Consider the following 144179-nt stretch of genomic DNA (forward strand, 5'->3'; position numbering starts at 1 on the left):
GATCTTGGGGCCCTGGGATCGAGTCCCGCATGGGGCACCCTGCTCAGCGGGGAGTCTGCCTCTCCCTGTGTCCACCCCCGCGCTCCTGCTCTCTCTCTCTGATGAATAGATAAGATTTTTTTTTTAAAGAGAGAGACTAGAGAAAAAGAAGCAGACCCAGGAGAGGGCCAATGTGCTGACGGAGGCAGTGGCGGCCATGGGCCCCAGAACACCTGCCAGAAGCCGCCAGAAGCTGAAACTGGCAAAGCAGGAGCCTTTCCCAGAGCCCCAGAGAGAGTGTGGCCCTGCCGCCACCTTGACTTCAGAGGCCCAGGCCCCCGAACAGTGAGAGAACACAGCTGCCCAGTTTGTGGCTAATTTGTTAGGACAGCCACCGGAAACGAGTACACCTGAGAAGGGCAGCCTCCCTTCTTGCTTTGGCCCATAAAGGACACGCTTCAGGAATCACAGAATCGTCTGCTGGAAGAGACGCCCGGGCCAAGTCACCCACCATTTGCTGAACCCGGGCACCCCGACTCCACAGGACTGTCGTTTTCACTTCCACATGCCACTCTGCTCTTCTCTTAGTATTTTTCTTCAGGGGACCCGACTGGCTCCCTTTGCGAGTGTATTTCCAGAGAGCTCTTCCCTGACGGGGAGGGGGTCGGCACCAGCCTCGGTTCACGTCCGCAGTCCACAGAACACTTGTGAAACCCTGACCGCACACTGGACAGCATTCAAGGCTCCAGAAACGTAGCAGGGACAACGCAGACGGGACTCCCCATCCTCGTGGGCCCGGCCACCTCCTGCGGAACAGGCTAAGGGATAATCGTCTAGAGAAACACAAAGCTGTCAAAATTCATGACCTGTAGTGGCATGTCCCCTCAAACTGTGTGTGACCCCCATGTGGGGAAGTGCTGACATAGCCCCACCCCTGCCCCACAGGGAAGGAGTGGAGGGTGGGGAGCAGGGTGGAGGCAGAGCCCCGGCTTTGAATTCTGGCTGTGCCACTTCTTGGCTCGAGGCCCCTGAGAACCTCAGTCTGCCCCCCCCAGCCCCACCCCTGAAGCAGAAGGGGTCCAGTTCCCGGGGCTCATGGTCCACTATGGTCAAGAGCCCGTGCTCCTGTGAGAGCAAGGGGCCTCTCCCCTGGCCCCTGGGGTACGTGGGGGTGTTGGGGCGGGGTGGGCACGGTTTCATTTCCCAGGTGCTGAGCCCTCTGGGCCCAGAAGCTGGCTGGGAGGGCAGGCGAGAGGCAGGCTCTGGGAGAGAAGGCACAGCCTGCCAGCGCTCAGAGCGGTGCCAACCCCATCCTCCCACGGGCGACAGGAAAGGGTGTCGTGTGACTTGTGGGATCTGTGGGCAAACAAACCGTGAAGCTGGATACTCGCCCAGGGAGGACAGGAAGCCTGCTTCTGAATCCTTTGGTTGTAATAAACATCATGCATCGAGTATCTACAATTTGTCAAACCCAGACGACCTGTTTTATATGGTTTACCAGCACAGCAATCCCCAGGTTTACAGAGGAGACAGACACAGCACAAGGGGACACGGCCCTAAATGACAAGGCCAGGGTTTAAACGCAGGGCTTGTCTTAGCCACCTCACTCTACCACCTTTAACTCTATTTCTGAATTAGTAAGGTCTTTCTGATTGCAAGGGACAATTATCCAATTCACACGTAAGCCCACCTCTATTCCCAAAAGAGATTTATTGTAGAGTTTAGGGCTTTCAGGCACAGCTGGATCTAGATGCTCAAACAATGTTCTCACATTCCTATCCCACCCCTTGGTTTTGTTTTCCTCAGAATCAGCTTCACTTTATGGTACCAGAGGCACAAAGATGGCTACCTGAAGCTCTTGTTTTCTACTCTGTTTTCCAGACTCACTGGAAGTGGGACCTTCTATTCTAATAGTTCAAGCACAAGTGCTGGGCATTATTCTCATTGGTTCAGCTTGGATCACGTGACCAGCTGGGAACCAATCATTTGGTCAAGGGGTTGCTGTGTTCCCATTGGCCAGAAGTGGATCAGGTGTCTATTCCAGAAGTGGGTAGGTGGGGACAACAACCCCCATCCCCGAAACCACAGAGAATGAAAGCGGGGGGGGGGGGGGGGGGGGGGGTGGCGGGGTGATTTACCCAAGAGAAATCAGGAATCATGTACCAGCAGAATAGGTTCTTGGCAGGCAGAACCAACTGGCATCCTCGACTGCTTGTTTTCTCCCTTCAGTCATTGGTGAAGTGGGAAAATCTCCAATTTCATCCTCATGAGAAGAGGAGGTAAGGGCTTCTCCTAGGGCAGCAAGGCAAGGTGGCCTTGGGGTGAGCTACTTTTGTGTGGTAGGTTGTAGAGGAAGTGGATCGCACCTCTCTCTGAACTCGTGGTATGCTGAGCCATTAGAACCCTTGGCCAACAGGGAATAGGTGAGTGTGTGGGAACACAAGCTTTCGATGTGTTTGTTTCATTTAGTTCGGTCTTCAGTGCTTCTGCCATTTTGCCATAATGTCTTACCAAAATTTTACCATAATGTCTTACCATAAGACATCCTCTGGGTAAGTACAGATCGCACAGCAAAGAAATACATGGAACATTCCTGATCATAGACCCAGCCTAAAGCAGAGCTACCCCAGATGACCCACAGTCCCAAGAGCAAGATACATAAATGGTTGTTTTTGTTAAGTTCCTAAGATTTGGGGCGAGTTGCTGGTTATGTGGCATTCTAACAGGAAAATCTGGAGGTTTTTATGTTGAAGGAGACCACCATTCTTTGAAGTCAACAGTCTCTCAGGAAGTTAGTACTCTGAGCTGGGGCAGTGTGTATTCTGCCAACACCCCCTAGGAACCCAGAGAGCCACCTACTTTAACATGGCGTCCATATTTCAACTCCTACCCAAGAAAGGCTCCAGGGGTCAAAAGGAGTTCCAGCATCTTTCTGGATGGGGTCTCTCAGGATCTTTACCAGCTGTGCTACCTTGGGCAAGTCACTCTGAGCCTCAGTGTCCCCATCTGAAAGAAGGAATAATACTAAGCGTTGGCTGTTGGGGGGGAGGGGACTGATTGAGAACATATACAAACACAGCTACAGTGCCTGGTGTGGTGAGATGAACCTAGGATGAAAGGAATCTGGAACTTGGCAGGTTTTTCTCTTCTGTTTTGTTTTGTTTCATTTCAGTTACTTGAAATCACATAGCCAATTTATTTACTTTGATGGTTCATCACACAAATAAAAATAAAACAAAGACATGTGAACAGCGCCAAGCAATTGCTATAACTTGAACCTTTGGGGAGGAATGCCGGCTGGAGGAAAAGTCACAGTTCCATGAACTGGGAAGACCTCGAACTCCCACCCTTCATTTCCACTGGGAATTTACTATCAGGTGGGATTTAAATGCCCGTTGGCCAACCAGCCCCTCGTCCAGCCTTCTTTGGGCTCTGCCTCTCTCCGCCCCTTGTCCCCAGCCCTGCTGTGTGGACCTGAGTGAGATAATGGCCCTAGACCAATATCCATAGCAAAGCAACAGCTAATCCAGTGCCCAACCGGGTGCCAGGCACTGTGTTAGACAGTTAGGCAGAACCCCCTGAGCGCTCACCACATCCCAGCGAGGCTGCTATCCGCTTTACATCGGATGAGAGCTAGGCTTGGAGATTTCAGGTGACACGCCCACACCCCACGTCCCTATTCTGGGCTGTACTGCTTGGTCCTGGGTGCTGCCAGCCCCAGAGGATGCTGGGTCAGCAAGAGTCACCTCCATCTTGCATGGAACCTCAGACAGAAGTTCAATGTCAGGGCCTTCCTTCTCCTCATTCGGTACTTCTTGCCGCAGTCTGTGAATCTGGCCCTGGCTCCATCCCTCTGCTGGGAGGGATGGACCCAAAGCTGCAGCCTCTTCAAGCCCATCACTGGCCACATCTGGGAAGGGCATCTTTGAAACTCGAAACTTCTGACCCCACAGCAAGTTCCCTGTCCGGGCCTTGGTGGCAAGCAGACATCTCCACAGCAAAGCACACTGGAAGGGGCTACAGAGCCCTGTCCTGCTCTTGGCATGACCTCTTCCCAGCCGCATGGCCTCAGGCATTCACGGATCTTCCTGGGCCTCAGTTTGCCCATCTCTATGGAGCAGCACACACAGTTGATTCAGGGGTTTCCGGTTTTAGGCGAGGATGCCCTTGGAGAAACCACCGTGGGAGAGCAGCTGTTGCAGGCGAGGCCTGGGCCATGGCTCGCCTCTGTCCTCACAGGAGCAGTGGGAACACTACTAACCTGGCTCACCCCAGGGGCCCCATCCAGCTCCAGCATTCTGTGTGATTCTTGGATCTCAACACGCGTCCCCCAGAAAAGTTTTTCTTCCCAAATGTGTTAGTTGAGACCCTTGGGATTCAAGTGACAAAAACTCAATTCAAACCAAGTTAAGCAAAAGGGAGGGCTATAAGGGCAGAGTCCCTAGAATTCCAGGGCGGCTTTTTTCAAACTTGGCACTCCCTTGCCTAAAGCCCCTTTGAGTGGCTTTTCCCAGCCCCCGAGAAAATGTGAATGCATTCCTTTAGCCTCTCAGTCTGTACCTGACCTGGCCCCTGGTTCTCACTCCCTCCTCCTGAGCCTCCCTCTCCCTCGTCCAGGCCTTTGCACATGCTGTGCCCTCCACCTGGGATGTTTCTCACCAAGCTCTTTCCTATGGGTCTCTGGCTCACTCTCCCCCTTGAGGCTTCAGCTCATTTGTCACCTCTTCAGAGAGGCCTTTCCTTTCCCCTCCAACTTCAGCAGCGCCCCTAGCTCCCTTTCGCCTGACCTGGGCCATGTCTCTGGTCAGCATCGTCTCTAGGGAGTTACCCTCGCTCATCTTGCTGTCCATCTCCCCGCTAGACTGTCCACGGTGGCGTAAGACTCTCTGACTTGCTTCCTGGGGCATCCCTGATGTCTGACACTACTTGCTGTGCACGAGGGCTCCATAAATATGTGTGGGATGGATGAATCAACAGTTCACAGTAACTCTTCAGGCTTTATTGAGTCCGGATTCCTTTGCCTCAAATTCAGCAGGTCCCTGCAAAACAGACCCTCTTGTTTTTCTCAGCTGGAAGCCTCCCTCTCCCTCTGGGACAGGTCTGGAAACCAGTGTATCCTTGGTACCTCCCTGCCCCCTCCCACCAAACCATTCCCCCCCTCCCCCCGCCCCCCAGCCCCCCCCCCCCCCCCACTGCCCCAGTCTCCCGTTAATCTTCCAGAAGCTAACCACTTCTGCCCATCCCCTCTCCCCTTCCAGACCAACCTGCCATCTCTCCCCGCAGGGCTCCTGCTGCTGCTTCCCAGGAGTGCTCCCCTTCTCACCACACTCCAAACTCACCCCTGCAGCTTGGCTCTGATTGCGAAGCTTTCCCAGCATCGTCCTGACACTCAGAGGAAGCTCACCGCCTTCCTGTAGGCCCCAGAAGCCTCCCATGTGCCTTCCCGCCAGTCTCTTCCTGCTCCAGCCCTGTGTTCACCGGACGCTTCCCCCAGCTTAACAGAGCACTCCGCACCATTGTCCACACGCTTGGGCCAGGGCTCCTGGAGCAAGTCTGCCTCCTCTCCCTCTTTTACACCCCAGGGGAAGAGACACGGCCTGACTTTGCACACGCAGCCCAGCCGTGTTCCTGGCTTTTAGTGGTGCTTGATAAATACTGGTAAATCAATGGTTGAATAAACTCAGTTGAAAACCTATCATATGCCAGATGTTAAGCTAGACATGTAAATATGTTATCTCATTTTCTCAGCAGTCTTGCAATATAGGCACTATTGTGTTTGTTGATTGAATACATGAATGAACCAAGGAAAGAACTAATGGGGGCAGAGCCACAGTCCACAACCACACAGAGGCCAGGAGGAAACAGAATTTGTGAAAGGCACGGAGCATCAGGCATGAGCGAATGAAAGAGAGACTGTGGCAAAATGCAGCCCCACGGCGTCTATTACCGGTTGAGTGGTCTTCCCTTGAAATTCCTATGCCGCGGTCTCACTCCCAGGACCTCAGAACGTGATCTTACCAGGAGACAGGGTCTTGGCAGATTACATCAAGATGAGAGTGTTAGGGTAACTCGAAACCAATGTGACTGGTGTTCTTATAAAGAGAGGAAATGAGGTCACGAGGTACAGGCACATGGAAAGAAAAAGGCCCAGGAGAGGGGGCCTGGGACGGATCCTTCCCCCACAGCCCTCAGAAGGACCCCTGCCAATACCTTGATCTTGGACCTCTAGCCCCCCAACTGTGAAACCATACATTTCCGTCCTTAAAGCCCCCCAGCCTGGGGTACTTGGTTACATACAGCAGCCTCTGAAGGCACTGACATTCAGACACACTTTCAAGCCCGGTGGGCCAAACGAGATTTGTCCGGAGGCCACATCGTGTGGGAGGAGGTGCAGGGGGCCAGTGTGGTGGCTTCCCAGGTCCCGGCCACACTCTGTCCACTGGGAATCAGCTCTGTGGGAAGCTGAGGTCAAGCACATCAAATGGGAATTCAATTACGGTTTGGAGACGCGTTCTTGAGGTCACAGATTAAATGAGAGCAGGCAATGAAGGCAGGGCCTCCCTGCGGCGCTGGTGCCCCAGGCTCGAGAGGCTGGGCAGCAGCCCTGAGCAGAGCCCAGCGAGGCCGGTTTGTCAAGCATAGGAGAAAACCTGAATCAAAAAGAGGAGGTAGATTGGATTAGTTTAGACATGTCTGTCGACTAAGATCCCCAGCATATGGTAATCAATGCTCTGTAAAGCACATTGGAACTGCTGTTTACACGTATCTGTTCACTGTAAAAATGGAATCTATTTTTTTTCCCCCTCAATTCAGAAATCTCATGTTACATGGAAAGGTTAATTACAAACCGACTTCTAAGAACCCTTTGTTGGAAGCTTCTGTTTCGTTTTCTCCAAGAGGAGTCCTTGAACTCCGTATTTGGGAATGCAGACTCAGGCCGGCTTGGAGAAGTCACTTCCTGCTTCTAGCGGCCCCCAGATGCAGCCAACGTCTCAGATGGCCCGACGGAGTTGGGACTAACCCGAAACCACTTCAAACCGTCCACAACCGTCTAAAATGTGGTTTTGTTGCTTTTTCCATTTAGATTGAAGACCACCATCTCTTCAGCATGTCGTTCTGGTTGCAAAAGTAAGAGGGTCTCAAGTTCTGGGACCACAAGGAAAGACATACAATACTCCAGTGGCTACACCAATTAGGTCTGTGTGCTCCCAGCGCTGGGGAAGGTAAACGGTCTATTACTCTGCGGGTAATGCATACCACATGGCATTCCTCGGCCTCAAGGAAGCCCGAGAGGCCTGTTTTCCTAGTGATAACTGCGGAGGCCTGGCACAGAGTAGGTCCCCAGCTCTGAGATGGAGCCCCTCCGCCACCATCAGCTTCACCATGAACTTCCCAGCTTGCCACAGCCCCATTGCAGCCTTCCCAGAAGGCTCATGTTCTCTGCAGCCATGTTTGGAAACTTCCTTACAGCAGGTGTGGGCAAGGCTGGGTTTTGTTTGCTTGACCATTTTTTGCTTCCTCTGATCATAGGTGTCCATGGGGTCTCACGAGGCAGTCATGAAGGTACCCAGCCAGCCCCTGGGTATCATGGCTGGGCCTATCAGAGGACTGCATCCCTCTGTTTGGGTCAGGGATGGACACGTGACCCAAATTCCCTGAGAGTTACAACTGGCATGTAAAGTAGTCCCCCTCTTTAAAAGAAAAAAAAAATTTATTCTGTCCTATAGGGATATACACTTAAGCTTCTAGCAATCAGCATTCTTGCCTGATGGAGTATTCCTGGCTACAGCAGAACCACAAAAATAAATCACAATGATAATGATAATAATGGTCAAATACTTATGTAGTATTGACTCTGGCCAGAACTATTCTAAATGCATTATGTTTATTACCTCCCTGAATCCCCACAACTTTCCTCTGAGGTCAGCACTCTTATCCCAGATGAGGAAACTGAGGCATAGGAAGGTTAAGTAACTTGTCCAAGGTCACAGAACAAGAGAGATTCAAATCTAGGCAATCTGGCTCCAAAGTCTTCACTCTTATGGGCTACCATAGAGCTAACAAGGGAAAAAGAGAGAGATGTCATCGGTTAAGGCCCTGCATCTTGCCATGCCTGAAGCTACTCCCGAATTTCCCAGCATCACAAACCAATTCATTCCCTTTGGTGCTTAAACTACTCTGTTTTGTTGTCTGTGTCTTGCAACCAAAGGAGTCCTACTTCATCCATCCCTCTAATACATTCTGCCTGGGTAGAAGACAGACAAGAAGCATCGCAACAAATTTTCTATAGTGCATTTAACAGGGTTCTGACTATGAACATGAAATCCTTTTTTCTGCTTCTATTGTTAATCTTTTTCCACAGACTATGAAACAGAGGCTGGAAGAGGTTGAGTCACTCCTCCAAGACTACATAGCTAGTAAGTGACAGATGTGTCTGAGTCCCCTCAGGTCTGCCTGACCCCCTGTCCGTGACCCTGACTACCTCCCTTCAAATCCATAGTGTCATTATGTTGATTTGTTTTTTAAAGATTGATTAATTCATTGATTGATTTTAGAGAGCAGAGAGTGTAAGAAGGCATAGGGAGTGGCAGAGGGAGAGGAAGAGTCTCAAGCAGGCTCATGCTGAGTGGACAGCCCATTATGGGGCTTGATCTCAGGACCCTGAGATCATGACCCGAGCTGAAACCAAGAGTTGGATGCTTAATTGACTAAGCCAACCAGGCACCCCATCATTATGCTGATTTTTTAATGCACAGCCCAACTCCTTCCAAAATTAACATAAAGGGTCATAATAGAAATGCAGATGGTAGGACTGTTAGATTCGGTGTTTTTTAAAAAATAATCTCTACTCCCCTCCATGTGGGGCTTGAACTGATGACCACAAGATCAAGAGTCACATGCTTTACTAATTGAGCTAGCCAGGCACCCCTAAATTTGGTGTTTTTAAACAACAGTTTTATTTATATATAATTCCCACATTACACGATTCAGACATTTAAAATGTACAACTCAATGATTTTTTCCATATTCAGTGTTATGCGAGCATCACCAAAATCAACTTCAAAACGTTTCATCACCCGCAAAGAAACCCTGTATCCTTTAGCAGTCACTTTCCATGTCCTACAAATTTGCCAGTTCTAGACATTTCAGTGCTTTCTTTTTACTGCCAACACTGGAAATTCTATGGAAATATTGCATTTTATTTACCCATTCATCAATTGATAGATATTTGATGGGGTTTTTTGTTTGTTTTACTCTTCGGCTATTCTAAATAATGCTGTGTACATGTTTTCCTGTTTTCATTTCTTTGGATAAACCAGGAATTGCTGGGCTATATGGTAACTCGATGCTTAACCTTTTGAAAAACCTCCAGACTATTTTCCAAAGTGTCTGTATATACCATTTTACATTCTCACCAAAAGTGTCTGAGGGTTCAGGTTTCTCCACATCCTTGCCAACACTTTTCATAATCTTTGTTGTATTATAGCCAGCCTACGAGGTGCATCTTACTAGGGTTTTGGTTTGCACTTCTCTGATAGTTGATGACGGTGAGCATCATCATGTGCTTATTGGCCATTTGTATATGAATATTGGAGAAACATCTATTCAGATCCTTTGTCCAATCGTTGTCTTTTTACGATTGAGTTGTAAGAGATCTTTATATATTCTATAAAGTCCTTATCAAATATAGGATTTGCAAATATTTTCTCCCATTTTATGAATTGTCTTTTCACTTTTTTGATTTTGTTCTCTGAAGAATGAAAGGTTTTAATTTTTATGGAGTCCAGGTTATCATTGTTTCTTTGATTGCTTGTGCTTTTGACATCATATGTAAGAAATCATTGTCTGATCCGAAGTCATGAAGATTTATTCCTGTGTTTTCTTCTAAGGGTTTTATAGTTTTAGCTCTTACATTTAGGTCTTTAATCTATTTTGAATTAATTGTGTATGTGGTGTGAGGTAGCGTGTCCAGCTTCATTCTTCTGTATGTGGATATCCAGTTATCCCAACAGCGTTTGTCAAAAAGACTATTCTTTCTCTGTTTAGTTGTTTTGGCACACTTGTCAAAAATCAATTGACTGTATTTCTGGACTCTCAATTCTACTCCATTGATCTATATGTCTACCTTTATGCCAGTATCACAATATCTTGATTACTGTTGCCTTGTAATAAGTTTTCAGTATAAGAAGTGTGAGTCTTTTGGGGCACCTCGGTGGCTTAGTGGGTTAAGCCACTGCCTTCGGCTCAGGTCATGATCTCAGGGTCCTGGGATCGAGTCCCACGTCGGTCTGTGCTCAGCGGGGAGCCTGCTTCCCTCTCTCTCTCTGCCTACTTGTGATCTCTCTCTGTCAAATAAATAAATAAAATCTTTAAAAAAAAAAAACTTAAAAAAAAGAAGTGTGAGTCTTTTATTTTTTTTTTTTTTTTTAAGATTGAGCTATTCTTTCCATATGAATTTTAGAATCAGCTTACCAGTTTCTGCAAAAAAGTCAACTGGGATTTTGATAGGATTGCACTGTGTCCGTAGATCATGGGGGTGTATGGCCATTTTAACAATATACAGTTTCTGATCCATGAACATGGGATGTATTTCCATTTATTTAGGTCTTCTGTCTCTTTCAAGTATTCTAAGTATTTTATTATTTTTAATGCTATTGTAAAATGGAATTTTCTTAACTTTATTTTCAGATTATTGTTGGTATATAGAAATGCAATTGGCTCTTTAATATTGTTCTTTTATTTTGCTGTCTTGCTGACTTAATTGTAATAGCTTTTTAGTGGATTCCTTAGGATTTTCTATAAATAAGATCATTCCAGCTGCAAATAAAGATAATTTTACTTATTTATTTCCAATTTGGGTGCCTTTTATCCCATTCTCTTGCCTAGTTATGCTAGCTAGAAATTCCAGTACAAATTTGAATAAAAGTGGTAAGAGCAGACATCTCTGTTTTGCTCCTGATCTAAGGGGGAAAGTATTTAGTCTTTCACCATGTAGTATGATGTGGGCTTTACATGGATGCCTTTCATCAGTTTGAGGAAGTTCTCTTCTATTCCTAGTTTGTTGAGTGTTTTTATATCAAAAGGTGAAAGTTAGTTTTAAGAAGAGACCTCAAGACTTTCAGATAAAGACAGAGCATTGAGCACACATATCATTTTGTTCCCTCTTGGAACACCATTTAAACTAGAGTAAAAGTTTTTTGTTTTGTTTTGTTTTTTGAAAGAAAAAAAAAAAAAAACCACAGGTCTGAAAGAATGAAGAGGAGACAATAAAAATATTTTAAGCTGGAAAATAGATGGGTAGGTAGCCACTGCCTGCAGAAAGCCAACTCTAAGCCAAGTTGCAAAAACCAACAACCAATCAAATCCACCAAAAAGTCAGGAATTTATTGCTCATGTAATTCTAGAAGGGGAAGTGAAGGGTAGGGAGGACCAAGTAAGGAGGATTGGTTAAAATCCAGTAAAAAAAAAACAAGTAGATGGCTTCCCATATTTGCTCCCTGGGCTCACCCCTCACTCCAGGATGCAGGAGACCCACTCCTCTCCACTCCCCTCCAAAAAGGAGGTTTACTTCCTGGAGACTGTGAGGCAAAAGATGTGTGACTGTCTACAATGAAGGCTGAGCCTCTAGATTGCTCCCTGTATGTCTCTACGTCCAGGCAGGAATCCCAGAATGGAAAGACCTAAGGACATTTACATTCAGGGTTCCCCAAAAAAGAGTTCCCCCACATCCCTCTGCATTTAACCAGCTCTATTCTTGGCTTGGTGTGTAGAGCCTCTTAGCCTTCCTCTCTTAAACAGTAGATTTAGACACACCTGAGAAGAGCCTTTACCAGGACGTAAAACAAGGAACTCAATAGCAGACTAGTCTGAGAAAAGAAAGTTTTCAATCATCATTAACTTTCTCAGATGAGAAAATATGTGGCAGGCATGAAGAAATAGGTGGAAATGACAAAAAGGAAATGTACGGAACAACAAAAAAATGGCTCTTGGAAATTGGAACAATGACAGAAGAAATGAAGAACTTCATAGAATAAATGGAAGGCAAAGGTGAAGTGTATCAGTTTCCTGGGGCTGCTCTAACTAAGTTCCACAGACGGGGGGCTTAAAACAACAGAGATTTATTGTCTCATGGTTTCGGAGACCAGAAATCCAAAATCAAGATATTGGTAGAGATCAGTTCTTTGTGAACCAGTTCTACGAGGAGAAACTGTTCCTTGAGTCTCACCCCACTTCTGGTGGTCTGCTGGCAATTCTTGATGTCCTGAATCTTACAGAGATGTCACCCCAATCTCTGCCTTCATTTTCACCCAGCATTCACCCTGTGTGCGTGTCCATCTTTGTGTCCAAACTGCCCCTGTAATAATGACACCCATCATACGGGATTAGGATGTACCCCATTGACTTCAGTTTCACTTGATTACCTCTGCAAAGACCCTATTTCCAAATAAGGTCACATTCAGAGACACTGGGGGTTAGGACTTCAACATCTCCTGGGGCACAAGATTCGGCCCACAGCATGAGGTCGTTTCTTTCTAAGAAGAACAAAATCCTAAAAAGAACACAAAACAGAAATCACAAGAAAATCAGAGGAGGTACAATACCTGGATAACAGAAGTTCCAGAAAGAAAAAGAGAAAATGAAGCTGTCAGTGAAATAGTTCAAAAGAGTCTCCCAACACAGAATGACTAAAATCTGGAGATTGAAAGCACCTACTGGACATTCAACACAGTTATGAAAAAAGGCCCACACCAAAGGGCACAGTCATAAAGTGTCAGTGTACTGGGGACACAGAAGAACTTCAGAGGGAAAGGGAGAGAATACCAAGCAGACTCCCCACTGAGCCCGACATGGGGCTCAATCTCACGACCCTGAGCTAAAATCAAGAGTTGAACATTTAAACCAATTCAGCCACCCAGGCACCCCTAAGATTTTATTTTTAAGTAATCTCTGCACCCAATGTGGGGCTCAAACTCACATCCCTGAGACCAAGAGTTACATGCTTAACTGAGTGAACCAGGCAGGCAACCCCAGGTAAGCTTCTTTAAATGTCCAGAGAGAGCAAAAACAAAAGTGTTTCACGCACAGGATTGGGAACCAGAGGGCTTTAGGCTTCTCATCAGCATCACCAGATGTGAGGAAGATAAATGACTTCCAAGATTGGATTGTAGTAGGTGGGTATGAAGGAAGAGTAAAGACATTGCTGGTCTTGCAAGGTCTCGAAGAAAAAAGCTCTCATACACACATCCTTTCTCAGGACACTACTGGAGGATGAGCTCCACTAAAATGAGGGAGTAAAGCAAGAAAGAGGAAGACCAGGATGGCAGGAAACAGGAGATATAGTGGAGAAGAGAAAGCAGGATATGCCAGGATGATGGTCAAGGGAGGTCCCACCTGAGAACCTGGATGGAGACAGGTCAGGAGACTCTAGGAGAAACATCTCCAAGAAGCTACAACTAGGACACCTGAAACCAATGAATCTGTTGGCAAAAAATGAGAGGACAGGTGAGTTAGAGTGTCAATTAGCCTTTAGTTTCACCCTCCCCTCTGCTTCCACCCCCCTCCATCCCTGCTTCTGACCAGAAGCTTCCAGGAGGCTATCCCCGTGGATTGCAACTCTGGGCTTCCTCACCCTTGGCTTCCTGTTGGGTTGGCTAATGAGTAACACTGGCAGGAGACGAGAAGGGATGAAGCACAGGAGGTCAAGGGTCTTCCATGCCCCTCTGCCTGCTTGATGCCACCATCTTGGCAGCAGCTACATCATCTATCCCTCCCTGACCACAAATCCTGCAAAGCGGCCCCTTCTCCACAGCTCCAAATCTACTGGGCTCCAGTAACCCTATGTCCTCCCTTTGCCCTTCAGGCCTGGCACTGGTAATGGTTTCCCACTGTTGCTAAAGTCTGGGGGTGTCTCTCCATCCTTGTCCATGCTTCTCCTGATAGACCTTTTATGGATAGACCTTGGACTGAAAGCCCATGGTGTGTCAGTGACAAACTCTGTCTGACCAGGACCCTGACTAAGCCTGGGTGTGTTTGTTTTTGAACTGGTGATAAATGCATAGAGATATGAGCAAACAAACAAAAATAATCACTCCAGGAAAACAAACCAAAAGAAAGGAAAGACAAACTAATCATAGTTTTACCATAAAACTTCACTTGTAATGTACACTTTTATAGTCAAAATAATATACTGATATTGATCTAATCAAATATGACATAATAATACAGAGAGTAGGGTAGAGGTCAGGGAAAAGTCTAGATTTGTAAAGTGAAAATGGGAGGAAGGAAGGAAAGAGAGCTAAAAATCTCGCCTCCCATAGCAGAAGTTAAGAGGTAACGGGTAAGATGGAAAACACAGGAAGGACCCACTGGGCATGATTCTTATGACATACAGAAAGAACTACCAAAGAAATGGTGATAAGGTATAAAAAAGAGTTTCCTCTGAAGAAGGGAAAATGGAAGAGAAGGGAAATGGGACTGGAAGTGGGAATGCTGTTACTCTTAATGTATTAGGTAGTTAGGACTGCATAAGAAAACACCACTTTAAGGATGGCTTAAAGAACAGATACTTATTTTTTTCACAGTTCTGGGAGTCGAAGATCAAGACACCAGTCGGGATGTGCTCTGGTGTGGCCTCGCTCCTTGACTTATAGACAGCTGCCCTCTTAGGTCCTCACATGGCCTTTTCTGTGTGTGGTGAGACAGACAGGTCTCTGGTGTCTCTATCTCTTCTTATTAGGACACCAGTCTCCTTAAGGAACCCCACTCTTACGATTTCACTTAAAATTTACCTTTGTCTTTAAAGGCCCACTCTCCAAAGAGGTCACATGAGGAGTTAGGGCTTCAGCATAAGGATTTGGGGGAACACAAGTCAATCCATAACACTTAATATGACCTGTTGATCCAGGAGATTCTTTAGACTCTGGGTACATGGAGTAGGGTGTATTTAGGGAGCATCCACTCTATGTTAAAGGGTCCTGATATAAAGACCAGGACTGAGGGCAACAAGAGATGAGCTAAGGCTGGAGTATGGAGCATATATGCTTCTTAGGAGTCCTGCCCAGGGATCGCACAGCAGACTCAGCATCAAGGGCGCCAGGGATGGACCAGACTCACACAAAGACCTTCCAGAGCAGAAGCCATTAAATATGGAACTGAAATTTCATCTCTTCCCCAACCCCAAACCTCAGACCACAGAATTCCCCCACTTCAGGAACATTTCCCAGTTTTCATTCTAGAGCAATCAGACTAAAAGCTAAAAGGTGACTGGACACATAGGGAGGTATTAATCTTCAGCCTGGCTCTCCCGGAGTTCCACGTGCCTCCACCTGGCTTCACTTTGCTCTCATTGTTAACAAGTCAGCCAGAAGGGGAAACCTTTTTCTGCTCAGAATCTCTCCTTGGATACCGGAGGGTGAATGGATTGGAACGGAGGAAGTGAAGTTGGAATTGGTTCTTTCTCATTCTTGGTCAATTTCTGTTTATATTTCTATAGTCCAGCAAAATGGTGTGGTAGAGTAGTTAATGCTCAAAATATTTGCTGCCCCACCCCGTGGCACCCAGCCTGGGGGATGACTATACTTCCCTATCCCGTGTGGTGTATGAGGCTTGGGCTAATAAAATGTGAGTGGAAGTGACGTGTGTCACCTCTAAGCAGAGACTGGAAGGGGCCGGGCATGTTTTGCTATATCCCTTCTGCCTCAAGACAGACAGTACTATCCCAGATTGAGCCTGGGTTCCGGAGTAAAGAGGACAGGAAGTAGAGCTGTTTCTCCACTTGTAGCCTGGGTGAGAAACCAACCTTTGCTTTTGTGAGCTGTGCAGATTGGAAGTGATTTGTTACAGCCGCAGAACACAGCCTGAGCTGCCTGATTCGGGTGGGAATTTCTGCAGCTTGAAGCTGTCCCACAGCAGCCCATTAACTCATTTATGCCGAAAATGCATCCTTTGTTCTTCAGGGAGAAAGTCAAATATAGGAAGTGAGAGTCATGCCAAAATTGTCTGGATGCTTCTTGGCCTGCAGTGGAGATATATATATATATATCTCCTGCTGGTTCTTTTTCTCTGGAGAGCCCTAATTAATACACAGGGGTATAAATAAAAGAGAAGTTTACATCTCACCGGTAAGGGGTCAGGAACTAGGCAGGGCACCCTAGGACGACAGTTCCATGGAGCCATCTAGGACCCAGGCTCTATCTTTCAGCTCTTTTAATCCTTACTATGTAGCTCCCACCCTTAAGATGGGATCATGATCCACGGTGACTAACGGAGTTTCAGCCGTCACCCTGAAGTTCTAAGCCGGAAGCCTGAGCAATCAGGCAAAACTAAAGCATGCTTGCCTCCCTCCCATCATGAGAGAACATTAAGAGTCTCTACTGCATAACTGGAAGATGTCCTTGTTTTTATTCAAAGATTTTATTTATTTGAGAGAGAGCATGCAGACTTCCCATGGAGCTGGGAACTCTTATGTGGGGCTTGATCCCAGGACTCCGGGACGACGACTCAAGCAGAAGGCAGTCACCCAACCAACTGAGTCACCCAGGCGCCCTGTCCTTGTTTTTATATTCAAATATGGCCCTTCTAATCAGACTGACTTCAGTCTGGCTGTGCACTTGGCAACACCCGGCAAGGGCTGTCAAGGTGTAAGGACTGCCGTGTTCTTGTACAGTCTGTGATGGTTGCCTAATGGGAGGTTGGTCAGACTCTCATTTCCAGGGTGGACTCCTTGCAGACAAAGACTTAGAGTGGGCAGAATAAAGGGAAATGTGCTGACATCCAATGAACTAAGAGAAAACCACCAAGCAGAGGCATACAAAACCGGGGAAATAAAACGTTAAGCCCTGGGACTACTGGGTGGCTCAGTTGGTCAAGTGTTGCGTTCGACTCAGGTCCTGATCCAAGAGTCCTGGGATTGAGTCCCACATTGGGCTCCCTGCTCTGCAGGGAGTCTGCTTCTCCCTCTGCCCCTCCTCCCCCTTATTCTCTCACTCTCCATCTCTCTCAAATAAATAAATAAAACCTTAAAAAAAAAAGTTAAATCCTTAGAGGCAAGAGGCAGCAGGCTGCTGGCCCCCATCTAGGCTCCCCCCACAGGGCCTGCTGCCTCTTGGGATGCTCATCCTTTCTGTACCCCTGGTCTTGCTACTGGAGAGCCTGTTCTCCAAGAGAGTTGGGAAGGCAAAGCCAGAATCTTCCGGGTGGGGAGGACTCTGGGAAGGGAGGGAGGGTGTCAGAGGTGCTCACCAGTGCATGGGAGAGGGCCTCTGGCTGTATCTGCCCACTGCAGGGCCCGGGAACTGCTCTGCCAGACAGACCTCCACTCCTCCTGCTCCTGCCCCACTAGGTGCAGGCCCCCTCCCTTTTTGCAAGGGACATGACAGCGGGCAGAAAGGAGAGTACAAGGTCACGCAGGTCTTGGGTTTCATTCTTCTGTGTGTGGTCCCACAGCTCCTAGCCTCCCCAGCCCCTTCCCCTTCCCTAGCCCCCAGCCCACCCCCTGCCGGCTCTGGCTGGGCCCTGTAGCACTGGGGAGGGAAGGGTGGCTGGGACCCCGGGCACAGCAGCACCCCCACCCCCACCCCCCCAACCCCCCTCCTCCTCCTTGTGGACTCTATTAAGCAAACTCTTCAGATGTCTGGATCACGGGCGGCGGGGACTTTGGCAGGCACTGAAGTGGATGGTCACGTCAAAAGAGGGCCAATGCCTCACCTGCTGTCAGGAAGAAAGGCTTCCGGTGTCCAGGGAGTCAAGAAGAACTCACTTAAGCAGGAGTGTGACTAAGATGAGAGCAGATTGCAACTGACAGCCGGGGGCTCACTGTTAGATGTCCCCAGAAAGGGATGGAGGGGAAACCCAGGAGGCAGAGAGCGAGGGCTGGCCAGCTAAGACCAGGCTGCTGGCATGCACACACCCGGGGTGGGGTGGTGGTTCTCTCCTGTCCGCAGTTAGGATGCCGGACCTTCCCTCTCCTGCACCGGGGGTTCTGTTTTGCAGCCCTGAGTGGTCGGATTCTCGTAACTAGTAGGCACCTGAAGGTGACATGAGCTATCCCTTTGGAAGGCTACTGTGGTTCCACATGTGGCCTCAAAGGTAGGAAATGGCAAGTGTGCAGGACACTCCAGTTACCCTGTGGAGCAGGAAACTGACATTTTGTGCATATCTTACCAGGACTCAGGGACTTAGCAGCTCACTAAATCTTCATGTGCCAATTACCATCCTACAGAGAAAAAATAAAACAGGTTAGAGAGGCTCAGTAGTTTCCTCATGGCCACAGGCCATCTGTATGTACCCAGTAAGTCTTATCTACAAGTCTTTTCACAAATGCTCCCCCCAGACTTATATTAGTTGGTGGAATAAGTTTTAAAAACACCATATTAAAGAAACTGAAATGGGTTTCTTTCCTGCGGGACTTCTCAGAGCTTTTGATATGCTAACGATCATGGTGGAACTTCAAGAGGGCTTCTATATTAAACAGGATTTCAACCAAATTTATTGGCCACAGCTAGACATCTGGCCTAACTTGTGTTCAAGGAACATACTTTGGAGGAAGCTGCCCATTCAGCCTCTTCAACACGAAAAGCCAGGACTCTGCATTAGACGGCTTTGATTCAAATCTCAATTCCTCCACTTACTATCTGGGTGGCCTTGGGCAAGTTCCTTAAAATCTCTGCGCTCCAAGTTTCCTCATTTGTAAAACAGGCAGGCAGTGATGCCTTCATTCCACAACCATTTATCCCGCCCAGACGCTGCCAGTAACCCTTCTAGACTCTGAGGGCAATGTCAGTGCTCACCTCATAGAATGTGAAAGATGGGAATGTATTCCAGGGAGCAGGGCATTTTTTCCTCTAAGGGACCAGATAACAAATATTGTAGGCTCTGTGGGCCACACGGTCTCCCCTGCAACAACTCCACTCTGCCTCGGTAGCAGAAAAGTAGCCACAGACAACACAAGAATGAATGGGTGTGGCTACGTCCCAATAAAACTTTATTTATAGACACTGAAATTTGAATTTCATATAATTTTCACATCACAAATACTATTCTTTAAAAATTTTTTTCAACCACTTAAAACATGTAAAATCCATCCTTAGCTCATGGGCTGTACAGAAAGAGGCAGTGGGCAAGGATTTGGCCCACGGGCTGTAATTCACCCACCCTGACTCTACTCCATAGTGTTTCTGCGAGGACTAAGGGAGCTAGTAAGGCACTAAAGTCAATACCAAGAAAATGTGCTGTTCTTGCTGCTTAAATAAGTTTCACTAAGGCAATGCCCCTCCACATAGAGTGGAATGGATTTAGAGTCAGGATGAGATGAGGAATTGTCCCAGAGCTGGGAACATAAAAAAGGGTCCCAGGCAACTGTCGTTCCCAGGACCTACCGCACATGCCCGCCATTCCCAGTTCACTCAGTGCCATCGAGGCCTAAGTTCCCACTAGGGATTTACGGGTTTCCATAGAAGAGCCCAGCCAGTTGCGGGCGCTGATTGCTCCCAGATGAATGGAGGTGCTTACAATTCTCCCTCTTATTAGCCTATTTGTTGGCTGCGTCCGTCGGCAGTGTCAGGATGCTCTCTGCACGCAGGCGTCGCTGGAACATTACAGTATAATTTATTAGAGGGTCTTGCCTCTTGGGAGTGCCTTGCATTCACACATTTTCCACTCTGGCAGACTGTTCTAATTCCAGCCAATGAGATAACTCTTTCTGGAGACTTCTCCAAATGGGTACAAATTCCTTTAAATGTGAAGAGGCAATGAATACAATTTATATACCCGCCTTGCTCCCACACGCGGAGCTCTCCTGCTTCTGGGGCTGCTGTGACGGCTGAATTACTCAGGCTAGAAAACTGGTTCTCGTCTACAGTTCACTCTCCATGAGTGTATTTGTGGCTGATCTAGTGGTTTGTAGCTCAAACTTCTCTATGCCTGGAGCTTGTGACATTTACATGTGTGTGAAAAAGCCTTCCCCGTCAGTATGCATGTGCATGTAGACATAGGTACGCACGTATGTGGAGGCAGGGACGGTACGTGTGTGCAACCCACAGCCGGTGCTTACTGAGCTCCTCCCACGGAGTGATGCCAGGCACCCTGGGGGTCCCAAATTCTCCCGCTGACTGGAAACTTTTTTTTTGATCACAATAGCGCGGTGAACATCGTTTAAAAAAAAAAAAAATCAAACTTTTTTTTTTTTTTAAAGATTTTATTTATTTGACACAGAGAGAGAGATCACAAGTAGGCAGAGAGGCAGGCAGAAAGAGAGGAGGAAGCAGGCTCCCTGCTGAGCAGAGAGCCCGATGCGGGGCTCGATCCCAGGACCCTGAGATCATGACCCGAGCTGAAGGCAGAGGCTTAACCCACTGAGCCACCCAGGCGCCCCAAAAAATCAAACTTTTAACGAGAAGCTGTATTCATTGTAACATGGTTTGTAGATATGGAAACACCAAGCAGCTATGAAAAATACCACTGGCTCAATTTGCATGTGGCTTGCAACCAACTGCTCTGGGCCAGGGGGCAAAGATATATATATTTATATAAGTATGTATATAATATAAAAAGAAAAAAAAGGATACAAAACGGACCAAACCTTTCTCATTCATTCCCAGCGTTCACAGCAGTGAAGTGTCCGAGTGTTCTGAAAAGAAGGTTGCTCCCTACCAGTATTAAAACCATGATAGAGACCACCACGGGGGCACTGGCCCACTGCCCCTGGGAGCAGAGAACAGGGCAGAGGAGGAGGGTTTGTTCCAGACATGAGGGAAATGAACCTAAGGAGACTCACTTGCCCAAGGTCACCAAGGTCAGGTAGAGGTGGGAGTCTTCTACAGTTCTGACTCCAAGGGTGCATCTTGCTGCTTCCAGGAATCACATCCGTTTGGTGGTTTGCCCTGTTACTTGAGAGTCCCTGGGGTTGGCAGAACCGGTGTGACAGCCTGGGCGGTCCAGCCTGGCCTACATGGTGACACCCATCACCGCCAGCAGGACTAAGGGTCTGGCATTTAGAGCCACAGTGCTTAGCCCTGGCCTTCTCCTCCGCTCCCATTCTGAACAGGAAAACAGCCTTTTGAAGAATTGGCGTTGGATACTTAGTTTTCTTCTTTCCTCACTCCTCCAAGCCACTTAGCCAGCCTTCCGTTTGGAATTCCAATGGCCGCAGGGAGTGCCCCACAATTGAAGAGTTGCTTAAAATCAGCCTTGCAGGGTTCTCCAACTGCTTTGGGTGGGATTGGTCCAGGGCAGGAATGGCAAATGAATTTTACCACACCGGAACATGGGCTCATGGAGCCTGCAGAGCCGTGCTGAGGTTTCAGAGTCTGAATTCAGCTGAAAGGGAGAGAGTACTGTGACTGATGCGTGCTGTCTGGCACAGGCTGGAGACGGGGAGACCAGGAGCTGGGGCTGCCACTTGTATGCCAGGGCTAGGTCAAAAGCACTTGCAGGAGTGGGCCAGTTCCAGTCCGAGTGCACACACGCCTCCCCTTGAGCTGTGTTTTGGCACAGCTGTGTAATCAGCACCACAGAAGCACCTAGTCGCCAGATGCCCCCGAGCCAGCCCCCAGCCGCAGCTTTGTGCTGAACACCCGGAGAGAAGTCAGGGTCACCAGGCAGAACATGACACCTGGGTTAGCCACTTTCACTGGAGGGTCTGTCCTGACCTGAACCCCTTCTTCATCTTTCTAGACATGTCCCCATGACCTTTTCCAGAAAACCAGAGCCTTCCCTGCAGCTTTCAGCGGTCCGTTTCTCTTGCCTCTAGCAGAGCCGGGACTGCCAGGGAGAACTGCGCCTTCCTTAACACCCTGAGGGGCTGCCAGGTTAGACTGACTTCTTGGACAGGACCTCGATCAAGTTTTTAATTCCAATACAAGGACGGTTCTGAATCTCTCCTTGCTGTGACTTTAAGGGTTCAGAGTAACTCTTCAGAACTGCTGGGAGGTCAGGGACGAGACAGACCAAGGGCCTCTGGGATACCCCTCATCTCCTCTTCGCTGCCCCAGGCAGAGGCTGGCTGGGTGCCACGTCACAGGACTCTGAAGGCAGAGTAGAAGCCTGAGCACCTTCCCGCTTCAGAGGTCATCCTAGCCTTGACCAAGACCAATTCAGCCAGCGTCTCGCCACACTGGTGTCACAGTCTAGCCATGGTATTCCTCAGTGGGGGGGGGGGGTCGTCTAGACATGTGTCAACCCTGGGGTTTAGCTGAGGGCAAGTGGAATGAGTCTTTGCCTCCCCTCCTGTCCTCATGACTAGAAAGGATCCACACTCTTTCCCTAAGAGACATCCTTGCACTTTCACTCAAAGGGCCAACCTCTTGCTGTATGCCTGTATCTGGGGTGAGGGGCAGCTTCCATTGTCCCCAAAAGGGTGGAGCCAGTGCCCCAGCAGTGGGGACCCTCATACAGGACTCCTTAGGTACCAAAGAAAGCTGAGGGGTGAGAGGTACAGCCCATTGCCTGTCTGTACCCACACTGGCCCCTGGGAAACAGGAGACCTAATATGACCCCTGCCCTTCCACCCTTCCAGATCCTTTCTGAGACTTCTGAGGAGTCAGACTTGGGTTAGGACTGGGTACTGGAAAAGGAGGACAGGGAGAACATAGTTTGCTGTTTCCTCTTACCAGGACTGGCCCATTTCCCAATTCAGCATCCGGCACCACTTTACACAGTCTTCCTTTCAGCACTAGTTCAGGTGCAAACTTGGACAAAGAAGAGTAAGCGGGGGCGGATCCTGAAGTGTTTTGAGGGGTTCCCATACTCTGAAAGGGTACAGCGGTTGCCGTGGCCTCTTGGCAGTCCCGCTAGCTCTGTTTGTGTGGCTTTTAAGCCCGACGCTGCATTTCGCAGACATCTGAGGTACGTCACCGCGTACTTGGCCAGAAATGGGTTTTCTTTGGAAGGTTTTCAGTCATCTGCTTAACTGTCGTCAGCCATCTTCTTTAAATCACCGCAACCGATCTCAAAGGATGAGCTTACACACATTAGCTGCTTTTCTTCCCCCATCTGGACATTCTTTTGCTCAATTATGCTTGCTGCTGCAGCTTAGAGACACGTCCAGAGACACCCAAATCCACTCGCACTTCTGATAAACAACCAGAGTCGTCCTTAGCCTCCTGCTCCCCCTGGAACTATCCCACAAGCTAAAGATGCAAGTACAAAAAGGAACCATTTTCCTAAGGGCTAAAATCTATACACAAGAAAGTAAAGATTTCCGCGTAAATTTTACTATTTTATTTGTGAAAAAACTACAAGCAGAATTCATAAATAGACATTTCTATTTAAAGCAGGAAAATGATAAAGTGGCTTCTAATAACATAGTCGTGCACATGCCAGTAACAGGAATATATTAACATCTTTTATTTGCTAGACAAAGAGCAGTGTCCAATATAAATTTTCCCAAAACATTTAAGACCTGTGAATTTCTGACCAGTTCACAAAACCACCAACTGACACTTTAGCATGAAGAAAAAAACAAACCTAACAGACTGTCAGCTCTAAAGACGTTACAGAGCAGAAACTTCCGAAAGCGTTATACAAGCTGTCTTTCTGGGCAAATGAAAAATATAGCTCGTATAATACATTAACAAAAATTCACAAGATAAGATTATGTTTTGACATACTTAACAAGCATTCTCTATTTGTCTCCAACAAACAAAGCTAAGGAAATAATGTAACCATCTTTACACAGTAAATTAAGGTTACAAGTCATACACAAGAACAGAACTGCTTGCGCATTAAAAACTGTTCAGCTCCATTGTCATACTCTAAATGTTGGCTCTTAAACCATTTTCGGTTACATACAAGCAAAGGTTATTATATATTCAGCAATTAATAAATTTTCAATAATTTAAGATACGGTAGCTTAAAAAAGTAGACTGAGAATGGTCTTGATAAGGCAGGTGGAACATTTTAGTGGAACTAAACTCACAGAAGCTTCTGCCAATGTTTTTTAAAGATCCAGATTGAAACTGAAAGGTTTTGATTAAAGTATCTTGTGGGTGTCCAGATGTCTTTACCGTTTTTAAAAAACTGCATGACTTGAGCAGAGCAAGTCAGGTAAGCTCTGTGTGTGCGCGCACGCGTGTGAAAGATCCTGTGGTATTAAAACAAATGGAAACTTGCAAGCATAACACTGTGCTTTTTTGTTTTGTTTTGTTTTTATAACCTGCTTACTGTGCCACTGAATACCAAGTATTTCTGGTCCTCTTTTAATATATATCTTTATAATCTACACTAGTGTTTTTACGAGCTGCCTACTAATTGTAGGGCAAATTGCAAATGCAAGAAAGTTACAGGAATTCCATTTCCAGAATTACATGCCTGAGGGATGTCATCAATTTCGGAAATTAGAAGTTTTAAGGTACCTACCGCCTCACTACCTCAACAGACGACGCGATGGCAGCTAGTGGCCCGGCACCGTAACATCTGTTGAGAAAAGTCCCACTGTTAGCTGCAGGTCTATCCAAATGCCAATTTCATCTCACCTGTTCTAACGCAATCCTCCCTTCCTTCACCCCGCCCCATTCTTTCATGTATTGATTTATCACGGAGGCAAAACTGAAAAACCAAGACATTGGCAATGAATTAATTAGCAGCCTATGAGTAGCTGGTTCATCAGCTTTTTCCACTAATCTAGGGGTCCAATCACTTTACATGAAACTAATTTTGAAAAAGTACACAGTGTTTCTGAACAAAGTGCATACCAACACTTATTGGTTCAAAAAGCAGTGCAACCCACATGAGTTTGGTGGCATTTAAATTTTTTTGTAAAAAGTTAATTAAAAAACGTAGCAATTCCTTACATCTCTGGAAAATAAATATGGCTGACTAATTTACCCTCCCTGAGACCCTTAATAAAAGGAATATTAAAACTTTAGAAGGAATGTCTTTGCAATATCCCACTAATATTAAAATGTGGATTTAAAATTCATAGTCAAATCACTATGTATTATATATTCTGATGCTTACAGAAAGCATCTGATTTCCTTTGGTTCATTAATAAATACTTTAAAAATGTATTTAAAAAGATAGCATAGCTTGCATCCCAGATACAAGCATTATTTTAAAAAGAGGGGAACAATTGTCCATGCATTTGAGAATAGGACCACAGCAACAAATGGCACTGCTTTATCGTCTATACCTTTGAGAACAGAATTTGAATTATGGTGCATTGGTGACTATAGAATAGTTTTAATGTAAATGTGAAAGGAACCTTTCCTGTTGGCTACTCAAATCAAGCTGTTAATTGTTTTTTTGTTTTACTCGTTGCCTCCACAGACAGGTACTTCTGTTCTTAAGCAAACCAGGTTTTCCACACCAAAACGTGGCGCTTCATCACAAATCGGCTGCCCTCCCGTAAGTCCTTCGGTACGATCAAGTAAAGGAAGGTAACACCAAGTTCCCATGCTTGAAATGACTCTGAAGCCTATGAACTGTGTGGATATGAATGTTAAGAGTTAAACGGAAGAGAGACCCTAAATGCAAACAAAGCAAAACAAAACATATGAAAAATAAGGAGGGGGTGGAATCGTTATTAGTGGCCTTTGTTTTTTGTTTGTTTTTGCAAGATAGTTAAAAAAACAAAAAACAAAAAACGAGTGAAAAGAAACCTTGAAAGAGTTCGCTCACGCTGTCTTTATGATGAGAGAGAAAAAGATCACAGGCTCACAGGAAGTACGAGCTCTCCCTGCAATTCAGGCTGCTAGCGCTTACACCGTTCACCACTTGAGTTCCTTCCCCACAGCAGGGAATTGAGAAATGTCTCCAAACACTGAAAAGCTCCATGTCAGGACTGGATGTGCAGTTGATAACCTCTGTTCAGTAAAGCAAACAAGAGCAGATTTTAAGAAAGAGAAAGAATTCTTGTAACTAAATTGGTAGGGTAAGGAAAAGGAGGGGACACAACGCAAACCAATTTCAATTACAAAACCACGACTGCAATGTCACGTGCAAAGTGGAGATAGGGAGTTGCTTCTGGTATGGACCAAAAATACAGTTTAGACGGTTTTAATCCTAAAACTAAGAGACGATTTATATTTACCTCAGTCATGAGTAGAGGTCTGGAAAATGGATGGAATTCGAGTTACAGAATACCATATTTTCATGAGTGCTTATGGTAAGAACAGCAATGTTAACATGTAACCGGAACTTACAAGAATACTTGGCATTCTGGAGCTAGTTTAGTTACTTTCGAACGATCAAAGCCCTCCCAACTAAACCATTTGTGATTTGTCAGTTATTCCATTGCAAATGCAGGCTATCTGGAGCAGTCTTTAAATTTGAGATCACATTGTTTAAAAAATATATATTTTTCTATCGTCCAGTACTCTTTAGACAGATGAGAGAGTCAAGTTCCCACGTAGGTTGGAACATACTTCATGTAAGACTGATTTTAATTTAATTTCAGCACTTTCATAGAAGGGACTGTCCCAGATCTGTAACTGTTCAATGTTGTATTCACTTCACAGTGTATCAAGCACCAGCGTTGCCATGGATTGGTTTCAAATAACCCTTTATATATAATTTTATATTTATATATATATAGTTATATCAAAACTGATAGTACATAGTATAACTGGAAGAAAGAACTAAACTTAAAAGGATATGCTGAAAGGATGGAGTCTGTGAACACAATAAATAAAAGTTCCCTCCCCCTCCCAACCAACCCCCCAACAAAACAAAAACAAAAAACCAGTTGTAATGTACATGGAAAATTGTGCACAGCAGATTTTTTTTTTTTTTTTTATAAAAAGTAGATTCAGGAGCACATCCAATTATAAATGATTGTTAGGAAAATCATATAAAACAATGGAATACATAAAAGTGTCAAGAGTAATCGTCAGGGTGCGAAATTCCTTGGTGGCCAGATGCCCATGGCAAGCAGAAATTATCCCGGCAGCTTCACTAAGAGGCCGATGTCCACAGAAGATTCTCCAGGGGGTGCAAGCAGCATGGGCAGGTGGAGGATTTGAATTTCATACCCTGATTCATAGTTTTCACAATTCCATGTGCAATTTCAGAAAGATTCATCATTTACTGCTGACATGTCGCCCTTTGGCGTGGAGGAACGGGAGGAGCCCTTGTCTGTGCTCTCCGACCCCGAGCTGCTCTGGTTCTGCTGTTCTGACCCTGCACTGGAGGTCACTGTGGATGAGGACGTCGAGGAGGAGCGAGTCTTTTCCTTAAAGTCTGTGATAATGACGGTGACGTTGCCCACAGTCACTGCCAACTGCTGTGCGGTGCTCCTGTCCACGTTTTTCAGCCGGGGCCTGAAAGCAACACCCCAGGGAACAGCCAATTAAATAAGCTATGGATTCAAAGCAACGTCATCAGTACACATGAGACTTCGTGACACTGTGGCAACGAATCTAAACTGCGACCACGCATACCAAAGCTTACTCCTTTGGCAATAGAAACCAATACTGAACAAAGCTTTGGACCAATGCAAATTATCATCAGTTTATCTTTTTCCTGTTGTGGCCACAGTGATACAGAAATGGCCGAAATATACACATACGTGTGTCTTCAAAGTTAACAGCCCATACCCAGCTCATGCTCCCCCCGCCACACTGTTCTCAGCCTGCAAACCCACAGGAACAAAACCGCCCATGGGTTCTTGACTAGGACCGAGTAAATCAGAGCATCGGTGCTGTATTTCATTCTAGTTTCAAATACCTTGAGGTGTGATTCGTTTCACTGGTCTTTGTTGTAGCATTTGCAGACTGTATACTGTTTGCTTCGCTAGGAGGATCTTTCAGAATATCAGACTTTGGTCTAAGGTGGGGACACAACAAAAGGCATTTAAAACACAGCTTAGATTCACCTGCAAAATAATTTATAGTGTGCTGAGTTAGCTAAGAATGGGAACTTACTTTGTTTTCTTGTTGGTATTTTTCTTGGTGACACTAGGACTGATTTCCTTATCTTTCTCAGGTTTCTCTTTGTCTTGCTTTTCCACTTTCTCCTTCTTCTCCTTTTTAGGGGGTGGTGGGGTGGCGTACTGTTGTGCCACTTGTTGTGCCACCAGCTGAGAATTGATCCGAGGTTTTCTAGAACATTCAAGAAAAGACATGTCACTCTTAGCTTTATAAATTATTTCTCTCTTTTTTTAAATTTTGGATTTATAATTTCTTCGGTATTTTATTACTGGTATCTGGCAACTCAAAACTAAACTACTTGTTACTTCTACACTATTGTGTCTGCGCAGTATAGATTAAGCTCATGAAACGTTTCCTCCTTCAAATCCACCTCCCGTGTATATATATCTACCTTTAATGACACATACACATGTGCTCACAAGTCTTTCAGCCCATAAAACATGACAGTGTTTCTGAGAGTGCCGAGAACACTACTTCTTTTGAGCTGTCAAGATTATACTCACTGACAGCTTTCAAATACTCCTGCTGCAGAGGGTTAATCTCATTTTATTAAATGGACACTGGTAATCCCTTGAAAGGAGAATGAAATTAGAAGTGTGACATTCACTTCTCAATCTAATTATTCCAACTTGCTCGGCTCCCCTGCAGCTCTGTGATTGGCATGGACAACACATATAGAGCAATAAAAGGTAACTGTGGTTCATACTAGCTCCCAAGGGGGTGAAAGACTGAGAATCACTATAAAAAACCTCAGACAAGTGATACATTCATTGTGCCATCAACCATTCTGTCCCCGCCAATCTCCAACTGACACTGGCTCTTAACACTATTGTTTACAAATTCTAAGTGCTGCCGGACACTGTGCACAATGCAAAAGCATTCAGACCCAAACGGGAAAGGGAGAAAGAAGAGCCTATGCATTATTTCTATACAATATTCATTTTCAAAGACATTCCCATCTAGACCGCCATTTATAATAGAATCAAGTCTCCAAAAACAAGGTAGGAAACAAATACCCGGATGGGCCACTAATGAGGTGACTGGCTGGCTGCTGAATGTAACCATCACCTTCAGACCCTGGAGCTCCCTCTCATCCCTCTCCAGGATGGAGAACTGGGCCAGGAAAAATAACCCGACACCCTAGGTTCGGCTCATCAGTGGGTAGGCCAGTGGATGGAACACCGTGGGGGTGGGGCGGGGGAGGGAACAAACCAACAAATTTAGAAAAACAAAACTTAAGAGCTGCTAGATACATGACATGCTGAAACCCTAAGTTAACCGCTGCGTTCCCTGAGCTCCCGAGCGTGGGTGTGGTGTGGATGAGGAGGAAAGCAGGCAGAGGAGGAGACAAATGGCTCACTCGCATGAGTTCACCAAGGTGAGCCTGAGCATGGAAGGCACTGGGTTTGCTTGAGCGTTTCAGTGCTCGTTCAGTGCTCGTGTGGCTTTGCCTGAAAACAGACCAACAAAGGTGCAACCAATCTCAGATCAGGTTTCCTACCGGCCTCCAGCAACACGGGCCTTGCTCATGGGGTGGCACACGTAAAACCCAGTCACAGGTACCCCTCAGCCTGGACCAAGAGATTCAAACACAGATGGGAGGTACCCTAAGGAAAGGGAGGAGTGTACTTACTCTAAGCCCGCAGTCCCCAAACACTCACAGCCACTATGTGAAAGGTCACCTTCTCTTTTCCCAGGTTCTGAGAAAGGCAGAAGCAGCCATTCTAACACAGGCTACTCCGCCAAAGTACAAGTTCAAATGTATTAATACTTACAAGGAAGATAAGCACCACTACCAAGCATTTTGCAAGCACTCACTGGGACACAAACAGATCCCCTGTCTAAAGAGATTACGGAGCAATTTACGTAAGTTAAAATAAAATGCCATACGCTAAACGCCGCTCAGGTGTCAAAATGAGTAACCTGACCAAAATTAATACTGTTAAAAAAGCAGAAAAACTTTATGAAAAACTACACCTTAAGGGAGAATTTCAGTTAAGCCAGTATGTCCACTTTACTCCAGAGAACTCTGACACGCAAACACAGAGGGGGCCCCTGGACACCTATCTAAGAGAACCTTCCACGGAGACAGAATCAAAGGTAACCACCATCCTAATCAACAGGCCCACCCAGTCTGAGTTAGAGGAGTTGTCTCACTCTAGAACACCCTACAAAGTTCTGTCATTTTCAGCGCTATATTGAATTGTTAATGAACTGTATTCTCCTCAGTGGCAAGATCACATCTTCATCATTCTTGTCACCATGTCATTCAGCACAGTGGCAGGTACTCAATAAAATTATCTACTGGATGAATAAAGACTAAACAAACATAGCAGAGAAAGACCAAGTAAAATGAGACTGGACAACAGGGTTCAAGCTTTGGTGGTCAGGAGGACGTCAATGCTGACTTCCAGGAGAGCGGGCCACAGGGGATCAACAGCTGTGAAGACTTGACGGATTACAGGCTGCACAAGGCCTAGCACAGAGGTGGGAAACAGGAACCCTTCTCTGAGCATCGTGGTGCTGAGGTAGAGGATAGCTCTGGCCATTATCGAAAGCAACAGGCCAGGTTTGAGATTTCTATAGGAAAAGGAAACTTAAATCATGTTGTACGCTGAAAGAGGGAAAAAGGCCGAAGGCAGGCCAAAGAGAGGGGGTTAACTCATGGGGCAAAGGAGAGAAAAGTACAATGAAGAAGAGTCCTGGGAAAGGAATGGGGACACTTTTCTTCTGAGACAGGAGAAGGATGCTACATAAAAAGGGGATTATGAGGAGAAATTAGAGGAAGTCAGAGAGGAGAATCAGAAACCATGGACATTAAAAGTGGTGTATGGTTCAGTGAGAAACAGGCACTAAGAACAGAAAAGAGAGCTAGTTATGATCAGAGAGAGAAAGAAATTACTAATTTTAATTTTTTAATTTGAGTAACTGGAGTAAAGCTGACACACAGTGTTATACTACTTTCAGGTAATTCAACAATTCTATATGCTACACCCACCACAAGTGCAGCTTCCATCAAAAAGGAAGTTACTTATGTCTTGGGTATGGGAGGGGACATGAGTGTGCGGGCAATAAAGACGCTCTCAACCAGCCAGACATCATGCTTGTCGGATGAAGTATTCCCAAACACGGCCAGCCTGCCAAGGCTCTGGGCATACCATGGCCAACAGGTGAGGTGCCCATGTGTTTCTGCCCCTGGTGATCATTCCCTAACACGTCCACAAATACACTATCAGAATTCTTCTTCAACACACGCAACCATGATTCAGTACCTACATGGGAAAAAATCCACATGTACAGAAAAATTCAGCCGTAATTCTTAATATGCAGCACATGTGCACAGCAATGGGACTATTCTTACTTGCTTCTAATGAACAGTGGACTAGAATGGTGAAGTTTAGTGCTGTTCTCCAATAGTTCTCCAATAGCCTACCAGGCCACAACCTCATAAATGAAAAGGACCCAAGGCTATTTGGGATCTGATAATAAGCAAAAAAGCAAGGAAATACAGAGTGTCTGCTAAAAGCATCTGTGTTGTTTAAAAAATATTGCTGTTTTATGTCATATATGCCCTAAAATAACAACCTAGCTCCTCAGGCATTACTTGCACCCTCCCCACAAAAAACTCTCCACAACAGACAAGCATTTATTACTTAAATTACTACAGCAGCTTTTTCAACCCCCGCCCTCAAACAAGTCCCATAGAACTTCTGAAGGGTACTGGGGATGAGGTAGGAAATAAACCTAACCAATTTTTTTTAAAAGACTGTATTTTTAAGTAATCCCTACACCCAAGGTGGGGCTCAAACTCAGAGCCCCAAGATCAAGAGTCACATGCTCTTCTGAGCCAAGCAGCCACCTGACATCTAACCAATTTTTAAAAGGTGCAGTGTTTGGGAGCGAAGTGCATACCAATACTTCCTGGTTCAAAATGCAAAGCCAATTATTTTCGAAGGGGAAGGTAAAGAAAACTAGAAGGCTCACCAGTGTGAACCCCCAAAGTGCTGCCCTGTCAGGACAGTTTCCGCAGCTCCTGCCACCTGTCCCCTTCTTGTTCCCAGGCCTGTGTCGTGACTGCATGTGGAAGAAGGCAAATGTCCAATGAGCATGGGGAACGGCACACTCGGCTCCAGTGAAGCCGTGCCAGCCTCTCCAGACAAGACACGGAGGGCTGCCTGGAGTGGCTGAGGCAAGGTCCTTGCACGGCCATCACAGGAGGGGCACAGCACCTCTACGGGAGGGATGGACTGTCCCCACTTCATAAAATAAGAAGACTGAGGAGCTGCAAGATAAATTTGTCTAAGGCTAACAATTAAGTAGCTCAGCTGCGATTTTTAACTCGGATCTATCTGGACTCTCTATGGACTCCTGTTACAAAGGTAACCTCAAATAACTCTCTCTGCTTTTCAAGAGTCCAGATGTGTATGTGCACGTGTGTCTGTCTGTCTGTGAGAGACTCGGGCCCAGGTACCAGGGATTTGAAAAGCCCAGGTTATCACCAGACAACTCGCCAAGAACGCCAGTAGCCACATTAGCCTCACCATCCTCATTCTGGAAAGGCCCCTATGGTTGTCCTTAAAGGAAGAGAAAAGGGCAGGGGGGTTGACAAGAATGCTTTCCATTGTCTATGGAACATTCCCAGGAAGGAGTGAACCCTTATCGTGATATGGGACACCTGCAGATCAGTAAGAAATCATTCCCTTCCACAGACTTACATTGCCTAATGTGTCTTCTAAGTGTCATACAACACACAGTGCATTTAATGGGCACAACTTTCAACATGTTGAAAGCGTCAATTCTTCAATATGCAGGTGCCAGTCTAAGTTCTTCAAAATTACCTGTTTTTCAACTAATAAACCTAAAATAAGCAATTAATAGCCTTCACAATATAGTGGGAAGCACTAGATCAAAGCGCACAGCTTAAGCTTTAGATGTCCACTAAGCCTTGAATTAAAGCCAGTCAAACAACAACAACCACAAACAAATGAAAAAACCTATCTGAGAAATGTTATAAATAGGGGGGCCTAGTTTCCCTTCTTTAGAGAGTAAAGTTGACATTAAAGTTTTTTGTATCTTCTTTTAGACTTTTAATGGGAAAAATATCATCTTAAATTATCTTATAGGTTTATTATTGCTGTTTCAATAAACATTTACGAAGAAAATCTGCTGTGACATTTCAATAATAGACATTAAGGAAACATGTCTATGTATCTGCATTTAAAACAGCTAATATTTTGGGATGCCTGGGTGGCTCAGTCTGTTAAGCGTCTGCCTTCGGCTCAGGTCATGATCCTGGGGTCCTGGGATGGAGTCCAGCATTAGGCTCCCTCTCAGTGGGGTGTCTGCTTCTCCTGCTGCCATTCCCCCTTGCTTTTGCCCTTGCTCCCTCTCTCTTTCTGACAAATAAAATCTTGGGGGGAAAAAAAAAACACAAAAAAACCCCACACAGCTAATATTTCAGAAAAGAGTCCCTTCCATAAAAAGTGAAGCAAATCTTCATGTAGAGACAACCTTATTTTAGACTAGGAAAGAAAAATTTTAGAGTTTGAACATACCTGAATGAATGAATGAATAGAAATGAAAGCACAAAACAATCTTTCTGAATTGTTTTTGTTATGTATACTCATGCTATTTTGGGGGAACACATAAACCTTTTTAAAAAAAATTTTAGTCAAACCTATTTTTAAGAGGTGTTTCCACCATATACCCATTTTCTTGTCTGCTTATGTACTCAGGGGAATATGAGATCTTACCACTCATTTCTCATGCATTTCTCTATCTCAGCTAGCAAACACACAACAAGACAAATCCATTTTCTTGTGGTTCAGGCAACAAAGAAAAAGAATCTCTAACAAATTTTATCTTTTCCTTGATTACGTTCAGCTTTTCCTAAATTATCACTAACAAATTGTATCTTTTCCCTGATTATGTTCAGCTTTTCCTAAATTATCATTTGTGCATTTTGCCAACTTAAGAGAATTCCATCTGGTGTCTCACTTTTCAATTAAAATACCCCCCAAAGGCTCTGGAATCAATCAACTCATCCTTTTTTTTAAGGTACTTTACAAACTTAACAAAACATCTTCACTAAGCTTGTACTTTCCTCGAGTTCTCTGGATGTTTACAACTCCGCAAACCTTTTCTTGCCTTGGCAATGTGTTAGTTGAAGAACTAGCAACTTCAAGGATTTAACAGTTCTAAGAATGCCTTTCCACTATTAGCTCACTCCTATCAGGAGCTCATTTTTTTATGCTGTATCACATAGTAACATAAAAGAACCTTCACACGACCCATTTTCCTGTCCCTATGTGCAAAAGGTCATCTTATACATATGTACTGGGCTAGGTAGGTCAGATTCTACCCCACTCAACAGTGACTGAACTTCTGTATTAATGATGCCCCCAAACAAAAACATACCAGCTGGGAACACAACAACGTCTGTATTTACTTCCACGGCAATGTACACACTGGGTCAACAACACTGTCCAAACCGCAATAATGGCCCCTGGCTTTGATGACTAGTACAGAAAAGAGGTCCTACAAGAACAACCTGTTTTCTGTTCATTTTACCCACCAGGTCCTGACCCGTTGTATTTTTTTTTTTTTAAATAGCAAAGATAACCCAGAAGAGAAATGCTCTGAACAGTAACAGAAGTTAGAATTCCAGCCCCAACATCAATGACCATGAGACCTCAAAAGGTGATAGAAAACTTTCAAAATCTAGAAATGTACAGAGCAGATTTAAAGGTAACAGGCCACTTTTAGGGCTCTTCCCCCTTTGTGTATACTTATTTTTTAGTAATTATCATCTCACTTTATCCTCAACAATTCTAAAGGTAAGTTAGATAGCCAGCAAGAGTCTCAGTTTTAAAACAAAATGAAAGGGTTAACAACTACCCCAAAGAGAAGCAGAATCTCCAGACTATCAGGGTGGTACTCTTTCAGCTACCCATGTAAGCTGAGGCTTTTTTTTAAAAGAAAGGATTTTAATCTCTTAAAAATTTCTGTACTAAGAATCACCAACGTGATCAATTAGCCCAATGAAGAGTAACAGATAAGGAAATACAGCAGATAATCTGGTTTAAAAATAAATCCCCAGGGAGTTTCTAGTTAAGTGCTTTCTCCAACACTATTTCAAAGGACTGATTATCTTAACAGACCTATGTTCAGCTTTGGGAAAATGAAACCATCCCCAACCCAATTCCTCCATGATGGAGGAAACACAAGACCTTGTCTCACCCGTTATTAGTCCCAACGACCAGGGTGCCCTTTCAGCTGGCTGGCTGGCTGGGGCAAATGTCAACGTTACTTAGACCTAGCTGGCTTTGCTGTGAAAGATCAGTACTTGTGGCCTTTCCCAGAGCTGCTCTGGCCACAATGTCAGGCCACGCTGCACCAGGGTGAAAAGAAACCTGTATGATCTTATGACTTTCACTGAAGCCAATCATCATTTTAACATGGATAACTTTAAAAGTCAAGCATCACTTAACTTTGCTAGGATCATACATGGTATGGCATTATTAATGCCTCTCTGCTTCCCAAACAATATCTCTTCTTGCTATTCTTTTCCTTCTAAATGTAAAGAAAATGTTCTTTCCTCTCCCATGTAAACAACACTTGTCTTCATGAAATTTCTCAAATCCTTTGGCTTATCTTTTAGAATTAGCCATTATGTGACCCAAGGGGTCTTAGTTATCATTCTAGATCACTCCTTCCCAAAGTACACATATTTAACTCAGGGTAACCACTCTACTTTGTACCAGAAAACTAAAGCTTTCTCTCAAATATGCCTTCAGCTACCAAGTTTTTAAAAAACCCAAACCAGCACCATTTGTCTCACGTATCTTTCCTTCCACCATCTTCCACACAGCTGACAGGGAGAGCACAGACTCTGGAGTTAGGACAGCCTTTGGACTGCATATAGGCCCCACTACTGAGAGGTAGTAGTAGTAGTAGTAGTAGTAGTAGTTACTCAAAATGGGAATGGGTCCATATCTCATTTAATACAGTTGAAGTCAAGATTAAACGAGGTGGGGGCGCCTGGGTGGCTCAGTGGGTTAAGCCTCTGCCTTTGGCTCAGGTCATGATCTCAGGGTCCTGGGATCGAGCCCCGCATCGGGCTCTCTACTTGGTGGAGAGCCTGCTTCCCCCTCTCTCTCTGTCTGCCTCTCTGCCTACTTGTGATCTCTGTCAAATAAATAAATAAAATCTTTAAAAAAAAAAAAAAAAAGATTAAACGAGGTGAAGTTCACTTAGCTTATCATAGCACCTGTACACAGAATGCATAGATACTCAACAAAGTAATTCCCCTTGAAAGTAACAGACACATTCCAAAACACTACTTTTCCAGCTGCAGATGTGTCTACCACCCTTCCCCTCAAATACTGGGAAGCAAATGGCAAGATTTGGTAAACCTTGCCCCAGGAAATGGTTCTAGAGATATCAATCCTTCACATATGTTAGTATCCTAAAGTTAATTATGCTATCTAACGCTCTCCAGATACAACTTGGTTAGGAACAACTGGCTCTAACAGAACTAATATAACCATCTTTAACAGAACTAATATAACCATCATTAACAAACAGCAATGTTCTATTCTAGATTCAAAATTGTCATTTTGAATATTCATATGTCTCTTAAGCCCTGAAACACACCTACTTTACAAATAACCACTAAGTATATGCACTATATAACCTTTCTAGAACTCAAACACATTCAACAGGTAAAAGGAGCTACAGGTAGTTTGGAGTCTTGAAAGGAAGACATCTTTTTTTTTAAGATTTTATTTATTTGAGAGAGAGAGAGAGTGGGAGAGAGAGAAAGAGACAGTGGGAGAGAACACAAGTGGGGAGGAGAGAGAGAAGCAGACTCTCTGCTAAGCAGAGAGCCCAATGTGGGCTCAAACCAAGGACCCCAAGACCCCAGGATCATGACCTGAGCTGAAGGCAGACATTTAATCGACTGAGCTACCCAGGTGCCCCAAGACATCTAGTTTATAAAACAACCTGGCAGCAATGAGTATCTTAGCCTCATGGTTCTCAAACTGTGGTCCAGAGACTCCTGGGGTGGGGGGGGGGGTCCTCCAGACCCTTTTAAGGAGGGTCTACCTACAAAAGCCAAAAACTATTTCCACAGTAATTTATTCTCCATAGTAATGATTTCCACAGTAATTCTAAAACACTACTTGCCTTTTCACTTTCCAAAGATTACATGACATAGTGATATCACTGCTCTGACATCTCATGAAATGTGTCCATACAGCTGACGCTTAAAGCAACACAGGTTTGAACTATACAGGACTGCTTATACACAGATCTTTTCTGATACAGTACAGTACTGTAAATGTATTTTCTTTTCCTTATGATTTTTTAAAAGATTTTATTTATTTTTTTTGACTGAGAGAGATTACAAGTAGGCAGAGCAGCAGGCAGAGAGAGGGGGAATCAGGGGGAGAGCAGAGAGCGGGGCTGGGTCCCAGGACCGGAGATCATAACCTGAGCCAAAGGCAGAGGTTTAACTCACTGAGCCACCCAGGCGGCCCCCACTTAACGATTTTCTTAGTAAGATTTTCTCTAGCTTACTTTACTACGGGGATACAGTAATACATGTAATGTACAAGATACGTGTTAATCAACTGTTTATGTTATCAGAAAAGAAATGATAAGAGTAGGCAATCAGTAGTTAAATTCTGAGGGAGTCAAAAGTTATACGCAGATGTGACTGCAGGGGTTGGGCAGGGAGGTCGGTACCTATAACACCCCTGTTGTTCAAGGGTCGACTTTATATAGTCTTGTGTTTTAAACATTTCTCAGTTTTCACTTCTGATACGGAAAATATTTATAGATAGATACAACCAATATGACTGAAAGCTCCTTGGGATCTATAATAATTTTATCAACAGAACTCCTGACCAAAAAGCTTGAGAACTGCTATCCTAGAACTGTGCCAAATTTTCTTACTATTCAAGTCTGCTTTATTACAGGCAAAGAAAGCAGACACTTCAGAAAGCAACTTCTAAAAACTGATGCTGAAATTATTCCTCAGCAAAACTTCAAAAAAGAAACATGAAAAGCAACATTACCTCCAAATGCAGGTTAAAAAAGTTTGAAAATCAAGACAAAATTTAAACTTACTAAACAACTTCTAAGAAGTGGGCTTAAAGTATTTCAACTACAGACTAAAATCTGGCTTCCTTCTATTTCCTCTCCCCTGTGGTGCCTAAAATAACAGATTTTTATTGTGGTCATTCAAATATTTTAAGTAAATGTCCCATAATAAATATGCCCTTTAGATCTCCCAAGCCATTTCTCAACCCGCTGAGCCACCCAAGGTGCCCCTCCCACAGCTATTTCTCAAAAGCAAGCCCATTCACTGATTAAGAATGTACTAGCTGACTTGAAGTAAGGAAAACTGTTTACTAAATTGTTTTTAAACTGGACCTTCTTTGAAGATGGCTAACTGAATTTTTTTGATACCTCTACTCATAATTTTCAACATAAATTTAATTCTACAGCAACAGACTTCAGTGTCCAGACTGAAAAGGTTCTTTGGTTCGCTGGAGATATCCTGTGAGCAGTATCTTCGAGCCACTGCCACTCTGGAGGCAGCCTATCATCTGAAGCCACTGTCCGGGACACTACAGGTGCGATGGAGGCAACTCTCCTCAGCCCCTCTTTTAGAGGAGAAGGCCCAACAGGGATCCAATCCCTACCTTCTGGGGCTAGCAACTTCTACCTCTCAAACCCCATGTAAGGGAAGGCAGAGAGAAATGGCATGCCTTATGCTGTCTCCTCTCCCAGTTTCGCCTCTGGGATTCCAGTTTTTGTTTTCAAATTCACTGAACATGTTTTGCCTTGTGTCTCCTACATTCCTACTCAGGGTGCTGTGCCATCGGGATGTGTGTGGATATATGCTCAGTTTTCCAAGGAAGTGAGGAGAATAGATTCCAATGGCCCAGATCGCTGGGAGGTGATCCCTGACACACAAGCTGGATCATAGGACTTAACAGGTGAGATGTCTAAACTCTCCCCGTCTTTGCTTTCTGTATTTTGGAACTTAACTCAGTGTGACCTTGAATGAGTTACATATCCTCTCTAAACTTTAGTTTCCTCACTGGCAAAGGAGATTAGAGGTAAGTGATCTCTAAAGGCTCCTTAACTTAAGACACCTGTATTCAATATTTAATAGAGACAACTAGAGTTTTTGTTCTCAAGGCAAAGGCAAGTTTTCAGTTTATCTTGTTAGTAACTCATTTAGCCTCTTTTTAAAAAATGGGATTGAACATCCTGAGGTACATTCTACAAACTACACTGTTGTTTTAGTGACTCTGATATGACCTATCTCTCCTCTTGCAAAAGACACACAAAATTACCTTATAAATGATGTCAATGATTTAAGAGGAATCACAGAAACTACAGATCTCTAAGCAAACCACATTTGCAGATGCAAATAAACCCAATGATGAACCAAGTCTTTCTCTCTCCAAGAAATACTATACTAAAGCAATCCAAATCACTCTGCAAATTATAGCTGTCAAAGATCCCATTTAAAATGCATTTCACTACCTTGAAATTACAGTTCATGTCACAAAACTGGGTACTTGCAAAACACACAAAAGAATGAGTACATCTTCAAAGGGGAATAAGCGATTAGATAATTCAAAGGAATCTAAGGTCTAGCAAGTCAGTAGCCTTTCTTCAGGTCTTGGTTTTCTCACCAGTAAAATTAAAGGGTTGGGCTTAATTAAGGTAATCTTTAAAGATTCTTTCAAACCTAACCCTTAAAAACAAAGCAAAAATGTACATACTAGAAAATAACAGTTCTAACAAACAAGCTAGTTCCTGGTCAAATTATCATGTTATAGTGGGTTTCGTAAATCGCTGGTAATCAAAACTTAAAGCCTGCCATCACTTTGGAAGGCTGTCTACTACAGAGTTTTCTCAGCCTCGGCACTATTGATATCTTGGACCTCCTCATTTTTTGCTGTAGGGGCTGTGCTTAGGCACAGGAGAGTCCTTAGCAGTATCCCTGGCCTCTACCTACCAGATGCCAGTAGCACCCCATCCCCAAGTTTTGACAAGCAAAAATTTCACCAGACACTGCCAAATGTTCTCTGGGAGGCAAAATCAAAATCATCCCCAGGTGAAACCCACTGGTCTGAGTACAAGAATGTTATACAGAGGAGAAATATTTACAAACATGGGGAGGCGGCCCAGATTACAACAGCACTTCTATTAAAATTTTATCGAAAGATTTCCACCAAAACTATGTGTAATGTGTTCATGATTCTAGTTGCTGGGGTTTACTTACTAGAGAGTGGGATTTAGAAAGAAGAATCTGAAGAACTCTGAATATATTGTTATTTTTTATAGAGTTGTATGATCACTCTTCTCAAACACTGCAGTAATCTTATTAAAGTTTTGTACTGCATAGCAACACAAGATTTTACCCATTATAAGAGATATCATTGACACTGATATTAAACTCAGGTCTTTGGTAATTCCATACATAGCCAAGCATCGCAGATTTGGTCAGGAGCACACCAGTTGCTCAGATCTAAGTAACATCATTTTAATGTGTAGCACCTATTCCAAGGGGAAAGCCCAAGATAAAATGTAAAGCAACTTCTGTATATTAATGACCCTGAGACCAGTCTGATCATCACCAAAGAGATGCCAGAGGAAAGACTATTCGATGGCCTCTACACAGTTTCAACTCTGCCTCTTAAGGTCATCTAGATTTCAGGCACTTCAGGTTAATCATGGTTTTTATTTCCAGTAAGCAAAGGGAAATTTTAGGGTATCTCAAACGACTGAAAAATTAGACGTGAATGAAGATGAGGACTCTGAAACCACAAGGAGCTCTCAGCTACAGAAACTAGCACTGGAGTCTCAGAATTCCTTCAACTTGTAACTATGATTTTGTTTTGTGAGCAGCATGTGGGACAGTGTGGCATGGGGTGCAGACAGGACTTCCTGCATTGACTTCTACAGTACAGTGAATCTCTGAATTCAATGTCTGGTCCTGTTTGTTACACGTGAATGACATGTCTCCGAATAACCAGAAAATCATGAGGATTATCTGAATAAGAACAGAAACCTAAATAAATACGAGAAGATGTTGAGATCCATGGTCAGCAGCCACATATCACACCCGAACAGGTCCAAGTAGGCACCTATCTTAGTGCCTAAGAAATCAGTCATGCAAGTACCAATATCTGCTTTAGATAAACACCTGTTGCAAAATATTGATAGCCACTTCTTTCTAGAATGAATCCCTTTAATTCTGAAGGGCCTCAGAAAGTGATGTTAAGGACATTAAGAAACATTCCTATATAAAAACTCTTAATTCTGTGCACAGCCACTACCTATTAAATATCTTTTTTTTTTTTTAAAACTTGGGCAAAATTCTCAGAAAAACTTTCCTAGCAATTAAGTAAACGGATGTCATCCGAATCTATCATAATGGGTGCTGCTTAATGTTTTTAGTGTCAAACATTTGTTATTACTGTGTTCAGACCAACTTCCTGGAAATACTCTGTATATTCTCTCCTCCTCGTTATTCACACGCTACCATTACTGTAGAGCACTGCCCACTTGCCTCAATCTCTCCTACCAGACTTCTAACTAACATCTTCACTGTCTTCCTCTGTTCTATTTCAGGACCTAAGCAAGTTCCTCCTTAGTGTCCTACCAGTAATTTTCAGTCTTCCCTCTAATTAATCTCACACGATGCTATTGAGACCAAGGGTCTGAAAAAGAAAGTTTGCATATTTCTCTAAAAGCTCTGCCACTGCCCGTGGTTTACAGAAGTAAAACTCCCTAACTAGATGTGAAGGGCTCCCCACAATTCAGTTCCAACACTCTGCTCAAGTTCACTGTTCCTCCACAGTCACCATACCTCAGGTTGCTCCTGACTTCTACATCAAGCCACAGGTACCTTAGCTCAGCTTTTTCAGAAGGTATCTTTTACCACTTGCTGTGCTCGCTTATCTACTGATCCCTTAGCTTCGGAAGTGTCCTTCCCCATAACTGATGTGCAAAACCTATACCTATTTGGAGATGCAAACCAAATGCCCCAGCTTTTGGAAATTCTCCTGGCTAATACCAGTTAGTGGCCAGATTTTCAGGGTTCCCAAACTGCCTGATCTACCTCTACTACTTAATACTCTACATTATAATACCACCTTATTTATCTGTCTCTTCTTACAAGATGATGAACATCTCTGAGGCAATACTGACATTTTAAGTTTTATGTTATACTTCCGAAACCTGCTTCAAAATAACTGTTTCCTGACAGTAGCTCCATTATTGCTGGCTGCAGGAATGTTGTCTGTACAACGTGGAGCAGACAGCAGATGCTGTATCAGCATGTAACACAAGATTTTAGTATTATAATACTTTACTGAACATTCTCTCTGGGCCTCAGACTGAGGGACTTTGTTCAACTCATCTTTTCTATTGCCATTCCCCAGCAAAAGCCTAGGACACAGTAGGTTCTCAATGAATATAAATACCTACCCCGGGGACGGAACAGCTCCCAGTTTAAAAGGGGAGGAAGAAGCAAAAAAAGTAATCAGCAATGAAATGCATCCTGAAAAGAGAGGCACTGTGTTGCGTGTCCTGCATGGATCATCTCAAATTCTCATAACTTTCCGAAGTCACTGCAGGAACCAAAGCCTGAAGGTCTGACATAAACAGAAGGCCACAACTGGTAGAGTTTAATCCAAGTTTATGCTCTTTCCATCAACCCACACTGCCCACCCAGTGAACCTCAACAAAGGAAGGAGGGAACTGAAACCAGTAAGTGAGGATAACAAAAGAGAATGGCATACTGATAGAGAGAATGATTACAGGAAAGAATAGCCATTATATTTGAAGTTGCAGCAAATGAGCACTGAAAAAAACAGTTCTCTGAATCTGTTAATCAAGGAGGTGCATTTGCAAAAGAAATGTTTCTCTTCCATTCCTTCACAAAACACAATGCCCCTTCACCTTTCCTCCTACCTCAAATATCCCAACTATTTCAACATATCCAACCTACACTCACAACTATATAGGTATGAAGAAAGCAGACTCTGACACTGTGCTGTACAATGCCTGTTATTTTTAAATATCTAGGGCCAATGAATTGGTACAAAATTCTTAGGAAGTCAAGCCTAAGGAATGCTCTTGATCTTTTCTGTTTCTCTCACAAAGTAGAAAGATCTATGGGCAGTTAAATGACTTCTCAAAGCATTGCACAATTAATAAGTCTGCTTTCTTAGTCTTACAGGAACCACATTATCACAAGAGTAAGTACTGTGGCATTAAGTGGGATTCTCCTACTACCTGCAAGCTCTCCAATTACACAGATTTATCTAAATCCTTCTTTTATAGGGGGATATTTGTATAAACTAAGATGATGGTATAGTGCATACATGCAAGTATCCACATCATTCCAACACAAGAACTTTCCAAGCTGGTACTCCATTCCAAACCAAGTATCTGCATTTGGCATCAATGTAACCCAATTTGCAAGCCTTGTAATAAAATTCCAACAAAATAAAGGTAAGGAACCTGTGGGTTTGCAAAAATGACTCTTCAGTGTCTTTGTTTGAAAGACTTTCTCCCTCTTAAGCCAAACTGCTGTAACTTAACTTTCTTCAAAGATTCACTGAAAATCTGATTCACTAATTTGCAAAGATAAGAGATTTTTCAAATGCTTTGTTTCAGAAGTCTGGAAATAAGTTTTATATGTTTCATTTTTACTAATTTTAGAGTTGCAAAAATAGTACCAAGTTGGCATATACCTGTCATCCAGCTTCTCCTAATGTCTACTTCTTATACAAACGTTAACTATCAAAACCCAAAAATTAACACCAGGGTACAATATTGTTAACTAAACTGGACAATTTTTTTTGAGAGAGAGCAAGTGTTGCATACACAAGTTGGCTGAGGGAGGGGAGAAGAGAGAGATAGAGAATCTCAAGCAGGCTCTGCACCCAGCGCAGAGCCTGACATCCCTGAGATCATGACCTGAGTCAAAATCAAGAGTCAGACACTTAACCCACTGAGCCACCCAGGTGCCTCTGGACACTCTTTTTTTTTTTTTTTTAAATTCTCACCCCTTGTCCTACACCAATGTCCTTTTTTTCTTTCAGCACCCTGTTTAGGCTCCCCACACTGCATTGTGTTGTTACTTCTCAACAGCTCCTCAGTTTCCTTGTTTTTGATGGCCTTGATAACTTTGAAGAGTACTGGTCCCTTATTTTGCAGAAATTTCCTTCATTTCTGGTTTGCCGGATATTTTCTCATGATCAAAATGAGGTCATACATTTTGACAATAACACAGCCATGATGCGTGTCCTCCTGCATGCACTGTATCAAAGGGTTCATGTTTTCACTGTCTTGTTATTTGTGACGTTAACCATAACCACTTGGCTATGGTGGTGCCAGTCAGTTTTCTCTAAAGTTACTGTCTTTTAAATCAACATCTTAAAAGAGTATCCTGAGATTATACGTAAGAATATGCAGTTTCTCCTCAAACTTTCACCCACTAACTTCAGCATCCAAATGTGGACTGCACAAAACTTACTATTGTTCTGTTTTTGCCTAATGGTGATTTCCCAAGTCCCTCTTTCCTTCTGTATTTATTAAATAGAATTCTCCTGTAGGTTAAGAGCAGTCTCTTCTCTCCCATTTATTTTTATCAGTATGAATTCATGGGTATTTACTTTTTTTCTATAGGTGAATAAAACCCAATACTACCCAGGTTGCCTGGGTATCTCAGTCAGTTAAGCATCTGCCTTTGGCTCGGGTCATGATCTCAGGGTCCTGGGATGGAGCCCCACATCTGGCTCCCTGATCAGTAGGGGAGGCCTGCTTCTCCCTCACCCTCTGCTCGTGTGCCCTCTCTATCACTCTGTCTCTCAAATAAACTCTTTAAAAATAAATAAAATCCAATACTACCATTTATTTATTTTGTTCCAGCTTTGGTCACCAGGAGCTCCTTCTTCAGGTTCAGTTCATTTAAGAGTCCTCATCCTTTCTGAGCTGTTAAAGTCCAGAAGATTTTCAGATCAACTGTTCCTAGGACTAGCTTACATTTCTAAGCACCGCACCCAAAACCTATAGCCTAGCTATAAAAGGAATAAAACACTCTCACTTAACAGTCATGTAAAGTGATAAATCATTACATCCTATCCCAATCAGTGTTATATTACAGACAGCACAACTATTAGCAGAAATCGGGTGAAGTCTAAGCAAGTAATAAGCAAGTGAGAGCGCTAGACAGTACATTTTCTCCAAATATACTCACTAATCTAATGCTTCTACTAACAGAAAACTGCTGTGTTCTGAAGACATCCTTGATCATCAAACATTTTGTGGCCAGAGGTAAAATTGCCAGGAGGAATGATGATGGATTCCAGTTAGTCAGAAAATGTTCTCTAAAACACAAAACATAAAACTGTTTTTCTGGCATTGGGGGATGCAGGGCAAACTTTAGGCTCTGGAACAAACTGGAAATAGGAAAGCGTCCAAGAGCCAAAGCTGAGTGTGTGTTCAGAAGAGTAAACAGCCCATGGCATGGGAAACAAAGAAGTCCCTCCCGTCCTCTTTGTGCAGTTCTGTCCACAGCTTTAGAAGAAATTAACTAGGGGCACCTCCAAAATGACTCCTCACTTGCTTACAGATACATGATCACCCACCATCCAAACAAAAAACAAGGGAGGCAGGTAGGAAGAGTAACAGGTGCTGTGGTCTGCTAAACGGAACAACTTTTGCCTAGGATACATTTTAAGGCGGCACAATTTACATAAGACAGAATGCACACAGTTTTAAGAGTACAGTTTAAGTTTCGACAAATGTATACAGGGGTCAACACCCCCAGGCATGGTTCCTTTGTGTCTCCCTTCCAGACAACCCACGCTCCCTGCTCCAGGAGGCCATCAATTTGTTTTTGTCACTATGGATTAAATCTGAGTTTCACGTAAATTTATGTGAAATTATATGGCATATATTCTTCATTTGTGTATAGCTATTTTTGTTTCACGTAACGTTCTGAGATTCACCCATGGTGCTGTATTTGTTTACCGCGGCTCCTAATGATGGACACTTGGGCTGCTGCCAGTTTTTAGCTATCAATGATTGAGGCTACTCTGAACGTTCACCAGCAAGTCTTTGTATGGACATGTTTTCATTTCTCTTGGTTAAATTCCTATGGCAGGTGTATATTTAAACTTTATGGCAAAAGTGTATTTAACTTTTTAAGAAACTGACAATTTTTCAAAGGGATTGTGCTGTGTTGTATTTCCTCCAGCAAAGTATGGGCATTCCAAACGCTCCACGTCTTCAACAACACTTGCTATGGTCAGTCTTTTTAAATTGAGTTGTTCTAGTGGGTGTACAGTAGTAGCTCAATGTATTTTTTTTTTTAAAGATATTTATTTGTTTGTTTGACAGAGAGAGAAAGGGCACAAGCAGGGGGAACAGCAGGCAGAGGGAGAGGGAGAAGCAGGATCCTTGCTTAACGGGAAGTCTGATGTGGGGCTTGATCCCAGGACTCTGAGATCATGACCTAAGCCGAAAGGTAGCTGCTTAACTGACTAAGCCACCCAGGCACCCCTCAATGTGGTTTTAACATGCAATTCCCCAAAGACTGATAAAGTTTAGACAACTTTCTGCCTAGGATGTGCTTTTATACAAATGCAGTTGGAGTCTTACCAGAAACAGTAAGATTTTATAATATTCGTGAAGATCAAGAAGCTTGCCAACTGATAACCGCTGAAGCTGGGCAATTAGCAGGGAGACTGTTGGCTCTACTTTTTTGTTTAAATTGCGTTTGTTAAATACAAAACCAGAAGGCTGCTGGGTTGCATGCCCACAGAATGTGTTGTTTTAACTGGTACAGAGGAACTCAGGAAAAAATGAGGTAAAGATGACTACTTGTCTAATTTTGTCAGAGTAATGAAATAAAGCATTATGACTCTGAACTGAACAGCTTTAAGAAATTATCATGAACGAACTCCTATAAACTACCCAATTGACCCAGAAGAGTAAGAGTGCACATCTTACATACAAAGGTTTGTAAGAATACATGAGTAAAATACAGACACAGCAGACAGGTAACAAGACTGGAAAAAAAAGCTACCACTTTAGATGACAGAATGAAATTCTGAGGAGGTTCAACAAACTGGAATAACGGATGTGAGATCAGACAATAAGATTTCACAAAATAGCAATATTAATGGAGATTATCTGCTTGTATTTCTTAACCTAAATATAACTGGAGTAGTGAAAAGATTCCTAGATGTTAAGGAAATGGAATTTTAGCTCTGGTTATTTTATCAATTTGCAGAATAACAACACAAACCACAGCCTTTAGCCTTGATTAAAAAGAAAAAACCAGTCCTGCACTCCTCTCATAGGGTTGAGGATAAAATGTTGGACCAGCAAAACAAACACTTGGGGGGACAAGTATAGAAGACCTACTTTGGTTTTCACACTCACACTTTTGCATACATATTCAAGTTTTAAAAACTCTGGATTTAGGAAAAAATGGAAGAATATTTCCCTAAGTTTCATATCAATATATGCCTCAGAGGGTTGATGCTACATAAATACTCCAACAAGAAAAAAAAGGCAAGCCTTCATTGCCATACTACATTTATTGAGCACCAGTGGTGACAAATCAATTTTCCAGGCAAGTAAATCTGCCCAGGGCCAAACAGTGTTGTTGTTGTTTTTTTTAAAAAATAGATTTTAAAAATTATATCCTACATTTCTCATATTATTAAATACTGCATGGAAAATAATTTAACCTTTTCTGATTATTTTAGGCAATTATAATTAGGTTCCCTGGAGAAGTATGTAGAGATGCTCCCAGCCCTTACAGGCCATGCCACAGTCTTCATGGTCCATGTCCACAAGAATGCCACAGCAGTGCCGTTTCTGCTACCTTAGCATCTGCCCACTGTTTCTGTCATTAATAAAGGGTCAGTAAAGGAGCCTGGAACACACTTATAAACTAAAAGGCTAGAACTGAGAATACAGTTGTTTCAGAAGCAGGTTATTATGTACTCAGTGTTTGACCACTCATCCAGTATCTTCTCTAAATGAAACTTTTTCTCTTAAATGAGTTATGACTGTAATAAATCCATCAAACATAAAAACACATTTAAAAATTATACTTAACTGTTCTTAGTAGTAAGTCACAGCCATATCATCTCAATATGTATACACATCCCAAACCTAAAACCTAGTGAGGAAAACTTGAAAAAAACAAATTCGTAAGTCATCCTCATCCTGTAAGTAGGAGCTATCTCCCAAGAATGACAAATACAGGAAACCAAGACCAAAGCTGTTCCCTTCAAACAGCAGCTAGCCAATATATTTTTAATTGGTAGGGAAATAGGTGAGGACATATGAGGACTAACCATTAAAGTCTTAATCATACAGAGGTGTTTCCTACCCAACAAATGACCCATCTTCTCTTGAAAGAATCAGCAAATTCTTAATTTTTAGAAAACTGCCAAAAAATCAGAAATTTACAAAAACTAAATATTAATTAATTATCAATTTAACTTTTTTTGTTTCGCGTAATACAGAATGAGCTGTCTTCTACCTTTTCAACTGCTGAAGAATGTGATAAGCCCCTTGCTCACCACCTTTTGGCAAAACTGAACAAACTATCTCAATACATGAACATGCTTAGAATAGAGTGACAGGCAGAGCAAGTGATTCAACTGTGGGGGGAGACATGGCATACAGCAATCCCCCAACCCTAATTTTCTGAATTGTGAGTAATCATCCACAGTCCAAGATCCACAGACTGGATAGGACGGTTACTCCCAACTTCCACATGCACCCAAGCTTCAGATAAGCCCATCTCTTGATCAAAACCATCTTGCCCAAAGCCCCAATTCTGCCTGTGCACAGCTGCACCACTCAGAGGAAATCAACCATACTTAGGGAAAAAAAAACCAGAAGTTTTTCTCAGTTCTGTTCCCTATGAGGGGGGATGGAAATTCAAGCCTGTACATACTTACGGGTCTATGAAAGCAAAATCAGCCCCATACAAAATGTTGCAAGAAAATGAAGGTTAATGAGATAGGGGACAGAAGGAAGTACCATAGGATATCTACTAAAAAAAGTACCAAGCACATGTATAAAGTACATCAGAGTTTTATGCAAAAGGGAAAAGACATCCAGTTGGTGTGGTAAGAAATATCTCCAAGGGCGCCTGGGTGGCTCAGTCATTAAGGGTCTGCCTTCGGCTCAGGTCATGATCTCAGAGTCCTGGGATCAAGTCCTGCATCCGGCTCTGGCTCCTCGGGAAGCCTACATCTTCTCACTCTCCCACTCCCTCTGCTGTGTTCCCTTTCTCACTGTGTCTCTCTCTGTCAAATAAATAAAATCTTAAAAAAAAAAAAAAAAAAAAAAAAGGAGGGACACCTGGGTGGCTCAGTTGGTTGGACGACTGCCTTTGGCTCAGGTCATGATCCCAGAGTCCCGGGATCGAGTCCCGCATCTGGCTCCCAGCTCCATGGGGAGTCTGCTTCTCCCTCTGACCTTCTCCTTGCTCATGCTCCCTCTCACTGTCTCTCTCTCAAATAAATAAATAAAATCTTTGTAAAAAAAATATTTTAAAAAAAAGGAAAAAAGAAGTATCTCCGAGGAGGAGGAAAAAAGGGTTTCAAGAGGTCTGTGAAGAATAAACAGGATTTTCAAACTTCTGAAGACCTAGCCTGGGCTTGTAATCAAAATGTGACTTTACAGAAACCTAGACCAGTTGCCAAAAGGTGCAAATACAGGCTTCTCAAAGAAACACATTTGTGAAAAACGCCCTAGTATCCTCCTCAAAGTTCACAACAGATCATAAACATCAAAGACTAAAAATCCTACATTAAATCCACATAACTCTGTATTTACACAAAAATTCCACATTTATTTAATCACAGAAGCATCTCTGGTTTTGCTTGTTTTCCCTGTTCATATTCATTGAATTTCTACCTTTTCAGAGAATCTTCTCTGTTCCATCTGCCTGACCAGTAAACTAAAGTGTGAGGACTAGAACCTTTTTTTTTTTTTTTTTGGGAGGAGAGCAGGGTGGGGTGGTATTCTGTTATCCTAAAGGAAGCTGTGGTTTGTTTCCATTTTTCTCCAGTAATAAAAGTTAACTCCAGAAAGTGCTAAGTGTCTGTGAAAAAAGTTTGAATCAATAGCCAATAGAGTAATGAGTTTAAACATTTTAAAAATTACAATTCCCTAGGGTAATCTTACTGTAGTTACAGGATTACAAATGCCTTCCAAAAATGTTAATACATAGGAGAATACCCGCAGAGGTTGCTCAAGTAAGCTTGATACTCTCTCTTTTGTTCAGTTTCAAAGTGCAGAGAGTCCCTGACTTGCAGTGGTACGACTTGATGGTGCGAGAGTACGCACCCTCAGTAGCGGCCATACTTCCAATTTCAGATGTGGCTCTTTTTCGGGACTAGTAGCACACGGTATGATCCTCTTGTGATGCTGGGCAGCTGCGCATGCAGCTCCCAGTCAGTCCTGGGGCCACAAGGGTAAACAATTGATACACTGACAACCATTCCGTTTTTCACTTTCAGTACAGAATTCAACAAATTGCATGAGGTATTATTTTACTTATTTTTATATTGGGGGGGGGGATGGAAAGGGAGAGAGAGAATCCCAGGCAGGCTCCACACCCAGTATGGAACCCAATGTGGGGCTTGATCTCATGGGCCTGAGATGATGACCTGAGCTGAAACCAGGCATCAGACGTTTAACTGACTGAGCCACCAAGTGCTCCTTACATGAGATACTATAAAATACATCCCACTAAAAGAAGGTTGTGTTAGATGATTTTGCCCAACTGCAGACTAACCCAAGTATTCTGAGCACATTTAAGGTAGGTTGGGCCAAGCTGTGATGTTCCATAGGTTAGGTATTATTACATGCACTGTAGACTTGATATTTTCAACTCACAATGAGTTTATCGGGACCCAACCCCCTAAGTCAAGGAAGATCTACTGTTTTTTCACAGTAATAAGTAATTTCCTTTATCTCACAGACAAAGAGGCTTAGAGATAACTAGTAATTTCCCCAAGAATCTGGATTGCATTTAACACATGGTAACAACCAGGTCAGTGCCTAACCAAGACTTGTAAACATTTTTCCCAGCTTATTAACAGAAGGGTCACTGCCTAAAACTCCAAGCCCCAAGTGGTATCATGTTCTCTTAATATTATCAGGTGTCAAAGGGAAACTTTTACGTTTCCCACTTTCTAACACCAACTGAGATGTCAACAATTTTAATGTGTTACTACTTCAGAAAGATTAAAATATGGGAAAGTGATGTATCAGAACAGGCAAAACAGGGCATGATTTGATTTATTCCTATGGATCACTTAACTCTTGCCCAGAACAGTTACCACTGCAACAGATACAGTGTATTTACAACTGAATTAATTTAAAAAATACTGCAATGTTCTATTTTTTTTTTTAAGTTTTTTCTACTTATTTATTTAACAGAGATACACAGCGAGAGAGGGAACATAAGCAGGGGGAATGGGAGAGGGAGAAGCAGGCCTCCCACTGAGCAGGGAGCCCGGAACGATGCGGAGCTCAGTTCAGGACCCTGGGATCATGACCTGAGCTCAAGGCAGACGCTTAACTACTGAGCCACCCAGGCGCCCCCCAACAAAATACTCCAATTTTCTAGTTCTGAAGTTAGATTGGACTCCCTCCCTCCAAAATAGTTACCTTTTATTAATATGCAATCTAAAGCTTCAGGGAAGGGGCTGATGTTGTCATATAACTATCAACTGCCTTTTATTTTATTTATCTATTCAAGAGAGCGAGCACAGGAGTGAGAGAATGAAAGAGAGCATGAGCAGGGAGCCCGATGCGGGGCTCTCGATCCCAGGACCATGACCTGAGCTGAAGGCAGACGCTTAACTGAGCCACCCAGGTGTCTCTGTCAATTGCTTCTTAAAAAGTCACCTGAAAAAAAAAAAAAAAATCCAAATCCAGGAAAAATACTCTTCTTAAAATTGATCTGCACTTTATTCTGCTGCTCTGGGGCACAAAGAGAAAAGAGCATGGGTTAGTAGAGGGAATTATGGGACACCTACACTAATAAATTTTCCCAGAAAAATACCAGATTTGTGTCCCTGGGATATGTTTATTCACTGTGCTAACTGCTAAGGAAACAGAAATACAGAACACTACCTATGTATCTCAAATAAATTCTTCAGTACTTAACATGGGTGGAGTCTTCCATGGAAGCTTTTGTGAATGAAGTTATTAACCTACTCAGAAAAAAAGTATGTGCACAAGTAATTATCTGCATGCAATTTCAGATTTGTAGATCCCACGGTTATGAATGGTCCAACAAATATCAATTTATATAAAAACAAACAAGAACAGGGATGACTGGCCAAGATTCCATCTGGAACTTGCAGAATCTCAGAATGCTAATGTTCAAGCTGTCTTATTCTTTCTTCTCACCCACTAGGAGAACTACAAATTCAGTAATTAAGGTGGATCATGCCTGGAACACTATCCAAAAACAAAAAACTAAATTTGAATGGCAGGCCACACACACACAAATGCCATCTTATCTCTTATTGTTTTTTGTCATCCTACTTTTTTTCTATAAGTCACCTACATTATTTCCACTAAGGTACAATATCCACATCCAAGAATCATTCCATCTTTCCCTCTCCACTCAGCCCTGTCACTGCATTTTATTACAGAGAAATTAGCAGAGTTTTTTTATTTTTAAACTTATTTATCTATTCTGAAATTGAGTTTTTGCCTGTATGTTTAAACTCCCTAATTATTTTATGATCAAGCATAGTTCACGTATTCTTTTTTGAAATCTGAGCCTCTGTAAAATACGATCTTGAAGATGAAGAGGATTACCAAACATCTAGTATTACAGGACTGAGAGAAATTGTGATTCTGTTTTCCTATGACACCTTGAACATTAGCCCTGAATTCAAAATCTGTACTCTGAAGTCCTCTCAGACTAGAGATATTTTGGAATATGTTCCAACATGAGGAAGTAAGTCTTTTTAAAAGGGTTTTATTCAATCTCCTTTGCAAATGAATCCATTGGGCCAATTTGAAAATGTAACTATTACGGGAGATCCTTGAGTTGATGGGGGTAGAATAAAATGGAGTGGCTTGGGTAAGATGAGTTCCACAGGCCTATGTAGCCAGTCTGGGGCAAAGGCAACTTTCGTTTTTTATTTTTTTTTTTTTTTTTTTTTATTTTTTTTTTTTATTTGACAGAGATCACAAGTAGGCAGAGAGGCAGAGAGAGAGAGAGAGAGAGAGAGAGAGAGAGAGAGAGAAGCAGGCTCTTGGCTGAGCAGAGAGCCCGATGTGGGACTCGATCCCAGGACCCTGAGATCATGACCTGAGCCGAAGGCAGCGGCTTAACCCACTGAGCCACCCAGGCGCCCCAAAGGCAACTTTCAAAAGTAGAGATGTGGCCTCTCCTGGATGCCTCCAAATGAAATCTCAACATCCCTGATAAGAGTCTACTCTTTCCAACCAAGCAGCCTTCCTTCCAGGTAAAACAGTACTCCAGTATTGTCTTTTCTTTTTGACTGTGGGGCTGCACTTAATGACATGCATCTAACAAACCGAGTATGACTTAAGTGACTTCTGAACTTAGAATAATATAGTGTGGCTTCCTCCTTGCTCACTCTTGGACCACTGGGAGAAGCCAGCAGTCATGGTCATGAGGAAACTTACAAAGCCTTAAGGAGAGGTTTATATGGTAAGCAACCAAGACCTACATCCAGCCAGCGAGGAACTGAGGTCTTCAGCAAAGTCATTTAAGTAAGTCATTTTGAGAAGCAGACCCCTAACCTCAGGCAAGCCTTCAGATAACTGCAGCCCAGTCCAACATCCTGTGAAAAGCTCATTAGGGACCCTGAGCCAGAATCACTCAGATAAACCATTCCTAGATTTCTAATTCTGAGAGGAGGTTTCAGAATTGAATAAAACTGGTTAAAAGCTACAAACTTCCACTTATAAGACTTAAAAGTACTGGGGATGTAATGTATGACATGATGAATGTATTAACACTGCTCACAGTATATCTGAAAGTTACTAAGAGAATAAATCCTAGGGTGCCTGGGTGGCTCAGCTGGTTAAGCAACTGCCTTGGGCTCAGGTCATGATCCTGGAGTCCTGGGATCCAGTCCCGCATCGGGCTCCCAGCTCCATGCGGAATCTGTTTCTCTCTCTGACCTTCTCCCTTCTCATGCTCTCTCTCACTCTCCCAAATAAATAAAAATCTTAAAAAAAAAAAAAAAAAAGAGAGAGAGAGAGAGAGAGAGAGAGAGAATAAATCCTAAAAGTTCTCGTCACAAGGGAAAAACCTTCCCCCTCAGTGTTGTTTTTTTTTTTTAACTCTATGACGCAACAGAACTTACTGTGGTAATCATTTCACAATATATGTAGGTCAACTCATTATGCTGTATGCCTTAATAGTGCTGTATATCAATTATAGATCAATAAAACTTTAAAGGAAAAAGGGTGTGAGATAATACATTTAAGTTGCTATTTAGAGGATAATTTGTTACATAGCTCTAGATAACTCATACACACACATGCGCGCGCGCGCGCGCGCACACACACACACACACACACACACACACACACACACACCCCTCCCATATTTCCCAAATCTACAGTATTTTATAAAGTTTAAAAAAAAAAAAAAAAGCCTAGAAAAAAAGACACATGTTCCAGGTTATAAGACATCTACTATTTTCTACAAAACTCTTAAGGTTATACATCCCGATCAGATCCACTCTAAAGCAAATAAAGGTTAATCTGAGGAAGCTAAAAGTGAATCTTAATTAATTAAAGTAACCCAGCTCTGACCTCATAGTCGACTCTTCAGATATTCAATCAAATCAAACTGTCAATAGTTACTGTATTCCTTTAGACCATGAGTCAGCCAATTTTTGACGTAGAAGGCCAGACTATTTTTGGCTCTGTAGGCCAAGAGGCAAAAATAAAGATTATGGACATACTTATGTAACAACCATTTAAACATATAAAGACCATTCTGAGCTTTCCAGACCCTATAAATACAGGTGGTCAGCTTCAGAGCCTAAACTACAAAAAGTCATCATCTCTCATATAAAAGCAACCCAAAACTTTCAGTGTCCGTATTTCAAAGGACTTCCCCACAGGGTGCACTTTATCCAAATATCAGTTAAAAAAAATCTTATTAACTGGATTGGCTGCTTTTTACTGAAACAGTAAGGCTTGCCATTCCAAAGTTAATAGTATCTCAATCCCAGAGTCAGAAGAAGAGAGACAGCATTCCTGTCAAACTGAAAGAAATGCAAATTTGTTTCACTAAGAATATTAAGGGCAAGGGAGCAATAATGGCAATACTCCCAGCAAATAAATTTATCGTTAAACAAGGGTCTTGAGTAGCAAAAATGACATACTGGTTATAGCCAAAACAATAAGGAATTCTACTACTTACCTTCAACTATTACCATTACCACACCCTCTGCCTTTAAAACTCATCAAATTAGTTTCCTCTATATATATGTAAATATAATTACTGTATATTTGGGAATGTAAGCTTTGAGATATAGTTTTGAGATAGATACACATATATATTATACATAATATATATATAGCGTATGCTATATATCTATATATAGCTATAGCACACAGCTCTGTAAAATCAGCTTATTTGCACCAATGGCTGGAGTGAGGTTAATCATACTACATTAGCCGTCATTACAATCTTAAGAGTCAGGGACCTCTAACATCTAGTCCTTACACTCTGTGACTAGCTGCTCAGTCTTTGCCCAGTCTTTTGTCTTCTCTGGGATTAATATTCCACATAAGAGAACTAGAATTTATTATATCTGAAACTTCTAAATAGTAAAAAATCTATGACTGATACATATATAGAGAGAGTTGAAACAAGAAGCCTGAAATAAGTTAATTCTGTCTCCTTAACTGGTATTAGGTGGTAAGCAGGTATTATACTGAACAGAAGAAAAGAAAATGAAAAGAAATTAAGGTCTGGAAAATACTCCATTTGCTTAAGTTTTCATATTAGGAGAATTCTCTAAGCCAATGAAATGTCTTCCAAGAGAGTGTCAATCTCCTTGTTAATCTGCCTTAAGACAGTGCTTTATCCCTGTCTCTAACATGCAAACCCATTAATCTCCACAGAATTCTCCCCCCCCCCCCCAATAAAGACTTCCTGTTAAATGCACTCTCTTAAGGGAAAATATCACTCAAGAACTTGAAATCAGGCTGGCGGGCCAATCAATGACCCTGAAAACTCCTATAGGAAAATAACAGGATCAAGCTACATCCGCCACAAATGGATACCCAGTGCTGACTGGGAAATTTTATTTAGTCCTGCACTCAACTTGAAGAGAGTATCCTGCTTGGTGACTGAACGCATTTAGGGAGGACATCATCTTATCTTTGGCATATGGTGACAGCAAGGATCCAATCTAAATCCATGCATAGTATGTACTGAGAAACTGTTTAGAGTCTTCAATATTTTAGATATATTTAGCATGAAGTTGTGAATTTACTTGAGTCCATACTGAATTAAAATTTTAAAAAACTGAAAAATATTAAGCACTTTAGGAAAATTCAATGTTTTAAGAAACTTATATTTTCTTAAATTTATTTAATAAATTTAGCGCTGTGCCTTGGCTAATGATATTCTAGCCAATAAAATCTATTCCATAAAATTATTAAGGGCTGAAAAGAGGAACATGAAAGACCTGAATGTTTCAAAGTAAAGAGTGGAAATGAAACTAATGTTTAATTGAGATTTGGGACTTTAAAAAAATCTGACCATTATTCTCCTTCCTCTATGTTCTACAAAAGATGCAATCGCTTACAATTTTTTAAAGTCACAGATTAAATATTTATATATAAAAAATCAATAATAAGTGAAAAACAAAAGCAGAAAATGAGGAGTAGGAAAAAGAATATATAATACTGTTGCTATATATAGTTCATCGAACGTCAAATTTTGGTTCACAGCTTCCCAGGGCTCCCCTGGGTACATTTGAAAACCACCGAGTAACAGATTCTGGTTGGGGCCATTTGATCATTAGGAGTAAATGGAATCTCTCTAATCTTCCTCTGGTATCAGTAGTTTTTTTTTGTTTTTGTCCATTTTGGGAAGAAGCTAAACAGGATCAGTTGGAGCAGAAATTTTCAGATGAGGGTCTAGATATTAGCAACCAGATAAAGTTAAGTGCTAAGGTATGAAAACAATTAAGGCACTTAAAACCAGGCCATGTGCCCGCTTGTGGGGTACAACAGATAAAGCTATAGGCAATGTTACAGTTTTTTTGTTATCTGGAGAGCCCACCTCAGCACATGGACAAGTTACTGAACTGACCTCCCTGAAGTTCTCCATCACAGACCAGTAAGGTGATTCTCCCCTGGAAAATTTTCAGCAAAGGTGCCCACCAGGATCACAGAAAGGTCTTCAGGTTATTGCCATGGATATACCAGCTTTGCCAATGCTTTCCGGTGAGTTTAACCACTAAATAAGTATAAGCCTGGCAAGGCCAGTCATTACCAAAGAACACTGGTAAGTCTCTGTGCATTTTATTCCCTGGACAATTAAAAACAGAAATAACTAATAAAAAAAGTCAACCATGATTATAATCTTTTCCTTAGTTTATGTACTAGAATGTGTCTTATTTAAAGCTGTGAGGTAAGTCCAGACAAAAAGAATAGCAGACAACCATGTTCTACTTGTTCTTCCAATTACAAAATTATTTACTCCAATTTCTTTTGTTTTACAGATGACAAAAACGAAATGCAGATACTTAGTGATTTTCCAAACATTTTACTGACATTTTGTCCCAAGATCCTAACTCCTGGCTAGAGTGGTCTTGCCTTTTTTATTCCATAACACTGCCTTCCTTATAAAATTTCATATAAATATCCTGAATATTATAGGATATTAATATTAATATAGTATTAATATTATAATTAATATTATTATACTCCTAAGTATTAGAAATTTGTCTTACGACTCATCTATCAATAAGCATCAAAAAATTAATGAACAACTGGGTTTGCCTGCCAATTCTGGACTTAAGATTATCTCCACCTCAAAAAAACCTCACCCAACAAAGTCACAAGTACTTTAAGTCAATGAATTTTGCTGCCATTTGACAATGGTTCCACTACAAAATAACTGCTCTTTATTATCTCTCCACTACGAGTTTTCGCACACTGACTCCTTACCATCCATCCCACAAATAGGAATGACAAATAACCAGCACCAATCCCTTCCCTTCCAAACCCAAAGCAAACATGGTAGAGACCAGATGAGGCTCTAGAATCCTCCAAACTACACTCCAGAAAGCTGTAAGATAAAACCCACAACCTATTCTTTTCTCACACCTAGTATTTCCAGTTCCTTCTTTTTTTTTTGGCCACCTTAGCCTCGACACTAATGCCAAAATCATCTTTTAAAACAGGACTATGATCTTTCCTCTAAAATCTTCACTGTCTTTCAATTACCTACAAAGTCAATCCTAAAGCCCACAATGTACCACCAATCTAAAGTCTGCTACCTATTGGCTACTGACATAATGACAACTCTTCCTTTTCCTATCTCCGTTCCAAAGCTTCTCCTGACTGCTCCTGTTCAAGACACTGTCTCCAGCTAAGCAGTCTTCGAGCTTCTATTAGCTCTCCTATTCTCTTTATTTGGTTCTGTAGACACACATAGCTAATGGAATTTTTGTCCAGTTACTCTGCACTTTCATTTATTCATTCATTCAACATACACTGTATCTCAAGTGCTGTGCTAAATGCTAGAAACACAACAGTGGGTAGAAACAGGCTGATCCCTACTACTCCTAAAGAGCTTCATCTGAATAGTCAAACCAGCAAATAATCACGAATAGAAAATTACAAAAGAGGAAAATAACCCAAAGAAATGTCAAGGGCATATTCAAAGAAAGTAGTCTTGGGGTGGAGTTAATGAGGGATGTGGGGACGGAAGAGTCAAGGACAGAAGTCTCAGGTAGGGGAATAATGGAAAATGGCACTTGGTATGAAAGAAAGTCTTACGGTGTTAGGTAATACTAAAACAGGACCAAGGTCGCCGATATGCAGAGACCAGGCAGCAAAAGATGAGGCTGGAAGAGCAGACAGGCAGCCAGACAGGCACTATTAATTAGGATCCATCTATTCCAGTCGCCATAAATTCCCTGTCTGCTACTATAATCAAAAACTTAAAATGTACTTGCTGAATGAAGTTAAATACGGAAATGTGTTGAAATATTAACAAAATATGCAACTTGCTAAACAAATCAGCAACCTGGTAGCCAATCCTACCAAATTCATATCATTGATTCCCAATCACGCTTACTTACCCTCAGAGATCTGCAATTCTCAAATCTAACTGCACATCAGATCAACTGGGGGCCCTTAAAGAACAAGGATGCTCTGGCCCTACCAACTGTAATACTGATTTAATGGGTATTTTATGGGGGCCACCTAGACAAATGCATTTTATTTTACCTATTTTCCTGGTCTACATGTTTTTATCTATAACTGAAGTATAACTGGCTTACAAGATCATATGAGTTTTAAGTATACAACATACTGATTTGACAATTATACACACTACTCATTGCTTACAATAAGTGTAGACACCATACAATATTATTGTAGTATTATGGACTGTATTCCCTACACTGTACTTTCTTTTTTTTTTTTTTTTTTAAGATTTTTTATTTATTTGTCAGAGAGAGAGGGAGAGAGAGCAAGCACAGGCAGAGAGAATGGCAGGCAGAGGCAGAGGGAGAAGCAGGCTCCCCGCCAAGCAAGGAGCCCGATGTGGGACTCGATCCCAGGACGCTGGGATCATGACCTGAGCCGAAGGCAGCTGCTTAACCAACTGAGCCACCCAGGCGTCCCCTACACTGTACTTTCAATCTCTGTTACTTATGATTTATTTTATAACTGGAAGTGTGCACCTCTTAATCCCCTTCATCTATTTTCTCATCCATCTCCCTATCCACCTTCCCTCTGGCAACCACCAATTTATTCTACTTATGTGTCTGTTTTTTGTTCTTTTTGTTTCTTAGATTCTACACTTAAGTGAAATCACATGGTACTTGTCTTTCCTGGTCTAACTTATTTTACTTAGCATAATGCCTACACATCTGTCCATGTTGTCACAAATGGTACTATCTCACTCTTTTTTATGGCTGAGTAGTATTCCACTGGCAATACACCACATTTTCTTTATTCATCTATCGATAGACATTTGATTGACTTTCTTATCTTGGCTATTGTAAATAATGCTGCAATGAACATAGGGATGCATTTATCCTTTTGAATTCGTGGTGTGTTGTTGTTGTTGTTTCCTTGAGTCAATACCCTGTACAGTTACTGGATCCTATGTTATTTCTATTTTTTTTATTTTTGAGGAACATCCATACTGTTTCCCACAGTGGTTGCACCAATTTACAATCTCCCCAATAATGCATGAGGATTCCCTTTTCTCCACATCCTTGCCAATACTTGTTATTTCTTGTCTTTGATTTTAGCCATCCAGAGAGAGATAAAGTGATATCTCATTGTGGTTCTGATCTGCATTTCTCTGATTAGTGATGTTGGAACATCTTTTTATATGCCTACCAGCCATCTGTGCGTCGTCTTTGGAAAAATGTCTATTCCGGTCCTCTGTTCATTTTTAAATTGAAATGTTTTTTGGTGATGAGTCTATATATTTTGGATATTAGATATGTCATTTGTAAATATCTTCTATTCACTAGGTTGCCTTTTTTATTTTGTTGATTGTTTCCTTTGCTGTACAGAAGCTGTTTATTTTGGTTAGTCCCAATAATTTATTTTCGCTTTTGCATCTCTTGCATGAGGAGACAATATCTAGAAAAATGCTGCTGTAGCCAATGTCTAGGAGATTACCAATGTTTTCTTTTAGGAATTTTATGGATCCAGGTCTCACATTTGGTCAAAACTCCATTTTGAGTTTCTTTTGTATATGGTTTAAGAAAGTGGTCCAGTTTCATTCTAAGGCACCATCTTCCTCCAACCATATATCCTTGCCTCCTCTGTCACAGATTAAAGGACCACAGATACAGGAATGGGCTTATTTTGGGTTCTCTATCCTGTTCCATTGACCTGTGCCTATTTTTGTGCCAGTACCACACCTCTGTACTATTTCTTCATATCTGGGATTGTGATATCTCTAGTTCTGTTCTTACTCAAAAATACTTTGGCTAGTCCGGGTCTTTTGTACTTCCACACAAATTCTGGAATTGTTTTATAGGTCTGTGAAAAAATGCTATTGGTATTTTGATATGGACTGCACTGAATATGTAGACTGCTTTGAGTAATATAGACATTTTGACAATACTAAGTCTTCTAATCCATGAGCATGGTATACTTCTCCATATGTTTGTTTATACTGTCTACAACCTCAGTGTCTTACAGTTTTGGGAGTATGAAGTTTTTCACCTCTTGGATTAAAATTTATTCCCACATATTTTATTGAGCAGAAGTATTTTAAATAGCTCCCAGAAGACTCTAATGTGAAGTCTGGATAGAGAATCATTTGTCTTAGGGATAGTTCCCCTAACAAACTTCTCAGAGATAGCTTTTGTTTCTCCTAGCTGCTCCTTTTGAGATAGGCCCTTCCCCGATTCCTCCTAGGTTTAACACAACTGCTGGTGTTCCCAAACACATCTGTGTAGCTACATCCAAGGAACCACATTCATTCTTTTTATACCCTTTCGAACAAGCAAGTTGCTATAAAAAGCAAAGGGAGTGGAGGTGCTGAATCGGAATTTAAAAACCACCCTGAAATAACCCAGTTCAGTCTTGAATACTCTAGTCAAAATTCTCATTTGTGCAAAAGGGGTAAAATTCCTAAGGTGGGAGACAAAAATGAGTAGATGAGTAAATTCTGCCCAAGACAGAGCAACGTGCCCCATCATCAGCAAAAAAAGGAGAACGAACTGGGAGAGGGTAACCAACTGATTCATGTTTGCTTGCTTCCCAGGCAAAAGGCTCTGAGAAACTGAAAGAAAATTACAGAGGGCAGGGTCCGAAGAAATTGAGAGGAGAGGAGTGCATTCAAAATTGCTCCTGAGGTTGCAGGCATATATCAGTTATGAGAACCCAAATACAAGTCAAATGCAGATTGACTCTTAAGCTATTAAAATTGCCTAAATTTAAGGAGAGATTTTGGCTATAGCTTTTGTTTTATAATAAAAGAAAACTGGTAATCAAGGTTACCCGTAGTAATGGGATTCTATCCCTAATGCTGCTTATATACAAAGGTAGTATTTAAAATAATTCAAAATTAAATGTATGTTATGAACAATTTTAGAATTCACTGGCTCCTTTAGATCATCTGTGCATGCCCCGTTCTTCAGTATCAGGTTGAGGTGCAAAGCACAAAGGAGATTTTAAATGATTGCGTAGGCAGTTTTACCTATTAAAAAAAAAAATCAGTATTTGTTTGATGAAATTTATCTCAAAAGATATAATCCAATTTCACCTTCTCTGTTTTAAAACTAAACCCATTCTAAGAACAATTACAAATGACACAATGAGAAAAATAAGCTCTCTCCAAGAACTTTCTGTTGTAAGATGAACCTGGGCCAACTGTAAATCACACCATCCTGGCACCATTATTTGAGGCCATTTTTCATTTAAGGAGTCTCACATCAATGGCAGAAGTGCCTTTCATTACCCATCCCACTTAATGCACAAAATCTCCCTCCTGTTCCACTGACTGGGGTATATAGAGCTGATATGAGAATGCATTATTGAGCTTCTTAATGCCTTTGCTTCCTGTTAGCTAAGGGTTGAACACTTGTCAAAGCATCTGAACTGTGTAGCACATGTGGAACTGTCAGCCTAACAGTGTTTTAAGGAGAATCTTGAGTGTATGAATGAAATAAACAGTGTCTGCTCAGCAAATGCCTCCCACCTCCAAACTTCTAAATTTCAAACATACATGAAATGTTTTTTTTCTTTGAATTCAGAACAAGAACATTCCATGTTACCTTTTGATGACATAATTTAAAACACATTTCAATCAGATTTTTATTTCCTTCCCCAAACATAATTACACTCTGAAAAAGAAGTCTGGATGAAAAACGCCATCCACCGCAAGTCAGTCTTTAACAATGGCTGCATTCTTGGAAATACATTCTATCCCACTGTCACCATTAAGGCAATGGTATGTCTATGTATTTAAAATATTCATTTAACATATATCTTAGACTGGCAGAAGCAATGCAAAATTATTTTATCATGCATCAGGCAGCGTTTTCAAATATATCTCTGTTCATGTGGTAATTAAAATTATTTCTATAAACGCAGCAATTTAATACTCCCAAACCATTTTCTCTACATTTACTATTTCTTCCAATTGTAGATGAAAACACACAAAACATTAAACCACCCCTTAATAAAACTGTTTTTAAAGTAATGAGCCTATTTACACTGGACCAAGCTTAATGCCAATAAAAGAAAGACATCTGGATTCCCTTTTGGAGATTATGATCTAAACCTATAGACAATGCAAGATATTCAGTGCATACAAAGTTAAAAAAAATATATCTGGTGCAAGGTAATAGTTCATTCAGTGAACTGGTGAATACATAGGCAAAGGAATAATAGCAATTTGCTGCAATAAATCCTTAGGACTTCATGCAGAACAGCTGAACACATCCTAATTTTTAGAGGAATCTATGTGACTCAAATCTCTGAGGTCACTGAAGGGAGGAGGGGGACAAGCTGAGAAGAGACATTTCAGAAATAAATGCAATTAAAAAGAAACCCTGAACAACAACAAAAAATTGAAGTAGCTTCCTGTGTATAAATCTATACCATCTGTAGAAGGGAAAGAAGTATGCAGACCTGAGATGAAAAAAATGTAATCTGTTTAAGAAAGGGGGGCTTTGGAATATAAAACAACTGATACAATGTGCTCAGCCAAGTACCTGAATGGTAAAAACTGCATTCTCATTTCTTCTTTGGGTGGTTAACGTAGATAGATAGCTAAGTTACTCGAAGTGGGAAGTTTATTAATGGACAGAGATCTTAGCTTTACTTTCAAAATTATGTAGGTGTTATTTTTCTCCCCAAATTCGTAATTTTTAACACATTACCCATTTTATCAGATAATATCTCTTAAAAATTGCTGTTATGCATTTTCAAAGTGGTTAAGAATCCTTCCTCATATTAAGACTGATGCCGAACGTAAGAGAACTTAAAGGTCTGACTTACTGAGGTACTAAATGCTGAATAATCTGAACAAAAACAAGTAAGTTTCCAAAGAATCAAAACCAGCTTCACCTTAGTTCTCCACCGAATTTGGAAAGGCAAAGCCTGAAGAGATGGGTCCACAGTCAAGGGTGATCCTTCACAACAACACAACTACCTTCCACTCCCCACTTTTCTTCTCAGCGTAACTCCTCTGCAACTCAAGTCAGCGTATCATACTGACTGCAGGTGTGCTCTGGATGGGTTACGGATAGCCGCCTCTTTAAAATGACAGTGATGCCAGGCACCTTCCTGGCTGCTGTAAAGATAAAAGTCACCTAAATTGCCTTGTACCAGGCCTGGGAAACTTACTGGAGATTCACTGGTCACTCATTAAGTAGTTATTATCCCACCTCCTGCTGTAGATCAAACTACAGCTCACCTGGGCTTTTCAGTACACACCTGCTCACCTCTGGTATACTCCTTGCTCTTGTTTCTCACGGAGTCTCAAAGTTCATTCTTTCACTCTCACTGATTATGCCACTCCCTCACTCCAAAGCATGAGTCCAAGTTCCCACATACTCTACAGAGCTAAATCTAAGCTGTTACCCTCCTGACCCATTCCTCAGCAGCACTGGCACTTTGAGTCATTCTCCGGAGATAACCTCTTCCCAGACTACTCTTTCTGCTGCCCAATTCAACCCATGGTGTCATTCTTTTTAATTATACCTTGAGAATCACTTCTTTCATCGACTTGACAAATATTTATTGAATATCCACTATATGCAAGACCCTATGCATTATTAGCCTCTCTGATTGACAAAGGAACTAACAGCTGGAAACCTCTCCATAATTCAAACCTAGAGTTCTCAGTTTCGCTTACACATCACACTGGTACTATGTTGCTTCCTCACTTTCAACACAGTTATTCATATATTCAAGTAATTCTCACAAAACAACAATTTCACAAATGAGAAAACTACAATAGGTTCAGCAACGGTATGGACCTTGTAAGACCTAGCTAGTGACAATGCAAGTAACCTTTTTTAAGTCTTCTGTGTATACCCCTGAAGCTCTACTGATGTACTTTTCAAAGACCTTGCTGGCTTATTCTCTACCACTAACTACACACCTGTGTTTGCTGCATTACGGTTTAATATTCTCAGGACATGGTTTAATATTCTTGGGGTCCTCAGGCAGTAGCAGCAGTTCTGGGTTCGAGTGGTTTGAGTGTGTTATTACAAGATTGCATTTCTATCTCCACGTAGACCAAGGTGTTCCGCTGTTTGGTGCCCAAACACGCTGCTGCTATTTCTGCTGCAAAACCTTCCTGTAAATGCCTACCATTACCCAGAGCCAGAGAGTGTAATGCTTCATTCAAAAGTCAACCAACACACATTAGGTGTTGACAAGTCAAACAGTACCTGTCTTCTGGGGATGGATAGGGGCAGGAGTGGCCAGACAATCAGGCAAAACATTAATTTTAAATGGGAAAGATGATGGTGAGGATGCTAGGTATTGTGGCACAAAAAAGCGGGAACAGCAAGTTTTCCCTGGGAGATGAGTAAAGGAAATGATGAGTCTTCAGTGAACCAAGTGAACAAAGGAAACATCCCTAGGAGGAAAAAAAAAAAAAAAAATCTACATAAGGGGACAGAGACAAGTAAGTGTGGGAAAGTCCCGAATCATTTGGACAGCAGGTGCTCACTAAGTACTCGGGTTACTGGAAAACTAAAAGTATGTGGCTGGTGGTGATGTCTCCAGCAAAGACCATCGATGCTGCCAATTTCATTTTGCAGGGATAAAGTCACACAAGAACGGAGTCTACTCGTGATGTATTCTTCTAGCGCCAAAGCCAGTCTCAGCTTCAACCACCCAACTCAAAAAAATGACTTCAGTGGTCATCTCCTCAATTCTCCCAAGGGCATACAGAACCAGTATGATTCCGAATGCAGAGAGAAGGTAATGTGCAACCCTGTGGAATCATCTAACAGTAGAGCCAGTTGTCTTCAGAATGGATTAAGAAAGGCTGTTGGGATAAAGAACGCTGTTTGCACTTATCTCAGTACTGAACACAAAACGGATACATAACTCAACCTGAGGTTTGTTCTCTTATCTGAAAGCTAGTACTAAACGGTAAGGAATTTCCATTGCTGTTGTGTTTCTCTCAGAGGGGAGAGGAAAAAAAGCCGAAAGATACACTATTTTCCGCAGGTCGTAATAAGATACCTGCAAATAAGGCAATTGTTAAGACTGTCAGATGATGTATTTATTTAAAACAAAGCTTTGTTAAAAAAAAAAAAGAAGAAGAAGAAGGAGAAGAAGGAGGAGGAGGAGAAGGAGAGAAAGAATACAGACTGTAAATTGGAGGATTTAGAGCTGGAAAGCACTCCTGAGCTCTAGTAAGTAGAAGCCTTTCATTTTACAGATTAGAAAACAGAAGCGGAGAAGGTGTGTGACTTGCCCAGGGTCACAGTGGGTGCTCAGGGAGAGGTCTCACACTGAACTCCAGACTTTCAAGGCATTCTCCATTTCCTTACCTGTCCTCTTTCCAAGCAACGTACCCCACTTCAAAAATGAGACTTCATAATGGAGTAATAAGTAGCAACAGCAATCATGGGGAACAAAAAGCATCGTTATAGAATGCTTCACAAACTCAGTATTTATATTCACTTGAACTGGTTGTATTTCAGCATCAGCTTTTTAGCCTAAAAATACTTTTAAACATATTACTCTATTACTGACATTGTTCTAATCACCGAGAAGCTGATTACTACCAGGAAAAGTATTTTCTAATGTGCTAAGAACACCTAACTTACAGATAACAGTTTTGTAGTAATTAAAAATTAGATCATTAAGGTTTCTACAAGAAGATACTTTACACAAGTTCAACTGTAGTGTGTCCCATTTAACCCTTGCTCTATCAGGATGAAAAATCAAAGTCTGAATTTACTTGACTCAAGCCAAAGTATTTTCACGTTCCATTTAATAGTGGTTGTTAACCTACCTCATGGTTGCTGTGATATATTCACAAACTTTGAAGTATACTGTAAACTATCTATATTCAGATACCTCAGAACACAAACCTAAGTACATCTTACATATAAGGAAAACGAATAATCAACTCTAGCACACATGACAAATATTAGAATAGCAAATATTAAGGATAATTAGCCAATCTGTAAATCTGATGACAAACTCTCTTCTTAATTATCTCTAGAAACTAATGTAAAAAGAGGACCCTCCCCCCCACCATGTACCATGAAACCATTTCATAGGTGACCAGGACCACATATACACCTGGCAACTTTCAAGGCCAAGATCTACAGGGAGGCAAAAATGAGGCTGGTTCACTCTTAACTATGTCAGAAGACTAAGAATTATTCCAATCAATCCTTGTGCAGCCATACTAATGATGTGAATAACAAACAGTAAACACGGGACGCCTGGGTGGCTCAGTTGGTTAAGCGGCTGCCTTCGGCTCAGGTCATGATCCCAGGGTCTGGGATCGAGTCCCACATCGGGCTCCTTGCTCGGCAGGGAGCCTGCTTCTCCCTCTGCCTCTGCCTGCCTCTCTGTCTGCCTGTGCTCGCTCGCTCTCTCTCCCTCTGTCCCTGACAAATAAATAAATAAATAAAAATCTTAAAAAAAAAAAAAAAAAAGAAACAGTAAACACTTTTTTTTTTTTTTTTTTTTGGTACTGCACCAAAAGGGATTCCATTATTTTTAGCAAATTTACCTTTTATAGCACATTTATCCTTAAACATAGTAGAGCAGCCTAAAGATCAGAGCAAGTATACTGGTCAAAGCCAATTTCTTCCCCAAACACCTTCCCCTCCATATTCCCAAAAACACTGACAAACAACTGTTACCAGAAAATATTCTTCAAAAACAGAAAACCAAAATCCATCATCAACTCCAACTAAATGCTGTGAAGAAAAACCTGATTAACTCACACAGTGAAAATGCAGCCAATAAGCAAAAATATAGTGTTGGGGGAAAATTAAATCAAGGTTAACTTTGGTTACCTGCTTGTTCACTACCGACCTTTCTTCAACAGTCTGCAAACATGCTTCCTGGTTTGTAATCGAAAGCATCCACATCAGCTGGGAGCGGGCCCTGCCTACTCAGTTTCCTAGGCTACTGGTGGCAAGAGGACAGGATCAGATTTTTCCTACACAGCTAGGTGCTGCTTTGCTAGCTGCAGCCTAACTGAAAGCTTGGGGTTAACACAATAGAACCCATCACCATAGAAGGCTTGAAAACTATTACCTGAAATCTGTTTCTGGCAAACTCCAAGACAGAAGATGTTTAAAAGATTACAGCATGCTTATTAAAACACTTTCCCATATTTTCACTTCTGTGAATCAATTATGTTGGGTTAAAAGCCTGTTAACTAACTTACATGTCTGCAGAAGCAGACACTCCATATCCACAAGATGAACCTCCACACAACTGTGTACAATGTACAGCACAGGAGACACCTCCCAAAAAGGCACAGCTAATTCTCTGATGGGAATGATCTCGCACACCACCTTAACATGTTACTCCACCAACACTCCAAATGCCACATACTTTCTCCCTCACAGATTTCTCATTTAAGCTTTTCAGTGAAGCAACTGAATTCCTACCAAACTCCCATCTTTTCATTAACTTTAAAGACGCTGTTTTACTTTCTAGCAACAAGAAAAGTAAAACTTTTGCAAGCAAAACTCTGCCCGTGAAGCTGGAAGTGTGCACTCTTCAGTCCATACCATCATGTCCTGAGAGGTGAACTCGGGCCCCTCCGGTTTCAAGTTCATTCTCAGAGTTGCCTAAATGGTGTGAGCCTGTGCATGTTTATACAATGCCCAAAGCAGGACATTTCTGTACAGAGAAGATTCATAAAAGACATGGCAGTGCTAAGTATACCGATGAGGTACTCAAATATCTAACCTGGTATGTACCTGAGAAGTTTACTTTTATTTGTCATCGCTGTACTGACTTTTGCATATGAGATGATGAGCAGGTAAGAACTCCAACCCTAATGCCATAATTAGGCATATAGTTTGCATTCCTTCCCTTATCAGATTTTAATAATATTTATTCAAAACCTGCCTTGTATTTGATAATTTTGCTAGTAAGCCGATGATGGCAAACTAAGATGAAACTGAAACGTACAGGTATGAAGGGAGGAAAAAAGACAACAAAAAATTAACACCTCTCAAGTCAGAATTACACTGCAGCAATTTATTTCCAGATGGCAATTGTTAAAAAGCTTGCTGTAACAATGAAGTCTGTATTAAAAAGCTTCAAAAGAAGAAATAGAAGACCCTTTCTATTTCTTCTGCTATGAGCTCTAAACAGAGAGAGGAGAGACAATAGAGTTCAAATGGAGACACTGGTTCCCCACCAGTCTGAATTTCCAATAATAAATGGAGAGCATTTGGCATTCATTTTAGGGTGTGTATATATTGTGCATCTCCATCAAGCTCATACTTGTACTTCAAGAAAATATCCTGAACAGGCCTAGGGTGAAAGTATTTACTGCTTTTTCACTGTAAACGAATGATGAAAACAAAACTGTTCGCACAAGATTTATACTACATTCAGAAGGTTCTGGGGCAAAAAAATATAAATACTCTAAGCTGTTTTTCACTGTTGGGTTAAGAAAACTAAGAAGAAAAGAAGGCAGTAACCCAGTATCATTTTACCAACAGTAATAAAAGCTCCTAATGTACATATATCATTCTTTGGCTGGTAAAACTGCCTTCTTAAAAAATATACTTCTATAAGACAAAAAAATATAACTGGACTTAATCAAAATTAAAAACTTCTGCCCTTCAAGACACAGGTTAAGAAAAATGAAAAGGTATATGTACTTACTAAAGGACGTAATATATCCAGGATATAAAACTCTTACCAACTCCAGACAGACAGACAACCCAATTTAAAAAGTGGGCAAAATATCTGAATTTGACCAAAAAACATATACAAATTGGCTAATAAGCCTAAGATGCTCAGTATCATGAGTCATCTGAAAAATGCAAATTAAAACCACAATGAGGTTCCACAACATATCCACTAAAAAGGCTATAATCAGAAGTGCTGGTGAGGACATGGAGAAACTAGAATCTTCGTATGTTGTAATATAAAACAGTACAACCACTTTGGAAAACAGTTCAACAGCTTCTTCAAAGGTTAAACATGAAATGATCAGAAAAGTCAACAGTCCTCCTAGATTACCTACTCAAGAGAAACCCTTGTCTGTGCAAATGTTTATAGTAGTACTATTCTTTTTTTTTTTAATAGCAGCACTATTCTTTTTTTTTTTTTTTTGACAGACAGAGAGCACAAGTAGGCAGAGAGGCAGACAGAGAGAGAGGGGGAAGCAGGCTCCCTGCTGAGCAGAGAGCCCGATGCGGGACTCGATCCCAGGACCCTGGGATCATGACCTGAGCCGAAGGCAGAGGCTTTAACCCACTGAGCCGCCCAGGTGCCCCAATAGCAGCACTATTCTTAACAGCCACAGATTGGAAACAACCCTAATCCATTAGCGGATGAATAAAGAAAATGCAGTTTATCCATGCAATGAAATATTACCCAGCTATGAGATGGACAAACCTTAAAACATTATGCTAAGTGAAAGAAGCCAGATATTAAAGACTATACACAGAATTATTCCATTGACACAGTATTTCTACAGAGACTAAAAGGTATCAGTGGTTGCCTGGAGAGTATAAATGACTGCAAACAGGCACAGGGAAATTTTTGAGGTGATTTAAGTGTTCCAAAACCGGACTATGGCGATGACTGTACAAACTGTATAAACTCGCTAAATTGTTTGACAGGTGAATTGTGTATTATAATATTAAAAAAAATCTGTTATAAGTGAAAACCCAACCCTCCAAAAATTTTAATAGAAACTAATTTAATTTTCAAAATATTCTCACATTTACCAAAGGCAAAAGATTATATTTTCAAACACCAATTGTATTAGAATTGAAAGGAACTTAAGACAACAGTTTTCCATTTAAGGCGTATTGTTTAGCAATGTCTAACACAGCAGATATTTCACTCTTATCTACATGGTCAAAAAAAAACACACAATCAATACATTGCTCAGTAATTGTACTCTTGGGCATTTATTCTAAAGAAAGAAAAACCTGTGTTCACGCAAGAACCTTTACATAAGTGTTTCTAGCAGCTTTATCTGATCATAGCCCAAAACTGAAAACTCAAATACCCTTCAAAGGGTGGATATCACAGCTTCAGTATGCCCACAGCATGGAATACCACTTAAAAATAAAAAGGGATTAACTACTAATACACACAATTTGAATGCACCTTAAAGAAATTACAATTAAGTGGAAAAAAAAAATCCACTCTTAAAGGGTAACATATATATGATTCCATTTACAAACCTTCCTGAAATGACAAAATCACTGAAGAGAGACCAGATTAGTGGTTGTGGAAGAGGCAGGGAGCAGAGGAAGTAACTGTAGGGATTCTTGTGATGGACTCATTCTGTATCTTTACTATGATGGTGGCATTACAAACTACTTGTATGGTAACATTACCTGCAACTAAATACGTGTACATACACTCTCTTTCTCTCTGATTTCCTCTATCTTACAACGCCACAGATAGGTCTAAGTAAAACTTGGGAATTTAAAGAAAGTCTGGATTGTGTCATTGTCAATTTTCTGTATGTGTTACTGTTTTCTACAATCATTCAAGACATTATCACCAGGAAAAACAGGATAAAGGTTATAGGAGATGTGATATGTCTCTAGTATCTCTTACAACTGCATATAAATCTACAATTATTTCAAGATAAAGTTTTTTTTAAGTTAACAAAAATTCAACATAGTTTATTTGCACTGCTACCTCCAAAGAATACCAATAGCTCACATATTCTGAGGCTGCATTACGTTTTAAGTCTTACAATATATTACTCTTTTTTATGGGGTAGAAACCTCCTGTACAGCAGACCAAAGAAAAGTGATCACAATCAATCATTAACTACTGATTCTTAAATACCAGAGAACAAACATAGGAAAGAAATTCAGCACCTAAAACTTCTACATTAAGCTGCATAAAAACAATCACTAGAGGTGGATTTAAAATTTTAACCAAACACCCAGGAACAACCTCTTCAATCGGAAAGGTATCGTACAGATGAAGCCATGCCTTCGAGATTGTAGGACACACAAAAAGGCATACCCTTCAGGATTAATTCCAGGTTTACCAAGTAAGTTCAAATCACCAACCTAGGTTCTTAGCACCTTGACACCTTAAACTCCCATCTGATAGGATACCTGGTCAGTGGAAAGAATTATCACAATAAACTGCTTATACGTCAGTCTTTTGGGAGCCCGATTTCCTCTTCATCTCTCAACTCCACATAAAGCATGCAAAGCTATCCCCTTTCCACCTGGTGACCTACTGACGGCGCCCAGTCTTCAAATGCAATGGACAGCTGCCAGAAAAAGGAGGGCTGAGGGTGAAGGTGCAGAAGCTTTCCCTTCCATTTCAAAGTAAAAAGCAACAGTAAAGGAGCTATTTGAAAACTGTAACATTACCTGACACTTATAAAAGAAAGAAAAACAAGATGGGCAAAAAGCAACAGTAAAGGAGTTATTTGAAAACTGTAACATTACCTGACACTTATAAAAGAAAGAAAAACAAGATGGGCACATACTGTGGTCCTTTTGCACTCCTTTTGCACTCTGAAATTACAGGTAACAAGACAAAGGACAGAAAACATGAGAAGAGACTATAAAGGCACCAAAAGATAGGAACACCGAAGTTCAAATTATAACTCAGGGAACAATGTCCAGAAGATGAAACCTTCTTAACATTCCAACACAGGTAACAAACAGAGAAGGATTTCAAACAGCTAACAAACATACAAAAAGAAGTTTAAATTTCTGGATAAGGGAAATGTACATTAAAAGAACGAAATACCATTTACCACGGTCCCATTTTCCACTCTCATTTCTAGATCAGAAACCTGATAACCCCAACTGTAGGTATTCTACAAGAAAACTGGAATTCTGCTGTTAGCAGAAACACTTTGGAGACCAATTTGTAATTCTTAATGCTCAAAAGGCCCATATCATATAATCTCACAATTCCATTTAAAGATCTCTTGTACTTGTCACAAGATGTGTACAAAGATGCTCACAAAAGTGCTATTTGTAATAAGGACAAGGAAAATCCACCTAAGAATAGATAAGCTGTATTTTATCCAAGGGAACAGTATGTAACAGTAAAAATATGCAAGCTAGATCCAGAATCAATGGTTTGTATCTCACACAATGCTAAGTCAAAAAAACCCAAAAACAAACAAACCAAAAAAACAAACACACCAAGGTACAAAAAGATATGTGAAGTACACCATTTAGATAGATTTTCCAAACTAAGAAAAAAGGTTTATACTGATGATGAATTCATACAAACATGTACCAAAAAATAGGGAAATATGCAAAGGAATGATATGTATCTCCTTCAGTTACAGTGGTTGGGAAAGGCACTGAGGGAGAAGAAGTCAGAAGAGGTGCTCACGGTTTCAATTCCTGCAAAACGTTCACTGTTTGAATATTTTAATCAAAACTATCCAAATCAAACGTGGAAAAAAATGTTAACATTTATTAAATTTAGGGGATGAGTATTATTCTGTGTTTTTCTATTAGTTTAAAAGATTATGTTTTTTCAAAGCTTTTAAAACGGGAAAGTACATTAAGTCAAAGGTAAAAAGGAGATGCAAACTCTACCAGGAATAAAGAAGAGACATCATGACAAGTCTTAGAGACATTACAAGGATAAGGGAAACTTACAATTTGTGTATGTGACAGCTTAGATGAGATGTCTCAAAGAATTTTCCCAACTACCAAAGGTTCCATAAGAATAGGTGATGTAAACAGACCTATATATACTTTAAAAAACTGATTTGTACTTAAAGACTTCAACAATTAAAACAATAAAACCAAAAGAATACCCCCAACCAAGACGACTTCTTTGGTGAATTTCTACCAAAAATTTAAGAAAGAATCCTACACCGATTCTTCCTTCCAAAAAGAACACTCTTCAACTCAGTGTTATACCAGAACATCAAAAATAAAGACAACACAAGAGAACTATAGATCCCTCTCAAGAATATGGAACCAAAACTCCTTAAGAAATTAGAAAATTGAATCCAGAATACCTAAAAAGGATAACACATAATGAACAACTGAGTTTGTACCATGAGTGCAAAACTGTTTCTCGTATCTGAAAAATGAAAATACTAAAATACAATTTTATTGACATATTAGCAACCGACAATTGGAAATAAAACAAAGTACAACTTAACAACAGCATCAAAAAAAAAAAAAAACCCATTAACTATTCAGGGATAAATGTTAACAAAATATGTATAAGATCTATATGCTACAATATACAAAACACTGATGAGAGAACCAAAGACTTAACTGAGTAAGAGATATACCATGCTTGTAGATGAGAAAATTCATTAATGTTAAAATCAATTTTCCTCAAAATGATCTGTAGTTATATCCAACACAGCAGCCACTAGTAACATGGATAGTTACATCTGCGTTTAATTAAAATCCCATAAAATTTAGAATTCGTTTCCTCAATTTCACTAATCACTTTTGAAGTGGTCAAGTCACATGTCAATCACTACCATACTGGACAGTGTAGATGGGAAACATTGCCCTCATTACAAGTTCTTACTGCTATTGGACACTGCTATCTACAGAGTCAATGCAATCCAGTCAAAATCTCATCAAATTTCACAGAAATGAGGATGGAAAAAGAGGATCTCATATACTCTAAATAAATAAATAAATAAATAAATTTTTGAAATTCCAAAAAAGTAGTACCAAGCTGAGGGACTGATGTTACTGGATTTCATGATTTATGATGACTGCCAACACTATTTAAAGACGGTGTGGTGCTGGCAAAAACACAAAGTCCAGATACACATACACACACACACACACACACACACACACACACAGACACGAGATCATTTGGTTTTGAACAGAGATACCAATGTAACTCGTTAGAGAAAGGAGAGTCTTTCAATAAATGGTACAGAAAAGCTGGGATGTCCATATATAAAAATTAAGAACCTCAATCCATACTCTTATCCATATATAAGAATTAACTCAAAATGGATTAAACACCTAATTGTAAAACCTCAGAGTTATTATAAAACTTCTGAGAAAACATAAAGGAAAATCTTTAGGACCCCCGTCTGTGCAAACATTTCTTGGATAAAACATAAAAGCGTAAGTTGCAAAACAAAAAATACATATATTGAGTTTCAAAAAATTAAAAATCTCCATTCTCTGAAAAAGACAGCATTTCCCCAGTTTTGAGAAATAATTGACACATACCACTATATAAGTTTAAGGTATACAGCATGAAGGTTTGATTTATATACATCATAAAACGATTACCACAAGTTTGGAACAGCCATCATCTCATATAAATACAATAAAAAGGAAAAAAGTTCTCCTTGTGGTAAGAACTCTTAGAATGTACTCCTTTAACAACTTTCCTATACGCCACACAACAGAATTGTGGTCATGATGCTGTACATTTCATCCTTAGTACTTATTTATCTTATAACTTGGCATTTGTGCCTTTTGACCACCTTCCTCAAATTCCCTCTCCCACTGAAAGACACCATTAAGAAAATGAAAAGTCAATGACTAAGAGAAAAAATATACAAAATACGTATCTAATAAACTGTTATCTGGAATATATGAAAACTTGTATGAAAGCTGAGTAATAAATGCAATGGGCAAAAAAAAAATCCTGAAGTCATTTCCCCATATGGGTGACTTACATAAAAACACATGAAAAGATGAGGCGCCTGGGTGGCTCAGTGGGTTAAAGACTCTGCCTTCGGCTCAGGTCATGATCCCAGGGTCCTGGGATCGAGCCCCGCATTGGGCTCTCCACTCAGCGGGGAGACTGCTTCCCCCTCTCTCTCTGCCTGCTTCTGTGCCTACTTGTGATCTCTGTCAAATAAATAAAATCTTAAAAAAACAAAACACATGAAAAGAGACTTATCATTAGTCATTAAGGCAATGCAAATTAAGACTACAATGATAGACCACTAAAATCTACTATACTGGTATTACAAAAACAAAGACAAAGAACCGGCAATGTCAAATACTGAGGATGCACAGACAGGGATTTCTACACTGTTGATGATGAAAAACAAAATGGTACTCTTGGGGATGATGCAAATATTATTCTTGATGGTAATTACAGGGTTAATAAGCTCATAAAAATTCACAGACCTGTACACCAAGAAGGATTAATCTTACTGTATGTGAATACCTCAGTACACCTGACCTTAAGTATTTTCTTTAAAATATTTTAACATTTCAGTTTTCCAAACTCAATTCAAACTTCCCTAACAACTCTTCTCATCATGTACTTCTAAATGTACTTCTGAAAGCCTCATATTACCATACTGATCAAACCTCAACTCCAAAGACAATCAAATGTTCCATATGACTAGACAATCTAGTATTTCCAATGCATAGTACTGTAGAGCTAATCACATAAACTTCACAAAGGATAAAAGCATGTAAAGCATTCCACCTCTGCCAAAGTACTACAGGAGCTCCACAATCATCTATGAAGAAAATCATCCAAGAATAATAATCAAATGAAAGGAGTCTAAAAGCAAAGGAAATCTTAGGGAGTGCTATGCATGTGATGGTAACAACAACAACAACAAATCACCACCCACATTCATACATCCCTCCCACGGGGAGAAATTAGGTGGGCAGACAAATCAAGAGAAAGATAATTTACACCTGAATCCCCTCATATCAAATTTCCCTGTCATGCAAACCAAATCAAAGGACTTCCTATGACAACACCCAAGTACTCGAAGTCTAAGATAGTTCAGACTGTAACAGGGAGTATTTCACAGAAGTTCTTTACACAGAGAAAAATGAGAGCTGGAAATTGAGAAGAAACAGTTCTTATTTCATTATGAAATACACACGTGCCTACCACAGTTCTGAATCTTCAATGTAAAGAAACCGTAAAGTCTAAGGCATAATAGCACTCATACTGCAGCGTACAGAGGAATGCCTTGTATCATCTTCCTAATGCTTGGTCTGTCAGAAAGGTGATACAACTTGGCAGAAGAGGACAAAACTAGTCCAGAAGTCTAGTCCAGGTTCTACTACCACTAACCTGTTTCATGACTTGGGGCCAGTTACTTAAGCTCATTGGATTCTAGTTTTCCTGGATGTAATGACTGGATAAAATCATCTCTAAGGTCCATTCTAAAGAAGTTTTTCCATGGAGGAAAAACAGTAGCTCAGGGCAATTCAAAGAATTCTAGCTCTTCTTGGCCAGATATAACTACAGTCATTATGAATGTGGATTTAACATTAGCTCATTTTATAAAAATGTTCATTATTTATTTCCCAATAGCCTATAGGCTTTAAGTAGAAAGCACAGTGCTGCTCAACAAACCCTACACACAAGAAACATGTAGAAAACAACATCAAGGGCCATCACAAACTGCTAAAAGCCAGTGATAAAGAGAAATCTTAAAAGCAACTAAGACACACTTTGTAAAGAAAAAAGGGGGCGGGGGACAAGAGCAGATTACTCATCTGAAATAATGAAACCCAGAAAACAATGGAACACCACCTTTAAGGTACTGAAAGAAACAAACTGAACCCAGAATTCTATACCCACTGAAAATATCTTTCAAAACAAGGAGAGAAACTGGAAGCCTCATACACTGTTGGTAATATAAAATGATGCAGCCACTTTGGAAAACAGGTTAAAGAGTTACCATTTGTCCCAGCAATTGCAATCCTAAGTCTATATCCCAGAGAAATTAAACCATGTATCCATACAAAAATGTGTACACTAATGTTCAAGGCAGCATTATTCATTAATAGCCAAAAGGTTGTTTATCTATACAACGAATATTACTTTGCTATTAACAGGAGTAGGTACTGATATATGCTACAACATACATGTTTCCAAGGTGAGCCTTAGAAACATTATAGTAGTGAAAGGACCCAGTCACAAGAGACCACATGTCATTTGATTCCATTTATACAGAATACCCAGAACCCTGAATCTTTAGAAAGAGAGTTTATCAGTGGTTCCCTAGGACTGGGGATGGCTGGGTGCACTGGGAGTGGGGGCACCCTGAAGGGTGACAGGTAAAAAGCAGGGGATTCCTTTTGGGGGTGATGAAATGAGGCCACAGTTCATAATTCTGCGAATATACTGAAGACCAATGAACTGCACACTTTAAATAGATGAACTGTATTATATATGCGTTGTATCCTCAAAAAGCTGTTATCAGAAGAAAAGCAAAATAAAAACTGAGAAATAAAAAACAAAAGAACCGGCTGACCCAAACTGTAAGAATGTTACAGGAAGTCCCTCAAGCAGAAGGAAAACATTACCACATGGAAATCTGGCTCTACACAAAGGAATGAAGAGCACCAGAAATGGAAGGTTATGTGGAAAAATAGAAAAGATTTCTTCTACTATATTTCACAATCTCTTTAAAAGATAAGTGACTATATAAAAATTCTCTTAGGAAGGATTACAACAGAACTAACAGCAGAAAGGCTAGGTACAGGAAAGTGGCAGCATACTTCTACTCTTATACTACAGATGACCCTTGAACAACACAGTTTGAACTGCGTGGGTCCAATTACAGGTGGATTTCCTTTCAAAAAATACATGGTACAAAAAATATTGTAAATGTATTTTCTCTTCCTTATGATTTTCTTAGTATTTTCTTTTCTCTAACTTAGTTCACCACATTATACATTATATAATATATACAGCATACATAATACGTTAACTGACTGCTTATGTTATTGTAAGTCTTCCTGTAAACAGTAGGCTGTAAGTATTTAAGTTCTGGGGGACTCATAAGTTATATTTGGATTTCCACTATATATGGGGCTGGCACCCCTAATCCCCAAGTTGTTTAATGGTCAACTGATATGTAAAGAAGTATATCTCTTGAAGATAATCTTAGATATATACTAAAGACATATACTAAACGAACAACTAAAACCAGAGAGTTATAGCTAAGAAGAAAGGATATAAACTGGATTAAAAAAACAAACTCAACTAAGCCAAAGACAGCAGAAGAAAAGAGGAAAGAGGATGGGTGGGAAAAACAGAAAACAAATAGCAAGGCAGATTTAAAACGAATCATATCAATAATCATAACCACTGAAAATGGTCTTTTTTAAAGGGCAAAGACTACAACAGTTATAAAAAAGAAACCCAATTATATCTGCATATAAGAAATCCACGTCAAATATAAAGACACAAATATGGAAAAAGGTACATTATGCTAACCCTCTTCATTTATTCAATCTACTTAATACACGACAAAGTAGTATCAGAGCAAAAAAATTACGTGATAAAGGTGATTTCATAATGACAAAGGGCTCAATTCCTTAAGACATAATTCTATATATTTAATCCATCTAATAAGCAGAAGAATTAAATTAGAAGTAAAAAACAGCAGGATAACTGAAAATTCTCACGTATTTGGAAATGAAGCAACAATTCAAAATAAAGCATCAGCCAAAAGAGAAAGGGACAATCAGAAAATATTTTGAGCCAAATGAAAATGAAATACATTATCAAATTTTATGGATTGTAACTAACGTAGTACTTGAGAGGTTAATTTATAGCATCAAATGCCTATACATGAAAAAAAAAAAAAAAAGTCCTCTAATCAATGACCACACTAATACTTTAGGAAACTAGGAACAGAAGAGCAAATGACACTCAAAGTAAGCAAAATAAAGACCAAATCTGAAATCAAGGGAAAATAAGATAAACAAAGAAAAAAACAACAAAATCAAAATCTTGTTGAGATAAATAAAATCAGAAAGACACAAATCATCAATAAGGACTAAGAAAGGGGACATCTCAATAAATGTAACAGGTATTAAAATAAATGTACAAGAATGTACAAGACAGCTACAGGTATTAAAAAGAATGATATGGGAATATTATCAACACCTTTACTTCAGTAAAATGGGCAAATTCCTACACTTCTTGAAAGGCACAAACTGCCAAAACTCATTCAAGAGTTAACAAATATTCGAAATATTCCTATACACTTACAGAAATTTAATTTGTAGTTAAAACCTCCATAAGGAAAACCACCAGATGGCTTCACTGGTGAATTCTAACAAACACTTAAGAAGAAATAATATCAATTCTATACAAACTCTTCCCGTAAAATGAGGAGAAGAAAAATTATGCGTTCCCACCTTATTCTAGGAAAGCCACAACAGTCTAAATACAAAACCAACTACGTTGCAAGAAAGCTAGACAATCTGAGAGACAAGAGACAGATAAGGAGAGAGCACAAGCACTGAAGAGAGCTAGAGAAGCAGGGTCCGGGACGCAGGACTGCTGGGATCATGACCTGAGCTGAAGGCAGACACTTAAAAGACTGAGTCACCCAGGCAACTCAGATGCAAATACTCTTTAGAAAGAAAATAATCTAACTCAGATTACTGCCAACAGAATACAGAGTGGGATTTTTCCTAGGAGTGAAAGGTTGGTTTAAATTCCAAAAATCAACCAATGTAATTCAGCATTAAATATGAAAAACTGTATGACTGTCTTAAAAGATGCAGGAGATGCAGAACAGGGAAATGTACCTGACAAATCCAACATCGATTCCTTAATTAAAAACTCTTAGCAAACTAGAAGAGAACTTCCTCAAAAACTACAACTAATACCATACTTAATGATAAAAGACTGAATGCTTTACTCCATTAAAACCCAAGAACAATGCAGGGATGCCAACTCTTTACTACTTTTATTCAACACTGTTCTGAAAAGTCAAACCATGTAGTAGGCAAGAAGAGAAAAATAAAAAGCATCCAAATTGGAAAAGTAAAACTGTCTTAATTCACAGATAAGATCATCTATGGAAAAAACTGCAAAATCCTCAGAAAGCTACTAGAATAGGTAAGTTTAGCAAAGATGCAGTACAAGACATACAAAAGTAACTATTTGTAAAAATCAACTAAGAACAATTTGTATAGCATCAAAAATGTGAAACACTTTGTGATGAATTTGACATAAGGTATGCACAATTGGTATATTAAAACACACAAAACACTGCTGAGAGAAGACCTAACTAAAGAGGAGACACCATTTTCAGGGATTTGAACACTGAATCTAATCTGGTTAAGATGTCAGTTTTCTGCAAATTCAATGAATTCCAATAAAAAGCCCAGCAGGCTTTTTTGTAGAAATTGACAAGGTGGGGATGCCTGGATGGTCAGTCACTGAAGCATGTGCCTTCAGCTCAGGTCATGATACCAGGGTCCTGGGACTGGGTCCTGCATTGGGCTCCTTGCTTAGTGGGGAGCCTGCTTCTCCCTCTGCCTGCCTCTCTGACAAATAAAGACAGATCTTTTAAAAAATTTTTTAAATTGACAGGGTGTGATTCTAAAACTTACATGCAAATACAAAGGATCTAGCAGAATAGGCCAAAGTGACTTTGAAAATGAACAATATTAGTAGTCTTATACTCCCTGATTTCAAGACCTTAAAAAAACAACACTAATACAGTATAGTACCAGTGTATGGACAAAACAGATTGACGGAACAAGACAGAGTCCAGAAACAGCATCAAATACACAGTCCATTGATTTTCACCAACATGCCAAGGCAATTCAATGAAGAAAGAATAATCTTTCCAATAAATGATGCCAGAATAACAGGATGGCCGTATGTTAAAAAGAAACAAAAAACAAAAACGAAAAAAAGAGAAGAAAAAAACCAAAAACCCCAAAACCAGCTTACCTCACCCTTACAAATCTGTATACAAGCACCACTTCAAAACAGACTACATACCCACACAAAAGAGTTAAAACTGTGAAACTTCTACAAACAAGAATCTGAGAAAATTTTGGTGATGTTGGGTTTGGCAAAGATTTCTTAAATATGACACAAAAATAAAAGTTATAAAAGAAAACATACAAAACAAACATACATAAAACATACATCTTAATCTAGAATAACTCACAATTCAGTAAGTCAACCAAACTTAAAAATGGGTAGAAGATATTTAAAAAACTTAAAAAGATAGCAAATAAGCATGTGAAAATAACGATCTTTACTAGTTATTAGGAAATACAAAACCACAATGAAATACCATCACACACCCTCTATTTGCCTAAAATTAAAAAGGCTATATACCAAGGCTGGCCAAAATGTGGAACAACTGAACTCTCACACATTGCTTTGGGAATTTAACACACACAACCACTGTGGGGAAAAAAGAATAAAAAGAAAGAGTTTGGCAGCTGGCTATAAAGTTAAAACACCAGTGATTCCACTGCTTTACTCAAGTAAAATGAAAGTGTACGTCTACACAAGACTTGTTCAGGAATGTACAAGACAGCTCTTTCTGTATTGGCCAGAAACTGGAAATTCAAATGTTCATCAACACTTGAATAGATACAACGGCAAAACAGGCATATAATGGAATAGTACTCAGCAATAAAAAGGGATAAAAATAAACATGGATGAATCTCAAAATAAGCACACTGATTTAAAGAAACCAAACGAAAATCCAAAAGTACATACTGTAGAATCACAGTTACACAAAATTCAAAGAAAATACAAACTGACCTGCAGTTACAGAAAGCAGATTAGTGGCTGACTTGGGATAGAAAAGGGTAGAAGGAATTACCAAAGGGCAAGAGAAAATTTTGGGGGGTGACAAATATGACAATTATCTTATCTGTGGTGGTTTTTCAGGGTATTCTTTAAACCTGAGTATCTTACAGGCCAATTATATTTTAATAAAGCTAAAAGAAATTAAATCCTGATAACAAGATGTCCTTTTTCTCCTGATTATAATACTTTTTAGTTTTTTTGAGAGGATTAAGTAATACAGAGATAGAGAAAATATGCATTACTGTATAAATTAATCTACATGTTTTACTGTTCATTTTTTAAAATTAAGAGATCAGATCTAGTTGTTTAGTTCTGTTTGAGAATGTATTCTAGAAATGCTACAAATACATCATTTTTTTGTAGAGCAAAGTATTTTCTCACTAGCTTTTAAGTATTTTCAAAATGCTTTATCTTCATTCCTAGTAATTTTAATTGGCAATTAGAGCCTAACATTTTAGCTGTAAATTTACTATCAATACCGTAATTACCATTACATACACAACACACCCCATAAATTGTAACATGCATCTTTTCAGAAATAATCTGTACCATCAGTGTTTCACCAAGGCATAAAGTGGTTTTCCTGATGGTTGGAAGAGTTCATAAACCTAAGTTCTTTACAACTTTATGTAATTTTAGGGTCATTGTGCTCTTATATTCCCTATAGAAGAGTAAAATCCTACTCTTCTTCCCGATCTCCACACCAGTATCTGGTCCAGCAAAAAACACAGCCAGGCTAAGTTTAAAGATCAACATTCTAGTTAGCTCTTTCTTGCTTCATAGCGTCTAAAAGTTTTTGTGGGGCTGGACACAGGGAGATGTGGGACTTGTTTTCACCACTTTTGAATCCCTGAGTCTTGAAAAGCCAGAGGTAAGGGAAGAAAAGGTAACCAACTATCACTTGCCAGAAGCCTTCTTTTTTACATTTCAGGGCTTGGGTTTGTTTGTTTGTTAGAGCTGGGGCTGAGTGGTGATAAAAAGGCTTAAACTTTTTTAAAGTTTAAATTATTAAAATGATCATTAAAATGATTATTTAATGATTAAAATGAATTTCCGGGTTACATGAACAAAGTCTAAATCATGTAAATTCGAGTGGAAAATGGCACGAACTACTCTGCATTCATCAGCTGTTCTTTGCTGCAAAGCACAGGAGGCCAACAAGATTGCTTTCTTGATTCTAAAGTGGCAATTCTTAAAAATGTGTTCATTCATATGCAATAAATAGTATTCCAAAATTTTTAATTTTTTAAAAAAGATTTTTATTTATTTACTTATTTGAGAGAGACATCACAAGTAGGCAGGGAGGCAGGCAGAGAGAGAGGGGAAGCAGGCTCCCCTGTGAGGCTCGGTCCCAGGACCCTGAGATCATGACCTGAGCCAAAGGCAGAGGCTTAACGCACTGAGTCACCCAGGCGTCCCAGTATTCCACAATTTAATACAAGTATCTGCCAAACTGAAGGCCAAATTATAATCCTCCAGAATGGACCTATAGAAAAAGTCTGATTTACCTGCAAACTACAAATATTCTACTCTAAAGGACAATCCATCAGCCCAAAAGCCTGTTCTTTAAAGGAAAGAAAAAAATTAAAAAAACAAAAAACAAGAAAACCGCATTCTATAGCTTACTTTTAAAAATCTAGATAGATTTGCTCAATTGCATAAAGGTAAGAGAGTTTTTTACGATTAAAGACTAAGAAGCAGATACCACCATGAAGCCCAAATTTTAAGTTTAGCTCATACCTCTTTCCTCAAAAATTGGATTTGTTTGCACTAGGGTTAGAAAAGTTAAAATGACACAAAAATAGTCAAGATATATCTGTCATTATGTTAGAATTTCAAAGATTTTCCACCACTTCAACATACTATTACTAAGACTTTGGAGAAAACTACCATAAATTTAAATTTCACTGTAGAGATAAGACATTTGAAAAAGTAAAGAGTTAACAAATACAACACTCATTTCTAAAACATTATTTCATATAAAACTAGAGGGCCTGGAAAGGAAGGAGGAATAAGAAAAAATAATTAGACCTATTTACCTATTTGACAAAAATCAATGAACTGGAAACAAAGCAAATTTCTGGTGATTGCAAAACAAAACAGAAAAGTAAAGATTATACTGGTCACTGAGAAGAACAAAGCAAATATCCTTATACAATATTCTGAGCATGTTATGAATAAAATTAATTCTGAAAATACACCTTTCAAAACCACAAGAGGATCACAATGATTCATCAAGTTACCATTAGCTGGTTTAACTAATGCAATTAAGCCTAACACTAAATTTAGTAGAAGTTCCCCAGTTAGGGATCAACATGTTGCTGTGTACTAAATTTACTCATGTTTGTATAGGACATTTCCTGTTTGCAAATGTTTTTACAACTAGGTATGGATTTTGTAAGGCTGCATGTAAATCTCTTTAGAAGCCAACTCTGCAGTTCAGCATCAGTCTCTATTTTCACTGAGAATTTATATATTCGCAAAGTTTGTGTTCCATTAATTAAATGCTTATTAATAGTTACCAAATTTAAAATATCACAAATTCTTATTTACCAGAACATTCCAACTCATCAGATGTATCTTCTCTCATGAAATTTATTATTAGATCAATGACTTTTGGAAATACTGATATACAGGGGCACCTGGATGGCTCAGTTGGTTAAGCATCTCCCTTTGGCCTAGGTCATGATCCCAGGGTTCTGGAATTGAGCCCCACACATCGGTCTCCCTGTTGGGCGGAGAGCCATCTTCCCCCTCTCCCTGCCACCTCCCCAATCACCCCCCTTACCTCCCCCCAGCCCGGCGTTCTGCACTCAATTCCAGGCACACAGGCATTCTCTGTCAAATAAACAAATGAAATCCAAAGAAAAAAGAAGATAAAATATACAATTAAGAGGCTTCATTTATAAAACAGTACCAACTCAAAGGGAAAGATCACCTAGGATTTCAATCCTGAAAAGTAACAGATAAAATACCAGTATCTAAATTACTAATAATTCAAAAGATTGTCCAGCCCACCTCTTGAAAATCCCTTGCTAAGTAAGGGAAGCTCAGTCATTCTGAGTCCTATTCAGCTGTAAAATTTCCAAGAAAAAGACTTCATGTTCTTGTCAATTTTAATCCTTTTCCTCCTTAAGCCATACTGTATCTAGACCACTCTAGCCACTGTTCTACAAACGTTTCAAGATAGCTCTGTTTCTAAAACCTTAAGCCAGCAAGCACAGAACAAAATGGAATGTAAGAGAAAGGCATTTTCTAGTTCTCCTGAGGTGACCCTTTTTAAAACAGACACTGGTTGAGGAGAATTCTATTTTGCAATAAATTGTTGTCTCAGCTGTGAGCAGAGGAGCAGGTATGAACTTGAAAGGGAGATGATAAAGAGAGTTAATGTTAAGAGACTATGTAAAGGGATGCCCTGGTGGCTCAGTCAGTTAAGCGGCTGTCTTTGGCTCAGGTCATGATCCCAGGTCCTGGAATCGAGTCCTGCATCTGACTCCTTGCTGGGTGGGGAGTCTGCTTCTCCCTCTGCCTGCCACTCTGCCTGCTTGTGCTCTCTCCCTGACAAATAAATAAATTTAAAAAAAAAAAAAAAAGTGAGAGACTATGCAAAGAGGGGCACCTGGGTGGCTCAGTCCTTCAGCCTCTGCCTTTGGCTCAGGTCTTGATCCCAGAGTCCTGGGATCGAGCCCTGCACAGGGCTCCCTGGTTGGCAGGAGGGCTGCTTCTTCCTCTCCCACTCCCCCTGCTTGTATCTCCTCTCTCCCTGTCATTCTCTGTGTCAAATAAATAAATTAATAATCTTTAAAAAAAAAAAAAAAAGAGAGAGAGAGAGAGGCTATACAAAGAGTAAAATTAAAAATTACAGAGAGGAAGTAAACAAATGTTGGCAGTATTTCCAAGTCATTCGCCAAGTGCTTTTTAAAATTTTTAATAGACATACCCTATTTGCAGAAAAAATTAATCAATATATGACATTATTTTAAAAAGGAAACATTTTAAAACTAGAGATTGGGAGAATGGATTACACTTTAAAAGGTACACCTAAGAGTACAGAAGCTGTAGCACATTAAGACCTTGCCTCTGAAGATTTAACTGTGTCAGTGGCACTATCCTTGGCCATGTGGGCTTCAAATTTAAATCTGGGGCAAAAATGTAAAAAGGAAATTCCACTACAAAATGAAATGCACAAAGTTCTTCAAGGACCACAGAAAAAAAGAATAGAGAATTTTCCCTAAAGAGTTTATATGAGCTGAGTCTTAATCTAAAGGTGACTTTTACCAAGTAAAACTAAGAGGTGGAACGTCTTCAGGCAACACAGTGACATGAGAGAACATGCTGAGGAACACAAGTTTGACCAGAAGGCACATGCTAAGAAGTGGCAAAGATGAGCTGGTAGGTAGGACAGAGCCAGACCATGACAGGCCTCCCAGGTCAGGTCGTTTAAGGAGACAAGGCAATACCTCCTCCAGCAATCAGGCAGCAATCAGGCAGCAACCAAGGATTCTAGGCAGACAAGCTACACAATCTATCTGTTTTCTAGAGAGATCACTAAACACCTGGCTGAGCAAAGCTACTCCAAGAGTCCAGGTGCAGGTCTGTACTGCAGAGATTTGCAATTAATGAAGTTCACAATGAACTGAAAAATTAAACAATGAGGACCTAAAATTAAGGTGGTAGTGACAGGTAGTGACATTTTATTAGGAGGAATAAAACAACAGAATTTGGCATCTAACTGCTGCAGGTGGATGTCTAATGATGCCTATAGACTGGTGGCTGTATAGATGGTATTGCCGTTTTCAGAAAAAAGCTTATTAAAAACAGTAGGAATGTGAAGTTGGAGAAGATAGGAGTCAAGTGCAACCGTGCTATATAAACCCAGCTGGGAATGTAAACTCTAAGGCTCATTTCGTTATCTGTAAAATGGAGATATGTATCATACCCTTAAAAGGATTAAATGAGACAATGTATGAAACAGTCTTAATATAGTGCCTATTTGTTAAATGAAGGTTAAATGTTGGCCCTTATCAGCATTACTATTAGGTTGAGCGCAGGTTACAGATGAAAACTTTGATGAGGTGTCCCACTCTTCTTCCTGTTACCCAATGAAGCTCCTTCTAGGTCTGTGTTCCAATCACCCCCTCAATAACGGCCGTTCAATAAATACTAAGCATAAAAAAGTAAAAATGTACACCTGTTCTAATAGAACCAAACTTTACCTTGGGGCATAACACAGTATTAACTATTTCAGTAATATACTTTCCAAAAAAAAGAAAAAGAGAAGCACTGAGTCTTTCTTTTAATTAAACAACAAAGACTATGAAGACCCCTAGGGCTGTAGTGCATGATTCTGTACACCAGGTGTTTTGACAGAAAGCTCTTATCTTAAAGATGTGTAATAGGAGGATAACTGAATCTAGTCATCTGGTCAGTCTGTGATGAGTTTAAGTTCTTAGACTGCGAAAGAGAAGAACAAAGATTTTTAAGTCCATAAATGAAGGGTTATTAGTGAAGGATTTCAAAATAAAAACCTCAATTATAACTTAAATAAGGAAATTTCAACTATACGTACTTTTTTAAAAAAAGATTTTATTTATTTATTCGACAGAGAGAGAGAGACAGCACAAGCAGGCAGAGTGGCAGGAAGAGGGACAAAGAAGCAGGCTCCCCGCCTAGCAAGGAGCCCGATGAGGGACTCGATCCTAGGACTCTGGGATTCATGACCTGAGCAGAAGGCAGCCGCTTAACCGACTGAGCCACCCAGCATCCCACAACTACACATACTCTTGCCAAAAAGTTTTAACAGATAAAACCTTCTTATTAAGAGATTCTGAAATGTATAAATATCCTGGGGGTGGAGGAGTGACACATTACAAATACATTATTTTCAATAAACTTTAGACAAGTAATTTGGCATCATGATATTTCATTATTACATTAAAAACTGCCAAAACTGACATAAATCACAGTATAACTGGAGGAACAAAGAAATCATCCAGTTCCATGAATTTCAGGAACTTCAATTAACTGCAACCCACGGTTTAAAATCCCAACCCTGCATATGTATCTATACACACATAATATCGTTCAATGTGACATTTTTAAACCTTTACTCACAATATAATTGCGGTAAACAGACACTGTGTACACTGAAACTTTTTTTTTTTTTTTTTTTAAGATTTTACTTATTTACTCAACAGAGATCACAAGTAGGCAGAGAGACAGGAAGGGAAGCAGGCTCCCGGCCAAGCAAAGAGCCTGACTCGGGGCTTGATCCCAGGACCCTGGGATTATGACCCAAGCCAAAGGCAGAGGCCTTAACCCACTGAGCCACCCAGGCGCCCCATACTGAAACTTTTAAGACATCCTAAAGCACTGAGAAAAAACAATAATTAATGAAACGTACTTACATCGAATTTCAGTTAGTCTGGATGGAGAGCCACATTCCATAGCCCTCACAAAAAGAAAAAAAAAAAAACAAAAAACAAAAAACAAAACACTCTAACTGCAGAATTTCCTGTTGCTAAGATTCACCAAAATCAGAAATGAGTTCTTCATAAAGAATTGAGGTGTCCTTAATACATTTACAGGTTCAGCAGACAAGAAGAGAGGCACTGTCAGGCACATAAGGAGGAGGCTGGGTGGGGGGGGGGGGGGGGCGCGGAGAGAAAGCGGCAAAGAACACTCTACCTACCCACCTTCCCCCATTATCACTCCTGTCTTGAGCACCAAAATGCAATCCCTGCTATTATAAATAAACATCAAAGATGTACACCAAAAGTATAGGTCACGATAAGTTCACTGTCATACATTTTGTTCCAGAGTACTCAACAACAAATTAGATTTGAAGACTTGTGACTCCTTCAATTTTCTTAACTGGAGGAAAAAAAAAACAAACCCAGCACAAATAAAAACAGCAATGCATACACTGGAAAGCAGAATCTAAACATTAGAACACAAAAACCAAAGGCCTAATTGTATGTGCTCCATCAGACCCTGTCCAGGCACCACTGCCTTGGGAGAGTCAGTCATTCACAAACTCACTGCTGCCTCTGACTACTGATTTTCATGATGGCATGCCATGTTCTTTCAAAGAATTGTGTAATTTTCTGAATGAGTCAAGTGATAAACAGTACTTCAAAAGTGATTTTAAGACAGTCACCAGTATTATACTGCATATTTTCAGCCCATTTTCAGGAGTATATTTCATGAAGAGACAGAGTGAGAAAAACTCAACATTATAAACAGAAACATCACAACAAGCAAAATAAATCCCTTAACCTAATAGGCTTACATTAACCTTTTTCATCATAGATGATACGATTAATATCTAATAATAGCTAATAATCAGGATAATTCTAAACAAAGTAGACACTATATTATTGCCCTTATCTAATTTAAATGGCCCTGGAAAAGTGTTCTCCCCTGAGACAGCAGAGGAGGAAGGAGAAATTAAAAGAATGCAGTTAGAACACTTTGGTTCCCTATTAATTTGTCCATTTAATTATGTCACCTTTCTATTTCTTCTATTCTACTAACTGGGTATGAAATCAACTAAGTTACTTCACTTTTCTGAGTCTCAACTTCCTCAATTGTGAAAGTTGGAAAACCAACTCTATCTCAGAATTGTAATTCCAGTGTTACACTGGAAAAACAGACACAAAACTAGTATGGTAAATGTAAAGTGCGGTGCAAATGCAGAGTACTTGAGAATATCATCTTGAGACTTAAAGTCTAAATGCCCAAGTGCCTGGTGAAATACCGTACATGCGAGCGCTCAACATTTGTCTCTTTATTCCATCATCATTTAAAACTTAGGTCCCAAAAGTTCAATTCTGGAACACAAAGACTATCTCATGTACTACTTATGTATTTTTCACTAGTAATATTATTAAGAAATCAGTTGTGCCTTTAATATGATGAGTCATTCAATCCAATACAATACAATCTATCAACAGCTTCATTACTTTTAACTATGTGCTCTGTGTTAGGTCCTGTGCCAAGTTCCTTCAAACATTCTCTCACTTAAACCTTATAATACCCCTTTGGAGAAGTGACTATTCACAAATGAAACACAAAGCACAAGATTAAGTAACTTGCCCAAGGTCACCAGGTTAGCAAATGACATGGCTGGTGTTACTCAAACTGAGGTCTGACACCAAAACCTTGGCTCTCAACGCCAACTACTACTCTCCAATATGGTTGCCGCATGTGGCTACTGAGCACTTGAAAGGTGGCTAGTCTGAACTTGGTTGTGCTGTAACTGTAAAATGCAGACCACATCATAGTAAGATTTTTATCATAGTATGATAAAAAGAATGTAAAATATCTCACTGCAATTTTATACTGATTACATGTTGAAATGATAACATTCTGGATATAACTGATTAAATAAAGTAAGTTTCTTAAAAATGATTTCACCAAAGGACATCTGGGTGGCTCGGTTAATTAAGCTTGAGCTCAGGTCATGATCTCAGAGTCCTGGAATCAAATCCCGCATCCAGCTCTTTGCTTAGCAGGGAGCCTGCTTCTCCTTTCAGCCTGGTCCACCTCCTCTGCCTGCCCCCGCCCCCATCCCCTGCTTGTGCACGCACTATCTCTCTGACAAACAAACAAAATAAAATCTTTAAAAATAATCATTTCACCTGCTTTTTACTTTCTCACTGTGGTTAATGAAGCCTAAAATTTCATGTGGCTTGCAATGTACATACTTACACTGGACAACACTGAGTCAGAACATCACACAGGACATTTGTAATACCAAGAGCAAAAAACAGCTTTAAATTTACAAACACAACATGTTTTAGAGTATAAATATATTCTCTAATCTCAGCTAATAGCTACTGAAATGCTAAATCAGTGTAACCAATATAAACAAAACTTTACAATCTCAATGTAAATGTTATTTAAATTTCAACATTCCAGAATTAGATTTTTAGAACTTATTATGAATACTGGTTTTTCCAACTACCAAAGTGATACCAACTCATCTAAACTACAGAAATTACAGAAAAGCATACACACACACAAAAGAATCCAAAAGAATCCACCATGCTACTGCTCAGAATAATTTGATCACTCATTACTTCCGAGTAAATATATTAAATTAAGTGCTGTGAAATATTAAAGTGGGATCATATGTTTTATCATTTTGAAACTTGTTTTTTTCTAATACTGTTAACATTTCCTTTTATTATATATTCTTTCTAAACTTCACATTTTATTTTGAAATAATTACAGATTCACAGAGTATTGCAAAAACAGTATGAAGTTCCATATAATTTGCACCCCATTTCCCAGACAGGGTTGCATCCTCTGGATTACAGTACATCAAAACCAAGAAACTGACACTGGGACGCATTGTACCGTTTTAGGTCACCTTATCACATGTGTAGATTCATGTAACAACCACCACAATGAAGATTAGATTTAATTAACACAGAACATTCCCTCTCAGTACCCCTTTACAGTCACAACCTCCCCCCCCCCCGAACTTGGTGACTGTTAATCTAACTTTGTTATTACAAAAACGTGAATGGCTGCCTAAAGTGTGTGACCTGCACAGATTGGCTTTTTTCACTCAGCATCAAGCCCTTGAAATCCACATCAGTTGTTGTACGTATCCAGAGTTTGTTCCTTCTTCATTGCTGAGCTGTATTCCATCTAGTATGGATGTACCACTCATCTAATCTACAGAAGGACATTTGGATTATTTCCAGTTTTAGGGTATTACAAATAAAGCTGACATTTTTAAGAGCTGCAAAATATTTATAACTATTGCATAGTTTTTATCAATTCCCTGATTTCTATGTAGGCATTTTTTTTTTTTTAAACTACAGCAAGAATTACTATCAAACTCCACTTTTTGGGCCACAGATCCTTATGGCCTTAGTAAAAGACCTGCCCCTCACGCAGCACTCTACCAACACTTCTGAATGCATCGGCCAGGCAGCATTTTTTGTTATAATAATGATGCAACAGATGTATTTACACAGAAATTTTTATATGCAGAGAACACTAATTCCTAGTTGAAATGTTAGGTCACAAGGTACAAATATTTTTAAAGGAATTGATACCAACTGGCCTTAAGAAAATTTAAAGCAACTTATCTAGCACCAAGGCTCTGTTACAATGTCCACTTCTTCCTAGACTCACTAAAAATTTTTAGTCTTTAAAATTCAACTTGCCAAAAATGTTGTTTTGTATTTAAGTAATAGAAGTTATACATTTCTCATATTTCCTGCCTTAATTTGTAGTTCTTTTATTAACTACCTATTCATATTCTTTGGCCAACATTCTACTGAAACACTAGTTTACTGACTGTCAAACTTGGTTCTAACATATGTTACAAAGAAATAGCTTTTTAAAAATACATGTATCTGAAATCCAACACACATATTAATAGCCCAAGACAATATCTGATTTTTCAATGTGGAAGACACAAATTTAGTTGATATGGTCCCCCAATTTATAAGTACTCTTCTACTATACACAATGTTATTTATTAAGAAATCGCCTCTAATTCCAGCTCTAAGTTCATGTACATGTTCATGTACATCCCTACATTCATGTGGGGATGCCTGGGTGGCTCAGTCAGTTAAACAACTGCCTTCAGCTCAGGTCATGATCCCACGGTCCTGAAATCGAGTCCTGCAAAAGGCTTCTTGCTTAGCAGGGAGCCTGCTTCACCCTCTGTCTGCAGCTCTCCCTGCTTCTGCTCACTCACTCTCTCTCTCTCTGACAAATAAAGTCTTTTAAATAAATAAATAAATAAATAAATAAATGCAGATCACTTCTCTTAAATTTACTGTGAAATGTCAAGACGTAAATTTTCTCTAACATCAAAACTATCCCCAGTTTCATTAAGAAACATGGCTGGCTTCTCTTTAGAATTTAAGGTCATCTAACCAATAGTTCTCAAAATTGTGCTCCCTAGACCAGCACTAGCACCACTAACATCACCTAGTAACTTCTAAGAAATGCAAATTCACAGGCCCTACCCCAGGCCTACTTAATAAAAAAAAAACCCTGAAGGTGGTGGGTAGAGCCAGAAATCAAGCAATGTGTTTCAACAAGCATTCCAGGGGATTCTGATACATACTAAAGTTTGAGAACCACAACGTTAAACAAATTTAATAGAAAAATATTAAATCTGGATTGCCTTACACACTTATTCTTTTCATGAAAGACTTCGGCAAAGTTAATCATGCCACAGATACTAAGAATTCAAAGATATATTTTCATTCTCCCCCAAAGTAAAAAAAAAAAACCCAAAAAGAAAACTGGAAACTGGATGTTAGCTTTATTTTCTACAAAAAGGAATCCCTAAAACCATGAAGTGATCACAAAAAATTTCCTTAGAGGAAAAACCCAAAATGAACAATATAAAACCAACAGGTCAGAACTGATGTCTTTCAAACCAGAGACTCAATTAGTTTTGTATCGCACACTGCTTGATACTCCCATTCCTACATGGAACTACAACCTACAACACTTTGAAAATTCAATGAACTAGCATATTAAACAGCACCTGGAAAACTATAATTACTCAAATATTTGTGGTCCAGGGAATAAATAAATAAATAAATAGGTCAAATAAAAACAATTCTGTATGGCAGAATAAAAGTGACCTTTATGTTGTTTTGTCCCCTAACTTCTTATAAGCATGTATTTACCACCTTCACAACCAAAATAAAGGAGAATCATGACTATATGTAATGATACAGGAAAATACCCTACATCAGTTATTTTTAAGTTTTACCAATACACTGATAATCTCTCTCCTTCGTGTAATAAAAATTTACAAGAGGCTGGGGTAGTACCAGATAAACAGAGTTCCAGCCTTCATGCTTATTAAAGTTTGAAATTCAAAGTGAATACATTGAGTATTAACCCAGTTACAAAGGTGTGTTACTATGGTAGCTACTTCCTATCCAGCTGGGTAAGTGTCCCATTTCCCTCCAAGTTAAGACCTTCTGAGGAAGGAGCCCAATGAGGCTCAATCCCAGGACCTTAGGATCATGACCTGAGCCAAAGGCAGATGCTTAACCAACTGGGCCAGCCAGGCACCCCAAGACAATAAAACTGTTTGGTTTTGACTAAAGGTAGTTTAAGCTAAATTTTTATTTCTTGAAACCTTGAATATTCCGGCAGACTTATGATATTAAACAACTTTTAGTTCTATAAAAGAATGAACAGTGTATAAAACTTATACCCTACGTATGAAATCTGATCTCTTCTTAGAAAGCAGTCACCAGGTTTATTTTCTCCATGACTAACCACCAAGTACTCAATAGGTTTTAAGATCCAATACAGGCTGATAAAATTGGCATCCTACATCACCTTTAATTTCCAGTCCCTCCCAAAAGCTACTTCATCTTAAAATGTATTGCTAATGCTCTTAAATTATAAAGTTTTAAGTTAAGATTTTTTTTTAAAGATATCCCTTCTACCTGTTTCTTTTCTCAACCAAAGGATCGTTTAAATAGTTTTTCTAAAATGATAAAGGGAGGGAAAGAGAGCATTACCTAATCCTATTGAAAAATCAAAATTTCACTTGTTTACCTTATGATTTCAACTATTCATGATTTCTGACTAACACTGCAGTTTTCTTGCACTGTCTTTATTGACAATTCTTCTTTGACACAACAGTCAATCACTGCATAGAACTGAAATTAAAGCTAAATAAATGAAGTGAATGAGTCAAGACTTCAATTTAACAGAATTAATCCAGATTACTCAATAGAATACACTCCATGTACAACTTCCAACTTATAGGTATATTAACACAAGAGAACTTACACGATGGACAGCATAACCCCTCCATCAATACCCAACACGTTCTGTACCCATTTCTAAACTACCTTTTAGATGCCAGGTTACATGCACACCCATCTAGTTCCTTAAAAGTGATTTTGCACATGACTGATCCTCTGCTTCATTATTAGATTTTTAAGACTTTCGGCTGCTTAAATAACCAAATGGGCAACCAAAAAGGATTAGGAATCATCAGAGTTATTGTTTAGGTAAATGTGCTCATGCTCTGAAGCTCCAAACCACTCCAGAAGTACTTTAAATGCACTGCCTACAGCGTCCAAGACTCCAGTTCTGTGTTTAATTTCCAGCACATGTTTAGAAAAACAAAACCAGAAAAACAGGTATATTACTTTTAAGGACACACTTCACAAAGACAACTTTCCCTAAACTAGTAACATTACACACACAGGATTCAAGCCCCAATATAAAGCTTATTTATTACATAAAACTTTTAAACTAACTGGAACAGTTTTAAGGGGGATTCCAATTGAAACTCATCTTCATCTATTCTATATACACTTACTGAACCCGTCAGTGCCAGGCACTGTACTACCATTGTTAAGAAAAATAAAGCTGTGAAAAGAAAGGCCCTGTCCTCAGGGGGGCAGCTGGGTGGCTTGGTTTCTGCTCAGGTCATAATCTCAGGGTCATCACATGGAGCCCCACATGGGGCTCTGAGACTGCATGGAGACTGCCTAAAACTCTCTCCCCCTCTGTCCCCACCATCCCTCCCTACCTCAAATTAATTGTTTGTTTTTTTTTAAAGGTTCTACCCTCAAAAAAGGTAGAACATAACAGGTGTTATGTTCTAGGTAAAACAGGTAAAAACGTAACAGGTGATCAAATAAAAATTCTGTTCAAGTGTTAAATGAGTTATACATGATTTGGAGGGGGAGGCAATCAAATAAAAATGCAATTCAAGTGTTAATGATGAACTACACCTGACTGGAGTGATGAAAAGGCTTCCTGAGACATCTAGGAGTACAAATAGTAGTGAGGCAGGACACAGAAGGAAGGAAAAGCATTTCAGATAAAGTCCAGAAAAGAGAAGGTGTGAAGGTATGGAAATGTATCATGGTCCATGCCTGGGAAACAAGCAGTTTGGCAGGAAACACACACACACACACACACACACAAGTTATATGTGGAGGGCAGATGGGGTTTGGTGGCAGTCTGCTTGCAAAAATCCTAAAGGGACATGAAAGGACTAAATCAGAAGCCCCTTGTGATGCTTAGTACTTGGACTTTATCTTAAAGGCAATGAGAACTACGAGGTAATTTAAGTGGACCAAGCAGAGAGAGCTGGATTTGACAGCCATGAGCATGGATGCATAAGGCTGGTGATCATGGTTATTATACAGTAAATAGGAATTACCAGCCTGTGGGGAGAAGTGGAAAGGTGTGGATGACATCTGAAGTGAAGGAAGAGCTGAAAAGGATGTAGGAGGGAGCAAACTAACTTGTTTTAGTATATGTGCTGCCGAAGCGAGCACGGGAGCAAACTAACTTGTATCAGCCTGCACAACAAACTACATCTAAGAATCATAAATCCCAGATTCAGTAAGGCTTTTCCCAATATACCCACATAGACCAACTATCTCTACCATGTACTCATTTATTCCATGCCTACCACCACTGGGTGCTCCTCACACCACTGAAGATCTTTTTGTCTCACCTTTTCAACATCTGTTAGGTTCCCTGAAAGCAGGCATTTTCTATTTACTTAACCAATGACTTGAAATATAAATGACTGATAAAACACTACAACTGATGAGGCAAAAGCTTACTCCATTTATGTACTGTAGAAAAGTTCCACACACCAGGCTTTATCCTTACACTCAATGATGTGTGAATTTACACCACAGCTGAGAGAAGACACCTGTGTTCAAGTATGTAGGTAATAAAAAGATACCAAGGAGATATCCTATTTCTAGAATGTGTAAGGGTCTACATGCAGAGTTGAGCTCTAAAATAGTCTTAGGATGAAACAGCAGCACTGGTAAACTCAGACCCATGCACACAAACGCAGATGAATCTCAGTAAGGCAGGCCCAGGAGTGCATCTAACTGGATGACTCCACTTACACCAAATTCAGAAACATGCACAACTGCTCCCCAGCACTGGAAGTCAAGAACAGTGACTGAAGTGACTGTCAAGAGTGTATCACAGGGGCGCCTGGGTGGCTCAGTGGGTTAAAGCCTCTGCCTTCAGCTCAGGTCATGATCTCAGGATCCTGGGATCAAGCTCCCTGCTTAGCAGGGAGCCTGCTTCCTCCTCTCTCTCTCGCTCTCTGCCTGCCTACTTGTGATCTCTGTCAGATAAAGAAATAAAATCTTTAAAAAAAAAAAAAAAAGAGTGTATCATAGACTCTGGGGTCCTGGGTGCAAGTCACATGGTGTGTTCACCTTGTGAAGGTTCCTCAAGCCTTTGCTTATGATTTGTGCACTTCTCTGTATATATGCTACAGTTCAAAAAGTTTACTTAAAGGGGTGCCTGGGTGGCTCAGTGGGTTAAGCATCCAACTCCTGACTGGCTCAGGTCATGATCTCAGGATCCTGGGATGGAGCCCTGAGTCTGGTTCCGGGTTCAGGGCAGAGTGTACTTAAGATTCTCTCTCTCCCTCTGCCCCCGCGGAGAGGCTCTCAAATAAACAAATATCTTTAAAAGAATAAATGAACCTTAAAAACAAACAAAAACAAAACCCTCCTTACCTAAAAAAGAAGGAGGGAACTTCCTGATGGGGAGGAATACTCCACAAACAAAAAGGCCCTGGTGACAGAGCCAAAGAGAAAATGAGAGCCAGAAGACTGCAGAACGTTTCAGACTGCAAAGAACTGCAAAGAACGTTCAGACTGCAAAGGAGACATTGAGGGATCCACTATTACCTGAAGTTCTAATGAACTGAGGTAGTGCTGACAACCTCCTCAAGTAGCTGCCGTTTACCAACAGTTTTTATTAATCTTGGCATCTCTTCAGCATTGACAGAAGCACAGGATGAACGTATGCCACATGAGGAACTGACAGGATACACTGACAAGTTAGGTGGCCTGGCCTCAGGATATGGCAGGCGACTAAGGAAAAGCTGACTAGCCTGTACACAAAGGTTCCAACTTTAAATTGTCCCCAACCCAATGAGCTAAATGGCAGAGGCTACAGAAATAACCTGCAGAAGTAACGATCCCTTGCTCCAAAAGAAAGGAGTATGCATGCTGCCCAAAAAGGCAAATGTGTACCTTAACACTGTCTAGAAAGAGGTTGTCATCACTCTGCAGTTCCACATTCTACTCTGATTTCTCAAAACACTTGCCACTGGCCAAAATTATTTTATTTTTCTGTTTACTTGCTTATTTTCTCTTCTTCTCCATAGTATTTCAAACTCCATGAGAACAAGGACCTTGTCTGTTTCTCCACCACTGTACACCAGAGCCCATTTGGCTATGTGCTCAATAAAAATTTGTCAAATAACCACAACTACCCAGGTAACTTACTTTAAGGTCACCAAGTATACATAAGATCAAGTCAGTACCAATAAATCAGTAAGTTCAATGTAATAGCAAATACAAAATAAATTATCACCGTTTCTGGATAAGAGCGATCTTTAAAAACCTACCAGCTTTGAGGCCAAAAGATTTGGTAAAGTTTGATGGTTCAGAGGACACGTAATTATTCCATGTATTTAATGTATTTATACAGTTATTTATAAATGTATAAATGTAAATATTTATACATATATTTATAAATAACGTATTATTTCCATGTATTTAATGGAGAAATTTTATGAAAGACAAACACTACAGTAAAACCCATGTGACCTAAGGAGAAAAACCACTGTGGTGGATGACCCGAAACCATAGGGAAGAAACCTGGCTCTACTCCAGGTTAGGTACACCCCACCCCTGCTTTCTGGGAGTTTCTTACCTGAAAATTATTACCTCAGGGAGATGCACTTCTGAAGCAAGATTAGAACTTTCACGTCTCGCTAAGTATGTATGTTTTCCCCTAAAACTTCTAAAGTACTTCATGACTATTCAAGGGCTATTGAGTTGTTAGGCTACCTGAATTTGAGGAGAGAAATGTCCAAACTTACAACTTCAAAAAATGAGGGAGTTCCAGAACAAGGTAAACGTTTTCCAAACAAAACAGAGTACCAACTTCTAATTCAACATCCTGAGTACCAACTTTTTTTTAAGTGACATAATTTTATTACACATCTAAAGTAATTTCCTCACTTCTGTCTGCAAAAGCTCTAAAAACTTTTCAGAGAGATGGTATGCAAATCAACGTGATTTGAACCCAGTATCACAATAAAATCTGGCTCTTAAGACTAGAAAAGTTCCAAATCTATGGTAATTACCCAACACAAAAATTTACCAACTTTCAAATAAGTGTCATTTAAGCAGTAGCTGAGGGTCAAAACGCAGCACTATGATCAAAGAGGCACGAATCAGCTCCCCCTGCTGCAGCAGTACCTTGGCAATCTTTATTTCCAACAAAGACATTATTGGATTCAGAGAAGTAGCAAGACCGAAGCAAAGTACACTGAATCTACCACCAGTCTAGGAAGTTACTCTGCTCAACACTCAAGAACTTCCACTTAACAAAAATGGTTAAGAAAAGTTGTTAATATGCAGGGGTTTTTCATTCTAAAAGCTGATGGCATCATCTTTCATGAGACTGGCAAACGCTACTTTATCTATCTCCTATTATCACCTAGGAAAGGGATAGAGTTTCCTCCCCACCCACAGCCACCTTCAATATACACTCCTTCATTTCCTATGTTGAAAGGCTTAGGGTAGAGTTCTCTCAGCATGGTGAGGAGGCAACCTTCCCGGGAGCAGGTAACCCTTCCATGCTTTTTAAGTTGTATCACAGAACAAACAGGAGAAAACCATAGGATGTGATGGAAATCTTCCCAAACTGATTTGTGGTGATGGTTGCACAAATCTTTAAAATAACTGAAATTCAATGAATCGTGCACTTACTATTAGTGAATTCTACAGTATGTAAATCATACCTCAATAAAACTATAAAATAATCACCAACAAGGAGCAGAGTGCAATGACATAATTAGAAAAAGGAATGTATCTAAGACCCAAAGAGACCCTCCATATAACGGACACACCCAATACAGACCCTTGTTTCTCCCTGAACCTCCAAGTATCCTATTAAGTATATCCTCCTCCTTCCTTTAACATGTTCCTTTGGAGCATCTGACCTCCTTCCATTCTGCTCTGTGCTTCTCCAGTAAGAAAAAAGACCTTATGAATCACTTCCATGAATCTACCTGGAGAATTCAACATATAAAGTACACATGGCAATAACAATGAAAAGTTGGCAGGTGAACTTACAGAAATCAATTCCCTTTTCAGAAGAAATGGGAAGGAGGAGGAGGCATCCTAATTGATTCCCCAAGCCAGACTGCTCCAATCTCCCACACAGCACTTTATTTATACCTCTCTCAGAGCCTTTAAAACTTGGATTCTGCTCATCTTTGTGCATTTCTAACCAACCCCCCCACCCTCACCAATGTCTTGACCAGTATCTTTCACATCCTAGGAATTTAATAAATGCTCTTTGGGTAAGAGTTATTATTCTCCTCATTAAATTAAGTGACACCAATTCTATCCTCAAAGGGTAAATACAGTTCTGTGTCCTGCTGGACCTACTACTAATTAAACTCTGACTTCCTTCGTTGACTTGGTAGATTATGGCAATAAAGACAAAAATGATGAACAAACTCCAAAATGACCACTGGCTAGGCCAGCAGCTAGGCTGTTGTTATAATATGAATAAGAAACAGCAGCTCAGAGCAATAAAACCCAATTTCTATGCCAGCCAGCAGGTTAACAAAGCCCTTTTATTATTTTTAAAAGTTATTCTAAAATCACAAATTTTTGCCTATTACTCAGCATCCAAACCCAGTAAGTTTTCTACTGTCATCAATACCAGATCTGATTAAAACTATGCAAAACAAAAGGTATTAAATATTTGAAGTACCAAAAAAATTACAAGAAAAAGACCCAGGAAAAATCACAGAGCAGTAACTAATATGGCAGGGAAATTAACCAACAGTTTCTACACCTCATAATGCCTGGATGAAGACCTGTTGAAAGTCGCCTTCCCGCATGAAACCCATTTCTAGCCTAAGAAAGCCAAAATGTTGTCTGCTTTCCAATTAAAGATGGCTTCAAGAATAGATCTCAAACACCAAAACACTGACAATAACCAAGATGAAACAAAAAGGCCACGTAAAGGTATCGCAACTTTTAATAAGAGTGTTAAGTCCTCAGATGTTGGAAATCTGTGTTCAAATCCTACTCAACCAGAGACCTCAAAAAATTACACGAAAACCCTTAAAGATAAGAGATAAGTATCCTGGTTCCTGAAATATTTCATCTTTAGTAATTTAATATATCTGTTAAAAAACTGAATTTCACTGTCATCATCCGTAACTCTGAAAAAACTTTAAACATCTCTATTGCTTTTAAAATCAAAACCTCCCACATGCTTCCAAAAAGTTGATAAGTCAGATTTTTTTTAAAAACATGTAGAAACTGAAATGCATTTCATTGTAAGATCATTATTCCCAGCAATACATCAGATGTAAACTTGAATTTGGTTTTGCTCTTCACCAGTTAAGTTCTCAAGTTCTTAGGAGTTTCCTAGTCATTTACTTGAACATCATCTACGGTAACACTCAAAGCAAAACCACAATAAAGAGGTTTGGCCTCTGAGGGATTCTACGTGTAAAAAAACATTACTCATAAATAAAATACAATCACTATTGCTTTAAATAACAAATACATTTCTAAACTTTCATGCCATTTGATGGAATTCCCTGTTTCAGAGAGCAAAACAAAATCTATTAAGCTCCCAATAAGTGCTTTTTATTTTAACTAAATTTGTTCTATCATAATACAAAAAGTGACATGAATTTGCTGTAAAAACTTCTGGAGAAATATTGTTAGTTCTTGAGTACTTTCATTCAAAACACTCTTTATTGAAAGAGTTAGTGGAAGTCGCAGAACTGCTCCACCAGTAATTGGACCAAATCATCCCAGAATTATATTCTTTAGGTTACCCAATATCCTAGGTAATCCCAAGTATAAATAAAGCAGTGAAACCCTGGCAGGATACGTTTAGTCAAAGAATAACATCCAGTGAGAACTATGGAGTACTGCAACACAATCATACTGGAACAACACCAACTCAAAAACAAGTACCTGATGAAATGAGACTTCTGGCAATCACCTTGTATCTTCAAGGATCCTCTAGGCACTCACTCCTCCCCAGCTTTCACACCCATATACCCCAATGCCTTCCTATGAAATGACATCGAGTACCTTCACTTCAAACTCCAACATTAAGGACACAAACTGCAGATTCAATTTAAAAGATGACCAGAAGGCTACAGAATCAGCTTTGACATTTTATCCAAATATATATCTAAACATTAAACGTGGAGTAGTTCAACTCGTTTTGATACCAGATGCGATTTACTACTCTCACAAAAATGAAAAGGAATTCTTTCAACATTCTTTTCATTGTAATAAGACTTTAAACACAGAAAAACTTCAATAGTCTATTCATTTCACCATTTTGCAGAATCGTCCTCCAACACCCCTCTGCATAAGATAATCAGGAAAAAAAAAAACACACACACACAAACTGACAGTTCAGCTTTCCAAAAAAATGCACTTGCTTTATCAAGCCCCAACATTTATTTTCAAGCACAAGAAAGTAACAGACATTTGCAGCTCAAGACAGGAAAAGCACAACAACCAGCATAACTGTACATCCACCACTAAATCGCTCAGAGAAGAAAAAATTCAGGACAGGCAAATTAAAAACATTCTACACATGGTGAAAATAAAAGGTCTAAACTCCTACAATCCACAGCAAAAGCACTGCTTCCTCTCTTTTTGAGCCAATACCAATAAGCCAATGGATACAAGTGTCAAATAAATCCAGCCCGGTAGAAATAAGACGAATTCCCTCCCATAAATCATTCAGTGAATAGGACCGCTTTGCACACAACACAAAATACACACAACCAAAACCACACATCAACCACCCCCAAATGCAAAAAAGCCATAATCAACAAGTTGGAAAGAGGGCATAAAGTATAGCTCTCCACCCTCTCGCCCCGACCTTAAAAAACAAAAGTCCTTCAACAAAAGCTAACACAGATCTTCAAGTACCTGGTAGAGGTGCCTTTCCTCACATCGCAGATGCTGCATTTAAAGGCTTCAGCGCTGTTTCTGAAGGTGCAGACGCTACAATCCCAAAAGCCTTCGTCTGCCGCAGGTTTCGCTTGTCTTTTTGGCCTTCGGAGGAGTGAGGAGTGGGGGAAAGGGGAGGGAAGAGATAGGGAGCAGGAAAAAGGGGGAGAAACAGCAAAACACAGGCGCTGGTGAGCCCTCGCAATTTCGCAGGAATCCAGCGCTGGAAACTTCGCTCGGGCGACCACCCACCCACCCTTTCCGGGGACCGAAACAGGGACTGGGGAGGGAACGGGGCGCCCCCACCGGCACCCTGCAACCTCCGAGCCCGGACCGTGCTGCCTCGCACAGCAGGCGGCGGCGGCGCCCCGGGAAAGGCCGCGGCGGGCGCAGGAAGCGGGCGGACTTGTGGACTTGAGCGTGGGGCTGGGGGGGCCGGCAGGGGAGCCGCGGGCCGGATCTGGAGGGGGCGCGCAGGGGCAGCCCGAGGCTGGCGGCGGGGAGTGGGCCGGCTCCTTCCCTCTCCCCTCCCATGCTCGCGCCCTCCCTCCCTCCCCACCTGGTTAAATCTCCCTTTGTCTGGGAGGAGTGGCGGCGGCGGCGGCGGCGGAGGGCGGCTGAGGAGGAGCCGCCATGGCTGCGGCGCGCACGGCCGCCGGCCCCGAGCGGGAGCGACACCGCCTCCCGCCGCCGCCGCCGCCACCGCCCGCCGCCGCCGCCTCCCCCCGCCCCCGGATCTCCATCTTAGCAGCGCCTCCCCCCGCCCCGGGTGGCTCCGGGGCCTAGTCGTCGCCGGCCCCCGCCCGCCCCCAGCCCTCCCTCCCCTTCCGCCCCCTCAGCTCCGAGCAGGTACCTGGTCGGGCTCTTCTTGTCGCCCATGGTCATGGATGGGCTGTACCCCCGCCCCCCCCAAAGCCGAAACCGGCGCCGCTCGGAGGAGAAACGCCGTCCGGGGAGTCGTCGCGGACCGGCCCCCCTCCCTCCCCCGCGCCCGCCCGCCCGCCCTCAGCCTCTGGGGCTCGAGCTCCGGCCGCCGCCGCCGCCGCTGCTGCCAGTCTCCGGACGAGACTAGTCCCCGCCAGCGCCGCCTCCGCCGAGTGACTGACGAGGGGCGGGGCCGGGCGCCGCGCGTCACGCGCCGTGTAGCCAATGGGAGAACGGCGGCCGGCGCCGCGAGGGCGGGGGCGGGGCGCGGGGGAGGGCGTGGCGTGGCGGACGTGGGCCGGGCTGTCGGTGTGCGTGCCCGGGAGTGTGTGCGCGCTGGGGGCGCGCGTGCCTGCTGGTGGCCCGGCGGCCCGGCGTGGCGGAGCGTGCAAGCCCGGCGGGGCGCACGTGGCCGCGCCCGGGAAGCGGCGATGGGCTCCGGACCCCGCGCGTCCACCTTAAGGGGCTATCGCGGAGACTGGCTCCAATCGGCCCCCAGGGAAGTAGTTCCGTGCAGTTTGCGCGTGCCACTGGGGCTTGCAACTGCCGCGGCTTGCTATGCCTCGAGGCTTGTAGTGCCCCGGGAGCCGGCGGGCCTCATTCTTTTGGCCCGGGTTCTCGTCCTCCCTTCCCCTCTTCTGCCACGAGGAGCTTTTTATCAGCCTCTCCTAAAGTCCGGGCCTCCTGCCGATACCCCAGTGCTAAGCCCCCTTCCAGGCCCCTGAGGCAGGAGAGAACTGTGCTGAAAGGGTGTGGCACTAGTAAAGGTTCCCCGAAGCCGACACTCAGGGACACCAACTCCCGCTTGAGAGCCCCCCCCCGCCAAGCCTAAATAGGGCGTTTCCCTAGGGAACTTGCTGTTCCAATCCTGGTGGCCACATGCCAGCAGTCTAACCTTGTGCCTCAGCTCCTTCATCTGCAAGGTGAGGCTAACAATCCTCCTCCTGGGGTCTTTGGGAAAATTCAGAGATACAATGCACGAAAAGCACGCAAGTGAGTGCCTGGCACTGAGGAAGGACCAATATAAAGTATTGGGTTAAGAACTATTGGAACTGGGTCTGGGTTGAGCACCATGTCCCGCCACTTTGGACGATTCTTGAAGGCGAGGAACGGGCAGTACTCTTTACTTTCTGACCACCTTCAAGAATGCTTGCCAAACTGACTTGAACCTGACTTAGGCCCCTTTGCCCTCAGGGAGTCAGGACCCTAGATGGTTAGCTAAAAGACTTGGCTAGGTGGAAGCTCTGGGTGCGGGTAGGGAATTGGTCAAAGAATGATGCTAGAGGTTGGAAGGTGCGGGTAGGGGTGTGGAGGGAAGATAAGACCCACCCACAGCATCCACTGAGATATGTTTATATGCAAACACAGCGTGGGTTATCAGGACTGCGCGGGATGGAAGGAAACGAAGGAAACGTACCAAGGCACAAGATGAGGGAAGCTCACTGGGACTGAATGCCCAAGGAGCAGGAAGTCCTAGGATCATTCCAGGGAACAGAAAGGAGAGAATAAAAGAGGGAGGGAATGAATGTGTCAACGATAAGCTTGATCAGCACATGCTGTCCTCTCCAGCAGGCAGGCACACCCTGGAGAGCCAGGAGCAAGAGCGTTATTTAGCAAGGGTCAGCAACCTCCTGGACCTCCTTGGCTTCCCCTCTTGTCTTCTGGGGAAGAGAGGGAGAGAAGGAGGAGGAGGAGGAGGGAGATAGAGGGTTGGGGGGCCAGAAAAAGCCAAGGGGCATGCACACAAGCCATGGCCCAATGTCCCCAGCCTTGGCCCCTGGTGTCTGCCCAGCTTCCCCCCAGGACTGAAGGTACTGAAAGAAAAGGGGCATTAAGAAATCCCTGGAGGAGTGGCCTCTGGATAGGGGAACTGGGTAGCTGGGAGCAACAGATAGTGGAATGGAGACTGACTAAATTATGTACACAGAATAAAATGCACAAATCGGTTTTTAGCTTCATGAATTTTTGTAGCTATCTACTACACCTTTGTATCCACCATCCAAATCAAGATATCAAAATTTTCATCCTTCCAGTGAGTAACTCCCCTCCCCACAGGTAACCTCTATTCCAGCTTCTGTCACCAAAGATCAGTTTTGCCTGTTTGAGTGTCGTAAGCATGGGTCATAAGGTATGCACTCATGTGTCTGTCAACTTATTATTTGTGATATTCCTCCATCTTGTTGCCTATTATCAGTACCTTTTTTTTTTAAGATTTTATTTGTTTATTTGACAGAGAGAAATCACAAGTAAGCAGAGAGGCAGGCAGAGAGAGAGGAAGGGAAGCAGGCTCCCTGCTGAGCAGAGAGCCCAATGCGGGACTCGATCCCAAGACCCTGAGATCATGACCTGAGCCGAAGGCAGCGGCTTAACCCACTGAGCCACCCAGGCGCCCCTTATCAGTACCTTTTTATTTGCTTGCATAAGTATGTGGAATTCCATTGCAAATACATGGTCATGTAGTTATCCCTGAGAGACAAACTTTTTTAGTGCATTTTTAAAATTCTTTGACCTGTTTCACCTGTTCAAAAAAAAAGTTTTAAAAAATGTTTTTAAGAAAAAAGTTTCAGAATAGAGAACTAATTTCTAGGAATGTATCAGACCCACACAGCACCATGTGGTTGTAACTGTAGAGGCTCTAATTTCGCTCCGTTGTTGGAGGTAAATATCTACTAAAAGTCTCCTTGTAGGTACAGGAGCCAGACAAGACTACTTCTGGAGCAATGTGCTGTAAAATATCTTGGCTCTAGGCAGAACATCAGACCATCATTCTAGACTGGTGGTTTGCATCTGAGCTATGTAGGAAACAAATCTTCCTCCATGGCATTGCCTTGAACCACTGTGGGATGTAGGGATGAGTTGGATTTGAGAGACAGCCCCTCCCTTGCTTTTCTTTTTCATATTTTGAAATTCCATTTTAAGTTTCATTTGAAGGAAGGGTTCTGCTTTAAAATTTATTTGAAATCCATGGTCTTTGGAATAGATTCTGGTTAGAAGCATTCCCCAAGAAGTGTCCAATGTAAATGATTCCACAGATACACAAGACAGATTAAAAGACCCATTCTGCCTCCCTTCCCATCATTCACTCTACTTCAGTCACACTGGCTTCTTTTGCTGATCTTGGAACATTCATGCTCCCACCTCAGGGCCTTTGCACCTGCTGTTCTGTCTACCTGGAATGCTCTTTCCCTAGATAACCACATTCTTAGCTGCCTCACTTCCTTCATGTCTTTGTTCAAAAGTCACATTCTCAGTGAAGTTTTTCCTGGGGCCCTATCTAAACATACCACACACCAATCCATAACCTGATACCTTAACTACTTCTGTCCCCCTTAATTACTTTACTTTCTCCCCCTTTGACTACTTTACTTTCTTCTCCTTAGCACTTATCACCATCTACATACCGTGTAGTTAGTTTACTTATCTTGCTTAGCAGATCTTTGCCCAGGAGAATATAAGTTCCATAACAGCAAAGATTTTTTTCTCTCTCTCTCTTTTTTTTTTTCCTTCCCCCTCTTCTATGTAAGTGCCCTGGAGAGGGCCTTGTAAGCATGCATTGAAGGAGTGGGGTCTTTATCCTGAGTGCCATAGAAGCCACTGTTGAGTTCACCAAGAATGTTTGTCTACCTGAGACTGTCTGAGGTCTGCCTTAATAAGAGATGCTGAGATGCTGAGAGAAAGCAGACCTCTGGAGGGAGAGGTTGTAAAGGACCTTCATATTGGCCTGACAGAGCAGGAGTGCAGCTCCAGCAGGCTTCCCTTTGTTTGCTCAAGAAAGAAGCAAAAATTATTGATCCTCACCAAAGAAGGGTCTGGAATGTTAGCAACTTTGCTACCTCCTCTCTTTAAATTTGCAAGTGCTAGTCCTAAACAGAAAACCCACATAGTCACTAGGAGGAGGGCTTTGAACCTTAGGAATACCCAGTAAAGCTATTATAAACAAGTCAGGGAGTGGGGGGGCCTTTCTCCAAAAACCTCATGGTTTAAGCCATCCCACCCATGTGTCACCTTCCGGTCCGAGTCCCAAATTGCAATTCGGTGTGAGGTTTTCACTGGTCTGCAGTGAGAGGAAATGAGAAAACTAACAGTAAATGTTATGAACACTTTACTATATCCAAGTAAATTACCAACAATTGAGTCTTGGGAAAGAGTATTTTTTATAATGAGATCATGTCCTTCCAACTTTTTTCTTTTCTTGGAAGGCTGGATAATTGAATGCCCCCCTCCCCTTCCCCCTACCTTCTCCCCCCTCCCCACTCCAGATTTCTAGGTTTATTAACTTTTTGGCTTTCAAGATGTTCTGGTTTATAGTTGAGTAAGAGTGTTAGATTCATGCACTAGACTAATGCAAAAAAAGATTTTGATATTCATATCTTGAGTTAAAGACATAACATTCTTATGGAAATAGTGCCAGACCCCTTCAAATAGTCTTGCTTTTTCTGCTTCATCATTCTTGATGTAATATATAAATGCCCTTTTTAATAAAGGCAATAGTAGACATTAGTTCTCTTTCTAAAATGTTCTCAATTGACCATTTCACAAGGTGACAATTCTGTGTTGACTTCTTTTTCTCATGTGATCTCTACTCCCAGTGTGGGGCTTAGACTCACAACCCCTGGGATCAAAAGGGGCACATTCTACGGACTGAGCCAGCCAGGGGCCCTTATGTTGACTTTCTAACCTTCTCTCCTCACCAATTTTGTTCTTGTCATTTTAAGTATTCCAAAATCTAAACGATTTTAGCAAAACTTTCAGTGGGAATGTTACTGAGGAGAAGAGGAAGAACAGTATGATTTGGTGACTAAGAAGCCACCCAAGCAGGACAGAAACTGAGAAGGTTAAGATTCCGACCCTAATTGCTAAGATTGAATGCCCTACTTCACACTGAATGTTCCTTCAGTGGTTCAAGAGAAAACATTGTTTCTTTTTCTTTTTTTTTTTTTAAGATTTTGTTTATTTTTTTGGCAGACAGAGATCACAAGTAGGCAGAGAACCAGGCAGAGAGAGAGAGAAGAGGGGAAGCAGGCTCCCCACTGAGCAGAGAGCCGGATGCGGGGCTCGATCCCCGGACCCAGGGATCATGACCTGAGCCGAAGGCAGAGGTTTTAACCCACTGAGCTACCCAGGCACACCGAAAACATTGTTTCTTGAAGCAATTAACTACATAGAGTGTTTTAGGAACTGCAGAGAACCTAGCGCACTTTACACAGACTGGGGCTTGTGCTGGTATCACTAGGGACATCTGCAGAGCGATACTGAGGGTAGGATTAATGTCTAGAGAAGCAGCCTGGAGTCAGAAAAAGGTGGAGCTTCCCTGACCATCTGTGTTTGAACCTTAACCAGATTTTGCAACCAGCCTGTGTCACCTGTGCACGTGCTTATCAGAGCTATGAAGTTTTATTGATCTCCTTCTGGCACAGTAGGAAATATCACCAGTCGAAATTGTCCTGGGTTAGACCTTATGCCATTTATAAAAATTAATTCCAAATAGATCATAGACCTGAGCATAAAACCTATAACCATAAAACTTGCAGAAGAAAATACAGGAGAAAACCTTTGTGCCCCTGGCTAGACAAAGATTTCTTAGACCTGATACAAAAAACCATGATCCATAGAAGAAAGAATTGATAGTCTGAACTTTATCAAAATTAAAAACTGCTCTTTTAGAAAGACACTGCTAAGAAAATGAAAAGATAAGTCAAAGCCTGGTAGAAGATATTTGCAAAGCACATATCTGATAAAGGAATCATATCCCAAATATATATAGAACTTTTACTATACATGAAAAGATAAGCAACCTAATGAAAACATGAGCAAAAGATCTGAATGGACATTTTGTTGAGAAGGATAAGTGAATGGCTAATAAACACATGAAAAGACACTCAGCATCCTTATTCATTAGGAAAATGCAAATTAAAAGCATAATTAGATGCCACTGCACATTAGAATGCCTTAAATCAAAAAAATCCTGACAATCCCCAGTGCTGGGGAGGAAGTTCAGCGACCCTCACAATGCCAGTGGGAGTGCAATATGGTACAGTTCCTCTGGGAAAACGGTTTGGCAGTTTCTTATAAAGTTAAACATACACTTACCATACGAGCCAGCAATCCCACTTCTAGAAAGTTACTAAAAGAAATAAAGACATATGTTCACACAAAAACCTGTACTCGGATATTTATAGCAGCTTTATTCATATCACCAAAATCTGGAAGCAACCCAAAAGCCCTTCAACTGGCGAATGAGAAACAAAAAGCAGGTCCATCCCTACCACGGAATACTACTCAGCAACAAAAAGGAACAAATGACCGACATATGCAATAGAGATGAGTCTCAGATATGTTATCCCAAGTGAAAGAAGCTGGTCTCCAAAGGTGACATACTGTGTGATTCTATTTATATGACTTTCTGGAAAAGGCAAAACTACAGGGATGGGCGGATCCGTGGTGGCCAGGGGTTGGGGTGGAGGGAGGGTTTGACCAAATGGAGGGGCAGCAAAAGGGGATTTGGGGAGAAGATGGAAGTAATTTTCATCTTGATTGTGGAGATTGCTACAAGACAAAAATGCACTCGTCAAAACTTGGACCTGTACGCCACAGAGTTTTATTATATCTAAATTACTTTAGTAAATCTGACTTTTGACTGTTCTGTCATTCTAGAATGGTAAATTCCCCAAGTCTCTATGTTCCACACTGCCTGCCCCAGTGATATTAACCACAAGAGCTAGCATTTTGTAGTCTAGCTGCATGTCTAGCACTTGGGTAATCCTTGCTTTCCTGAGTGTTCTCCTTAGTAATTCACCCAGTTATTCAGGTCCTGATTCTTAGACTCATCCTTGACTCCTTTCTTGACCCTATACCCTACATCCAGCCCATTAGTAAATCTTTTGCACTTGACCTTCAACACACGCCCTCAATCTGAACACTTCTCATTCTGTCTCTCGCCATCACTCCAGTCCAAGCTAGGATCAGCTTTCAGCTGCCTAAATGACCTCCCTACCTCTCCTCTTGCTCCCTGAACCTGTCTGGATGGGCTAGGTTATGTCTAGAAGTGGCATGCCCACTGTGGGCCAGTTGCAGCTCTGTTCTACATCTCCTTCCTCCAGAACCCAGGAGGATGGAGCAGTGTCCATGTTGAACGCTGCTGGTCACAGAGACAGAGGGTAAGGACTTCTGGAGAGACTCGCACTGGCAACTGATTAACAGCTTAGCCTTTAAGTGACACTCCTGACTTCTGTCCAGTGGTCACAGCCCATGGCCCCACTCAGCGACAGGAAGTGCAGCCCACCATGTGTCCAGGAGGTGGAGAGCTGGAAGTATGTGTCCATCAGCTTCATGACAACCATGACTCTTTAAAGTCTCTTCTGCAAACGTTGCTCAGAGGGATGTCCACAACAAAGGCAATCCCCTGCTCAAAATCCTCTCATGACTTCTCCTGACAGTTAAATGAAAATCCAGAGTCTTGACTCTGGCTTTCAAGGCTTACTGACTTCATCCTACTTCCAGCCTAGCTCTGGGCACACTCTACTCTTGTGCCTTCTTGCCAAGCCCAACCATCTCTTAGGGCATTTCTCTCTGTTCTCCCCCACATACTGCCATAGCGCCATCTTTCTCATTGTCCAGATGTCTGCTACCTCTTCCCTCTTCAGAGAGGGGATCTCCCTGACTGAGATATCATACACAGCATAACCCCCGGTCAGTTTTCCCCTTATCCGGCTTAATTTTTCTTTTCATCATTCTTATGTCCTGCCATTACATGCTGTATTATTTGTTTTTGCCTGACTCTCCCACTAGAATTTAATTTCTATCTATCAGGACAATGACTTGGCTTTGTTTCTCCATCCCTAGTGCCTGGAACAGTGTAGAGAATATTCCTCCACAGAGTAGGACCTCAGAAATTCTTTGTGGAATGAATGAAGCACTTTTACATCTATTACCCCATTGAAACTCCTAAGTGACTCAGTGAGGTAAGAACTATTATCATTGTCCTCCTTGAAAAAGAAAGAATCTGGAGGCAGGAAAGGGATTTGCCTGGAGTCAGGGACAGGGTTTGCGTTCAAACTCAGCATCTGATTTCCAGGCTCCACCTCTTATTATTTTTTTAAAAGATTTTATTTATTTATTTGAAAAAGAAAGTGAGAGAGAGAATGGGAGTGAGAGGGAAAGGGAGAAAGAATGTGAAGCAGATCTGCGCTGAGCACAGAGCCCAACACGGAGCTTGAGCTGGAGATGGGGAGATCATGACCAGAGCTGACACCGAGAGTCAGACACCAAACTGACTGAGCCACCCAGGTGCCCCCCAGATCCCCTCTTCATCTCTGTCTTCACCAAGTTGCTTGTGAGGCCCAGCTTTCACTGACAAAGAACCAGCCAATTGTGGAGGGTGCCTAGGGAAGGGGAGCAGATGTGGAAGTTCAAGCGGTCCTTTCTGACTGAAGATCCCAGGGTCCTCACAAAGGCAGAGAGGTTTGCCGGCCCTGGTACACCTAGTCCGTGGGTCCACGTTATGGTGAATTCTTGCCAAATCAGATAAGAAATGTGTGACGGAACCCAAGGAATGCACGGGCCCACGTTATGGTGAATTCTTGCCAAATCAGATAAGAAATGTGTGACGGAACCCAAGGAATGCACAATGCACTTTGACACTGATCTATTTGGGGCCTTAGAAATATGCAGAGCAGGGGGTCCCTACGATGGTATCATTTCCTGCATTGTTTCAACAAATATCTATTGATCCCTTGGATCCCGAAATTGCTTCCCTAGCAGCTGGTCCTTGATACCTTTAGAATCAGAGTCACGGAATTCTGAGGGTAGGAAGGAGAGTCAGGACAAGCAATCTGTCTACTTGTATCCTTTTAGGTGGGCGGGGGGGGTGGGGGGCAACGACCCCTGGGGGCATGGAGATTACAGAGGGCTTTCTCACACATCGTCACCCTTGATCTTCACAGCCCCCCTCTTTCGGTGAGAGTCATTGTCATCCTTCTCCTTAGGAGGAAGGTGTGCGTGCTGAGGCTCAGGCAGAGCACAAGACTTGCCTAAGGCCATAGACCCACGAGCAGGTTTGAAACCTGAGCTTCAAAACCTGCTTTTCTGATGGCAGGTTCTCATTACTAGACCACAAACAGGATCCACGGGACCCAAACACCCTGGGATTCCTTAAGAGTTAGATTAAGAAAGGGGCTCCCCCACAGGAACATCTAAAGATGGCGTCTGTTTATACATTATCATGGACTGAAGTATGTTCTTCCTCAGATTCACAGAGTAAAGCCCTAACCCCCAGCATCTCAGAAAGTGACTGTATTTGGAGGTAGGGCCTGCAAACCAGTAATTAAGTGAAAGTGAGGCCCTTACAGGTGGACCTAGTCCAATGGGACTGGTTTCTCTTGTAAGACAAGAGGAGACATGAGGGGTGTATGCACGCAGAGGAAAGGCCATGTGGGGACTGAGTGACAAGGAGGCTCTCTGCAAGTCAAGGAGAGGCGAAACCAACCCCACTGACATCGTCATCTTGGACGTCCAGCCTCCGTAATGAGACACAACAAATGTCTGTCGTGTAAGTCACCCCATCCATGGCATTTTGTTACAGCAGCCTGGGCACACGAATAGTACACATGTCATGAGTGTGTGCGTGGCTACAGAAAGGCCACCCACAGGATAGGAGTGTTTACTCTGTGGTCTGAAAGCGTGAGGTGTTTTCACGAAATGAATGCTAACGATAACCCTGTGAGGAGGGTTCGGTCATGGTGCCCCTTTTATGACTAAGGAAAGTAAGACAAAGTAGAGTCACTTGCCCTGAGCTGCGCATTTGTAAAGCGGCAGCACTAGAATTCGAATCCAGGAAGCCTGGGCAACCAAGCCCTTGTCCTGAGGATCTAACTGAGTTAGTTGTCATCATTCCCACAGTCCGGGTGAGGAGACTGACACTCAGACACTTGTCCAACATCCCAGAGCCAGGGCACGGTGGACCCAGAACTCCAACTTCTTTGTATTTCATCACAGACGGAATCCCTGGAACTCAAGAATCCTAGAAGTCATTCACTGGAGGAAGGGAAGGGACCCAACTTGAAAGAGCAGAAGCTGAAATCTATGTAGGCACAGAATGAATTTGTTGGGGGGAGAGGCATGTGATAGAGAGGTCTGGGCCAAGTAAAAGGTGAGGGGAGAGGGTAATGTGGAGCCCAAATTTGGGAAGGCTGGGGGGGGTGGGATGTAGAAACCAGAGACCTTTGAGGAGCATGGGGTCCCCCACCCCCTTTCTATACCCTCTCCTCCCTCTTGCTACCTGCCCATGGATAGAGAAGTGAAGAAACTTGCCCCAGGCCACGTCACAAGGCAGGCAGCTGGCAGGTGTCCTTGACTCTCAAGTCAACTCCCCTCTCACTTCCTTGATAGCTACTCACAAGGCACCTACTATGGGCCTGGTACCGGAGGTTGACAACACCCAGGTGAAGGACACGGTAGGCCTAGCCCTGGGGAGCACACGGTCTGGAAGAAACGGGTACATGTGCAGATCGGTCCCAGGGTGGTGAGGACCATGGTGGACAGGTGATCGTAATCATCAGTGTTCTATCGCTTCCCGGTATCTTCCTTCTTTCCCAAGCAGTGTATTGGGCCTGTGCTCTCTGCCTTGAGAAATCTGACAGAGTAGAAGGAAAAAAGGCCCGTCGGTCTCTGCCTCTCATGTTCCTAATTCTAAACTCTTCAAGTTCCCCTGGGACAACCCAGGGCAGGTAGGGGGATAGATAAATGTCCCAGAGAAGGAAGTGGAGGGGAGTGCTTTTTCCAGACAAGAAAACTCTTCACAGGTGCTGGGGGGAGGGAAAGAAGACAAGGATTTAATTAGGGGGAGAGAGCTGAGAGCCCGAGAGCAGAGACTCTGTTCACAAAGGGGGTCTGGGGAAGGCAGCAAGACCTCGGAACAGGTGTGCTGGTGGTAAGATCCATGCAGACAAAGCCACGGCCGCCTTGCAGAGATTTAGAGACCCAACATGGAGTGAGCATTGCCTATGTGATGCCTGAACTTGGAAGGGGCCATGAAGAGAAAACCAGGGATGTCTTTAAGGTGACCTGTGATGAACAGATGCCCCAGGACCGGGGAGACACCTCCCTTAGCACAGCGACCCTCGAGAATCTAGAACATAGATTCACCACTGGAGAGAGGGGAAGTACCACACTGAGGGAGACTGACTTGGGATGGGGTTCAAAATACATATCAAGAGGGGAGAGATGAAGATAAGGAAAGACATGGCCAGCAGGCCTGAGATGCATGCCTGCCCCATCGTAGGAGAGGCGAACTGAAGTACATGAGCACATGCTGGCCCAGGACGGGCAGGGAGAGCATCCCAGGCCCAGGGAACCGCACATGCAGTGACACTGAGGGGCAGTGGCTCATGGGCCACAAGGAAATCAATGTGTTAGAACTAGGACGATGTGGAGCAGTGGAGGTGCCAGTCCAGAGAGGGAAGCCCTGTCTTGATGCAGCTTACACACCGGGTGCATGGGCCTGAATTTATCTTGAACATAGGCTATCGACACATTGTAATCAAGGAAGCTGGAGGATTAGTACTGAGTCTTTAAAGTCTCTTTAGGAGCAATATAGATGTTGGTGACCTCTTAAAATGAGAAAGTATGCAAAAGGACAGCAAAAATGGCAAAGAACTGAAAAGAACAAGGAGAGGGTGAATGGAAGGAAGAAGAGATCTTCAACAGCAGAATCTCCTGGACCTTTTTTTCTTATTTTTTTTTAGAGAGTTTTATTTATTTGACAGAAAGACAGAGCACAAGCAGGGGGAGTGGCAGGCAGAGGGGAAGCTGGCTCCCATTAAAGCAGGAAGCCCGATGCTGGGCTGGATGCCAGGGCCTGCCATCATCACCTGAGCCAAACGTAGATGCTTAACTGACTGAGCCACCAGGTGTCCCCCACTTCTTTGAGAAAAATAACAGAGATTTGTTTTCCAATTTTTTTTTTTTTTTGGAGAGAGAGAGAGAGAGAGAGAGAGAGAGTGCAAGCAGGGGAGGGGCAGGGGAAGGAGAAAGAGAAAGAATCCTAAGCAGGGTCCACACTCAGCACAGAGCCTGAATCAGGGCTTGATCTCACTACCCTGAGATCATGACCTGAGCTGAAACCAAGAGTTAGCTGCTTAACTGACTGAGGCACCCAGGTGCCCCCCCACAGACATTTTAAAATTTGGACCTCCCTGCTCTCACCTCTTCCGACTGAGCTCACTTCCCACCCTTAGTCCAAACTGATGACTCTCTCCACCAGGCATTAAAGCACGCTATATCACCAGCCTCCCCAGTCAGAGGAAATAGGGTCAGGGCTGGGGCTCAACAATCTCTATCTGGACCTTCTGTTAGAGGATGAATGATGTCACACTTTCCAGATAGAGACAGTCAACCATAGTTGAGCCTGGGCGATACTCAGGGCTCTGGCAATCCTCAATTGGTCCCTCATCAAAGACCAGAAAAAACTGAGGCCGGGGTACTGGAATTCAAAGACATTCTGAGAACCCGCCTAAGAGCTGAGGTTGGCACTGGTGAGAGAGCACCTGGTGTCCCAAACACCTGAGCCAAATCCTGCATGAAAGCGTGATCAGAACTCCAGATGCCTGTAAGAGGAGTAAAGGGTTCAAGTCCTTACTGAGCTCCTGGGAGTGTTCCAACACCGGGGTTACTGGTGCCAGTAGTAAGTCTTTCAGGAGCCCCTTGGGTACTTTCACATGGCAGTACCTGAAGACGTCGGCCATGTGCCTCAGGCAGAAGACTGGCAGCTGGGCCTGGCTGCAGCCTTAGAGGAGGTACACAGCACCCTGCTGGCCAAGCAGGTCAGGCCATACAGTGTGCTGGTGGGGACAGCCACCATGGTGCCAGGGCACAGCTTGGCCATGGTGGCCCAAAGCACCTTGGTCCAGAGTGCATGATCCAGGCCATTGGCCCACATGGCCCAGCTCCTGGGGAGCCGCAAGACCCAGGCCCCCAGCGCTGCCTAAACTGACAACTGACAGAACTCAACGCGGCTGTGGCCCTCAGCCACCTGCAAATCTCCTGGACTTAATTCATGATTAGACTTTGGGGGTGAGACACACAGAGGAGTCAAGGATGATGCCCAGGTTTCTGACATGGGTTAATGAGTCAACCATAGTGATGTTAATAGAGCTAGAGTTACGGGAGAGGAGGCTATGTGGAGGAGGAGATAGTGAGTTGAGCTATAGATGACGAATTTGCCATATCACTTAGGAAGCTTTTGGCTGCAAGTAACAGCAAAACAAAACAAAAACCTACACCAACAATAATACATTAATGAATTATTGATAACATAGTTGGAAGCCCCTGTCCCAGATAGGATTCAACTGGCTGGTCATGAAGGACCCAGGTGCCATTCTTCTTTTGTTGGATTTGACCTATTTCTCATGGTTGCAGATGGTTGTCATGACTCTAATATTACAAGGCACAGCAATATCTAGAAGGAGAAAAGAAACCATCACTCATGTGTCTATCTAAGAGAGAGAAAAGTTTTCCTAGACATTCCCAGAAATCGCCCCGTCTGGGTCACATGCCCACTCCCTAAGCAATCACGGGCTTCCGCCGATCGTCAGGCAAGGATTGGCAGCTGAGGAGTCGTCCACGAACCACTTCTACTAGGTGACTGTGGCACGTGCAGACAGAGATAATGTTGGAACCAGTTAGAGAGGAGGAACGGAAGACAGATTTTGGCTGAAGATAGGACAGAGCTTGAATGAGGAAAGCTGTGGATGAGCCCCTGCGGGGACAGAGCAGAAAAGAAAAAGAAGCCAAACACAGAACTCTGGAGAATACCACTATTTAAGGCGGTCCCTGAGCAAGAAAAATTGCAGTGCCACAGTTGAGAACTTGCGTCTGGATTCCCGCAGACCTCGATGGGAAGTCCAGTCCTGTTGCTTATTAGCCATGGACCTAACAGGTGAAGATCCCTTCATCACCCTGAGCCTTCCTGTCCTCATCCATAAAAGGGAAGCAGGAAGTCCCACCTCCTGGGGCTGCTGCAAAAAGTTGATAAGAAAATGCACACACAGCCTCATGTGACCTCAGCCCACAGCAGCTCTCATGGGCACTGGTGAAGAAGAACAGCCTAGACAGTGTCTGAGGGGTTAAGGGAAAAGCCAGAGAGTAACCAGGATGGGATGGTGCCATTGAAGGCATGGAGCGAGAGGATTTCAAGGAGGAAAGAGTGGGCAATTATGTCATCTGCTGAAAAGAGGTCAGGTCAGAAGTGGACTGCAAAATGCCCTTTGGATTTAGCAATTAGAAGGTCACTGGCACCCTTGACAAGAGCACTCTGAGTGGAGTGCTGGGGTTGGGAGCCAGGAAGCAGAGGGTCAACAGTCAAGACCAGAATTCGACTTGCCTGGCTACGAACCAACATCAGTGTTCTTCACATGATGCCAGGAGGCGCTTCGTTTGGAAAATTCCCGTTTTAAGTCATGCCTCAAAAATACTCATTTGGAGAGCCATAAACAGTAGGATTCCACAATCTGTGAATGAAACGTCCCCTCTTCATCATTTTTAACTTTTTTGTGGATACGGCGAAGGTAGTTGTTTCCTTTCATTAGAAATATGTTGCGTGCTTTTGGAGGATTTGTGTTTACATTACCGTTTTATTGCTACACGGTTCTTTTTTATATAACATATTTTACAACCATAAAAACAAACAAACAAAACAAAACCCAAACAACATATGTGCTTCACATTAAATTCAGAAAGTTCAAACCCCTCACTCTGTGCACGTTTTTTGAGGCAAAGTGTGGGACTAGGAAAACCCTCTGAGAAACGTGCAATTTGACAAATCTGCCTTTAAGAAAGGATAGCAGTTGCTTTCGAGACCGGTTTGGTCATACGGATCGTGTTTGTCAGGGCTGTCATTAAAAGCCTAATATTTTTCCCGTTGCAGAATGTCTCCAAGTGATTCAGACATGGGCAGAGGCGAAGCACAGTCAATTTTGTGACCTCCCTCGTGCTACCCACCCCCTGTCCTGGCTATCTTAACTCCCCAGTGGATGATCTCTTATCCCTAGCAACAACTGCAGCTGCTACTGTTTCTTGACTCTGGCAAGGAACGTGGGCTTAGGGCCAAGTCTACTGTCCAGGGCTCCCCATGGAAGATGCTAGAAGAGCACTACACACTCTCTCACCATCAGTGACCCAAGTTCAACACCTCGGCCAAACATCTGGATTGCAACACACAGAGTTCAAAGGTCTGGCGTGTGTGTGTGTGAACCTGGTCTAGCTGTTTAAATGGAGCTGACCTCAAACCAAACACCCGGCCTCAGTGCTGTTATGTACACGGAGGCTGGGAGGCCAAATATAAATATTAACTTCGGCCTCTTCTCCCTGCAAGACTCTGTGACTCAAGGATGCGTATTAACCATCCACTGTGCACAAAAGCTACCGCATTCTATTCTCTGAGTACTGAACTCCTCTCCAAGGAAGGCTGATCTCCTTTCTGACCATTGTGAATGTTTGTTTGTTTGCTTTAATAATATCACAGCACCTTTCCGCTGAGGGGTTCACTGTCGCCTCATCGGGTGGAGGGCACGCTGCAGATGTGCTTCCCATCCCCAGGAGAGGCTTGTGAGCAAGCACCATATGTTATTAAGACCTCTCAGAACTCATTGTCATTGCCGGGAGCACCGTCAGGGACACGAGAGGCAAAATGGGGCCATGAAGCAGACCTGGGTCCTCGATGCCCAGCAGCTCTGAGCTGTTCCTCCTCTTTGAAGTCAGCTAAAGAAGATAGATGAGAGACACACAGAGAGAGAGAGAGAGAGAGAGAGAGTGGGGGCAGGGGGGCAGGCGTGGCTGAGAGCAGCCAGGGGCAGAACAGGTGTAGTAGTTTAAGGAAATGGTAGAGCATGACATTCCTGGTCACAGGAATGGACCTAGTTTTTCTGTTTCAAGAGAGACCTGAAGATACAAAGAGCATGATTTTTTTTTTCTTGTTAGAGAGAGAGAGAGACTGTGTGTGAGTAGGGCGGGGAAGGGCAGAGGGAGAAGAAGAGAGTCTTTTTTTTTTTCTTTTAAAGATTTTATTTGCTTATGAGAGAGAGCAAGAGCAAGAGAAGGGGTTGGGGCAGAGGGAGAAGGAGAAGCAGGCTTCCAGCTGAGCAGGGAGCCTGATGTGGGTTCAATTCCAGGACCCTGGGATCATGACCTGAGCCAAAGGCAGACACTAAACAGACTGAGCCACCCAGGCCAAAGAGGGAGAGAATCTTAAGCAGACTTCATGCTGAACGCAGAACCTGAGGAAGGGCTCAATCTCACGACCCCGAGATCATGACCTGAGCCGAAATTAGGAGTCAGACGTTTAACCAACTGAGCCACCCAAGCACCCCCCGGAGAGCATGATTTCATTTCCATAAACCGTGTATTACCAAACTGATGATAATATCCAAGGTAGTAAGTGCTGGGGGACAGAGGTGTGCACAAAATCCTATGGGGTTATGAGAAAAAAAGACCAACCTTAACTGGGATACTGATAAAAGTTTCACAGAGAAAGAAGCATTTGAATGGAATGATCAAATCATTCTTTCATTCGACAAATGTTTTTTGAGCCCTGTATATGCCAGCACCACCCTGAGCACCCCGGGGAGGACAGACAAGGTCACTCCTATCAGGGAGCTGACTCTTTGAGGAAGCTAGACCACATGCGTCGTGGGTACCGGGCCCTGGGAGTTGCCCTCTTGGAGACAACATTCTGTGGGAACAGATGAAACAGACAAGTCACTTCAAAACTGTGCCATGGGGGTTATGATCAGAGAAGGACAGGAGGCTATGGGATGGTAAGAAGGGGACTTGGAACAACGGGAAGAGGGGGCAGTTCTGTCCTCCAAGGACGATTTCACAGCACCTGGGCACATTTTTGGTTGTGGAAACTGGGGGAGCGGGGTGCTGCTCGCATCCAGCAGGTCGGGGCCAGCAATGCTGCCAGACACCCTACAATACCCATCTGACAACAGGCTCCAACAGTCTGCTGTTGACAATTATCCCACAGAGAATCATCCACCCTGAAATGTCAGTAGCGCCGAGGCTGAGAAACTCTGGCTTAGCCCTAGGTCAGGGAACGCTTTGGGGAAGAAGTGCAGTTCGATTTGAGAACTGGAGGATGCTGGAAGTTCAGAGGCTGAGGAAAAGGAGTCCAGCATCTAATCAGAGTTTGAAATAATGATGAGAGAGAGTCGTCCCCAGGAACTCCAGCCGAGAAGGCAGGGAAGGTGGAGGGGAGTTGGTAGGAGATAAAACACAGAATCTAGTCTGTTCCCAAAGTAACTAGACAGTCTTCTATGCTGTGTGAGAAAATGCGGGCTTGATCTGGAGGGCATGATGGCTAATACAATCTGCCCCCCGCCACCTCTCACACACATCTACCCCTTTGGAAAATTTTAAATCCAGTGATGTGATTTCATTTGTTTTTAGAAAATCCTCTCTAGGGGCACCTGGGTGGTTCAGTGGGTTAAAGCCTCTGCCTTCGGCTCAGGTCATGATCTCAGGGTCCTGGGATCGAGCCCCACATCAGGCTCTCTGCTCTGCGGGGAGCCTGCTTCCCCCTCTTTCTGCCTGCCTCTCTGCCTACTTGTGATCTCTGTCTGTCAAATAAAAAAAAAAAAAGATTAGAAAATCCTCTCTAACGGCAGTGCAGATGACTGGAGAAGGGTGGGGTGGGGGGAGAGATGGAAGGCACAGAAGAGACTGCTACAAGAAAGAAATGATGACCTCAGGCCATGACAGTGAACATGGGGGAGCTGCAACAGACTCCTGAGAATAGAGACTTTTTATTTTTGATGATTAATTGGGTGTTGGGAAGGAAGGATTTGCTTAGGATGACTCTGAGGTTTCTAGCTAAGGGCTAGTGTGAGCAGTGACGTGTGTGACAGGGAGGAAGTAATGTGTAGGGGACATAGTTCAGTTTACAAATATGGTGCTGATGGTCCTGTGGGGACATCCAAGTGGACACATCGTGTTCACAGGGAGAAAAGTAGATCTGGTGTGAGGAAAGGCTGGCGCTGGAGACGTGGTTTAAGACTGAAGTCTTAAACATGGAGAAGGCACTCAGGGACAGCGCCTGGTGAAAGATGAGAAGACAAAGGGCAGAATGCTGGAGTTGAGGGGCAGAAAAAGAAGGAACCACAGAGGATGAACCAGAGACATAGGAAGGGCAGTGACACCCACTGAGGAAGGGCCTCACTTGGAAAATAAGAAAGTGGTCAGGCTGTCCAATGCAGTGGAGTTTAAGTAGGATGGGAAATTAGATGAAGCCATTGGACATGTCAATCAAGAGGTCATTGGTGACCTTTTCAAGAGCAGTTTCACTACAACAGTGAGCATGGAATTTATTTAAAAACACTCGATTACCCAAATGTAGAGGAAGAAAATGGGAACTGAATGTCTTTATATCTGGACAGAATTTGAATAGCAGACATTCTGCAGTCTTGACAAACAGAAAAGGGGTAAATTGAAGAAGCCGAAAACCAGATTAACAACAGGACAAATCTTAAGAAGAGTTATTGTATAACAAAAACAGAAGTGTGGAGGCAAGCAGCCTCAGAGTCCACTCAGCAGCTTAGCAATGTCTTAAAGAGTCTCGACTCTTTCTTTTTTGCTCTGTCACTCTGATGCTGGTGACCACATGGTCACAAAATGGCAGCTGCCGTTCCAAGCCTCACATCCTTACATATAGGACAGTACCTAAAGCAGGAAGGAAGATGCCAGGGACCAAAAGGAAGGTCACCTCACACTTCTCTCTCCTTTCATTGGAAGACTTTCCCTTCCGTCTTGTCCCATGCCTTCTCTTAGACCATTGAAGATGAAGGTAAACAGGACTGCCATTAAGTGGCTTGCACCCAGTCGTGATTCTTCCCCTGGGGTTAGCCCATGGCCACTTGAATAGAACTGGGATTCTGTTCACAAGGAAGAAGGGGGCCTGGCCGTTGGGATAACAACCAGTAGTGTCTGCCATAGGAAACCATCTTTTCATAGGGAGAGCGGAAACGCACCAGTGACCTTACAGAATGGGACAAGCCCTTGGGATGCTTTGAAAAGAATGATTAGCTTTCATCGTTAATAGTCACAGCTGAGACATTATAAAGAGATCCCTCACTAACTGACCACCCACTTTGAGCAGGCGGCCGATGGCTCTGCAGACCTTCTTGTATCAGCGACATCAGGATATAGGTAACAACTGGGAAGATGATGTTGGCCATGAAGTATACTTATTGAGGGTCTATTATGCGCCAGACACTTTATATTCATATTCTCAATCTGCAAGACACAGTGAGTTGGATAGATGCTGCTCATATGTATGTTGTGTAGAGGAGAAAACTAAATCGCGTGGAGGTTCTGTGACTTGCCTGAAGTCCCTCAGCGGGTAGCAGCTGACCCAGGACCACCTCACCCCGAAGTCTGCACACATGCTGATGACCCCTTACCGCTGCCCTGGATAAAAAGAAGCCCCTGGGAGGTTTTGTCACACCCTGGAGACGGAAACAGTCGTGTGTGGGAACAGAAGCTGCAATGCCGTGAGCTTTTCCTTTTTACCAAATGTCCTGAGATTTCAGCATTTCATTTCCCCACACAACATTGCAACTAAAGCACATCCAGCCACAGCCAATTCCCTCCAGCTTTCCACCCTCATTAACGAGCTTGCTGGTCTTAGCCTGGCACCTGCGGGACCCAGAGACTGAGGTGGGAAGGCGCGCTCCCAGGCTAGGTGCACGGCATGGGAACTAGAACTTCTTCCTGGAGGGAACAGTGTGGATGAGGCAGTTTTGGGGACTAGGATGATATTCTGAGGACACTCATATGGAGGAAAGGGGGACCTTCCACAAAAGAGGACGGAAACTCTTGGGCACTCAACAGGTTCTCAACTGGAATTTAGGTTCATGTCTTGAGGCGAGAGAAGTAGAGCTTAGGGGACTAACTTTCTCGGCTCTGTGCTCAGCATTCCAGGGGCATTACGTCCCCGAGCCTCACAGTGAGGTCATGGAGAAGAAACTTTTATCATCTGTTTTATAGATGAGGAAAAGGAGGTTGGGAGCATTTAAGCAATTTGCTTAGGGTTGTATGGCTAGTGAGTGGCCGAGATGAGATTGAACCCACAGAGATCCATCCCTCCACACCGATCACCTGTAACCATGATGCTTTGTTCCTTGGGGATTCCTTAGGTACTGCTGTGAAGACACAGCTCCAGGCACTGAGTGAACACAGGGCAGGAGCAGGAGGAAGGGGTTCTTGGAAGCTACAATCTTTCTGTTTCTTTAAAATCCTATTTCTGTTCCAAATACAATCCAAAGTGTGTATATTTCAGGAGCTCACATACATAATTTAAATCATGGCAGCATGTTGGAAAGGCATTTTAACAGCACCACAAATAAAAGCAAAGAGGCCATAAATACTATATAACCCCTTAGTGAGGCCTATCGTGCCCTGGGGGTTGGGTGAAGGGGCCTTGTGTTTTTTTCCAAAAGAGAGAACCCTAAGGCAAGCCAGCCTTTCTCACGGTTAATACAGGCCTGCTCTAGATTGGGTCTTGACCAAGTCCTTTCGCTGACCAGAACCCAGTTCCAGGCACTAATGTTAACCCCTCTCTCCCTTGAAATTGCTAACAGAATTTGGATTCCTCTTGCCAGACACTAGAGCTATGATCCAGAAACGGCATTATCACAAGTCATAATCAAAGCTTAAAGCAGAGTTGTGCCTGAGTGGTTCAGTTGGTTGAGCGTCTGCATATGGCGCACGTCATGATCCCGGAGTCCTGGCATTGAGCTCCGCATCGAGCCCCACATTGGGCTCCCCGATCACCAGAAAGTCTGCTTCTCCTTCTGCCTGCTGCTCTCCCTGCTTGTGCTCTCTCTCTCTCACTCTCCCTCTATCTCAAATAAATAAGTAAAATCTTAAAAAAAAAAAAAAAAACCCACAAAGAATAAAACCTCAAAGCAGAGGGACTCCGAAGCAATGGTATACCCATCTGACCCTCCTCTAGCCCATAGTGCACTTATAGGGTACCCTAATATGTGACTTAGAACATTGCATCTCTTAGTCTGAGTGATACAACCTGGCGCCAGGGTACAAGATGTAGTGGGTGGAGGGCAGCCTGGATTTCACCCCTCGCTCTGCAAAGCACAATAAAAAATGGTAGCACTGACCCAGGTCTGGCCTCAGATTCCCAGAATGTTTTCCAGTGTTTAAAAGCAGGAAGCTGGGGGACATGTTCTCACCCAGCTTAAAGGGAAAGAAGGAATCTGAGAACTCTTTTCTTGTTGAATTACTTAAATCCTGTAGCTCCGCTTAGAAAGACTCAATTAAGAGGAGTTGTTGGAAAACCTCAGAACCATGAAAGGCCCAAGGGCCATGTTCAAAAAGCTTTCAAAGACTGTTAGCATGGAGCAATTTTGTTTAGTTCACAAAATTGGCATTGACCTGGCCCACACCTCTCCTCCTAGCTTCATCTCTCAGCCTCATTCCCAACTCCTCATAACAGAGGTAGAAGGAAAATGCAAGGCTTTGGAGGGTGGGTTCTAGATTTCAGCTTAGAATTGGTCACAGTACTTTTGAGCTGTGTGACCCTGGGCAAGTTACTTAATTTCTCTGAACTCCAATTTTCTCACAGGTTTATCACAGTGGATAAGTGGGATAGTGACATATACAGCGCTTTATATTATGCTTGCCCCTTGGAAAATGGAGAATGCATAATAATTACTATTAACCCAAGCAGCGCTGGAAGAAAGAACTCAGGAGTGGTCAGTCAACGTGATACCTCCTCTCTTCTTGCCTCAGCACCCACTGGGGTAGTGGCCAGTGTGATAAGAAGTATGTATGTATGACTAGAAGTGGGCATGACCAACTCTATCTTTTTTCTACTTGTTAAGCAGCTATCGATGAGCAATTGACCTAAGTGTGGTGGTGAAGATAAAGATGAAAAAAAAAAAAAATCCGCTACCCTTAAAGAGTTTGCAGATTGGTAAGAAAAGACATGGCAAAGGGGCATCTGTTATTATCAGTTCAGAAAAAACTGTGCAGGCATCCGTCATTTATCTCCTCTCTGTTCTATCCATCAACTGGAAGGGCCAGCCCTTCCTGCATGTCTTATGACACCTGATTCATCCTGGGGACAGCTGACTGGACCAGAGCTAGACACCGGACTGGACCAAGCCAGTCAAATTCTTTCCTGGGAATTTAAAACTGAGTGGCTTAGAATTCAGACTCAGGAGGAAATTAATCATGATGGTCTGTCTAATATCAAAAGCATTACAACCTCAAGGCTGCTAGAATTCTCTGCCTTGAGCATACCAGTGACCAGAGAATTTCAGAGGAAAGGAATAATGGGATGCCAGGTAGCTCTAGAAAGACATGGCAGAAAGAGACCGAGGGAGTAGTCTTCTAGGTTCCTAATGGCTTTTCAGTCCCTATGAGTCTCAGCTATACTTCCCCCCTCCCCCAAATAGGACATCAAGAGTCTTCTCTTCTGATAAACCCCTTTTTACCCAAGCAGTGGATGCCCCCTGGTTCCACAGCAGAGCTAAATGTGTGGGACCCACTGGCTGGAGATAAGAAGCTGCCAAAGGCCACTTAGATAGGATTCTTTTAATCAAAATAACTGCCTCTTGAAAGCCTGATTAAATTAACCGTTTGGTTTTAATCCAAACAACTGTTTGGCAATTGATCTCATTTGAACAGGTCCAGGAAAACAGGAGTATCCTCTTTTACTCAGTACGCCAGGATGGTAAGTGATGGTGGGCAATTATGAAGAGTTCCCTGAAAAATACATACTTCTGGGGAAATAAAATTCCAAAAGTTGTGGATAAAAAAAGAAGTGCCATTAGCATTATTTTAGGCCCTTTCAGCCCTTGTGATTTTTAAAGGGAGCCAACCACTTCTTCTGAGGTCTTGGGTTTCTTAGGTATGTACTTAGTGGGCTTAAGGGACACTCTGTGTCCACACCACGCATTGTATAGAAGGCTGGGACAGCCGGTCAACGATCCAAACACAGTGTCCACCCAAAAGATCTTTTAAAAAAGCATAAACACAATTACTTTTATCTAAGCAACCTTTCTGAATATCCTGGATTTGCCAGTACATTAGCAACATTACTTTGCCATCACTGAAGCCTCTAAAATTTAATTCAGGGAAGTCTATGAAAGGGGTATTGCATTTGAGGAATATGTGTAGAGCCTGTACATCAATTGGCATCTTGGGACTGCTCTGGGGCACTGAGTTCAAAGTTTAGTGATGCATGGAGTTGTCGTCCTAATGGTAAGTATTGATCAGTAGCCTCAGAAACAACCAGCACACATGCAGTCTTGCCCCAGCCAGACGCCAGGCTCCTGAGAAAGGAGTGTCTTTCCCAGAGAGCCTTGAAAAACAATGCATGGAACACTCAAGGCTACAATACAGAGAGGCACTAAGATAGTGAATGACTACTTCAGCAGGAGAAGTGGAAAATGATCATACCATGCACCATCTGCATAGCTATGATATCTAGGACGAAGAGACTGAAAACCAGTAAACATCATCTACACATAAATATGTACGTTTTTCTATTGCTGCCATAACAAATTACCCCAAACTTTGTAACTGAAAGTAAGACAGATTTATTATCCTACCTCTGTAGATCCGAAATCCCAGCTGGCTGAATGGGTTTCTCTGCTCTGGGTTTCACAAGGTCAAAATCAAGGTGTCAGCAGGCCTGCATTCTTTTTTGGAGACTTTGGGATGATGAATCTCTTCCAAGCTCATTCGTGTTTTGGTTGAACTCAGTTCCTTACAGATGTAGGGTTGAGGTCCCTGTTCCCTTACTGGCTGTCACCTGGGTGCTAGTCTTTGCTCCTAGAGGCTGCCCACATTCATTCTCATGCTTTACACATTGCCCACCACCCTCCATCAGTGCTGGAGTTCCTTCCAACACTTGCACTCGCTCCAACTTCTACTTCTGCAAAACCTCTCCTACCTATGGCCAGAGAAAGTTCTCTGCTTTCAAGGGGTCATGTGGTTAGACTGGACCCATCTGGATCATCCAGAACAATGTATTTTAAAGTTTGTAATTTTTTTTTTTTAAGAGAGAGAGGAGAACATAAGCAGAGGGAAGGGTAGGGGCAGAGGAAGAACTAAAGGAAGAAGCAGAGTTCTTGCTGAGTGGGGAGCCCAATGTGGGACTCGGTCCCACGATCCTGAGATCACGACCTGAGCCGAAGTCAGACTTAACCAACTGAGCCACCCATGTGCCCCTAAAGTTTGTAATATTAATTGCATTTCTAGTCCCTTTTGCCATGGTACATACCATATTCACACATTCCAGGGACATTTTAGGGGACCCATTATTTGGCTTACCAAAATATACATACAATTTTATATCCTGAAAAACAGGATTGTAGTCAGTTCCCTGGTGAGTCTGCATTGCAATCTAACTGAGCAAAATGCATTTGATGGTGCATAGTTAGTTCTTGCTGCATAGCAAATTGCTCCAAAAGTTAGCAGCTTAAAACAATGAATTGTCATTATGTCACAACTTCAGTGTGTCAGAATTCCGATGCAGCTCAGCTGAGTGCCCCTATCCAAAGTCGCTCGTGAAGCTGTTTACAAGGGCTACAGTTCATCTGAAGTTTCAGCTGGGGCGGGGGGGGGGGGGGGGGGTTAAGGGTGCACTTCCAAGTTTATTCATATGTTGGCAGGCCTCAGAAGAGTTCCCTGAGGTGTTACTGGCAGGCCTCTGCTCCTCACCTCATGGGTCTCTCCTGACCCATAACTCTCTGCCTGAGTGTCCTCCCAACATGACAGCTGGGCATCTGAAAGACAGTGTGGGCTGGAGGCAACTGGGAGAGGGTATATCAAGAGAAAACAAGGGGTGCCTGGGTGGCTCAGTGGGTTAAGCCGTAGCCTTTGGCTCAGGTCATGATCTCAGGGTCCTGGGATCGAGTCCCGCATCAGGCTCTCTGCTCAGCAGGGAGCCTGCTTCCCTCTCTCTCTCTCTCTGCCTGCCTCTCTGTCTACTTGTGATCTCTATCAAATAAATAAATTTTAAAAAAAAGAGAGAAAACAAGAGCCTCCAATGGAAGCCACAAATTTTATTTTATTAATTAATTAATTTATTTATTTATTGAAAGAGAGAGAGAGAGAGAGAGAGCACATGCCTGCCATGGGGGCTGGGGAGAAGAGGGCCAGAGGGAGAGGGAGACAGAGAACCTTAAGCAGGCTCTGTACCCAGCGCAGAGCCCAATGTGGGGCTCAATCTCACGACCCCAACATCATGATCTGAGTGGAAATCAAAAGTCAGATGCTTAACCGACTGAGCCACCCAGGTACCCCCACAATTGTTTTTTAACCATCTGAACCATTTTTAAGTGAGCAGTTGTGTAGTGCTAAATATAGTCACATTGTGCATCAGATCCCTGGAACTTTTCTGTCTTGCAAAACTGTCATTCTACACTCATTGAATAACTTCCCATTCCCCTCCACCCCTGGGAACCAGCATTCTACTCTCTGTCTCTATGAATTTAACTACTCTATGTGCCTCACATAAGTGGAACCATACAGTATTTGTCTTTTGGTGACCGGGATATTTCACTAAGTATAATGTTTTCCAGTTCATCCATGTTATTGCATGTAATAGGATTTCCTTCCTTTTCAAGGCCCCCAAAATACCTTGTCATATGCATTATACCACACTTTCTTTACTAATTCATCTGTCAGTGGGCATTTGAGTTGCTTCCACCCCTTAGCTTTTGTGAATAGTGCTGCAGTGAACACAGCTATGCATGTATCTCTTTAAGATTCTGCTTCCAATTCTTTTGGGTATATACTCAAAGGTAGGATTGTTGGGGTGCCTGGGTGGCTCAGTGGGCTAAGCCTCTGCCTTCGGCTCAGGTCATGATCTCAGGGTCCTGGGATCAAACCCCACATCGGGCTCTCTGCTTAGCGGGAGCCTGCTCCCCCCACCCCACCCCCTGCCGTCTGCCTCTCTGCCTACTTGTGATCTCTCTCTTTGTCAAATAAATAAATAGAATCTTAAAAAAAAAAAGCAAGATTGTTGGATCAGATGGTATTTCTATTTTTAATATGTGAGGACCCTCCATACTGTTTTCCATAGCAGCTGCACCACTTTACATTCCCAACAACAGTGCAGATGTGTTCTGATTTCTCCACATCATCACCAAGGTGATACCTTTCATTGTTTTATTTTGTTTTGATTTTTATAGTGGCCATTCTGCTGGGTGTGAGGTGATAGCTCACTGTGGTTTTTGTTGTTTGTTTTTTTTTTTAAGATTTTATTTATTTGACAGACAGAGACCACAAGTAGGCAGAGAGGCAGGCAGAGAGAGGAGAGGGGAAGCAGGCTCCCCGCCAAGCAGAGAGCCCGATGCGGGGCTCAATCCCAGGATCCTGGGATCATGACCTGAGCTGAACGCAGAGGCTTTAACCCACTGAGCCACCCAGGCACCCCTCACTGTGGTTTTGATTTGCATTTCTCTACTGACATTGAGTGTCTTTTCATATGCTATTGGCCATATGTATATATTCTTTGGATGGAAGCCACAGTCTTTCAAAAACCTAATATTGAAAGTAATAGTCATCACTTTTGTTGTATTCTATTCAATAGAAGTGAGTCAACAAGCCCAGTTCACACTTGAAGGGAGCAGAATACTAGGAGGCAGCATCCTGGAGTCCATCTTAGAGGCTGCCAACCACAGAGCATCAAGCATCCACGCAGAAGGACAACTCTGGCCATCAGTGTTCCAAGGAGCTTCTCCTAAACTTCCCTTATGATAAGTATCACTTGGGGGCATTTATTAAAATCAGATTCTTTGGTTGTTCCCCAGAGGTGCTAACTCAGTGGATCTTGGATACGGCTTGGGAATCTGCTTTTTTAAACTGCCCGGTTTGGGTTTTGTTTGGTTCGTTGGTTTTTGTATTTTTTTAAAGACTGTTTTTTTTTTTTTTTTTTTAATGGGGTGCCTGGGTGGCTCAGTGGGTTAAAGCCTCTGCCTTCGGCTCAGGTCATGATCTCAGGGTACTAGGATCAAGCCCCGGATTGGGCTCTCTGCTCAGTGGGAGCCTGCTTCCCTTCCTCTCTCTCTGCCTGCCTCTCTGCCTACTTGTGATCTCTGTCTTTCAAATAAACGCTTTAAAAAAAAAAAAATCTTTTTTTTTTTTTTCAAGTAATCTCTACACTCAACGTGGAGCTTGAACTCACCACCCTGAGATCGAGAGTCGTGTGCTCTATTGACTGAGCCTGCCAGGTGCCCCTGTTTCTCAAAGATATAATTCACATGCCATAAAATTCACCCTTTTAAAGTATACAATTCAATGATTTTAACATCTACAAAGGTGTGCAATTATCAACACTCTCTGAGAACATTTCATCACCCTTAAAGAAAACCCTGTCCATTAGCGTTCACTCTGCTTTCCTCTCTCCCACCAAACCCCCGGCAAACACTGATTAACTTCCTGTCTCTATGGGTATGCCTACTCTGGACATTTCATATTAATGGAATTGTACATGAGGTGACCTTTTGTATCTGACTTCTTTCACTTAGTATAATGTTTTCAAGGCTCATCCATGTTGTAGCATGTTCTCCATCCTTCTTTTGATGGCTGAGGATTATTGCATTTTATAGCTGCATCACATTTTATCCACCCATTTGTTGATAGACTCAGGAGATTCTTATCATAAAGGAAGCCTGAGAAAAGCTGCACACTTAAGTTTTACAGGGAGATTAAAAGCAGTTTAGATGCCTTAGGATGCGTGGAAAAAATGCAAGTTTCTGGGCCCAAACCAAATCTCCTGAATTAGAATCAGGGGAAATGCCCAGGAACCTGTTTTGTTTTGTTTTTTTAATGTAAGCTCTAGGTCCAGCGTGGGGTTTAAACTCACGACCCCAAGGTCAGGAGTCACACGCTCTACCCACTGAGCCAGCCAGGCACTCTGGAACCTGCATTTTAAACAAGCATCCCAGAAAGATTCTTTCACACAGTGAAACTCAGACTTGGAGCAGTAACAAGAAGAAGTGGGTAGCAGGAAAAGTGAGGAAAATTATTCCCTCTAAGAACATTATTCCCAAGAAGCACCTTTCCAGCCATTTTCAAAGGTAATGTGGTAAGATGGCCATTAGCCATTTAGCAATATGACTGATAAAAAGACCTGAACAGGGGTGCCTGGGTGGCTCAGTGGGTTAAAGCCTCTGCTTTTGGCTCAGGTCATGATCCCAGGGTCCTGGGACCAAGCCCCACATCGGGCTCTCTGCTCAGCAGGGAGTCTGCTTCCTCCTCTCTCCTCTCTCTCTGCCTGCCTCTCTGCCTTCTTGTGATCTCTGTCTGTCAAATAAATAAATAAAATCTAAAAAAAAAAGACCTGAACAGAAGCCATATGAACAGCAAATCTTGAGACACAGGCAGGAGGTGGTCAAAGGTGACACTTCTTCTTGTGCCGGTTCTGTTTTCTGTTTTGTCCTTCTGCAGACCCAGCCCTCAGCCAGACCCTACCCCCACACCAGCTTCTTCTGATATAGGAATTTAACCACCTAGGTCTGATGTCATAGATTCTTAAGAGTGGAGAAGGACTTAGGAGTTTATCGTGTCCAAAGGCTCACAAACAAACACAGCTAATTTTCCAGTCAATTTTAGGATTCTTTAAAAAATTCTGCTTTCGGGGCACCTGGAGGGCTCAGTGGGTTAAAGCCTCTGCCTTCGGCTCAGGTCATGATCTCAGGGTCCTGGGATCAAGCCCCGCATCGGGGCTCTCTGCTCAGCAGGGAGCCTGCTTCCTCCTATCTCTCTGCCTGCCTCTCTGCCTACTTGTGATCTCTGTCAAATAAATAAATAAAATCTTAAAAAAAAAAAAAATTCTGCTTTCCAGCAGCACCTGGGTGGCTCGGTGAGTTAAGCGTCTTACCTGTGGTTGTGGCTCAGTCCATGCATAATCTCAGGGTCCTAAGATGGAGCCCCTTTCAGGCTCCATCCCCTACGTCATACTCCTCACCAGCACGGAGTCTGCTTGAAGATTCTGTCCCTCTGCCCCTCCACCCCACTCTCTCTTTCTCTCTTGCTCTCTCAAAGAAATCTTTTTTTTTTTAAATCCTGCTTTCCACAAAAAAAAAAAAAAAAAAAAAAAGTCCTGCTTTCCAACACTGCCTCCCACTCTTCTTCCCACATACATACACACACACTCCAAAAGTTTCAACGGGTAGCTCTGGGTCCCTGAAATCTGTGGTTTTGCAAAGCCCTCCAGGTGAATCTGACAGTCAGCCAGATTCAATAACCACTGCTCCAACACCCTCGTTTTTCACAGCAGGAAACTGACCCAGTATCAGACAACTCCAGGAAAGAACATTTTCTAGAACTTAGGTCTCTTAGATCCTCATCAATATCCTTTTAAACCTGTGTTGTCAAAATGTCTCATCACTGGAGTAAACACCATATAGAATTTGAGAATTCAGTGTTCACACCGGGGTACAAGCTACACATAAGCTTTCGGGATTTAGGTCCGTCCTCGGCGCCATGAAGGTCAGCTGACTCATGTGAAGCAGCAAGAGAATGAAGGATGAATGAAACTGCTGTTACCGAGTTAATACTGTTTGGAATCACAGCCATTAATATTTCAATTTGGGGGGTATCTCCAGGTGGTTTGATCATCATTAAGATTTAGAAATTAGAAAATTTGGACTTGAGCCATATCATAAATATGGAGAAAATGCTCACTCACATTCATTTACCATAAACCTGGAAATAACAACTTTCCAGTTCAGTGGCTCTCCAATCTCACTGTGTATTAGAATCACCTGGGAGTGTTTAAAAATAAACCATGGCCCAGCTCCAACCCTGAAGACCTCAAGAAATAGAGTCCAGGGCCAAGCCCAGGCTTACGTATTTTTAAAAATAAAGTTCCTAAATGAAGCTCCCCCAAGTTACCCTGATGTAAGCAGGGTGCACAACCACTATGTTAGCCCCTTCAATGTCTAGGAAATGAGAATAATTTAAAAAACTTTAAGTTTCACATTATATTCCAGAGAAACATTTTCACCCTGAATGGGCTCATGAAGGAGCTCTTCTGTGATCCTACAGGCTGGGAATTATAATCAGGAACATTTGTGCACCAGTTTATAATTTGCTAAGTGCTTTCACACACATGTCACCACCCAGTTATGATTATTTATTAAGTGTCTATCATACCTTTCCTGCTACAAGTTCAAGGTGGTGGATTCTCCTGCCCATTCTAAAAAGAACTCCATTAATGAGGCTTTTCTTTTTAGAATTTTAAATAAGGTAAAGGGGGAAAAAAAAGTCAGAAAACCGGGTAGAAATCTTTTCCACCGAAAAATTGTGCCATATTAATGACGTGAGGACTCCTTGAACATGATATGTTGAGACTGGGCTAAATTCAGCCTCAGAGATTCACAGACCCTTGAGGTTGAAGTAATGATGAGAAAGGAAACAGGGGGAAAATGTGAGTTCTAAACCAGTGATTTTCAGATTCTAATGGCATATAAATCAACTGGAGGTCTTGTTAAAATGCAGATTCCTTATCAGTAAGTCTCCGGTTGGATTTGAGATTCTGCATTTGTAACAAGCTCCCAGGTGACACCAATGCTGTTGGTCTACACATCACATTTGGAGTGGAGAGATTCTAGAATTAGGGACAGGCAGGTGGAAAGAAGTCAGGAGATTTGTCCCCCACCTCCCACTCCCCAAGTTCTGTGATAAAGTGACCATGAGACTTTAGGGAAGTCTCTAAAATCTTAGATTTCCCATTCATAAAATGGAGCCAGGAGATGGCTCTAGATCAGAGATAATAAATACTTAACCCTCATGTCCACTTTCCCAGAGGCCATGGAAAGACAGAAGATCCTGGAGGCAGAATGGACACGATTTCTAGTTCCATAGCCCAGAAAATATAGGTGGTATCTTCAAGAAGCACCTAGTTAATTTAAGGTGTCACGTATTGCAAATGGTGACCCCTGTATCTCTTTCATATGAGTCTGACTGTCACAAGAATGAGGTTCTGAGAGTTGTTCCAGGTGTGGACAATTTTTTTTTTTTAAAGATTTTATTTATTTATTTGACAGATCACAAGTAGGCAGAGACGCAGGCAGAGAGAGAGGGGGAAGAAGGCTCCCTGCTGAGCAGAGAGCCCGATGTGGGGCTTGATCCCAGGACCCTGAGATCATGACCTGAGCTGAAGGCAGAGGCTTAACCCACTGAGCCACCCAGGTGCCTGCAGGTGTGGACAAGTTTTGATGGGGAAAGAAGTTGTCATAGTGGGAGAGCCTGAAGCACCACAAGTCCTTCTGACAAGAGAGAGCCAAAAGGGAGGAAAGGAGTCCAGCAGGAGACTGGCAGAGGAACCACAGTGGGCAGGATGAATCCACTCCCTAGTGTCCTGGTCCTTGGATTATCGTCCGGAATCCTGGTCTTCCTAGGATTTCTACTTCAGCCCCCAAACCTGGACTCAGCCAAGAAAGGACCTCTCTGACCCAGCCCATGCAGAGGAAAAAGACTCTTCTAGGGAGAGCCTGCCTACACACTCCATTAGGATGAAGGATAGTATCCTGCCAGCCTTGAGGGGTCATGCCCAGTGCCGGCATTGTGCTCCTGGGAATCCTGGATGGCCTCTCTGCCCCATCACCTGTGGTCGTGCTCTGGCATTTCCTAATATCAAAGGGAGATGGTTCTGTATCAGTGAATCGAAACACTATTCAGTGGGTGGTCATCATGGGCAGAAGTTAGCAGTGCACTCCTCGTGCAAATACCTTGGGGGCTGCAGAGCTTCTAGACTTTCAAGGTGAAAGGAGATTTTCTCAGAGGGAAACATGTATATTCTTAATACACAGATGATGCGCCAAAGTACTGCACTTGCAACTTTCACTTTTGTCTCATTTAAGCCGTGCAACACTGCACGTTCAATGTTCCCATTTCACAGATGAAAACACTGAAGTTCAGAGAGGTCCCCCAAACTCCCACAGCTCACACAGCTGAAATGTAGATGACCCAGCATTTGATTCCCAGTTCATGAGACTCCGAGCCTGGTGTTCTCAACCCCGCTCCTCACTACCTCCTGACACTGTTCTTGAAGGGAGAATTCTTGAGAAGCTCAGATTGAGTGAGAATGATGAAGTAGAGTCAATTTCCTTCAGTCTTCCTTGTTTGGGACAAAGTGAGTGCACAGTACATTGGAATGCTTCTTGCAGTTCATGGAAGAAAAGATGTGGACCTGGCCTTTCTGTTACCAGGTGCTGGCGACCTCCTTTAGGGGTCCTGAGTTACAGACAGATGACATAGAGAAGGTGCCGGGACTCTGACTATCCCCTTGAGTGGGGTCTAGTTCCTTTTATATACCAAGTGCAGATGCCCTTAGCAACAATCTTGTGCATATCCCCAAATTCTGCAGTCAATTCAAGCATGTTGTGAGTAGTACATCGTGCCAGAGAGGGAGACAGGTGCTAGAAGGTAGAGGCATGTGAGCACAGCAGACGAGACCCCCTCTCCAGGGCTGCTCTTCTGCTTGGGGGAGGGATTGGGAAGAGAGTCACAAGTAAGACATTTCATGGGCAAGAAAAATGATGCAGAGGAATCCTCCAGTGCCATGGGACCACACAAGGACCCCATCCCTCAGCAGAAGTCTAAGTGAATTGAATTAAACATAATCAACCTTTCCCAGCCTATAGGAACTTGAACCAAACCAGAGGGCAGGCCACTTCTGTCACCCGGAGTCACGGCCGCTCTGCCTCTCATTTGAAGAAACACTCTCTACGAAGTTGTAGTAAATTCCCTGCCAACTTGGCTAAGTGCTGCCGTGCCAAGCCCTCTCTTGGTCTGGGCAGAGAAGTACCAGGCATGTACACGTGTGCACACACATGCGCACAGACGCGGAGGCTGCTGGACTCATGACTTTCCCATTTCACATCCTTCCTCCCCTCCGGTTGAGCTGAGGATGGGATTTCCTTCACAATTTACCTAGCAGATGCTGTTAATGCAATGTACTCTAAAACTATTTCCTCTGTTCTTAGCGGAATACATGAAGGTATTAACAGTTGTAGATTTGGGTGGGTAGAATTATGGAGGAATGTGTTTTCTTCGTCTTCTTTTTTTTTTAAGATTATATCTATTTGAGGGAGAGAGAAAGAGAGCATGCACACACACACAAGTGGGGAGGAGGGGGCAGAGGGCCAGAGGGAGAAGCGGACTCATGCTGAGAAGGGAGCCCAACAAGGGCCTTGGTCCCAGGACCTCGGAATCATAACCTAAGCCAAAGGCAGATGCTTAACCAACTGAGCCACGCAGGCACCTCTCTTTTCTTCTTCTTTTTTTAAAATTATTTTTATTTTGTAATTGTTTTCATAATAAGCATGGATCACCTGTGAAATAATTTTTTTCAAATAAAGAAAGGTGAGGTCTCCTATGCTACTATTGCTTTCTAATCCACATTTGCCCTGGAAAATAAGGAGGCATGTGGTATCTTTGAGGTTTGTTGGCATGGTGTGGGATGATAAGGACATTGGACTAGGAACTACAACACACAAGTTCACTTTCCAGCCTTCCAGAACTTTCTTTTTTTTTTTAATTTTATTTATTTGACAGAGAGAGATCACAAGTAGAGAGAGAGAGAGAGAGAGAGGAGGAAGCATGCTCCCTGCTTAGCAGAGAGCCCGATGTGGGACTCGAGATCCCGGGACCCTGAGATCATGACCTGAGCTGAAGGCAGAGGCTTTTAACCCACTGAGCCACCCAGGCAGCCCCTTCCAGAACTTTCTAACTTTGGGACACCAAGCAAGTCATTGAATTTCCCTGAGCCTTCATTTCCTCATTTGCAGCATGGAGCAGTAATAGCTCCCAGGAGATAAAAATGATGCAGTAATGTCAAGTGGGATTATCATTATAATTATTCATGTAGCTGAAAATTGGCCAATTTCGCACTCATGTAGAAAGAAGAAAAAACAATGATTTCGGGAGTTGCAACATGGCTGATCTCAACTGATACCAGAGTCGGGGCGGGGGGGGGGGGAATTTGGGAGGGTGGAAGCCAGCCTTGGATGGTCCCCTGTGATTCTCACCTCCCAGTACTCATGACTGCCTCCCATGAGTACAGCTGAACTCTATGACCAGCAGGACATTGCAGAAATGACAGCATGTGATTCTGAGGCTGGGTTATAAAAGGTATTGTGATCCTGCCTTACTGTCTCTTGGCTCACTCGTTCTGGGAGAAAGGGGAAACTAGTTGCCATGCCACGAGGACTATCAAGGGAGGTCCTCGGGGTTGAGGAATGAAAGCCTCCTGCTGACGGCCAGCACCACCTTGCCAGCCACGTGAGTGGGCCATCTGGGAAACCATGCCTTCATCCCTTCCAAGGGGTGTGGCCCAGGGGGACATCTTGACGATAACTTCTTAAGCAACCCCAGGCCACAGTCACCCAGCTAAGCCACTCCCTCTTTCCTGACCCACAGAAACCGTGTGAGAGAATAGAAGTGTACTGTTACTTAAGCTGTTAAAGTGTCTGGAGATCTCTTTGGCAGGAGGCAACGATCAAGCCTTCAGCTGGCAGCCATCTAGGAAGGTTAAGGACCTACACACGTGGCTTTGGGAAGAGCAATTCATTCCAAGCCCATTTAACTTCTCTTCATGATGAAGTGACCTGGGATGTGGATGGAGGGAGTGTGGGCAATAAGTGTATCTCTTTGGTCTCAGGAGAGCCTTTAATTGGATACCACACGCCACTCTCATCCACACGCAGGGAGGCAGGGTCTTAGCGGTGGTTCATTGATTTGGCCCCAGGAGAATGCATGCAACAGCTAATTCAAGACTTGAAGGCAGGGGAATATACCAATACCAATACAAATATCAGTAATAATAGCAATACTCTTCACTAAGACTCATATTAACACTGCTAATACCCAAGGTCCAGACGCCTCCCCCTTGAAGGGCCCAAATTCTTCGAAATCCAGTAATCACTCATTCCTCTAATACACAAGGAAAATGACTTCAGCCTCCTCTGTAGTGCTTTGACAAGTCTCCTTCAAAAACTCCACAGATTTTCAGAAAGTTCTACCTTGTCTGGTCAGTGGGGACCGCAGCTTTGGTCTGTACTGTTCTCTAGTCCTTAACCCTCATCCTCTGCTCTTAAGGCCGCCGGACCCAGTCTCCCCCTCCATTGCTGTTGGAGCAGCTCACTTCCTCTGTGCCTCAAAGCGTTATGAACACAAGGCTGGGCCCCTAGAAGTTTGTGAATAATGAGACGGGTATTGCAGTCCTGCACAGCAGACTAAAATGGAGTCTCTAACAGCTTGGTCCTTGGGCTCCTTGGCAGTTGCTGTGACATGGGCTTCCGTTGTCCTGTGTGCACCCTTGCTGACCACTGCTTTCCTGAACTGCCTCCATTTTTCTCTGGATTCTGCCCCACCCCCACCCCGCCATCTTCTTTCCTCCCACTACCAGTCACCCCTCGCCTCCTTCTCCCAGGATTGTCACCACCACCTCCAAAAACCTGTTACCTTTCCTGTAGACAAGCTACCTCTGTTACCACCAGGTGGTAACAACATAGCTACACAGGTGGGCTGTGTCACAGGACAAGACGGCCCCCGTCTAACTCCAAGCTCTGCATGAGCTCTTCGAATCTTTCCCATCCCTGTTTTACAGGTGACAAAACCAACTTCCAGGGGGATGGGGTTTTGTGCAAGGACCCAGGGTGAACAGAAAAGATCTGGGACAATTCCCAGGCCTCTTCCAGGCAGAAGGATAAGTAGGTTGGAGATCGTTAGTTGAGGGCACCTGCAGAAGCTAAATTGAGACTGCCTGAAGCTTAGGGGGAAGGAAATGTATGTAGAGTTAGTTCCTAGAGGGCTTATAAATAGGACCATTGCTCATGAGTCCTGAAAAGTCCCAGGGTCAGCCTTCCTGAGGACAGGGAAGGGGGCGGGGTCACATGCCCTCCTGAGGTCATTTCTAGCTTAATGATTCAGGCAGCAAAATCCCAGTGTGGGTTCAGCTCCCCTGACTGTACTTTCATTTTGCATTACGATTTGCCACTCGAACTGATGAGAATCCAAACTGATGTCATTTCCCTCCCAATAAGCTCTTGACCAGAAAACATCTATTTCTCCATCTAACAGGGAATTTTTTTTTCCCACCCAGTTTCTACAAAATCACATGGCAGTTTTCCTCAATATTTTCCTTCTTTTTTAAAGATAACATTTGTCAGGGCTTCTCTTCTGGTTATAAAAGTAATGTACATGTTCACTGCAAAAGAAGATGGATGGCATAGAAAGCTAAAAGAAGAAAAATATTATACATAATGTCACACCCATAGAAAAACATTAAAAATTATAGTATGTTTTCTTCCTGCCTTCTCCGCATGTGAACGATATTTTTTTTACCATAATTGGATCAAATGCCTTTTTTAAGGCTTCTATTAAAAGTAGGAGAGGGAAGGATCCTATATTCTGGCTTTAATGAAAAATGAATTTATTAATAGCTTATGCTGATCAAATACTCACAATGATCCAGGCACTCTACAGGCATTGCCTTAACGCACAGAAGTATTTTATCTGCATTGCCTTACTGAATCTTCCTAACACCCCATTGAGGAAGATGCTAATGCCATGCCCATTTTACAGATGAGGACACGAAGGCTCAGAGAACTCAAGTCACGTGACCAAGAATAGCTAGTTCATAACGCAGCTGGGACAGTAGATTTTTTTTTTTTTTTTTTTTTTTTTGCCTCTACAGCCTGGGCTATTAACCCTTAAGAGTATATAGAGAGTTTATCTCTTTTTTAGCAAAAATTGCCACAGCTGGAAAGACCATAATGAAAATGCTAGCACGCTTCTCATTTAACTGGGAATACTTCAATGGAACCACAATACATTCATGGAACAAAGACCATGCTCCCTGCTGACCTTCCATAACACTTTGCTCTTAAAAGATACAGGGAGAAAGGAAATCCAAGGAAAAGGTCAGAAGTTTATTAGCTAGTGCTGCTACAAGCTTACAGAGGCTCTCCTATAAGCTGTTGCTATTTTGGTATTTGATGACCATCTAACATGTCCCTGGGCACGGGGGCAGCTGACAGATGCCAGGGCTCAGCACACAGGCTGTGATGTGACTGCTCATTCTTTCTATGGTCATCCATTGAGCACCTACTGTGTTTCTCTCAGGCTCAGAGCTAGACATGGACTCCGCACGCAATCTGTATAAAACCAGCAGCCATAGGTTCAGCCTAAGTGGTGAAGTGGTATTACAATTACCTCCCACCCCTACCCCACAGTCAGGAAATGGAAACATTATTTCAAAATAAGAGCTCAAAATGTTATATTGGTTAAATAGCATAACTGTTAGAGTGCTTTGATGGCAAGCAACAGAAACTGACTCTGGCTGGTCTAGGCAAAAAAAGAGAGTTTCTTGGAAGGATATTGGAGAGTACTCTAGAGCAAAGGAAGGCTAAAGACTCGGGCATGGAGCCATCAGGCACCCAGCATCTCCAGAAGGTTCTTGGCAGCAGAAAATGCTCAAAAATCTCACCCAGCTGCCTTGGCTGGAAAGAGAACACTCCAACTGTTCTCAGTTTTGGGCCTGAATCCATGATTCAGATTTTAGAGCGGGAGCCCTCACTGGCCTCGCTGGTGGTCACGTGCCAGGGAGAAGTGGGCACCTGGCTAACCACTCCGTCAGACAAAAATGGAGAGCCATTAGCTGGAGAAGACAGGCTAGAGTCTGGGCCACTGACAAACCCTATCCTTGCATTTCTTGAGAATGACGAGGGCCAAGTATAGAGGCTGCAACAACACTTATAAAAACCAAACCAAACCAAACCTTTTCTTTTCTATCCATTTCTCTCACAGGTTAAAGCTACTCTACAGAATTTCTCTCTCTGGTTACGTGCAGCCCTCCCGGATATCCGGTCCCGTGTGCCCTCGTTGTGCAGCATCTCTGTTGCCTGGCAGAGTGTTAGAAAGGCTCGGGCTCCACCCCAGATCTACCGAATCAGACTTGGCGCGTTGGCAAGATCCCCACGTGGCTCCTCTGATGCAGGTTAAGTTTGGAAGCCCTCATTTATATACCTTGCTCTGCCCTCCTCTCTCCATTTCTCTATAGATCAATCCAGTTTCTCACCCATCTGAAAGAACCCCTCTTCTTCAGCAAGAGGGAGGAGAAGGGCTGTCAGCTACAAGGTTGCCTCTGGTACGGTGAGAAAGAAACGAGAACACTCGTATGCCAATAATTTTTGTCCTGTAAACAACGACCAAGCAGACACAGTCTGTGACCTTGGAGCGCTCATGTTCTAGAGGGAGGAGCTGGCCAGGCAGTCCAAATGTATGTTGAGGGCTTCCAAGGGCCATGGCACCGTTCTCGGGGCTGAGCTGGCTTTGGCCCAGCCTGATCTGGTGAGGATCCCAGGGACAAAGGGACAGAATGGGAAATAATGTTTTACTGGGCTGCACCGACACATGTGGAGGTCCAGTGGTATTTGGGAGTGCCCTCTCAAATGCCACGCTGAGATCTAAAACTGTTCCAGGGTACTCATGGCTGGCCTCTCTCCTACTCAAAGACAGAGCACTGGGAGTGGCTCCCAAAGTATGCACAGAGGGGTGGGCAGGTGACTTTAAAATGTCAAGTTTTGAATGTAGAGTTTTGAAAGCTTTAGAGTTCAGGTACTGTGTGGCCTCTCATCATACAACATACAAATAAAGCAGGCATGAGATTTCCCCCAAAGTTAGCAGTCTCCTATGAGTCATTTCACAGGAACTTGGTGGCAGCCACTTGGCTAAAAGCAGCTGTGAGGCGGAATGTCCAGGCTGAGCGGCTGCAGCCGTGGGCGTGGCTTTGAGTGTGGCTGGAGCCTGGGGACAGGCTGTGGGCGTGATCACAGTCAAGGGCGTGGCTGAGGGTGTGGCTGGAGCCAGAAGACAAACTGTGGGCGTGGCTGTCGGTCGGAGTGGTAACCCGAGGAGATGCAGCTGACTGGCCTCATCTCAGGGACCCCAGGGACTTAAAGAACTGTGCTTTTGGTCCCCCAGGGCAGGTAGAAGTCTAGGCGGAACCCAGACGGGACTGAGCCAAGGGTGGGGACAGGCCCTGAGGAGCCTGTCAAAAGATCTCAGAAGAGGTCCCAGTCGCACACCTGGGGATTTTCTGTGTCTGCTGGTGAGAGTGGGGTGTGGCATGCAAGAGACCTGAAACCACTTGGACTCCTTTCTGGAGGGTATGTCAGTTCAGGAAGCCCAAGCTGACAGTGTCTGTGGCAGAGAGCTTGACTGAAGGCTGCCCTTCCCCTGTATCTGGCCAGCAGTATTCTTCTGCAACGCTGTCCTAAGCCCCCTCTCGTCAGTCATTCAGATCCTGAAGGCTGCGTGA

The 144179-nt window shown here is 42.4% G+C and overlaps 1 protein-coding gene across 2 annotated transcripts; it reads right to left on the reverse strand.

The window, feature by feature from the left end:
- Nucleotides 1–23182: 23182 nt before the first annotated feature.
- Nucleotides 23183–104860, reverse strand: LOC111144294 (RING1 and YY1 binding protein). 2 transcript variants are annotated; one of them, XM_022498537.1, is made up of 5 exons: nucleotides 104754–104860; nucleotides 103880–104005; nucleotides 27837–28013; nucleotides 27640–27738; nucleotides 23183–27233 (listed from the first exon to the last, which is right to left on the reverse strand). In XM_022498537.1, exons 1-5 carry the CDS (start codon nucleotides 104783–104785, stop codon nucleotides 26981–26983), a joined length of 687 nt encoding a protein of 228 aa, XP_022354245.1. In that variant the 5' UTR covers nucleotides 104786–104860; the 3' UTR covers nucleotides 23183–26980. The 2 variants fall into 2 exon arrangements, with proteins under 2 accessions (XP_022354245.1, XP_022354246.1); XM_022498538.1 differs by lacking the exon at nucleotides 27640–27738.
- Nucleotides 104861–144179: the final 39319 nt, after the last annotated feature.

Source organism: Enhydra lutris, unplaced genomic scaffold (assembly GCF_002288905.1).
Source record: "Enhydra lutris kenyoni isolate GAN:26980312 unplaced genomic scaffold, ASM228890v2 scaffoldscaffold10, whole genome shotgun sequence".
In the NCBI taxonomy this organism is placed as follows: Eukaryota; Metazoa; Chordata; class Mammalia; order Carnivora; family Mustelidae; genus Enhydra; species Enhydra lutris.

Bases quoted from the DNA above. Each gene is read 5' to 3' on its own strand.
- LOC111144294 (XM_022498537.1), bottom strand. From the start codon at position 104,785: ATGACCATGGGCGACAAGAAGAGCCCGACCAG. The intron at 27,739-27,836 runs GTAAGTTCCCAT...TCCCCACCTTAG, and splicing joins AATACCAACAAGAAAACAAA to ACCAAAGTCTGATATTCTGA. The intron at 27,234-27,639 runs GTATTTGAAACT...TGTTGCTTTCAG, and splicing joins GAAACGAATCACACCTCAAG to GCCCCGGCTGAAAAACGTGG.